General features: G+C 44.5%; 1 protein-coding gene across 1 annotated transcript; it reads right to left on the reverse strand.

Annotated features, from left to right (window-relative positions):
* Window positions 1-6712: 6712 nt before the first annotated feature.
* On the reverse strand, window positions 6713-106535 carry LOC127587424 (phosphatidylinositol 4-phosphate 5-kinase type-1 gamma-like). Its single transcript, XM_052045721.1, has 26 exons — window positions 106266-106535; window positions 80133-80164; window positions 78524-78607; window positions 75011-75141; window positions 70578-70695; window positions 69058-69210; window positions 65042-65341; window positions 60510-60733; window positions 59602-59685; window positions 58730-58778; window positions 53746-53830; window positions 48646-48798; window positions 47407-47554; window positions 46731-46808; window positions 45214-45334; window positions 41588-41683; window positions 27507-27532; window positions 21201-21341; window positions 16385-16499; window positions 14553-14639; window positions 13769-13837; window positions 10847-11062; window positions 9179-9287; window positions 8384-8515; window positions 7651-7724; window positions 6713-7079 (listed from the first exon to the last, which is right to left on the reverse strand). The coding sequence occupies exons 1-26, from the start codon at window positions 106294-106296 to the stop codon at window positions 6912-6914; spliced, it is 3024 nt and encodes a 1007-aa protein (XP_051901681.1). The 5' UTR covers window positions 106297-106535; the 3' UTR covers window positions 6713-6911.
* Window positions 106536-144179: the final 37644 nt, after the last annotated feature.

Here is a 144179-nt window from a genome sequence, read left to right on the forward strand (position 1 = left end):
AAAATTCTTCCTCAGATCTCCCCTAGGCGTCTTATTCCAAAATATGCCCTCTAATTGTAGATACCTCTGTTATGAGGGGAAGTTTCTTACCGTCTATCTCTTAGAATCTTGAATAACACAATCAGGTCATGCACAGTATTTTGATACTGCTCCAGGGGACTTGTGCTTGTCTCTGGGTGGTGTCATCTGGTTGGATTTTTGAATAGAGATTTTGTCTAATATTATATCTGAGAGATATGAGATATAATATCAAATTATTGAGATAATTATATCTCAATTATTGAGAAATGAGCAAATAAAGGTGGTTAAGATTATTGAGGGTTTAAAGGGATGTAGAGAAGGTACTTCAACTTGGTAGGGTGACCAGAGTCAATTGGTGCAAGGTAACCCCTGGTAAACTAGTTTGGCAGGGGGATGGGAACCAGAGTGATAGATAAGTGACAGGTTGGTTCATTTCATGTAGAAGTAGATGCAGAGTGAAGAAAGACTGTGAGGAGGGATAGGCAGTTGGAAGGGCAAAATTGCAGTCAGATGGGCTAAAGTGTGTCTAATGCGAGAATTATCAGGAACAAAGCTGATGAACTTACAGCATGGGTAAGTATGTGGAACTATGACGTGGTGGATAGTACAGAGACTTGGCTGTCGCAAGGGCAGGAATGGCTGCCGGATATTCTGGGGTTTAAATGTTTCAAAAGGGACAGGGACAGAGGCAAAAGAGGTGAAGGAGTGGCTTTGCTGATCAGGGACAGTGTCACAGCTGTAGAAAGGGAGGATGCCCTGGAAGGATCATCCACAGTGCCACAGTGTGGGTGGAAGTCAGAAACAGGAAAGGAGTGATCACTATTGGGAGTATTCTACAGACCACCCCCCACCCCCCACCCCCCACCCCCCCCCCCCCCAATAGCAGCAGAGATGCTGAGGAGCAGATTGGGAGGCAGATTTTGGAGAGGTGCAAAAATATGTTGTTGTCATGGATGATTTCAACTTCCATAATATTGATTGGCACCACCTTAGTGTAAAGGGGATAGATGGGACGGAGTTTGTTCGGTGTGTCCAGGAAGGATTCCTGACACGGTACGTGGACAGGCCGACTAGAGGAGAGGCCGTACTGAACCTGGTACTAGGCAATGAGCCTGATCAGGTTTCAGATCTCTCGGTGGGAGAGCATTTTGGAGATGGTGACCATAACTCCTTGACCTTTACCATAGCCTTGGAGAGGGATAGGAGCAGACGATATGGGAAAGTATTTAACTGGAGGAGGGGGAATTATGATGCTATTAGGCAGGAACTTGGGAGCGTAAATTGGGAACAGATGTTCTTGGGGAAGTGCACAGTGGAAATGTGGAGGTTATTTAGGGAATACTTGCATGGGGTTCTGAATAGGTTTGTCCCATTAAGGCAGGGTAAGGATGGTAGAGTGAAGGAACCAGGGTTGACAGGAGAGGTAGAATATCTTGTCAAGAGGAAAGAAGAAGCTTACTTGAGGTTTAGAAAGCATGGATCAGACAGGGCTCTGGAGAGTTATAAGGTAGCCAGGAGGGACCTTAAGAATGGACTTACGAGAGCTAGAGGGGGGGCTTGAGAAGTCCTTGGTGAGTAGGATCAAGGAAAACCCCAAGGCATTCTACATGTATGTGAAGAATAGGAGGATGACTAGAGTGAGAGTAGGACCTATCAGGGATAAAAGAGGAAACATGTGCCTGGAGTCAGAAGAGGTAAGGGAGGTCCTTAATCAACACTCTGCTTCAGTATTCACCAGAGAGAAAGACCTTGACGTTTGTGAGGATGGCGTACGACAGGCTGATATACTAGGGCATGTCGACGTGAGGAAAGAGGATTGGCTGGAACTTTTGAAAAACATTAGAATAGGTAAGTCACTGGGGCCGGACGGGATATATCCAAGGTTATTACGGGAAGCAAGGGAAGAGATTGCTGCACCTTTGGCAATGATCTTTGTGTCCTCACTGTCCACAGGAGTAGTGCCAGATGATTGGAGGGTGACAAATGTTGTTCCTTTGTTTAAATGGAGTAGGGATAACCCTGGGAATTACAGGCCGCTGAGTCTTACTTCAGTGGTGGGAAAAATACTGGAGAAGATTCTTGGAGACAGGATTTATGGGCATTTGGAAAAGCATAGGCTGATTAGGGACAGTCAACATGGCTTTGTAAGGGGCAGGTCGTGCCTCACGAGCCTGATTGAATTATTTGAGGATGTGACAAAGTACATTGATGAAGGTAGAGCAGTGGATGTGGTGTACATGGATTTTAGTAAGGCGTTTGATAAGGTTCCTCATGGAAGGCTTATTCAGAAAGTCAGGAGGCATGGGATCCAGGCAAACTTGGCTGTGTGGATTCAGAATTGGCTCGCCCATAGAAGTCAGAGGGTGGTGGTAAATGGAGCGTATTCTGCCTGGAGGTCGTTGACCAGTGGTGTTCTGCATGGATCTGTTCTGGGACCCCTGCTCTTTGTGATTTTTATAAATGACTTGGATGAGGATGTGGAAGGGTTTGCTGATGATACAAAGGTTGGTGGTGTTGTGGATAGTGTAGAAGGTTGCTGTAGATTATAACAGGACATTGATAGAATGAAGATCTGGGCTGAGAAGTGGCAGATGGAGTTTAACCTGGATAAGTGTGAAGTGATACACTTTGGGAGATTGAATTTGAAGGCAGAATACAAGGTTAATGGCAGTGTGGAGAAACAGAGGGATCTTGGGGTCCACGTTAATAGATCCCTCAAGGTTGCCACGCAGGTCGATGGGGTTGTTAAGAAGGCGTAGGTGTGTTGGCCTTCAGTAGTCGGGGTATTGAGTTCAAGAGCCTCGAGATAATGTTCCAGCTCAATAAAGCCACACACTGGTTAGACAATACTTGGAGTATTGTATTCAGTTCTGGTCACTTCATTATAGGAAGGATGTGGAAGCTTTAGAGAGGGTGCAGAGGAGATTTACCAGGACGTTGCCTGGCTTAGAGACCATGTCTTATGAGGATAGGTTGAGTGAGCTAGGGCTCTTTGGAGAGAAGGTGGATGAGAGGTGACTTGATAGAGGTGTACAAGATGATAAGAGGCATAGATCGAGTGGACACTCAGAGACTTTTTCCCAGGGCGACAATGGCTAACACGAGGGTACCTAATTTTCAGGTGATTGGAGGAAGGTATAAGGGGGATGTCAGGGGTAAGTTTTTTTTTTACGCAGAGTGGTGGCCGCATGGAACGCACTGCCTGCAGACGTTGTGGGGGCAGATACATAAGGGCCATTTAAGAAACTCTGAGGTAGACACATGAATGATAGAAAAATAGGGGACTATGTGGGAGGGAAGGGTTACATAGATCTTAGAGCAGGATATAATGTCGGCACAACATTGTGGGCCGAAGGGCCTGTACTGTACTATACAACAAATAGCTCCTGAATTACAGAAATTTAAGACACAGGAGGGCCCGAAATTTAGGATACATTCAGGCCATTATGACAACATGCTCATCCAGGTACTTTTAATGATATTCAGAGTTTCTGCCTTCATCACAAGCAGTAAGACCTGGATTCTAATCAACCTGAGTAAAACTAATTTCTTCACGTCCCTCTAATCCTTCTACCAGTTAGCTTAAACCTGTGTCCCATCTGAGCCATGAGAAATAAGGATTCAATCTTTCAATCTATTTATTTATATATTTCAATTTAATCCAGAATAAAACCAGAAGATACTGGAAAAACTCAGTATCTCAGGCAGCAGCTGTGGAAAGAGAAATAGAGTTAATGTTTCAGTTTTGAGACAATGGGAAAGAGAGAAAACACGTTGCAGAGAAAGAGGGGGGGATGGATAGGACAAAGGGAATTTTTCTGATAATAAACTTGATTCTGAGATTGTCACACAATTGCATGTGTCTAAAACCAGAGGACACAGGTTTAAGGTAAAAGGTTAAGAGATTTAAGAGGGGATCTGAGAACACATTTTTTCGCCACTCAGAGGGTATTTGGAATCCTGAGGGGGTGGTTGAGACAAGTACTAACAATACTAACTTCAGAAAATTGATGAAGTCAGGATGGTAGATGTTAGCTACATAGACTTTAGTAAGGCTTTTGACAATGCCCCACATGGTAAGCTGGTCCAGAAGGTTAAGCACACAGGATCCTTGGCATGTTGGCAAACTGGATCCAAAATTCGCTGGCTGCTAGGAGGCAGAGGGTAGCGGTATATGGGCATTTACCTGACTGAAAATCTGTAACAAGTTGAATACTGCAAGCATCAGTGCTGGGACCTTTTTTTGTAATAGATATAAATGACTGAGATAAGAATGTAGCTGGTCTGATAAGTAAGTTTGTTGATGACACAACTGATGGAGTGGTAGATAGTGAAGAACATTGTGTAAGGACACAGAAGGACATAGATGAGCTGGAAAGTTAGGTGGAACAGTGGCAAATGAAATTTAATCCAGACAAGTGTGATGTAATGCATTTTGGGATGTCAAATTCTGGTTGGACATATACCGTGGCATGCAAAAGTTTGGGCACCCCGGTCAAAATTTCTGTTACTGTGAATAGCTAAACGAATAAAAGATAACCTGATTTCCAAAAGGCATGAAGTTAAAGATGACACATCTCTTTACCATTTTAAGCAAGATTACTTTTTTATTTCCATCTTTTACAGTTTCAAAATAACAAAAAAAGGAAAAGAGCCCAAAGCAAAAGTTTGGGCACCCTGCATGGTCAGTACTTAGTAACACCCCCTTTGGCAAGTATCACAGCTTGTAAATGCTTTCTGTAGCCAGCTAAGGGTCTTTCAATTCTTGTTTGGGGAATTTTCGCCCATTCTTCCTTGCAAAAGGCCTCTTGTTCTGTGAGATTCTTTGGCCGTCTTGCAGGCACTGCTCTTTGAGGTCTATCCACAGATTTTCCATGATGTTTAGGTCAGGGGACTGCGAGGGCCATGGCAAAACCTTCAGCTTGTGCCTCTTGAGGTAGTCCATTGTGGATTGAGGTGTGTTTAGGATCGTTACTCTGTTGTAGAGGTCATCCTCTTTTCATCTTCAGTTTTTTGTTTACAGACAGTGTGATGTTTGCTTCCAGAATTTGCTGGTATTTAATTGAATTCATTCTTCCCTCTACCAGTGAAATGTTCCCCGTGCCACTGGCTGCAACACAAGCCCAAAGCATGATTGATCCAGCCCCGGGCTCTTTTCATGAAATTCTGCACCCTTTTTTCTCCAAACATACCTTTGCTCATTGCGGCCAAGAAGTTCTATTTTAACTTCATCAGTCCACAGGACTTGTTTCCAAAATGCATCAGGCTTGTTTAGATGTTCCTTTGCAAACTTCTGACGCTGAATTTTGTGGTGAGGACGCAGGAAAGTTTGAAGCAGTGCGTGCAAGACGGCCCAAGAATCTCATAGAACTAGAAGCCTTTTGCAAGGAAGAATGGGCGAAAATCCCCCAAACAAGAATTGAAAGACTACAGAAAGCATTTACAAGCTGTGATACTTGCCAAAGGGGGTGTTACTAAGTACTGACCATGCAGGGTGCCCAAACTTTTGCTTTGGGCTCTTTTCCTTTTTTGTTTTGAAACTGTAAAGGACGGAAAAAAAAAGTAATCTTGCTTAAGATATTAAATGTGTCATCTTTCACTTCATGCCTTTTGGAAATCAGGTCATCTTTTATTCGCTTAGCTATTCACAGTAAGTTTGACCAGGGGTGCCCAAACCTTTGCATGCCACTGTAAATGGGAGGGACCTTATGGGTGTTGATGTAGAGAGACCTTCAGGTGTAAGTTCACAGTTGCATGAAAATGGCAACCCAAGCAGATGGGGTGGGGAAGGCAGCATCTGGCCTGCTTGCCTACATAGTCCGAGGCATTGAGTACAAGAGTTTGGACGTCATTGGTTAGACTGTACTTGAAACATTGTGCAGAGTTCTGGTTGTCTCATTACAGGAAGGATGTGGTAGCATTGGAAAAGTGCAGAAGAGATTCACCAGGACATTGCCTGGAATGGAGCGCTCCGATTACAAGATAGATTGGATAGGCTGGGCTTGTTCTCGCTGAAGCTTTGGAGGCTGAGGGTGACCCTATGGAGCTTTATAAGGGGCATAGATTGGGTATATCAAAATTAGAGAGCATCAGTTTAAAGTGAGAGGGAAGAAATTTAAAGAAAATCTGAGGGGCAAATTTTTCCCACACAGAGAGTGGTGAATATCCTGAAAGAGCTACCAGGAGATGGTAGAAGCAGATGCAATTACAATGTTTAAAAGATATTCGGACAGGTACTTGGATAGGAAAAGAGCCAAGGGATATAGGCCTAATGTGAGGAAATGGGATTAGAATGGACAGGCATCATGGTCAGTGTGGATGAATTGGGTCAAAGGGCCCGTTTCTGTGCTGTACAGCTTTGACTCGTATTGGACAAGCACTTAATCGCCAAGGCATGGAATACTATAGACCCCTACTTCTGATAAATGGGACTAGTATAGATGAATACTTGATTGGCATGGACAAGGGCCCGTTTTCCCTGCTACGTGACTCTATGACTTTAAATGCTCCACACCTGCTTTAATGCTTTTCCTCCCACCCCACAGGTACTTGTGCATTCTTTTCTTCCCCAAAGATGAGTAAACACTTCCTCCAACGATGTACGCAGGTGCACATTATCAACATCATCCCTTCATAACCACACAGGTATGCATGCCCTCGATCTCAGAGGCAAGTTCAAGACATTCAGAAATGCAAGAAGAATATTTTATTAACATTCCACTGTAGGTCAGGAGCTTTTACACAGCATATAAAGGAAAAGGGAAATAAAAAGATATCTGAGCACAATTTCTACCATTTGCAGCTATTACTGCAAAAGACTGTTGTGGCACCAGGTTACAGTGGGCAGCAATGCAGTGAAGCTCTCTCTCAGCGACACCAGCTGAAGCACCTCATTTTTTCTCTTCTTCCTTGTCCTTCTTGCCATCCTTTGAAGTCTGTGATTGCAGGGAGCCCATGGCATTGCGAATAGCTTCGTTATTAGGGTCAACCCCAGGCAGGTTTTCCAACACACTCTGCAAGAACTCTGGGTCCTCCATGACATCGTAGTTATCTTCTTCCTGTTGGGAGATTTGGGGTAGGTGAGGGTGGGGATAGGAAAACTCCAACGTTTAGTCAAATCACAATCTGATACTGCAGAAGGTAAATGGTTTGTGGAGCTCATGGTCACAGGTCAAATCCTGCTTTGGAGGCCAGAGGCTAGAGCTGGGTGCTCCTTGTGTGCCAAAGACGGCCAACTATGGGTACATACACCTAATCATTACTAGGTGACCTGGGCTGGAAAATGTGACTATGTGTGGAGTAAAAGATAGGACAGAACAAGTACATCAGAAGTACAAATGACAAAAATAATGAAAACACTGGACAAGCAACTGAGACCACTACTGTAGCTGGCAGCCTTCTGACACAATCCCCCATCTTGGCTGCACTGAGGGTGACTATCAAGCACAAGCAGCAACTTTGTGGTAGGCAATTCAGAAACAAAAGCAGCTGTTTTTTTTGTCACTTGTCCACTCTCAGTCATCTTACACTTGGATTAAGGAGCTGCAGCAGAGCTGGGGATGAAAGTTGGCTGCAGAGGCGCAGCATGGGAATAAGAGGCGCAGGGTGGGGGCGAGGCGTCACATGTACCTTGGCAGTAGCTTCTGATGTGTCCATGGCAGTGCCAGCGTCCATGCCGGATAAATCTGCAGCACTCCCAAACTCTAAAGGAGAACAAAAGTTAAAATCATTTTCCTGATTGCCTTGTACCAGTCTACAAAATGCTCCCAGTTGTAATTCAGTAAACCCAGCTTACTGGCTGATAATGGCACTGACAATGATAATGGCAGTACCAGGAGAGTGCTCCATGTTTGGGTGAGATGTGTTGCCTCTCAGGGTGCACAGTTCCCTGTGGGGACTGTTTTGATGACAAGAGTTCTTCCTGGCATCTTTGGGCAATATTTATCCATAACCCAATATTAAAAGATACAGGTCAGTCCGTCGCCCCGTGCGGCTTTGTGACAATGTACCCACGGGAAAGTTGGCCATACCTCCTACACCAGGAGTTGACACTTTCAATGTGCTTCATTGTCAGTGAAGCACTCAGGGATATCCTGAGGTTGTGAAAGGTGAGAAATGAGGATGGGAATGGGTAGAGGAGTGAGTTAGAAAGGAGACTTTATGGTCAGCAAGAATAAGAGTCAGGACTACATTCAGTACTCGGTCTGACAGGTTTAGTATGATCGGGTTGTGCAGGTCACACGAGGTTAAGGGGCCACACTTCATCTTGCGTAAAAGATCCATTCGTGTGGTTAGAAAGGAATTTGGGGTTGAGGTGTTTCGGTGAGAGGGACGGGGTGAGGTTTTCCGCTCTGTACTGTACCGGCTGCCTGGAGAGACATCTGCATGGCGTAGGCAATCTGCTCGTCCTCAGTCATGCTGCTTATATCTGGCAGCCCAGTTTCTGGGGACTCCTGCTGGTTTATTGACATCTTCAGAAGGGCATCATCTGGCTCTAAGGACAACAAAGAGAAGTCTTTCTCTCTGAATCTCAGCCAGTCACTCACACAGACACCCCTGCCACCACATCAACAGAAGAGACAGATTACAAAAGGAGTTTAAACCAAAGGGAGGGGGATGAGCGCAAGAGAGAAGAAATACAAATGGCTGTGAATTAGCTCCCCAGGACACATCTGCTCTTGAACATCCATCAGTTACTCCTAGGACCCTGCTCTAAATTCCACATACAGAGGTGATGGAAGCCGATTTCAGGAACTATCCTAAATGCGGTTTGGACAAAAGTTTTGAACAAAGGAACTTAACGCAGTTACAGACAAAAAGCAGAGGGCAGGAGTGGGACTGATTGTCAGCACGTCCCTTCTGCAATTTAAAATACACCGACAAACAAGGAGAAGAGCTCCCCTCGATGGCCCTGGAGGAAATGCTGCAAACAGCCAAGGATGAAGCTGAATTTAATGTTTAATCTGGAAGAAGGAGCCAAGGACTCCCAATTCTTCATCACCACTGTGCAACCAACCACAGCCAGCTGGGTCAATAGGATCAAGAGCAGGTGCTCTGCCTTAAACCAACACACACACAGCAGCGAATCACTGGTGGACAACTGCCAACCAGCTTCACAACCTCTCCCTCAGCACAAAGCAGCAGCCAAAAGCCCCACCGTCACCAGTAGGAGTCACAATTCCCGCCTCCACGGCTGACACAGCTGCCGCTCGCCTGGCCTCCTCTTCCTGCCGCTGCCGCTGTTCCTCCATTGACACACGGAGAGCCTATGGATGAAGAGGAACAACATTTTCAATCACGTCTTCAAAATTACCACTGACCAATCTGGCGCTTCTGCAAACAAACTTGGCACCCTCCCTCCCACAGCAGTTTACAGCCAATTAGAATTAATTTGAGGTCACTTTTGTAAAATGGGAAGTACAGCAATTAATCAAGATCACACAGTTTACCAACTGACATTGAATAGAAAATTTCAAACAAGGGAGAAACACCCAGGTTGATGCTGGGGAGAATGTAGCTCAACTCTTCTTTTAGTGACTGCAAGATATTTTATGTGCAAATGACAGGGCATAAGGGACTCTCAATTTAATGTCATGCAAAAAAGTGATCTCACTTTGTATGACACTCAAAACAAGCCAGTGAAGCACTGCATGCCCCTGCATTCAATGTTCACTGCAAATCCAAATTCTGGGTTGCCTGGTCACCACATTCAAACAGAGCGGGAGAGTGAGAGACAGAGAAAAAAAAACATAGAAACATAGAAAACCTACAGCACAATTCAGGCCCTTTGGCCCACAAAGCTGTGCCGAACATGTCCCTACCTTAGAAATTACTAGGCTTACCCATAGCCCTCTATTTTTCTCAGCTCCATGTACCTGTCCAAAAGTCTCTTAAAAGACCCTATCGTATCCACCTCCACCGCCGTTGCCGGCAGCCCATTCCACGCACTCACCACTCTCTGAGTAAAAAACTTACCCCTGACACCTCCTCCATACCTACTCCCCAGCACCTTAAACCTATATCCTCTTGCGGCAACCATTTCAGCCCTGCGAAAAAGCCTCTGTCTACACGATCAATGCCTCTCATCATCTTATACACCTCTATCAGGTCCCCCCTCATCCTCCGTCGCTCCAAGGAGAAAAGGCTGAGTTTCCTCAAATTGCTTTCATAAGGCATGCTCCCCAATCCAGGCAGCATCCTTGTAAATCTCCCCTGCACCCTTTCTATGGCTTCCACATCCTTCCTGTAGCGAGGCGACTAGAACTGAGCACAGTACTCCAAGTGGGGTCTGACCAGGGTCCTATATAGCTGCAATATTACCTCTCGACTCGTAAATTCAATTCCACGATTGATGAAGGACAATACACCATGTGACTTCTTAACCACAGAGTCAACCTAAAGTACTACGTGCAGTTTTGATTTCCTTACCCAAGAAAGGATATACTGAAATGTATAAAATTCTGACAGGACTTCACAGCTGAATGCAGGGAAGGTGTTTCTCCTGGCTGGAGTGTCTAGAACAAGGGGATGACATAAGATATTCAGAGAGATGTGGAGAAATTTCTTTACTCTGAGAGTGGTGAACTTGTGGAATTCCCCTACCACAGAGATTGTGGAGGACATCACGGAATATATTTACATAGATAGATTTCTAAACACAAAAAGCATCAAAGGGGAATGGGGAAGAGAACAAGAATGCAGCATTGAGGTACAGGATAAGCCATGATTGTATTGACTGACGGAGCAGACACAAAGGGCTGAATGCCCCCTCCTGCTACAACTTTTCTGTGTTCAAAGAAAGAAATAGAGAACAACTTCTGCTTACCAGGGCCAATTCAGGGTCTGCACTGGGGTCCACTCCAAACTCAAAATCACTGGCTCCAAGTCCGAGCATGGTGCCCCCTTCCCCGGCTAGGATGGGGGAGCTGATAAGAGCATCTGCGAGACTTGGGCCTGGAGGCACTGTCACCAGATGGGAACCTGTTCCATCCTTTCCATTCAGTGCATTGATAAAAGCTGTTAACTTGTCTGTGTTTGCTTCCTGAAGAAGAGAGCATAGAGTTATACAACAGGGAAACAGGCCCTTCAGCCCAACTTGTCTATGCTGACCAAGATTCTCATCTAAGCTCATCCCATTTGCCAGTGTTTGGCCCATATCCCTTTAAACCTTTCCTATCCAAATGTCTATTAAAAGTGGTAACTGTACCCAGCTTTACCACTTCCTATGGCAGCTTGTTCCATATACCCACCACCCTCTGTGTGGAAAAGTTACCCCTCAGGTCCCCTTTAAATTTTTCCCCTCTCACCTCAAGTTTTAGATTCCCCTACCCTGAGAAAAAGGCTGTGACCATTCACCCTATCAATTTATAAAATAAATCTCTACAAGGTCACCCCTCAGCCCCCTATACTGCAGGGAAAAAAGCCCCAGCCTCTCCTAACTCTGGCCCTCCAGTCCCGGCAACATCCTTCTGAATCTATTCTGTATCCTTTTCAGCTTAATGGCAATCTCATTAGCTCCTAAAGCTAGGTGACCAGAAATGCACACAACATTCCAAGTTCAGTCTCACTAACATCTTGTACAGCTGTAACACGACGTCCCAACTCTCACACTCAGTGCCCTGACCGATGAAGGCAAGTGTGCCAAATGCCTTCTTCACCACCCTGCTACATAGGTCATCACTTTCATCTATGTACTTGTACCCCAAGGTCTCTCTGCTCTACAACACTCTCCAGGGCTCTGCCATTTACCGTGCCAAGTAACCAACCGAAATGCAACATTTCACACGTGTCCGAGTTAAATTTCTTCTGCCATTTCTTCATCCAGTTTCCCACTTGATCTAGATCCTGTTGTAATCTTAGATAACCTTCTTCAGAGTCCATTATACTTCCAATTTTGGTGTCATTCACAAACTTACTAGCCATACCAACTACATTCTCATCCAAATCGTTAATACCGATGACGAACAACAGTCGACCCTACGCCAAGTCCTGCAGAACACCACTGGTCACAAGCCTCCAATCTGAAAAACCCTGCAATACGACCTTCTGACTCCTTCCACCAAGGCAATTTTGTAATCAATTGCCTAGCTCGTCATGGATCCAGCACCTCACTCTGGCTAACAATGATGCAAGCAATTGTTAGCCAGGGTCCCAGCAATTTCTTTCCCACCTTCCCACAATGTCCCACACTCGGTCAGGTCCCTGGGATTTATCCAACTTTATGTGCTTTAGGACCACCAGCATCCCCTTTTTTGTAATGTGGACATGTTTCAAGACATCACTATTCACTTCCCTGAATTCCCTAGCTTCCATGGCTTTCTCCATGGTAAATACAGAGGAGAAATATTCATTTAACACCTCACCCACCTCCTGTGGCTCCACACATAGATGACCATGTTCATCTTTAAGGAACTCTATTTCTCCCAAGTTAAGCGTTTGCTTTTAATATACTTATGGAATCTCTTAGCATTCTCCTTTACCTTATCTGCCAAAGGTATCTCGTGATCTTTTTGCTCTCCTGGTTTCCCTCGATTATACTGCTCTATCGTTAGACTTATGGATTCACTTAAACCTGACATACGCCTGTCTTTTCCCTGACCAGAGTGTCAATATCCTTCGTCAACCAGGGTTCCCCAATCCTGCCAGCCTTGCCCTTCACTCTAAAAGAATATGCTGGGCCTGGGCCATCTCATACACAATTCCATATCTTCTTATGACCTAGGAGGCCATCTGGCCACTGAGCCTGTGCCTACTCTCAGCAATCCTATCAGGTCCATTCCCACACTCTTCTCCTGATAACTATTTCACGTGGCCCTCAACTCTCCCTGATTCTCCTACCACAAAAAACTAAGGATAATTCTCAATAGTCAACTTGCCTTGCGGATGAGGAAGAAAACTGGAGCACCTGGAGGAAACCATCCTGCTCCCATATTCTTTGTGTTGGATGATAAGAGTTTCCCCATCCTGCCAATTTAAACGTTCTGTGGAAGTCCATTCCAAGGTCCCTCTGTTTCCCCCATACCATTCACTATGTATTTGCCTTGCTGCACTGCCCCAGAAGATTTTTTAAATTTCTCTGGATTAAATTCCATTCATGGGAATGGTTCATTAGCTCCTATTCAATTCAGTTCAAGGTCAACCAGATGGACACACGTAAATGGCAGGACCCTTGGGAGAATTGATGTACAGAGGGATCTTGGGAATATACCTCCCTTCTCAGACTTCAACTGCCGTCACCTGCCTCCCCAGACACCAATTTTCCTTATTTTCTTTCAAGAGATAAGGAAAGCTACTCAGGAATTGGAGCTGCCTTCCGACACCAAGTGGTCCTACGTCATTGGATCTGCAGGAAAGTTGGGAAAGGAGCAGGGCAGCTTGGTTAATGAAGTTTCCCACTGCTCCTTTGCCCTCGCCGCCACTATTACCCCATGGATATAATTACTAGTTGTTGTCAGTTAGTACAGAAATGATTGGCATTCCACTCTCTTCTCCCCAAATAACCTGCTATTATCCTGAATTTTGGGTATCCAACAAGAGACCAGAATCCTGTCAAGTCTGAATAAGTCTTTAAAACATTCAAACGGACTTTACATTCCACCGCCCAGGAATATACAAACTCTCTGCTTCTCTGTTGGCTTCCCTTGGGTCACACAATTCCCTCAGTTTCTAAACTCCTCTCCCATTCCCCATGACCCAACCCCTCCTCACTCAACTTTTCCACCTCTTGTTGTCAGATCCCATGACTAACCTCCTCTCCAAAGTTCACGATATCCACATTCACTTTTTCCTTCTTCAGTCTCTTGGCCAATTTGATCAACTGCAAGGAGCAAACCACAACAGACAAATGCACAGCCTTGGCGGGTGAATGTTACACAGACTGCAGCCACAGCAGCAGGGGCAAAACTTGTCAACGAACATTGTGTTCATCTTCCCACACCCATCTCATTCCCGTCCCATGCAGTAGCCAGCCATCAGCACTTGGCTGCCTTTCACTGTCTAATTTAGTGTCAACTTGATCAGTGCTATACAGGTCATCAATGTGGGCTGTTCACATAAGGAAGAAATCACTAGGCTATGGGGCAGGAGGCAGTGCAGGGGTTACCTGCCTCAAAGAGAAGCTTGGTATCACTTTGCAAGTTCTCTCGTCACTTGGTTAGGGTGCGGAGTCTGAAACACAACTGAAAGTCTGGACAATCCAGCATCAATTGTGTCAGAAGGGGAATATTAGGGACAACCATCCTGCTCACCTTACTTCTGACTCAGAGATTGGAGTGCTCTCCGTTTAGCAAAGGCTGACAGCCCACAGCTTGCTAAAAAGCTCACAAGTATATAAAGAGCAACAGAATCAATAGGATTCAGTGTAAGTATCAGGATCAGTAACAAATCACACCTACCCCATTCTAGCACATTACCGAAATAGTTAATGAGGGGCAAGATTGGGAAGAGACAAACTCAAAGGAATGAAGACATAGGTTGGTGGGGAAGGGGATGTGCGCGGATAGAGTAGCAGAAACAAGCCTGTGGTCACTCACATCCTTTTCATTGTCTTCTACTGGGCTTCCGACAAATACAATTATCCGTGTTTTGTGGTTCTTCCCTTGACGATGTTTAAGAGCTAACTGGAAAAGAGTTTACACAGAATTACAGCACAGATATAAACCATTCAGCCCCTCTACTCCATGCTCCCTTGTGCACCACACAAGCCTCCTCTCACCACGACATCTGCCCATCCTATTCATTTCTCCCATTCAATAGATGATAATTACTAATAAATTCACTCAGGAAGGTGGGAAGGTTTGTTCTGGCTCCTTTTGTGAGAGAGCTGAGAGCACAGAACTCACTCCCAGTGAATGCAGAGTCATTCAGCAGAGATTCTTTACGCAGAAGCTGGATAACCTTCCCCTTAAAGACATCTCCCCTTTTGGCGTGAGAGCAAGTTCCATGCTCTCAACATTCTGGTGAAAGAATTTTGTGGTCATAGTCATATAGAATAGAAACTGGCCCTACTGACATTCCTGGCCATCTACACTAATCCCATCTGACTGCATTAGGTCCATATCCTTCTAGCCTTGCCTATTCAAGTGGCTGTTGAAATGTCTTAACCATAGTGACTGTACCCAATTCCACCAGCAGCATGGTCCAGACATCAACCACTTTCTGCATATAAAAACTTTCCCCTTGGATCCTCTAAACCTCCTTTTCCTCACCATAAATTTATGCCCTCTTGATTTTGATACCCATATGATGGGAAAAGATTCTGGTTATCTTTCCTATCTATGCCTCTCAATTTTATATACTTCCATCAGGTCACCCCTCAGCCTCTTTTGCTCCAGGGAAAACAATCCCTCCCTATACTGTGCATTTCCAACCTCTATTTGACTTTTTCTCCCACATTCCTAATTGAACTTATCAGTGATTATTGTCTCTTGATGATTGTTTGTTCTGGCTTAACCCACAAGTGGAAACATATCAGAACATACCTTCTCTATTCTCTGAGCCTGTCCCATACTGTAACCTACCAGTTTTGATACCAGCATAAACTTTGAGCACATTCTCCACTTCAGAGAATCCAGTGACAACATCTAATACAGAACAAATGGTCCAAGTCTTGGTGTTCTTATGAGCATGGGGTGCACACCCAACAGCAGACTGACGTTGGGGCAGTGGGGAGCGTGGTAGTTCCCCGACAGGTGTAGGGGTGTGTGTGTGTGTGTGTGTATTCAGACTGAGTGGGTCAAGCCAAATGTAGAGAGTACAGCCTCTTTAACCCTTGCCCTCCATGCTCCAATACAACTATTAAAATGAAGGTATGAGTAGGGCAACTTCAGATCAGATCCAAGCTGGACAGGGTAGAGTGAATCTATTTCCTCCGATGGGAGATGAGGACAAGGTGGGGAAGCCAAAACAAGGGAGTAAGACCTTTGAGTCATAGCTAGGCTGTGTAGGGGTGGGAGCAGCTCCTCATACAAAAGGTGTGGGAAATCTAGAATTTTCTCTACGTGTTGACACCTTGAGTCAACTGGGAATATCAAAACTGGGACAGAGTTTAGTCATTTTGGGGTAAAATGGATCTGGAACCAAGGCAACGATGGAAAGAAGATGCTGCTGCCATGATCAAGCTGAATGGTGTAACAGGCTTGGAGTGGTGGGAGAAAGCAAGGATTTAGATCCTTTGTTTCTCGTCTCCTGACATCACATGAAAACAATGACCTGCTCATTACCCCACAGCTGTCTGTAGGAGTTTGAAAGATGTGTTTCCTAAACAAGAGTGAGCACAGTTTGAATACACTCCATAGGCTGGGTGCTTTGAGAATTCCAGACTTGAAAAGGCTGTGAGTTTGTTCCCCACAGAGGGTTCACTTACGTGGGCAACTCGGATGCCAGTGCAGAAGCTGATTTTCCCAGTGGGCTGGACGGCATGAAGCTTGGAGAGAATCCGACCCGTGTCAGGGGTCAAAGTCGTGAGAACCTCACAGTTACTGCAAGTGGACCAAGAGAGACAGCTGTTAAACAGAACACCACAACACCGCCTGGTATACAACTGACTTTGAACCAAAGGGTAGGAGGACGAACAGGTGGCAAGTAGAAAACAGGACAAAGTCACACATGGAGCTATCGATGGGAGAACAAAGTCCATGGAGCAATGGACCAATGATGGGAGAGGTTAAATGCCAGGCACGACAAAGTGACAGTGAGATGTAGTGGAAGGTTGGGGGGAGGGTGTGAGATTGCAGGGAGCAAAGGGCCAGTGAAAAGAGCAGCAAGCAACAGGTGCGGGAAAAGAGAAATTAATGGGACCGAAAGCTGATAAATCCCCAGAACCTGATGAACCTGCATCCTATAGTTTTGAAGGTAGTTGCTGTTTTCCAAAATAGTTCCCACAGCTTGGAAAGAATAAATAAAGCCACTATTTAAATAAAGTGGGGGGAGGCATCAGAGTTATAGACCACTTAGGATGATGCCAGTAGCATTAAAAATTCTGGAAATGATGTGGTAATGGGGCACTTCAAAAATAATAACAGAGAAGGATTAAAGTATCAAAGTAATTTTTTTCACCTTTAAGGCAGCGTATCTTAGAAATTCTTTATTGATTTGGATGTTCAGTTGCTGCATTCATTTGAGACAGATCAACAGATTTGGAGATATTAAGGAATGAAGGGGTATATGGGTTACTCAGGAAACTGGTGCTAAGATGTGCCACGATCTTCTTAAATGGTGGAGCAGCCATGAGTCAAATACTCCTCCTACTTCATGTTCTTTTGTTCAACAGGGCTGTGATGGGGGTTGGGTCTGTGCCACTGAACAAATAATATCCAGCCCAGCTCAAACCAATTACATGACAAAATAATCACAGCTGGAACCTTTAACCCAGGACAATACCATCCGAGGGAATGGTCACAGCTGAAAAAGGCAATGTGCACTCTCAGCTGTGTATTGCCCAATGGAACAGCACCCAGTCTGCTGAATAGCAAAGGTGGATTGAAGGTATTGGTTCATTATTGTCACTTGTACCGAGGTACAGTGAAAAGCTTGTCTTACAAACCGATCATACAGAGTTAGTGCAGAGTGCATTGATGTGGTACAGGTAAAAACAATTAACAGTAGAGAGTAAAGTGTCACAGCCACAGAGAAAGTGCAGTGCAATAGGGTGCAAGGTCAGGAAGATCGTGAGGTCATAGTCCATCTCACTGTATAAGGGAACCGTTCGATAGTCTTATCACAGTGGGGTAGAAGCTGTCCTTAAGTCTGGTAGTATGTGCCCTCAGGCTCCTGTATCTTCTACCCATTGGAAGAGAAGAGAGAATGTCCCAGGTGGGTGGGGTCTTTGATTATGCTGGCTGCTACACCAAGACAACGAGAGGTAAAGACAGAGTCCAAGGAGGGGAGGCTGGTGTCCGTGATGCGCTGGGCTGTGTCCACAACTCTCTGCAGTTTCTTGCGGTCCTGGGCAGAGCAGTTACCGTACCAAGCCGTGATACATCCAGATAGGATGCTTTCTATGGTGCATCAGTAAAAGTTGGTGAGAGTGAACGGGGACAAACCAAATTTCTTTAGCCTCCTGAGGAAGTAGAGGCACTGGTGAGCTTTCTTGGCCGTGGCTTCTATGTGATTTGAGCAGGACAGGCTGTTGGTGACGTTCACTCCCAGGAACTTGAAGCTCTCAACCCGCTCGACCTCAGCATCATTGATGTAGACAGGTGCATGTACACTGCCCCCTTTTCTGATGTCAATGACCAGCTCATTTGTTTTGTTGACATTGAGGGAAAGGTTGTTGTCATGACACCATTCCACTAAGCTCTCCATCTCCTTCTTGTACTCCTACTCATCGCGGTTTGAGATATGGCCTACAACGGTGGTATCATCTGCAAGCTTGTAGATGGAGGTAAATTTGCCCGTGATGGGCTGAAGCACTGGGTGCACAAGGGCATATATGGAGTGATCACAGTTTTAGACTTCAGGGTTGATAGGCCTTGAGACCAAGTTTGGATTCAGCTGCTGTGGAAGAATAACTCAACACTCTTGACTTGGGCTCACAAGTAGCAGAGAGAAAATAAAACACACTGCCACTCAGTTGTAACGTCTACCGATTAGAGCCACAGCATTAAAGCAGCACGCTGGGTTTCTGAAACAGATTATGCCTGAGGCTCATTTTGGAAACTGCTGCCAGTTTTCTGTCTTGTTTTGTGATTTTCCATCTGATTTGTTGCTGGATTTAATGATGTCGAATTTGATTTTCCCAACAGGGAAAACGTGCTTGTCGCACGTGTAATCTGGGTGCCCACGTTCACCCCAGCAGCATTTCCCAGCAACCTTTAGAGTCAGAGAGTACTACAGCACAGAAACAGGCCCTTCAGCCCATCTAGTCCATGCCGACCTGATCTTCTGCCTAGCCCCACTTACCTGCACTCAGACCATATCCGTCCAAGCCCCTCCCATCCATGGACCTATCCAAACTTCTCTTAATTGTCACAATTGAACCCGCTGGCAGCTCATTCCACACTCTGAGTGAAGAAGGTTCCCCTCAGATTCCCCTTAAATATTTCACCTTTCAACCAAAACCTAATAGTTCTAGTCTCACCCAACCTTAGGGGTAAAAGCCTGCATGCATTCACCTTATCTATACCCCTCATAATTTTGTATACCTCTATAAGATCTCCCCTCATTCTCCTGAGCTCCAGGTAATAAAGTCCTAACCTTGTTATGGATTAGGTTGCTATTTGGTGAATGTCCCTTTAAGACATAGTACAGTAGTGTATGTGCGTGTGCGGCGTCATTACGACAACAGAAGGCGACAACGTGCTGACATTTGGTGCTCAGTCAGTCAGGGAAAGTCAGAAAAGAGAGAGAGGGGGGGGAGAGAGAGAGAGAGAGAGAGAGAGAGAGAGAGACACTGCCTGCTGGTCTCTGTACTGATGGATGAAAAACAATAACTGTGTCTGTCACCACCATCCACGTATGGATTTTTGGAGTAATCCAGTGGAGTCTACTTTGTTGTTAACCTGTAGAAGGAAACAGGTATTTCTGTGGACGGCCACGTCTCGAATGCCATTCGGGGTGGCAGACACTTCGAAACAAAGCAGTTGGAGATCATCAGTGACTGAGGTGTCATATGGAACATTTGGATTTCATAATTTCTCTCTATCCTCTCTCTACAATTTTCTCTTCAGTCAACGGTGGTTTTGCAAAAGCCTTTGCTCACGTTTCACCTGATGACTTGCTGAACTGAACTTTGAGAACTATTCCTGGACTTGGAGTTTGGGAATTTGCCACACACACACTTTGAGTTTAGTTTTGGGGTTAATGTTTAATAACTCACATTTTTACTTTTCTTATTATTATTTTACGTAGTTATTAATAAAATAGTTTCTAACACATACATGACTCGGTGTGTTTCTTTTGTTGCTGGTACGTAACAAACTATTAAACCTTTCCCTATAACTCAGGTCCTTAAGTCCCAGCAACATCCCTGTAAATTTTCTCTGCACTCTTTCTAGCTTATTGATATCTTTCCTGTAGGTAGGTGACCAGACTGCACACAATACTTCAAATTCGGCCTCACCAACGTCTCGTACAACTTCAACATAACACCTCAACTCCTGTACTCAATGCCCTGACTCATGAAGGCCTATGTGTCAAAAGCTCTCTTCACAACCCTATCTACCTGTATTCCCAGGTCCCTCTGTTCCACCCCACACCCCTACCATTCACTGTGCAAGTCCTACCCTGGTTTGTTCTTCCAAATTTCATCACCTCACACTTGTCCCAATTAAATTCCATCAGCCATTTTTCAGCCCATTTTCCAAGCTGGTCAAGATCACACTGCAAACTGATAGCCCTCCTCGCTGTCCACTACGCCCCCAATCTTGGTGTTATCTGCAAATCTGCTGATCCAGTTTACCACATTATCATCTAAATCATTAATAGAGATGATAAACAACAACAGACCCAACACCTATCCCTGTGGCACACCACTAGTTACAGGCCTCCAGTCAGGGAGACTACTACCACTCTCTGCTTTCTCCCACTAAACCAATGTTGAATCCAACTGACTACCTCATCCTGAATGCCAAACAACTTAACCTTCTGGACCAGTGTCCCATGAGGGACTTTGACAAAGGCCTTGCTGAGGTCCATGCAGACAACGTCCACTGCCCTTTCCCTCATCAACCTTCTTGGTAACCTCCTCAAAAAACTCTATAAGATTGGTTAGATATGACCTACCATGCACAAAGCCATGTTGACTATCTCTAATCAGGCCCTGTCTATCCAAATACCTATATATCCTGTCCCTCAGAATGCCTTCCAATGATTTACCCACGACTGGCCTATAATTTCCTGGCTTATTTTTAGAGCCTTTCTTGAACAACATTAGCTATCCTCCAGTCCTCCGGCACCTCATCTCATCGAGGTGTTTCTTGTGGACACTGTTCCTGTAGCCATATTCTTCTCATCCAGCCCCACCTATAAACATTGGCTACATCAGTCCCACAAAAGCTTCTTCCATTTGGAGCACCAATGAAGATGAAGCAGTGAGATATCTGATGGCATTTTAGTGAAATAACATCTGACACTGCCACATCAGGAGATTTTAGGACATGGCCAAAGCTCAGTCCAAGAAAGCTTTTAACGAGAGGTGGATAAGTTTAAGGATGAAGTGAGGGTGAGGAAGCATCACTTACTTGGCAAGCGTGATGAGCCCCACGTTGTTCTCAGGATTGCTTCGTGTTTTGGAATGGCACACGATGTTGACGGCATCCTGCTGTGCTTGCAGCCTGGTTGGCAGGAAGTCTCCATTCCTCATGTATTCACTGTTGTCAACACTGTAGAAGAAATAGATGTCAGAATCGAGCAGAGGCTTATACTGCCTGTCAAGCTAGGAGGGAAGGTCATCTACCCACAACAGTCAGTGCATCTCTCTAACCCACAGATATCCAAGCATTCTCAGTCCGATTAATATTGTGTTCCATTTCCACTCCCTTACAACTTCTTGTATATGGTAGATAGCCAAACCCTTGATGACAGAGGATCTTGGCGTACAAGTCCATGGTTCCCTGAAAGTGGCAACACAAGTAGATAGGGTGATAAAGAAGGCATACGGCATGCTTGCCTTCATTTACCCTAGGCATTTGAGTATACAAGTCAGGAAATCACATTGCAGCTGGCATAAAACTTTGGTCAGGCCATATCAGAATCAGGTTTATTATCACTGACATGTGTCATGAAATTTGTTGTTTTGTGGCAGCAGTACAGTGCAAGACATAAAAATTATTACAAGTTATGAAAATAAATAGTGCAAAAGAGGAATAAAGAGGTAGTGTTCATGGACCGTTCAGAAACCTGACGGCGGAAGGGAATAATCTATTCCTAAAACATAGTGTGTGGAGTATTTGGAGTATTATGTACAGTGGTGGTCAGCGCATTACAGGAAGGACGTGGAGGCTTTGGAGAGGGTGCAGAAGAGGTTCACCGGGATGTTACCTGAATTAGAGAGTATTAGCTATAGGAGAGGTTGGACAAAACTGGATTTTTTTTTCCTGGAGTATCGGAGGCTGAAGGGTGACCTGATCGAAGTGTATAAAATTATAAGAGGCATAGATAGTCAGTCTCTTTCCTGATGGAAATATCAAATACTAGATGTCAAAAGGTGATAAGGGGAATGCTTAAAGATTTACAACAAATTGCTTTTTTTAAAACAGGGTGTGGTCGGCACCTGGAACATGCTGCCAGGGGAGGTGGTGGAAGCAGAAGCCATAGCAACATTTGAGAGGCATTTACACAGACACATGAACAGGCAGGGAGTGGAGGGATATGGACCACGTGCAGGCAGAAGGGATGCGTTTGGATCGGCATCATGGTCGGCACAGAGATGGTGAACTGAAGGGCCTGTTCCTGTACTGTCCTGTTCTATGTTCCACTTCACCACTCTTTCAGATCATGGACTACCTTTAACTGAATTTCACCAGTCCACTTTTCCTCCCGATCCCTAATCCCGAGAACCATCTCAATTTGCATTGAAGCCCACTCTCCACTCCCAGTTAGCAAAGGCAGACGTCCATATTTCAAAACCCCATGTGAAATGTCACATCCTGATTTTGCACCAAGAGGCTAGACTAATTTAAGATTATACCCCTTGTTCATATTAGGGAAAAGTTTTATATACATCTGACCCCGCTTCTCAAGGTGAAAATGACCATCCAGCATTGCCTCCAGTTTCAAGCCCTCAGAGACAGAGTTAGCCAGCATGGGAAACAGGGCCTTTGGCTCAACTCATCCATAACTACCAAGGTATCTACCACACCCAGCTTGATTTGCCTGCATTTGGCCCGTATCCCTCTAAACCTCTCCTCTCCACGTACCTGTCCAAATGTCTTTTAAACATTGTAATTGTACCCGCCTCTATCACTTCCACCAGCAGCCCATTCCATATACACATTACCTTCTGGTCTCCTTTAAATCTTTCCTCTCTCACCTTAAACCTATGCCCTCTAGTTTTAGACTCCCTACCTTGGGGAAAAGACAGTGACCATTCACCCTATCTATGGCCATCATGATTTTATAAACCTCTACAAGGTCACCCTCTGCCTCCTATGCTCCAGGAAACAAAGTCTCAACCAATCCAGCCAAGTCCTCTGGTCCCAGTAACATCCTTGTAAACTTGGCATGTCCCCATCAATCCCTACCAACCTTTAATCGATGCACCATAGATGCATCATGGCTTGATCTGGCAACTGCTCTGTCTGTGACCACAAGAAACTGCAGAGAGCTGTGGACACAGCTCAGCACATCACAGAAACCAACCTGCCCTCCATGGACTCTGTCTATAATTCTTGCTGCCTCAGTAAAGCAGCCAGCATAATCAAAGACCCCACCCATCCTGGACAATCTCTCTTCTCCCCTCTCCCATTGGGCAGAAGATACAAAAGCACGTACCATCAGGCTCAAGGACAGCTTCTACCCCTCTGTTGTAAGAATGGTACCCTAGTACGATAAGACAGACTCTTGACCTCACAATCTACCTCATTATAACCTTACACCGTACTATCTATCTGCACTGCACTTTCTCCGTAGCTGTGACACTTTACTCTGCATTCTGTTATTGTTTTACCTTGTACTACCTCAATACACTGTGTAATGAATTGATCTGTATGAACAGTATGCAAGACAAGCTTTTCACTGTACCTAGGAACGTGACAGTAGTAAACCAATTCCAATCTTTTCTGCACCCTTTCCAGCTTAATGACATCCTTCCTATAGCTAGACAACCAGAACTAAGCACAATACTCCAAGTGTGGTCTCACCAACATCTTGTACTCAGTGCCCTGACGGATGAAGGGAAGCATGTCATATGCCTTTTTCATCATCCTGTGTTGCCACTTTCAGGGAACCTCTGTTCTGCAACACCATCCAGGACTCTACCGTTCACTGTGTACATCCCGCCCAGGTTTAACTTCCCAAAATGCAACACTTCGCACTTGTCCAACTTAAATTCCATCTGCCATTCCTTGGCCCATTTTCCCAGTAGGTGTGAATCCTGTTGTAATCTTACACAGCATTTGTCTACTTTATCACCAGTTTTGGTGCCATCTACATTCTCATCCAAATCATTAATACAGATGACAAGCAACAGTGGACCCAGCAGCGATCCCTATGACACACTGTTTGTCACAGGCCTCCAATCTGAAAAATAACCCTCCACCACCACCCTCTGACTGTTACCACCAAGCCAATTTTGTATTCAATTGGCTAGCTCACCCTGGATCCCATGTGATCTAACCTTCTGGGCTAGGCTATCACGTGGGACCTTGTCAAAGGCCTTGCTGAAGTCCACGTAGACCAATGTCTACCACCCTGCCCTCATCAACCCTCTTGATCAGCGCTTCAGAAAACTCAATCAAATTTGAGAGACAAGATTTCCCATGTACAAAACCATGCTGACAATCCCTAATCAGTCCCCGTCTTTCCAAATGCAGGTAAATCCAATCTCTCAAAATCCCCTGCAATAACTTTCCCACCACTGATTTTAGGCTCTCTGGCCTGTAGTTCCCTGGCTTGTCCTTACAGCCTTTCTTAAATAAATGCACAATATTAGCCACTGATCAGTCTTCTGGTACCTCACCCTGGCTAATGATGATGCCTCTGCCAGGGCCCCAGTGTTTTCTTCCCTGACTTCCCACAACGTCGCACATTTGGTCAGTTTCTGGGTATTTATTTATGCACTTTAAGACTGCCAACACCTCCTCTTTTGTAATGTGGATATGTTTCAAGACATCACTATTTTCTTCCCTGAATACCCTCAGTTCAATGATCTTATCTACAGTAAATATAGATGAGAAATATTCATTTAAGGCCTCTCCCATCTCCTGTGGCTCTTCATTCCATTGCTTCCACCAGCCAATCAGACCCTTGGGAGTCTGCAGCAGCTCAGACTGGTAAAAAGAAAGACAAGCCCAGATTTCAACGCCAGTGTAGCATCATGCATAAAATCAGTACAGCGTATCCAGGAACTTTGGAATGCAGCCTGTACTGAAAGTAACTGATACAGAAAAATCCAATTATTCCGGCACATTCAGGGCCTTGGTGGTGCCGGACTAGCAGATTTCCCAGACTAGCAAGTATTATTTTATTAATACTTCAACAATCTGTTAATTGACCTGTTTTTACACTTCAGTGAACCCAGTAAGTTTAAAGGAAGGGCAGACAATAGAACCAGGTGAGTTTAATGACAGCGCGGGATCCAGGGGCCCAGAAATGGAACAGAGAGTGCTGGAAGCAGGGCCCAGCGTGAAAATTACTAATATCACCTGGTGAGCCAGATGCTAATTCTACTGGTTTTATAATAGTAATGGAATAAGATAGGACTGGTCCACAAATTAAAATTCTAAATTGTGGCAAGGCAAATTTTGAAGACATTAAACAGAAACATGCAAACGTTGATTGAGAGAGTCTTAGCAAGTAAAGGGATGCCCGGCAAGTGGGAGGCTATGAGAAGTGAGAACAGGGAGTGTTCAGGGACATCATGTTCCCGTTAGAGTGAAGGGCAAGGCTGGCAGGATTAGGGAATTCTGGTTTACGACGGATATTGAGGCACTGGTCAGAAAAAGGTGTACATCAGATATGGTCAGCTAGGATCAACCCTAACCCTAACATCAGTGATGGGAAAGTTACTGGACGGGATTCTGAGGTACAGGATCTACCAATGTTTGGAAAGGGATAGTGGTACATGTTTTCAGGCATAAGATACAAAAGGTTGAAAACACGCACCAACAGGCTCAAGGACAGCTTTTATCCTGCTGTTATAACGCTCTTGAATGGACCTCTTGTACAATAAAGATGAACTCTCGATCTCTCAATCTATCTCGTCTTGGCCCTTGCCCCTCATTTGTCCACCTGCACTTCATTTTTTCCGTAACTGTAACACTATATACTGCATTTTGTTATTGCTTTTCCTTTTGTACTACCTCGATATACTTATGTGGAAATGACGTATCTGGACAGTGTGCAAAACAAAGCTTCTCAATGTATCTCGATACATGTGACAATAATAAACCAATTACCAATTAGTGAGGATGGCTCTGCACTTGTAAAATCGTATCTCACAAAGTTGATTGATTTTTTCTGAAGCATATTGCTGAGGGCAGGGCGGTAGTGTCTATGTGGACTTTAGCAAGACCTTTGACAAAGTCTCACATAGTAGGCTAGTTTGGAAGGTTGGATCACATGGGATCCAGGGTGACCTAGCCAATTGGATACAAAACTGGCTTGGTGAAAAGTGTTGGTGGAGGATTGTTATTCAGTGTGCCACAGGGATCAGTACTGGGTCCAATATTGTTTGTCATCTCTATCAATGATTCGGATGACAACGTCGTTATAGTGGTTAGTAAGTTTGCAGATGACAGCAAAATTTGTGGTGTAATGGACAATGAAGAAGGTTACCTAAGATTACAACAGGATCTAAATGAACTTGGAAAGTGGGCCAAGGGATGGCATTTTGTTAAGTTAATCCAGGGCAGGACTTGCACAGTAAATGGCAGGGCCCTGGAGAGAGTTGTTTGATGGAGTGACCTAGTGGTATATACTTCCCTGTAAGTGGCAACACAGGTAGACAGGGTAATGAAGGTGTTTGACACAATCCCCTTCATCAGTCAGGGCACTGAATACAGGAGCTGGGACAACACACAAAATACTGGAGGAACTCAGTAGGTCAGGCAGCATCTATGGAGGAAAGTGGACAGTCGATGTTTCAGACAGAGATCCTTCATCTGGATTGGAGTTGGGACGTCATGTTGTAAACGTATATGTCATTGCTGAGACCATATTTGGAGTATTGTGTGCAGTTCTGGTTGTCCAGCTATAGGAAAGATGTCATTAAACTGGAGAGGGAGCAGAAAAGATTCATGAGGATGTTAACAGTTTGGAGGGTTTGAGTTATGAAGAGAGGCTGGATAGGCTGCAGTCCAGGGAGTAGAGAAAGCTGAGAGGTGACGTTCTAGAAGTATATAAAAATCATGAGGGCCACAGATCAGGTCACAGTCTTCTGCCTAGGCTTAGGGGTTGGAGTGGGTGGACCAGGACCGTGATGGGGGCTGGGGGGTGTAGGGAGAGGGGGGAAGGAGAGAGGAGGGAGGGGGAGGAGGGAGGGGGAGGGGGAGGAGGGAGGGGGAGGGGGAGGAGGGAGGGGGAGGGAGGGTTTGGGGTGGAAGTGGGTGGACCGACCGGACTGTGCTGGGGAGGGGAGGAAGCTGGGGGCTGGGGCGGGGGAAGGGGGAGGGGGACCAGGCTACCGTTGCCAACGCCACCGTCCCCGCTCTGTTGCCGTCTCTCGGGCCCGGATCCTCGGTGCTGAGTCACGGGCCGAGCCCGGGAGCGGCAGTGGGGCCGCAGGGCGCGGAGCCCGAGTGCCGCTGGTTCCCCCCCCCGCTCTCCACCCCCCCGGCCCCCTCACCCCTCACCCCTCACCCCTCACCCCTCACCCCCGGCCCCCTCACCAGACCATCGTGCTCTCCAGAACCATCTCGACGAGTCTCCAACAACGGACTATCGGTCGTCACTGCGCAGCCTATTGGTTGGAGTTCTCGCCAATCAGTGTCCGCCTTACTACAGGGCCGGCAGGCCCCGCCCACTCGCACCCAGCATGACGGGAGTTGTCCGCCAATCGCGAGACTAGAGCGTCACCGCGGCGCTCCCTCCTCACCGCCCCTCCCGCAGCGCGGCGCTCCCTCAGCACGTCACGGAAATCGGCCTCCCCTCATCGGACTCCGTCCAGATTTCCCGCTGCCTCGGTAAAGCAGCAGCGACCCCCCGCCCCCCCATTGGGCAGGAGCCGGACAGCTTGACCTCACAATCTAACTCGTTACGACCTTCCACCTTATCGTCTGCCTGCAACATCTGTGGAGGGAAATAAACAGTTGACATTTTGGGCCAAGACCCTTTATCAGGACTGGCAAGGAAGGGACCAGATGAATGCATAGCTGGAGAGTTGGAGAAGAGAAGTTTGAGATTACTGAAGCTTTGGAAATATTTTTGGGGTGGGTGAGAACTGCACAATTCAAGTTGGCTGCACAGCAGCAGGGTGGGGTAGGATATCCCTGCAAGGGGGGGGGGGGTGGTTTCACTCGGCAGTATAATAGGCACCTCAATGGAACTTCAGGAAAGACAAGCAAAGCAGGAAGAGAAAGTAATAGATAACAGAACCACCTCAAAAGAGTGACAGGCTTAAGCAGAGCCTATATGGATTTGTGAAAGGATTAGATGCTGAATGAGCTGCTGAGTGTTCACAACATTTTCTGTTTTCATTAAAGGACTATATTGGACTAATCCATTGGGGCTCCTTCAGCATGTGGCTAGTAGATAAGGGTAGTCCAGTTGATACGATGTATTTAGATTAAGGCTTTTGATAAGGTCCTGTACAAGAGATTGGTTAACAAGGTTGGGAGAACATGGAATTGGGAATAATATTGAAAATTAGTTTGATCGAGAAAGCAAAAAATGGGAAGGATGCGACTTCTGAGTTACAACGGGGATAAATGTTTGTGCTCTAGCTGTTCACAATCTATATCAACATTGGTAAGGCCACATTTAGAGTACTGCATACAGTTCTGGTCATCCTGCTATATAAGAAGGATGTCATTAAACTGGATAGGGTGCAAAAAAGGATTTACAAGGACAATACCAGAACTGGAGGGCTTCAGTTAGGAGGGGCTGGAAAGGGTGAGACATTTTTCCCTAGAGTGCAGGAGACTGAGGGGTGACCATAAAGAGGTTTAAGATCATGTGGGGCATAGGTTTAAAGTGAAGTGGGAAAGATTTAAAAGGAACTTGAGAGGCAACTTTTTCCACACAGAGGATAGTGGGTATATGGAACAAGCTGCAATTATGACATTTAAGACACTTGGACAGGTACATGAATAGGAAAGGTTTAGAGGGATATGGGCCAAATGCAAGCAAATGGGAGTAATTCAGGAAGGCAACTTGGTCAGCATGGACGAGTTGGGCTGAAGGGCATATTTTCTGTGCTTTATAACTCTGTAATGCAAAATAATCACGTTTCCAAGTTTGCTGATGATACTGAACTGAGTTCGGATTGTGTGCAGAGGAGGATGTAATGAGACTACAAGGAGTTAATGGACAAACTGAAAGAGCAGGCAAGGTTGTGGCAGATGGAATGTAATGTATAACAAATGCGAGGTGGATGTAATAGATGTGGTAAATGGTGAGAAATTAGGTAGTGCTCACGTTCAAATGGATCGAGATGTGCTTCTGCATAAGTCACTGAAGGACAATACACAGGTGCAGTAGGTGACCAGGAGGGCAAATAGATTAAAAGAATGTTTGACTACAGGAGTATTGCAATTGCACAGAGCCTTAATGGGACTGCACCTGGAGTACAGTAAACAGTTTTGACCCCTCAGCTTGGAAAGGATATACTTACTATTAGAGTGTGGAAAAGATGCACTGGACTGTGTCCAAAGTTGGCAGGTTTGATGTATGAGGAAAGACTGAGTATACTGGGACTGTATTTTTTATGGTTTAGAAGGACAAGAGAAGATCTCATCAAATCTTACAAAGTTCTTTATTCAGACTAGATGCAGAGACAATGATTTCTCTGACTGAGGAGTCTGAGACTAGGCAACATATTTGCAAATAAGGAATAGACTGTTAAGGACTGAGATGAGGAAAAATTTCCACAGTGGATGTTTAGAATTCTCTACCCTGGAGGACTGTGGAAGCTCAGTTGTTCAAAACAAGATTGATTCACAATTCTCAGAAATCTATCTAAGGCAATATGGATAATGCTGGAAAATTATGCTCAGACAGAAGATCCACTGTAATCTTAATGAATTGTGCGATGGTCTTCAAGGTCCTTATGGTCTTTTTTGGGGTACTATTGCTGACGATCTTGGGGAGAAGAGAAGCAAAGCAAGACAGGGAGTTGAAAAAGTAGGCGGCAAAGCAAATAGATGACAAAAACAAAGTCAAGCAGCCAAGGACAAAGTAGAAAAGATATTAAAGTCATAAAATTAGAAGCATTGAATCTGAACGCTTGGAATATTCACGAAAAGTAGATTAATGATTGGAACAATAAAATTGTATAATCTAATTGCTAGGATGACCAAAGCTGGGAGCCAAATATTCAAGGGTAGTCAACATTTAGGAAGGACAGGCAAAATAGAATAGTGATGTCTAAGAATAAGCCAGAAAATTATAAACTGGTGTGCTTGATGTTAGTTGTGGGTAGATTATTGGAAGGTATTCTAAGGGACAGGATGTACAAGTATTTGGATAGACAGGGCCTGATTAGGGATAGTCAACATGGCTTTGTGCATGGTCGGTCATGTTTAACCAATCTTATAGAGTTCTTCAAGGAGGTTACCAAGAAGGTCGCTGAGGGAAAAGGCGGTGGATGTTATCTATATGGATTTTAGCAAGGGCTTTGACAAAGTCCCATTTCGGAGGCTGGTCCATAAGGTTAAGTCGCTTGGCATGCAGGAGGAGGTAGCCAGAGAATGGTGGTAGATGGTTGTCTCTCTGACCAGAGGCCTGTGACCAGTGGTGTGCCGTAGGGATTGGTGTTGTTATCTACGTTAATGATTTAGATGATGTGGTAAACTGGATCAGCAAATTTGCAGATGACAGCAAGGACGGCTATCGAAGCTTGCAGCATGATCTTGACGGGCTAGGAAAATAGGCTGAAAATGGCTGATGGAATTTAATGCAGACAAGTGTGAGGTGTTTCATTTTGGGAGAACAAACCAGAATGAGACAGGGAATGGTAGGGCTCTGATGTGTGCAGAACAAAGGAACCTGGGATTACAGATCTATAGTTCCTTTAAGGTGGCATCACAGGTAGATCGGGTTGTAAAGAGAGCTTTTGGCACTTTGGCCTTCATAAATCAGGGCATTGAGTACAGGAGTTGGGATGTTATGTTGAAGTTGTACAAGACATTGGAGAGGCCAAATTTGGAGTATTATGTGCAGTTCTTGTCACCTACCTGCGGGAAAGATATAAATAAGCCTGAAAGAGTGCAGAGAAAATTTACAAGGATATTGCAGGAAGTTGAAAACCTGAGTCACAGGGAACGGTTGAATAGATTAGGAATTTGTTCCCTGGAGCGCAGGAGAATGAGGGTAGATCTTACAGAGATATACAAAATTGAGGGGTATAGATAGAGTGAATGTATGCAGGCTTTTTCCCCCTAAGGTTCTGTGTGACTAGAACTAGAGGACATAGGGTTTAGGGTGAAAGGCGAAATACACAAGGGGAATCTGAGGGGGAACTTCTTCTCTCAGAGGGTGGCGCGAGTGTGGAATGAGCTGCGAGCAGAAGTGGTAGATGCGGGTTCAATTTGTAACATTTAAGAGAAGTTTGGATAGGTACAGGATGGGAGGGGTTTGGAGGGATATGGTCTGGGTCCAGATAGATGGGACTAGGCAGATCAGGTCAGCATGGACTAGATGGGCCTGTTTCTGTGTTGTAGTGCTCTATGACTCTATGTTGTAGCACTAGTTATAAGGGAGGAGATCAGTGCAGTGGTGAGATATGATCGTAACAGACCAATGTTGAACTAGAATAAACTTGCATCAAGCTAAGAAATTAGAAAGGGCAGAAAACATTGGGAGTAGTTAGTTACAGGTCAACAAATAGTAGTGGTAGCATTGGGCATGCCATAAATAAGGAAATTAGAGTTGCATCTGACAGGTATAACAGTAATCACGGTATGTTAACCTACACAGACTGGACAAATCAAAGTTGCTGTAATAAGGTGGAAGAAGTATTCATGCAATGTATAGAAGAATTTTTTCTAGATCAATGTGTCGAGAACCCAAGGGAAAGGTTATTTTGTAAGTATTTCAGCCCCAAATTCAACTGTTTATTCTCTCTCACAGATGCTTGACCTGCTGAGTTCCTCCAGCAGATTGTTTGTTGCTCCAGATTCCAGCAGCTGCAGTCCCTTGTCTCTCCAGGGTTGATTGATAATTTTGTCATCAGACTTTGGGGAAGAATGACCATTAAGTAATAGAATTTGAAATTGAGTTTGAAAGTAATATTGTTCAATGTCTTAATTCTTAATTTTATAAAAATGATAAATAAAAATAATTAACACTTAAAGAAGAGAAGTTGGCTGTGGTTGATTGGTAGCCTACATTAAAGGGGATGATGGTGACCAGGCAATGGTTAGTGTTTAAAGAAATAATGCATAGTCACAGAGCACAGAAACAGGCCCTTCAGCCCAACTCATCCACACCAACCAAGATAATCCCATTTGCCTGTGTTTGGCCCATATTCCTTAAACCATTCCGTCCATGTACCTGTCCGAGAGCCTCTTAAATGCTGTTTATGCACTTGCCTCAACCATTTCCTCTGGTAGTTTATGCCATATATAGACTACCATCGGGGTGAAAAGCTTACTCCTCAGGTTCCAATCAAGTCTCTTCCCCCTCACCTTAAACCTGTGCCCCTCCAGTTCTTGATTCTCAAACCCCAGAAAAAAAGACCACGTGCCTTCACCCTATCAATGCTCCTCATGATTTTATACACCTCAAGATCACCCCTCATTCTACTATGCTCTAATGGATTAAGCCCCAGCCTACTCAACCTCTCTATAAATCAGCCCCTCGAGTCCTGGCAATATCCTTGTGAATATCTTCTGCACTTTTTCCAGCTTAATGACATCTTTTCCATTGGCAGGGTGACCAAAACTGAACACAATATTCCAAATGCAGCCACTGCAACATAACATCCCAACTTCTACACTTAATGCCCTGACTGATGAAGGCCAGCATGCCAAAAGCCTTCACCACCACACTGTCAACCAATGACGCCACTTTCAGCGAACCATGTGTACTCCAAGGTCCCTCTATTCTACAACATTCCCTATGACCCTACCCTTCACTATGGAAGTCGAACCCTGATTTGTCTTCCCAAAATGTAACAGCTTGCACTTACCCAAATTAAACTCCATTTGTCATTCCTCAGTCCACTCACCTTGCTGATTAAGATCCTGTTGTAATTCTTGATAACTACCTTCACTGTCTACGACATCACCTATTTTAGTGTCATCTGGAAAAATTACTAACCACGCCTTGTACATTCTCATTCAAATCATTGATATAGATGACAAATAACAATGGGCCAAGCACCGACCTCTGAGGCACATCACTAGACACGGGTCTCAAGTCCGATAAACAATCTTCCACAATAACCCTCTGCTTCCTACCAGCAAGTCAATTGTGTATCCAATTAGCTAGCTCTCCCTGGATTCTATGCAATCTGTGTATCCAATTAGCTAGCTCTCCCTGGATTCTATGCAATCTAACTTTCCAAACCTAACTAGCCTACCATGCAGAACCTTACTGAAGTCCAGAAAGACGATGGAGACACAAGAGACTGCAAATGCTGGAATCCAGAGCAATACACAAAACACCTTGCCCCAATTTAGAACGTTAACTCGTGGACCAGATCTGTCTCTTTCCATAACTAATTTAAAACTAATAGAACTATGGTCACTAGTCCCAAAGTGTTCCCTGACTGACATCTCAGTCATTTATTCTGCCCCATTTCCCCAAAGTAGGTTGAGCTTTGCCCTCTCCTTATTGGGTCCTCTAATATATTGCCCAAGGAAACATTCCTGAACACACTTAAATTCTACCCCATCTAAAGCACTCAGCACTCTGGCAGTCCCATTCTACATTAGGGAAGTTAAAATCTCCTATGAGAATCCTATTACTCTTGCAACTTCCTGCAATATCCCTGCACATTGATTCCTCAAATTCCCATTGACTATTAGGGGGCCAAGAGTACAATCCCAACAAGGTGATCATCCCCTTCTTATTTCTCAGTTCTACCCATAAAGCCTCACTGGATGATCCCTCTGACTACTGCTATGTTCTCCTCAATCAGAAATGCAACATCACCTCCTCTATCCTGCCTATTGTATTCGTACCCTGGAACATTAAGCCATCAGTCCTGCCCCTCCTCTTGGCCACATTTCTGTAATGACTATAATATCCCAGTCCCACATAGCTGTCCACGCCCTGAGTTCATCCACTTTACCTGTCGGGTGTCTTGCATTGAAATAAATACAATTTAATATAACAGTCTTTTCTCGCTCCCTGCCACACTGCCCTCGTCTTGTCTACTTAATTTACTGTCGATGAATTCTGTATCAACTTCCAACCTCCTGTCTGCCTCACTGCTGCTTTATTCCCACTCCCAGAACTGCTGTAGTTTTCATCTGAGAAAGCTGCAACTTTAAAATATTCTTACATTTTAAAATGTCTCCATTGCCTTGCTCCTTTCTGTATCCTCTTTGAGCCCTCCTCTTCTGGCCTTTGGAGCATTTCCTGCATCCCACAGCCAAAAGCTGCATCTCAAATTCATTCCCAATATATTCCCACACATCTAACATTGTTTCTGAAAAATCACTTCTTTGACTGACCTTCTGAGCTTTGCCCCAATATGGCTCAACACACCTTTTGTTAAAGTATTTTGAGATATTTTGCTCCATGAAACACTTTACAAATTAAAGTTGACATTAACATTAAAGGTTTTTAAAGCAATAGATATTATGGTCATTGAAAAAAAATAATGACCAGATTGTAAGAGAGGTGGTTCGGGTCTTTCCAGACAGTTGGTTGATAGAGGGTTAGAAGTCCTCTCCTGATGCTCATCCATGTTCCCATGAGAAACTGGCAGCCAGTATTTAAGCCCATCTTCTGTGCAATAGCAAATTAATCCATGTCAGAGAGCATCGTGAACGGTCTGTTCTGGTTTTTGTCTGACATCAAAACAGATGCTTTGTCCGTCAGAAGCTTCCAGGTAGTCATTGATGGAAAAAAATAAGTCTCTTCCCCTCCAATCTCATCACCACCTAATGATATAACAGTTAAATGGACTGGTTGTCTTCACTGAAAGCATATTGGTGTTCAAAAATCCTGCAAGATTGTATATGGCTTTGGTGAGACTTCATCTGGAGTATGGAGGGAAATAGATTATTCATAGCCAAGTCCAAGGCAAGGGATTTATCCTCTGAAAAGAATAAGCCGATATGCGCCAGACCTTCGAAGAATGAGGTGATCTTGTCAAAATATGCAATTTTTTAAAGGGACTGACAGGGTAGAGGCTGACAGACATTTGCCATAGTTGAGTATCAGAGACCAGAAGGCTGTCTGAGGAATTCCATCAAATGAATGCTCTGCCTGACAGGCTGGGGCTGCTCATTCATTGAATAATTTTAGAGAGGTACAGACAGGCTGAGGGGTGGGCAGATAGACAGTGAAATTCAATGCTGAGAAAATGCAATTGAAACCAGAGGGTGTAATTCTTAAAAGGGTACATGAAGACTGAAATCCAAGGTTATGTACACAGTAGGGTATAGGACAAGTTGAGATTACAAGTGTGGAATTCATGGCAGCCTTTTAAAAAAAATTAACGTAGCTCCATCTGGAGTATTATATCCAGTTGTGGACACCACAGAAAGATGTAAAGACGTTGGAGAGGGTGCTAGTACTTTATAATGTATGAGATTAGGAGACCTTAGAGTGTATAAAATCATGAGGGGTATAGATAGAACACACATTCTTTTTCCTCAGGGAAGGAAAACTAAAAAGTAGAGGGCATAGGTTTAAGGTAAGAGGTGAAAGATTTAAAAGGGACCCGAAGGGCAACTTCTTCAACCAGAGGGTGGTGTGTATATGGACTGAGCTGTCAGAGGAAGTGGTTGAAGCAGGTCCAATAACAACATTTAAAAGACATTTGGATAGGAGGGGTTTATAAGAGGGATATGGGGAAAATGCAGGTAAATGGGACAAGCTTGGTGGGCACCATGGTCAGCATGGATGACTTGAGCCAAAGGGACTGCATCCATTACTCCATGACTAGGAGAGGGTGATGGGGAAGGAGACAGCATGTGGAACAGAAATACTAGCATGAAGCAAAGGGAAAAAAGGCCCATTTCTGCTTTGAATACCAATTTAAAATAAATTACTGGTCAGATGCCTTGATTTTTTGGAAACTTCACTCTAAAGCTACTCCAACTTTGATGTATCCCCATTAAAGTCACAAAGAGACAAATATTTGGTAAACTGTCCATTTATATACAGATAGATACAAAGTTGATGAAAAGTTAGATATTTCAATGTTCACAAAAACTAAACAGACAGTACAAATTAAATATGCTTTACTATCATCTCACTGTAGAGCAATTGGGTGGTGGAAAGAATGGAAGCCACACACAGGCCCAAGTCAAAAGACCAAATTTTCTGTCACTCAGAGGTACTGCTCCTCAAGCCACACTGGCACCACCCGTAGAACATTCACTGTTGAATGAAAGAGGGCCCACAGCTTGGACCCCTGAGCAATGTTGACCCCCTCCCTCTCCAGGTTCGGTTAGACATTGGACACTGAGCAAGACCCCTGAATGATCATTTTCCCACTAATACAGGGGCATACTTATCACTTCCTCTCTTCAGAGCAGCCCCAGCGAAAGCTGTGGTTGGCAACGACAACAAGCGAAAAGGAAGAATCCACCTTCCAGAGTTTATTCGCAGGGCTGAATTGGGAATTGCAGCCAATTCCACCCTATCCAGCAGGGTTGTCAGTTTCAGACCCTGGCTCTAAACAATACTCTGAAGACTGATTTTTGTGTTACTTATATTTTCCAATCAAAACTCACAAAGTGGGATCTCTCTTCACAAGTAGGCGAGCTGGAAACAGAATCCCTTCCTCGGTTCCTGGCAAGAAGGCGGCAGGTCCTCAGCTCGAGTGCTCCCATTCACCCCTGCGTTAGTAACAGGACCCGTACCCCTTCTGCAAAATCCCATAACTCCAGATTTATTTAGTTGCAATTAATCCCACACTGAAACATCACAATACCTTCACAGAGTGGAGATTTCACATCAATCTGGAATGATGAAACCCTTCCCCTCTGCTCAGCAGCTGTCAAATATCTAACACTTTTATCAGAGGCAGCCCTGGCAGAAGAAATCCACCAATGTTAAAGTAAAACATTCATACCAACACCAGAGTTTGTTACATTCATAAAGTGGATAGTCTTTTGAGTTATGAAGTTATTCTAATGAAGAACCATTCCTCCAGTCCACAGCCAGAGAGGCAACACACAGCTTTATCTATAACCTAAACTGGAATGGCACTCTGCATAACTTGTATAATATCAGTGGCTTAACTGAACAAATTCAAAGGCTACAAGACTAGGCAGAGGTCAGTTTATAGAATGCTGCATTACAGGGGGCCATTCAGCCCAACGTGCCTACACTAGCTCCTCCAAAATACTGGTGGAGCATCTGGAAAAGGCAATACTGGCAAACATGTCAGTCATCCCAAGGCAGCCGAGGGCAGCTGGATGCTGCTGCTGACCCAGTAAGATCAGACAAACTCTCTCAGCTCATTGCATCCTCGGGATGTCTCAAAGCACTTCAGTTATATCAGTGAAGTCACTGACATAATGTAAGAAAATGTAACAGATTATTTTTGCATGGCAAGATCCCAACAACAGCAATGTGATTGAGGGTAAATAATACCAAATCAACAATCCCTTAGGTTGAAATTTATCCTCCAGATGTTTAACAAAAGCATACTGGCCGAGTTGCCTGCTCCGAATACACACATTCACCCAGAAGTCTGAATATCAACTCTATCACAAAAGAGAGTCTGACTGAGGGATGACCAAGGAGAGATGCAAATGTGGGGAGCACAGGAAAACCCCAGCATTTGTGCACTCTTCTGAAAAATTTCAATGTGTGGACAATTGCCACCTGTGCAATGATCATTCAGAAAATGGCTGGACCTGTAGCTGATATTTCCTGGGTTATTCTTCCTCTCGCGCAGAATGCAGGAGGGAGTCAGAGACTCGTCAGTACTACGGCTGGGGTCTATCATCCAGAATGAGAGCGGAAGCTTGAGTGCAATGAAGGTTAATGGTGCCAGCCACATTCCCAGTCTGCACCCTCCAGTTGCAGTATAACTCTATACTTATCTATTACCAGATCGAGATTGACACGTCTAGGTCGAGTTTCTCTCTCCAGCCCAGATTCCAGTGGGGGAAAAAGGTGGGAGTGAAGAGCAAACAAGAATGTGTGCAGAACCACACACATCAAGTCTTGTAACAGTTACAACAGCTACTGCTGAGCTGACTAGCTGTGGCTGAAACTCATATTTTGAGTTAAAACACTATGCAAAACTCAGTTTACAATGCTCCTGCTTACAAAGGTGGCATCCCTGCCAAGTGGATGTGAAGGGCACCTTAAATAAGCATTGATGGCAAAAAAAATGATGTAGCTACATGCATATCACTGTATAAAGAGAGTAACAACATCAAGAATGTTATCTTATACACAACTTGTTCGAGGTCCAGCTCTGACCTTGTATAGTTAGCCCCTTTAAATTAAATGTAAACATTTCAGAAATTACAAAGAAGTTAACAATGTGTGAAAATCTGTGGGGTTGCAACAATCCATGATATGAGAGCAGCTTTAATTAAAGGAACGTTCAACCACTTCATTAGTGCACAGTGGGGGAGCCAGGCTGGGGATCAGAACTTGCAGGGGTACTCGAGAGGCACTCTGCATTGTGACACCACGAACAGCATCAAGGTTCTGTCCTGTTGATTGGCAGGCATGACAATGCACCAATATCCTCCAAATGGCAGAGGTGAGGTGCAGTACAAACACAACTCCTGCCAGGTTGATTCTCCCTGCCACCTCCTCCAAGCTGCTGTCGCTGGGGTATGGTGGCAAGGGGAAGTGGAGCCTCTGACCAATCCGACACAAAGTCATCATCACTAGACAGGTGTTCAAACTGGCAGCCAGGTAGAGCTCAAAAGGTGAGTGCTCCAGGACTAAACCCCATATTCCAGCCTTTCAGGTCATTGCCAAATCACCATCCTGGGAACGCATCATGGTCAGTTTGTGGAGATCCTATGGCCAGTGAGCAGGCATGGGCTGAAGCCCATGTCACTGCCAGCATGTGTTAGCAAATCCTGGGTAAAACATGGGATTCAAGACTTGATTGGAAATACCCACAAAGTTCAAAAGTCATGAGATTAAACTGGGAGTCTGTTGATAACAACAACAAACAAAATAAAATCACACACTGCTCCGAGTCACCACACCTGCACTCTTTTGGTGAATAATGCCACAGAAACAGGTAATGGGGGCCATGCAGGGACTAAGTCAATAATAGTTGGGAGGGTCCCAAGATTTGAGTAGGGAATAGTTACAACATGTAGTTTACCCAACAGGGTCTCCTTACCCCTAGCAGCACCTTCACATTCTGATGGCACCAACCCCCAGTGGGGTCCACAACATCCTTTCCACTCAGTGCAACAAGGATGATCAACCATCTGTTGAACCACAGTGGGCTCCACAGTCGAGACAACTACGTCTTTACCTGCAGCCAGGGAAGAGGAAGGTCTCGACTTAGGTCGATTCTCTGGTCCCCTACTATGTCCTTAACATGTGCTATAAAAATAACAGCATGCTGGTTTAAAACCTCAGCCCCAATAACAGCACCTCCTGAAGCTCAGTATTCCTTCAGGAGTGGTCATGATGCTAACCCATGAACAACTAAATCTCTATGCAACACACATTAGCACCCTGGAGGAGGTATTTACTGCTTCTCAGTGCTGGATTAGTTTGCGGTAAAAAGCTGGCAGGCCAGTGTGAAAATTATTTGATAGTGGCAATAGGATAATTCCTTCACGACAAATTGGCACCAACACAGTCCAAAAGGGTTTACAACTTTTGCATATATAATCGAGAATACTGCAGCAAGTCAGTACACATTGCAGTGGGAAATTAGACTAGATTCCACAATGTCCATTCTCTTGTTTTCAGGCACCCAACACTTCCTTTTCCATTTAAAAGGAACTATCAAAAGTCTGCTAAAGGCAAATTTCTTCCCGGCTCAACAAATGAAAAACATTTGTGTTTTTTTTAAATATGATGTTCATAAATATTAATTCAGGAAAATGCACAAACACACACATAACAGTCTGTAAAATAAGGCCGTGGGGGATTGTGGGGTTAAAAAAAGTGTCTAATATAGACATTTAAACAGTAAGAGAAGAGATTTTTGGCAGGAGTAACCCAGCAGATTAACAAAACTTGGCTCCTTCTTTTGTTCAATTTGTAAGGAGCAAAATGTCCCAAGCAATCTTTCACCAGCGTCTGGAAAAAGGAATTAAACTGCTTATACAAAAAATTCTTGCACACTGCCACCCCCATCCCTAAAGCTGAGCTGCCTGCTTTAGCAACGGGAACACATGGTGCCAAGGCTGCTCTGATTGGCATCAAGGCCAGGAAGGGAGGGGGTGCTGTGTTAAATCTCACCTCCCCCATTGTAAGTGTCCTTTAAAATAAGCTGCCCTTTAAAGCCTCCCTTACTTCTGTAGTTTCTGGGCAGTTGCTGGGATATACAAGAAGAACTGACCCATGCAGAGTGCGTAGGCAGATGGGAATTATTAGATGCAGTTCACACTCCATCCAGGTCACTGAAACAGAATAAAAACAGAGTTAGATTCTGAGAAAAGGGCACTTCCACCCCACTGGCCAAAATAAAAGATATAAACTTCCAGGTGGTTAGTTTCCCCGAAATGGGGGTCGAGCAATAACCCCAGACAGTATGCTTATCTGCAGTCTGCACACACTATCTGACAACACCAGGAAGACGTATGCCAAAGGCAGAGGTTAGGGTGCCACTGACCTGTCTTTTAAATTACGTGTCTCAACACTTCACTAATTGCAAGTGGAATAAATACGAAGCACACTGGCCTTCACCACCTACCCCCATGGCTTCCAGCCCTCCAACAAATACCCCCCAATGACCCACTGCCTTTTTTGTCTCCTTCACAACTGACAATTTATTTAAGGAAAGTTTAAGCTCTCCAATTCTCGTCCCTGGATCACCCGGTGACCCCCACAATCTCCACTGCCAGCTGTACCTGCTGCTCTGGGATTTCCTGCTTAAACTTCTCTCTGCTCTTTTACAATACTCCATGAAACTCCCTCTCGGTACAAGCTTTTGGTCACCTGTCGTATTTAAATGCACGGCTCGACCAATCAAATATTGTTCGATAATTCCTCAAGAAATACCTTGAGATGTTTTTAAAGGTGTGTGACTGGAGGCTGCAGGTATTGCAAGTGCTATAGGATCTTGCCATGCAGAAATGCAGACAGTCTAAATGAAGATGAAAAAGCAGTGGATTTGGCTCTGCTTTAATGGCTTTGATCAAGGAAGGAGTGACGGCTAGAACAGTGGAGAACTCCCTGTTAGTCTGTGGAATGGTGGCCGTGAAATCTTTTGATCTTCGCTCGCCCCAGTTAACTGGGGCTGAATGTAATGTCTCACCCAAGGGATGGCACCTCCACAGGGAGCAGAAGCCTTGCTCAAAACGTTTGGAATGATACACCCCAGAATTCAAGCAATTCTCCAACATGGTGACCAGATAAAAATGGATGTCGGGAGAGGTAGGGTGGGAAGTGGGAATGGAAGGAGAAAGTCCAAATGGCGCCAACTCTACATCAGGGTGGCGTTTTTCAGGAGAAAACTTACTTTGACATCCTTGCTATTGGCCTCTGGAGGCTTTGGAAGACATGGGGGCCGGGGAAATATGGGCGATGAGCAAATCCAATACCTTCCCTCCAAGAACTGGTGCAGATTTAGCACAGCGAGGCAAACCACCAAAAACAAAAAGAGCAGCATGGAAAGCAGCAGAGAGAAGGAGAAGAGTAAGATGTTACGGCAATTTATAAGCATCAAGAAGGTCACAATTAGGAAGTTATCTTTTAATTCAATATTGAGGAAGTCACCGAGTTTCTGCAGATGACACTACACACAACAAGCATTGCAACACTGCAGAATCATGAAAGGTTATCATTCTATCATTATCTTCCAATTAGCTGGAAGCAGCAGAAAAACTGTTGTTACACATCTGGATAATCATCGATCAAATGCATTGTAAGATGCCAGGAATGCAGTCAGGATGGAGGACAAGAGGGAGATAGTCAAGGTCAGGTTAGGGACAAAGTGGAAGAGAAATACAATGTTGGAAAGGAACAATAAATCTCAACAAAAATGCAATCTGCTCCTTCAATAGCATTGAGCAGTGGATAGCGATTGTGTTCTCACATATTGAGCTAATCTTCTTGACCCATCCAATCAAAACACAGAATGGAGCTGCCACTGGGTGACCCAACCAAAGCTCATTCCCATAACAGCAAATTAAATTCTCCACATCTTCCGAATACAAAACAATTCGGATGTTTGTGCTCTCCTAAAACCTGCTGACATATGGTCAAATCAATTCACAAGGATACTCAGACAGTGAGGTTTAACTAGTACAGAAGACAGTATTTACAACATAGGTCTATGGTGACTTTATGTTCCACATGTCCCTTTCAAACCCACCGAGTATGAGCTTCTATTCTGTTCTTGAGCTTATCCAACTTCTCTTAAACTTTCCACTGCTCTCTGCCTCAACCACCCTGTGGAGACAAGTTAAAGACTCATTCCTGAATGAGCAAAGATTTTCCCTGAATTCCCGCCGAGTTTATTGGTGGCCATCTCATATTTATAGCTGAGACTCTGGGATTCCCCAGCATCACTTCACCCACTGCAACATTCCAACTTTAAGGCTTCAGCTACAGTCCATCCAAACAAACACTCAACTGCTCAGGTGAAATAGCCCAGGAATTTTTGGGGTGGCAGTGTGGTGGTGGTGGGGGTGTGATGAGGGAAGAGATGGCAAATGCCATCTGTGGCCAAGGGGAGAGAAATCAGCTGCTCCAATGCACAGCCCTTTCATGAGTGAATGCCCGTGATTGTGGGGACATGAAGGCCAAGCTCCAGAGGCTCTGGTTCCAATAGAAGTTGTACCCATGCAGGAGTCAGCAAGATCCTTGTGGATACAAGGATCAATGTATTTAACTCATTCCTTCAACTACTGACCAGAATAAGATAAACTGACTGCAAGAAAGGTGGTGGAGAGGTTTCACTTTAGTTATATCGGGCATAGGTGAGAGACCATATCTAGAGCACTGTGCATAGTCCTAGTTTCATTTAAAGGAAGTAGTAATATATTGTAAGCAGTGAGTACAGATTTATTAGATAAATACCTGGCACGGTGGGTTGTCTGTTGAGGAAAGGTTGGAGAGGCTAAGTTTATATCCTCTGGTGTTTAGAAGATTTAGAAGGGACTTGATTGAAACACAAGATGTTGAGGGGTCTTGATTGGGTGAATATGGAGAAAACTTTGGTTAGGCCAAATTTGGAGTACTGTGTGCAGTTCTGGTCGCCCCATTACAGAAAGGATGGAGGTTTTGGAGAGGGTGCAGAGGTTCACTAGGGTTGCCTGGATTAGAGAGTATTAGCTATGAGGAGAGATTGGACAAACTTGACACAAGAGATTCTGCAGATGCTGGAATCTGGAGCAACACACACAAAATGCTGGAGGAACTCGGGTCAGGCAGCATCCATGGAGAGAAATAAACAGTCGATGTTTCAGATTGAGATCCTTCATCAGGACTCGAAGAGGGCAGAAGCTGGAATAAGAAGGTCGGGGAGGAGTACATGCAGGCAGGTGATAGGTGAGTTCAGGTGAGGGGGGAAGGTAGGAGGGTGGGGTTGGGGGAGGGGGAAGTAAGCTGAGAGGTGATAGGTAGAAGAGACAAAGGGCTGAAGGAGGCAGAATCCAGCAGGAGAGGGCAGTGGACCATGCAATAAAGGAAAGGAGGTGGGGAAAAGATAGGCAGGTCATGTGAGCTGGGGAAGGGATGGGCAGGTCATGAGGGTGGGGCAAGGGGAAAGAAAAAGGGGCCACAGGAATGAGGGAAGATAAAGGAGAGAAAAAAAGAAAGGGGGGGGGGGAGAAAGAAGAGAGGAGGGGTTACTGGAAGTTAGAGAAATCAATGTTGAGGCTGTCAGGTTGGAGACTACCAAGGCGGAATATGAGGTGTTGCTCCTCCAACCTACGTATGGCCTCAACGTGGCAGTAGAGGCGGCCATGGATAGACGTGTTGGTATGGGAGTGGGACGTGGAATTGAAGTGGATGGCCACCGGGAGTTCTTTGTATTGTTTTCACTGGAGCATTGGAGGTTGAGAGGAGACCTAACAGAGGGTTATACTAGAGGCATAGATAGGGCAGAGAGTTGGAAGCTTTTCCCCAGCATAGAAATATCAAATACCAGAGGACACAGCTTTAAGGTGAGAGGGGGAAGTTTAAAGGATGTGCAAGGTATGTTTTTTTTAAAAAACTATACAGTGGTGGGTGCCTGGAACACACTGCCAGGGGTGGTGGTAGAAGCAGACATGATAGAGGCATTTAAGAAGCATTTAGACAAGGACATGAACATGCAGGGAATGGAGGGTTATGGATCATGTGCAGGCAGATAGATTTAGTTTAATTTGGCATCATGGTCAGCACATACAGCATGGGCTGAAGGGCCTGTTCCTGTGCTGTTCTAACATTGCCTCTTGTGGAAGGAGCTAGAACTGAAGAGAGGGGATCATTATTTATAAATAAGACATGAAACAAGGTGGTGAGGGCTTTGGAACTTTTCCTTAAAGAATGGTGAAAGCACTGGGTTTCTACATTTTTAAGTACAGAAATTCATGATAAGAATTGCTGGGGAATGTAAAGTTGAGGTTACAATCAGATCAGCAATGAACATCAATTAATATTGCAGGTTTGAGGAACTGAGTGGACTATACCTGCTGCTTGTTCGTAGGTCATGCTGCACCTCCTGTGCTTCATGTTTTACCAAGGAAATGGCCGTCAACAAAAGTGGGATGTTTAGATAAACTGATTTTGCCAGACACAACATTCTAAAACACAACTTCCACAGCTGAGGAGCAGCAAGATGACCCATGAGGGTATCAGTAGGGCAGGGTTTGGGCAGTGATGAGGAGTGGGAAACTTTAGGAGATCCAAATCTTTGCAAATTTAACTGAACCCAGGAAAGGACCAATCTCCCCCTCCAATGGGACCTGGCCATTTGCAGTGCACAACCACTCAAGACCAAACACTTCTATTGTCCAGAACTGCACACAATACTCCAATTCTGAACAGTTGCTCCCTATCCACATGAAAAGATCTAAAAGCCTAAGCCGGGAGGCAGCCCCTCACCTTCTTTGCCACAACCAGCAACCCTCCCCATCCCAACTCCACCATGGTACTTACGAAGCAGATTTCAGTCTCTAACAGTGTGTCACGGCACCGGGTACCTTCCTCTGCCTTTGACGCAACAGACAGCTCTGAAAGAGGGGTCCCCGAGGCTGGCTCCGAAATAATTGGAGGTATACTGTGGAAAAGGGGGGGGGGGGGCAGGGGTGAAGGGGTGGTTGAAGAAAGTACAGGCATTAAATTCCTTCAAGAGTCCTGTCCTACATGAAGGTTGGAATAATACGACTAGTTCAAGGGCTGACCCTACCTGACGTTAGCAACCGCTAAACACTGCAGTCAGTCACCAAGCGTGAAATGGAACCTGGATCTCAAACTGCTACTGCAGAAACCTCTCAGTGTGGGTGAGAGTATGAGAAACTGCCCTAATCAACTTGAATGATTACTGGCAGGGCTACTGCACTGTGCTGACACTTGGTGGCAACAGCACATTACCTTCAGAGCCCTTTGCATAGACAGGACAAGGACAGGATTCTTCTTGGGAAAGGGCTGAAAAGACACCCGAGCCGGACCCCAGTCAAGGCGCCCAACTCCCATGTCAGGACACAAGGATACAATTTGGTAAAATTTACTCTGATCTCTCCTTCAATTCCATTCACCTTTCTAATCCCTGTCGATTCCTTTTGCAAGAATCGCTCAATAAGCCATCCACACACAGCTTCCTGAGACACAGTAGTGAATGCTTCCCAAAAAGAAATTTCTCATTTCTCCTAAATGTTCCACTCCTTATCCCGGGACTGTCCTAGTTCTAAGTTCACTAGCGACGGAAAATTCTCAGGGCATCTACCATGCCAAGCCCTCTCTAAATGTTACTTAGTATGATCAATGGCATCACCTCCCATCCTTTTAAACAGCCAGATTTTAACTGCTCTCAAATGTAGCAGCCTCCCACTCCAGGACCAATGCAGTTAACCCTGGAATCTTGAGGTGGTTTTGCACTGTAGTTCTGCCACAAAACATCAAATTTCACGACATATGTCAGTGAAAATAAACCTGATTCGGAGCTAATTAGCAACAACCTGCAATTCTATAAGCAACTAAACACAGCTCAAAGGACTGTCTTTCAGAAGAAGAAAGAGGTGGAGGGGTTTAGATAGTGACTCCCAGGTAGCTGAAGGCATTGATAGTAGAGCAACAGACGTTATATTGGCATCGAAAGAGCAACTTCCACACACATAGGAATACCCTGATCCCCAAAATCCTGAGACAAAAATGGAGACAAAATCTTCCACCACCTCGCCGAAGTCATGCAGCAACCAGTTAAACAATAGGCAGATACCACCATCAGACAGGTAGGTTAACAATTTCAGGCCGTCTGTAAACACTTGTGGTACCCCATCTCTCCAATCCTAATTGTACCGGGAAAAGAAAGTAGTTGCACATCAGCTATCCAGCCCAGCAAATGCAGAACTTGCCGCACGGTTGACTGAGCTTCCCCCCAGTTCAGATTGGAGACACTGCATGTTCTGCAGACCAATGTGGTATCAAACAGTCTTGTTCTACCCTTGTACTCTCACCTTTCGACGCTGCTGGCAACTAGTTCATTTGGATGCTGTTCAGTCTCATCAGTGGTGTGCACATCCAATCCCAGAGGCCTGCAACAAGATCAGGTTCCAACATGCAAGGTCTGTTTTCATTAAAATCCAGATACTTCAAGTTACACGAATCCTCTCACATTTAGACTGAATTGTTAGCATGGCAAAAATACCCAAGGTGCTTTACGGGAGGGGTCAGGTAAAATTTGACAGCAACTCACATCAGGAAATGAGGACAGGTCACCACAAGAGCTCAAGTGGGAGGCTTTAAGAAAGGGACAACAGGATTTGGAAGTGAAGTCTAGAGGCCAGGCAGATGTTGGCAGAGCTGCCAATGACAAAGCAATAGATATTTTTAAAAACCAGGATGTCACTGGACCAGAAGGTGAGGTAGGTCAATGAGCACATGACAATGGATTGATGCAAGGACACAGACAACTGAGTTTTGTACAAGGTGTCCAAGGTAGGAGGCTGCCCAGGAATGACCTTCAATCGTCAGACGCTGAAACATCAATACAGCTACCCTGCGACGACACTGTGATAAATAATCACCATGGAACCATTTATGGGATTATGGGGAAAGAACAGGCAGATGTCTAGCACAGGCCACTGGGCCAAATGGCCTCTTTCTACAGCATGCAATTCCAATAGAATTGACCTTGTAACTGGGGAATTAGTTCCTGTGCTGTCCAGCGCTCCGGGTTCTGCAAGGGAAGAACTGGACAAAGTCGTTGCTGCTGAATCACTGGCGGCCTCATCAAGTGGTGGGGTCCTGGGCAGGATGTCAGGCCGACCCTGATATGCTCCTGAAATAAAAGACAGCAACAATGTTGTGAATTAGTGCTACCCAGAGGACAGCGAGTCAAACAGCTATTACTTCTCCGTTCTTCCTCTTTTATTCAGATACAGAGGTCAGGTGTTCATCAGCCTAACTCAATGGCTGCTGCAGCACAGTTAGCCTGTTACTGAATTAGCACCAATGAGCAAGAGCTAAGAGTTCCAATGTCACCAAGGAAGTTGGGAAATTTAAAGTAACCAAATAAATTAAGAAAATAAGTTAAAATAAGCAAAAGAATTAAGAAAAAAAATCAAGCTCAGTAGTGGTGACCATGAAACTATCATTGAACCCACCTAGTTCACTAATGCCCTTCAGGGAAGGAAATCTGCTGAAAATCAAAAACTGCACGTGCCGGAAATCTAAATCAAAAACAGGTCAGACCGCATCAATGGGAAGAAAAAGACTTAAGGTTTCAGAATGAAGACCCTTTGTCAGAACTGGGAAGACAACAAAAGCATGTTAAGCTGCAGAGAGGATGAGAGGAGGGTGCCACTGCAAGGGTAAAATCGAGGTGACCTCAGGGATAAGCTGGAAAGGTGATCTGATCAATGAGTGAATGGGAGCAGTTAGAGAGTGAGAACATAAACAAAGGAGTTGTGAAATGCGGAGCATGAAGATGCGCCTGGCAGGTCAGGCTGGGCATGTCCTCCACTCCCAGAGATAAAAAAACAACGGGGAAAAACCCAAGAAACACACTGAGCCAGTATCACAGATGGATAACTGAGGGAACAGAAGCTGAAACTGCAGAATTCAATATTAAGTCCAGAAGGCTGCAATGTGGCAAGACAGAAGATGGGGTGCTGCACAAGCCTCTTATGTAGCACGGTCAAATGCCTTTTGGAAATCTAAGTACACTACATCTACAGGTTCCACTCTATCAACACTCATCTGAGTTTTAGAGCGGGGCGTTTTAAGAGATCAGAGATCGCGGGTGAGGTCTTGGGGGGGGGGGGGGGGGGGGGGGGAGGAGAAGGGGGAGGAGAAGGGGGAGAGGGAGGGAAAAAGGTCAAAGCCACAGAGGGAATTTGAAAGCTAGTGTGTCAATGGTACACCTGTTACCTGGTTCTATTATCGCCTGAATTATCTCCTTTGTCGGCACCTGTCCTTTGCCTTCCTCAGTCAAGGATGAGGGTGCTTGTCCAGACCCCCCTGTTGCAGGCCGCCTCATTGATGTCATACCGAGTCTGCTTTTCTTCGACGGGGAAGGTTTAACTAAGGAATAAAAAAAAGGAACAACATTAGAGGCACAAACTAGCATTCAATACTCATGTAATTCTTTTAGCACCCTCCACCCTTATGGCACACAGGCTGAGTCTGCAGGATAACTGGCAGTTCTGAGCTGCATAGACAAATTTTGCTCTCTTGGTTTTGTGTTATCATGGTGCAACACAAAATCAGCAACCCATATTTTTAATTCCACCAGAGAAAATAGTGCACTTGAACTCAAGTGACACCAGGACATCCTTTTCTTTCTTTATTCATTCACATGACATTGACGTCACTAGGCATTTATCGATCATTCCTAACTGTCCCTGAACGAAGGCATGTAAAGGCATCAATACGTAGAAGTCCCAACTAGAGTGCGTGATATTGGATCTCCTCTTAGGGAACAAGACAGGGTAGGTGACAGAAGTGTGTAGGGGAAGACTTTGGATCTAGTGATCACAATCATTCGTTTCAAGATAATCATGGAGGATAGGACTGGTCCTTGGGTTGAGATTCTAAATTGTAGTAAGGCCAATTTTGATGGCATCAGAAAGGATCTGGCAGGTGTGGATTGGGATAAGCTGTTTTCTGGCAAAGAGATGCTTGGTAAGTGGGAGGCCTTCAAAAGGGAAATAATGAGAGTATAGGATGTTCCTGTTACAATAAAAGGCAAGGCTGACAAGTTTATGGAACCTTGGTTATCGAGGGATATTGAGGCCTTGGTAAAGGAAAAGGCGACACACATCAGGTATAGGTAGCTAGGATCAAATGAGGCGCTTAAGTATAAGAAATGCAAGAGGACACGAGAGAAATCAGGAGGGCTAAAAAAAGGACGTGAGGTTGCTCTGGCAGACAAGGTGAAACAGAATCCCAAGGGTTTCGATACCTAGATTAAGAGCAAAAGGGTAGCAGGGGGCAAAGTCGGTCCTCTTGAAGATCAACATGGTCATCTATGTGTGGAGCCGAAAGAGATGGGGGAGATCTTAAATGAATCTTTTGCATCCATATTTATTCTGGAGACAGACAGAGACTATAGAACTGAGGCAAAAGAGTACTGAGGTCATGGACCATATCCAGATTACGGAAGAGGTGCTGGCTAGCTTGAGGCGAATGAAGGTGGATAAATCCCCAGGGCCTGACAAGGTGTCCCCTCGGACCTGTGGGAGACTGGTGCAGAAATTGCAGGACTCCAGGAAGAGATATTTAAAACATCCTTAGCCCCGGGTGAGGTGCCGGAGGACAGCTAACATTACTCTGTTGTTTAAGAAAAGCTCTTAAGAATAAGCTGGGAAATTATAGGCTGGTGAGCCTGATGTTAGTTGTGGGTAAACTATTGGAAGGTATTCTAAGGGAAAGTATATTTAAGATTTGGATAGACAGGGCCTAATTAGGGACAGTCACCATCACTTTGTGCGTGGTAGGTCATGTCTAACTAATCTTAGATTTTTTAAAAAGGAGGTTACCAAGAAGGTTAATGATGGAAAGGCAGTGAACAATGTCTACATGGACTTTAGTAAGGCCTTTGTCAAAGTTCCTCATGGGAGACTGGTCCAGAAGGTTAAGTCACTTGGCATTCAGGATGTAGTCAACTGGATTCAACATTGGCTAAGTGGGAGAATCCAGAGAGTGATAGTAGATGGTTCTCTCTCTGACTGGAGGCCTGTGACTAGTGGTACACCACAGGGATCATCTCTATTAATGATTTCGATGATAATGTGGTAAACTGGATCAGCAAATTTGCAGATGACACCAAGACTGGGGCGTGGTGAACAGCGAAGGAGGTTATCAAAGTTTGCAGCTTAATCTTGACCAGCTAGGAAAATGGACTGAAAAATGGCAGATGAATTTAATGCAGACAAGTGTGGTGTTGCACTTTGGAAGGACAAAGCAGGGTAAGACTTACACAGTGAATGGTAGGGCTCTGAGGTGTGCAGTAGAACAAAGGGAGTCGCGAATACAGATCCATAATTCCCGAAAGTGGCGTCACAGGTAGATGGGGTCACAGAGAGAGCTTTTGGCGCATTGACATTCATAAATCAGAGCATTGTGCACTGGAATTGGGATGTTATGTTGAAGTTGTACAAGACATTGGTGAGGCTGAATTTAGGGGATTATGTGCAAATCTGGTCACCTACCTACAGGAAAGATATCAATAAGCTTGAAAGAGTGCAGACAAAATTTACAAGGAGGTTGCCAGGACTTGAGGACCCGAGTTTTAGGGAAAGGTTGAATAGGTTAGGACATTATTCCCTGGAGCGCAGGAGAATGTGGGGAGATCTTATGGAGGTATACATTATAATGGGTATAGATAGGGTGATTGCATGCAGGCTTTTTCCCCCGCAGGTTGGGTGAGACTAGAACTAGAGGACATGGGTTTAGGGTGAAAGGTGAAATATTTAAGGGGAATCTGAAGGGAAACTTCTTCACTCAGAGGGTGGTGCGAGTGTGGAAGGAGCTGCCAGCAGAAGTGGTAGATGCGGGCTCAATTGTAACATTTAAGACAAGTTTGGATAGGTACATGGATGGGAGGGGTTTGGAGGGATATGGTCTGGGTGCAGGTAGATAAGTCAAGGCAGAAGATCTGATCGGCATGGACTAGGTGAGCCGAAGGGCCTGTTTCTGTTGTGACTCTGAGGAAGCAGTTCCGAGTCAACCACATTGGGGGAAGTCTGGGTGGGGGTAAAAAAAAAATCACATATTGGCCAACACATTTCCTTCCCTGAAGGGCATTAGTGAACAATATTGACTTTCAGAACAATCTGCTGGTTTCAAGGTTATTGTTACTGAGACTAATCTCAGAGTGTAACAAAAAAACTCACTGATTTGTGAGCCTAGCACCCTCGATTCCAGGACTAAGCTACAGAATGAACCAGTGATGGGTATAAATGTCTGTGCCACGTCAAGATCGGTGTTAAACTGTCAACTCATTTGCTGGACCCATTGTCATTGGACACCATTAACCTGCTTCAGAACTTGAAACTGGATATTTCTATAGCATCTTAAGGATACTGCAACCACTCAACTGTACCTCTGGAGAAGGCACTGTCATAAAGTAGGGACTGCAGCCAATACTTTAGGCACACATACCTCCTACAGCAATGTGTTAATGTACAGTGAATGTGTATCAGCAATGATGGTTGAAAGATAAATATTGGCACCAGGATACTGGAGGGACATCCACGAGAGAAACAGAGTGGAGAAGGAGGGAGTACAGGGAAAGTGACATAAATTGCAATAGCTCCCATGTTAAAAGAGCTAGCTAACATTCATGTTTAATACTGAATGGTAGTTTGAGGGCAAGCACTGGAGAATGGCTAAAGCACCTGGAAAGGAGATGCGCTCAGTGATTTAAGTGGAGGGAGTTCACAGACGGTGGGGGGAGGGGGATGAGGTTGTTAGAAGCAGTTGCTCATCTCAAGTGATTCGAGGATCATCTCATTCAGTGCCTGTGCTGGCTCAGATTCCTCCTTGTACTAAGGGACACTGGTAACCCAAACCATTTCCATGGTGCTATTACTAAATATAGACAAAATGGCAAAACTCGAGCTTGATATCACCTACTTGGTCTATCTTATCTTCTTTCCTACTGTTCTCAGAAATGTTGCTGTCCTGCACTAAGAGCCTGGGCCCATCACCTAGGTTACTCAATGAAAAACACATTTAGCAGAGAGAGAAAACAAAAAGACTTGCATCGCTTTACAACCCTTCACATCTCCTTCCCGGCATCCAAATCATAAGCTGTCAATACAGTGCTTCTAAAGTGCAGTCATTTTTGTAAAGTAGGAAACACGGCAGTTAATTTACGCGAGATCACATCAGATGGGCAGTTTCAGTAATGTTGGCTGGGGGATAAATACTAGCCCAAGTGTTTCTGTTTTGCATTACTCCCTCAATACTGCCCACCCTCCTCAGTGCTATCCCTCAGACAGCAGTGCTCTTTCAGCACTGCCTCTCACTCAGCAAGCCAGTCCCTTGGCACTGCAATGGGGTGTCAGCTGGACATTTTTTGTGGGCTGGGACTTGAACAAATGACCTTCTGACTCAGGAGTGAGTGCAGTATCAATTGCGCCAAGGCTAGCTCTGAAAAAAGCACCTAAATTTTTTTTACCTGCTTGCCTTTCATTCCAAAGAAAAGGAGCAGGGAACCTCTAATTCAGACAGCCCCAGCATTGGAACTCAGTTTGACCAAGTGTACGTGCTCTGAGGGAATTTCATCAAAAGACCTTGCGTACATGAAGATTAGGAGGGACGGGGAGGAGCAGTTAAGCTATAGAACACTGAAGTTTCAAAAAGTTTAAACTTGACATACAGGGATCCACAGTGCAGCCTTCAGTTAAGGCTGTGTCAAAGTGCACGAGAAAAATTGACTGGGGTGCATTGATGTAGTTTAGAGACCATTCAGCAGTCAAGTCATTCTTTCCTTCATTATCCATGGCAATACTTGCACTCGACCTCAATTGTCCTTGGGTGTTCACACTAATTACATGGAATGTACAGGCTAGAAACAGGCCACTGACCTGTGCAACTGTTTATTCTCTACACAGATATCCTCCCAACCATCTTCATCACCCACATTTTTTTATTCCTTCCTCTCCCAAATGTTTATCCAACTTCTTCAAATTCATCTTTCATTTGCCATAACTATCCCAGCGCTCTATAGGGAATGATATTTCTCTCAAAGTTCCCCATAAATCCTGCAAGTAGTGCCTCTTGTTTACGTCTGCTCGATCTGGTCTTCTCTGTGCCAAATTGTTCCTTCATTTTTAACAAAAGATTTTCCTCTTGTAGGATATTCAGACTGTCTGCAACATGAAGCTGTGTCCCACCCAACTTGCCCTCCAAATGCAGACAGTAGAATATGCCCCGGGAGTGATTCATTCTGAAGTATTCAAAAATTAGAAATTCCACAACAGGCTATCTCAACATTTAAAACAATAATAACTGGATACTTACGTGGTATTTTCTTGAAAACTGTGTTGCACATGAATCGCTGAAAACGCTCAGCATAGAAACCAGGTCTGTGCACAGACACTGTATCCTGAGAGGGACAAAAAGTGGACTCAGACACTGGGGAACAGCAAGAATTCAGGCAAAAACAACATGCAGCAGTATTCTTCCAAGGGTTATGCTCAGTAAATACTGCAATACAATAAATTCAATGTAATCATGGCTGATTTATGCTGGCATCAACTCCTCTTCTGTGCCAGTTTCCCAAAGCCCTCAATTCATCGATCTTTCAACAATCGAGCATCTCCAACCTGGCTATTTCTAATAACCTGGCCTCCACCACCTTTTGGGAATTCTCTGGAGAATTCAAAAGATTCACTACCCACTGAGGGTATAAATTTCTACACACCTCAGTTTTAAATGACCAGCCCGTTATCTTGTAACTATGTCCCCTCGCTTATGACTTTCACACTAATGAATACATAGAATGACACCTTGCACAGCTGATGGTAACCAAAAACGTAGGCTTCAGACCAAGTCAGAGGGGGAAGGCAGTCTCGGCACGAGTTCTTTCCAACATGGGATTCAACAAAATAAAACTCATTTCTACAAAATCTCATGGGTTCCAATTGTATAAAGACTCAAAAGCAAATGAAGTACTTCTCAATTTCAAGCTGCCACTAGCAGCGATGGGTCTTGAGGATAAATACCAAAGCCAATGTAACAGTGAAAACTCTCCTCCCCAGAAAAATGCGATGGGATCTTGTGTTAAGCTGAAGTGACAGACTCGGCACCCGTTTAACACCAACTATGGAATGGCACACACAAGTGTAGCACTGAAGTATAGGCCAAGATTTTTGTGTTAGGCACACTGCAGGAGGATTTGAACCCAAAACCTTCTCATGCACTGTACCTCATTTGCCTAGAGAAAATGTCCCTTCAACACATCCACTGGTTCCTTAAAGGAGTCTTAAAAGAGGAAATAACAAACAACTTGCACTGGTAACACAGTGGGTAGCCAGATCACAGTTTGTTAACAGGGAAAAGATGAGGATGAAATTTATATCAAAAATAGAGAGCTGTTTATGATATGCCTTTATTGAAGTAGAATGCTCACCTCCCTGAATTCTTTCACTATTTGCCTTAAATCTGTCTGAGGCAAATGATCATAGGGTTTTCAGATTAAAAAAAAACAATAGGATTGAGGCTGATTGGATCACTTCCAAAAAGCTAGGAAAGATGTGATAGTGCTGGAGGGGGCAAGAGGAGATTCACAGGATGTTGCCTGGATGGTGTGTTTCAGTTATGAGGAGACAACATCTGCTTTCCCTGGAGTGGTGTGGTTCAGAGGGGGGTATGATTGAGGTATATAAAGTTATGAGGGTACAGATAGGGTAGATTGTAGGAAACTTTTCTGCTTAGAGTAGTTAAGCTGGACATGGATTTAGCGTAAAGAGCAAGAGGTTTAGAGAGGGTTGAGGAAACCTTTTTCCACCCAGGGAGTGGTGAGTACCAGGAATACACTACCTGAGAGAGTGGTGGAAGCGGAGTCATTGACAGCATTTAAGAAATATCCAGATGTGCACTTAAATCTTCTTGGCATAGTGGGCTACAGGCCAAATACTGGAAGATGGGATATGGATGAGTGCCCACTGATCGGTGTGGACACGGTGAGTCGAACGGCTTGTCTCCATGTTATACGAGTCTATGACTCGAGGTTAGATATGGACAGGAAGATTCCTTGAATTGGACATTCTTGCTGAAACTTCCTAATACCTTTCCTAAATTTCCAAATTCACAATCACAAGATCATAAGGTAAAGGAGCAGAAGTAGGCCATTCGGCCCATCAAGTCTGCTCCATGAGCTAAACTAATACTATTCCTATCTAGCCCCAACTTCTGGCCTTATCCCATATCCCTTGATACCTTGACTAATTAGATATCTATCAATCTCCTCCTTAAATGCCCCCAATAATGGGGCTTCCACAGCTGCACGTGGAAAAGAATTCCATAATTTCACTACCCTCTGGCTAAAGAAATTTCTCCTGTTTTAAACCGGTACCCTCTAATTCTAAGATTCTGCCCAGGACTAGACTCACCCACCAGAGGAAACAGCTTAACCACATCTACTCTGTCCAGTCCTTTCAACATTCTGTTTCTATGAGGTCCCCTCTCATTCTTCTGTACTCCAATGAATACAATCCAAGAGCCAACAAACGCTCATCATAAGTAAGCCCTTTCATTCCTGGAATCATCCTCGTAAATCTTTTCTGAACCCTCTCCAACATCAGTACATCCTTCCTAAGATACAGGGCCCAAAACTGTGCACAGTACGCCAAATGAGGCCTCACCAGTGCCCCATAGAGCCTCATCAACACCTCCTTACTTTTACACTTTATATCTCTCGAAATAAATGCTAACATAGCATTCGCTTTCTTTACCGCCGATCCAACCTGGTGGTTAACGTATCCTGCACGAGTACCCCAAAGTCCCTTTGAATTTTCTCCCCATCTAGATAATAATCTGCCCATTTATTTCTTTTTCCAAAGTGTACAACGGTACATTTCTCAACATTGAATCCCATCTGCCATTTCTTTGCCCATTCTCCTAAACTATCTAAGTCTTCCAGCAACTTTCCTATTTCTTCAATACTCCTACTCCTGCACCAACCTTGGTGTCATCTGCAAACTTAGCCACAAAACCATTTACTCCATAATCCAAATCATTAATGTACAAAGTAAAAAGAAGCGGCCCCAACACCGACCCTTGCGGAACACCACTAGTAACCCGTGGCCAACCAGAACAGGATCCCTTTATTCCCACCCTTTGCTTTCTGCCTACCAGCCAATGCTCCCTCCACCCATTCCAATATCCTACCTGTAACTCCATGAGCTCTCATCTTATTAATCAGCCTCTTGTGCTGCACCCAACCTGAGATTTCCTCAAAAAACTCCAATAGGTTGGTCAGGCAGGATCTTCCCTTCACAAAACCATGCTGGCTTGGGCCTATCTTGCCTTGCACCTCGAGGTATTCCATAACATCCTTGAGGATCGATTCCAATAACTTTCCGACCACTGATGTCAGACTAATAGGTCTGTAATTTCCTTTATGCTGTCTCCCACCTTTCTTAAACAGCGGAACTACATTTGCGACCTTCCAGTCCTCCGGAACCACGCTGGAGTCTATTGATTCCTGGAAAATTATCACCAATGCCTCCGCAATCTCTGAGGCCACCTCCTTCAGAACCCAAGGTGCACCTCATCCGGTCCGGGAGACCTATCTGTCTTTAGTCCATTTAGCTTGCCGAGCACCTTCTCTCTAGTAACCTTAACTGAATTTAGTTCTATCCCGAGACCCCTGACTATCCAGTATATTGCTAATGTCCTCCACAGTGAAGACCGATGCAAAATACTCATTTAGTTCCTCTGCCATCTCTGTTATCCATTGTAATCTCTCCCGCACTGTTCTCAATTGGTCCTATATCAACCCGCGTCTCTCTTTTACACTTCATGTATTTAAAAAAAAACTAGGTATCTTTTTGAATTACTGTACGATTCTGTATTTCTTGACTCTTGGCAGTCTGAGTATTAGTCAATGCAAGTCTTTTCATACCCACCTTGTACTATCTGTGGCATTAGTGTAGATAGGTCATTGATGGTCAGCATGGACACGGTGGGCTGATGGGTCTGTTTCTGTGCTACATGAATCTACAGGGCAAACTCATGAAAGATAAACAAAGATAAACTTTCAGGACCAGTCAGATTTCTGCTGATCTTGAAAGCAGAAATCAGACTGGTGGACTTCGCTAACCTCATATGCAGCATCTCACCATCTATCCTTGCAGGATTGGACAGTGCAGGAGACAGGTGTCTGCCCCGAAGCATGCAAACAGCAAGAATCCTTTCACTTGTGCAACATCCTACTTCTTGTCTTTGCACCAATACAAGGAAGTTTCTTGATAAGAGGAAATAAAGAAACCATTTTCAGTGGCAAGACAGTCAGTAAGCAAAGGGCACAAATTTGAGGACCGGGGAGAGGGAACTTTGTTTTATTTTTAATGCAGCAAGTTGCAGGGATCCAGGACGAGCTGCCTGGAAGGGCAGTTGAAGCAGATTTAATGGGAGCTTTCCAATGTTCCGAGCAAAAAATTTTCATGAGCTTCAAATGGAACAAAGTGTCCCGAGACTTCCCTGCAACTCTTGCCTGCAGAGTCTCAATATCTTTCCATTTTCTGGTAATCAGAACTGAACACAGTACAAAGCCCTTTATTGCAGCAACTAACTAAACTTGATAATGAGCAACAAACAGGTGGTCTAAAGGCTGGTTAAAGAGATTAGTATTAAAGAGTTGGGTGGAGAACAAAATTACACAGCTCAGGACCCATGCAACTGAAGTTATGGTTTGTAAATGGCAGAACAAAGAACTTGCAGAAGTGCAATAGGAATTAGGTCAAGTGGCCAAATGCTTGGCCAAAGAGATCGGTTTTAGGCGATGACTGCTTTCAGAAGAGAATCCCACAGCTCAAAGACTGGGCTGCTGAAGGCACAACCACCAATGATTAAATTCAGAGACACGCAAGCTGCAATTTAAAGGACCTCAGAGATCCAAGGGCTGCAGGCAGAAAGATATGGATAGGGTGTGTGGAATGACGTGAAGACAGGGGAAATGATTTTATTCATTAAAATGGCCACTGACATCTCAAGACCCAGTATATATATGGAGTGGCAGGTGACGAGATGCAGTGAGAAGACAAGGGCTTGAAGGGGGGAAAACATTAACTGCTTGGGGGAAAAGAGTAGGGATACTGGCCGTGACAATAAGCCAAATAGCCTACGTAGAATCGTTCAGTCAATTGCTTTTTTAAAATTTGGTAAACAGATGGATGGATTGTCACACTTTCAAAAGCTACCAGAACTCAACTTCACATTTAGACATTCAGAATTATCAGATGTGACACAGTTGAAGACATGTGCTGTCCTTCCTACTCACTCCATCATGTACAAGGGCCTTCCAAGAATGTTCCAACTTCTTTATAAACCTAAAACAGCAATGAAGGAATGTTAATCAGGCATGAAAACAAGCCATGTAAACACATCAAGGCAAACAGCTCACAGTACAAAATGCTGCATGGAGTATCAAATTAAATTTGGCAACAAAACTTAAACGGAGCTCTTAGAGCAGATGACCAAATAATTGGCTTAAGGGAAGGAATCCCACAGCTCAGGGCCCAGGCTGTTGAAGGAACAGCTGCCAATGGCAGAATTCAATGATGTACAAGAGACTATTAACAAGGAGTTGAGATCTAAGGAAAGGGTAGAGGCAGGGAAGGGGCAAACAAAGATGTGGAGGGGTTAGGGCTAGGCTACAGACAAAAAAGATAGGTTACATAAGCACATAACCTGGCACAAAGTGGTCAATATTCTGTACTGGATTCACAAGGCAGATCATACTTATTAGTGCAGGAAAATTTCTGAAAAGACTTCACTGGAGAGTAAATTAGATAAAAATTTGCCAAGTCAAATAAGTAATATTGGGACAGGTGATCAGAAGCTGGGTCAAAAGACAGAATTTTTGAGGGACATCTTGGGGGAGAAAGGTGGTGAGGTTTACAGAGGGAATTCTAGAGTGCAGGATGAGAATGATGCAACCAAGAACAGAACTGGAGAGCCATCTGGGGGGGGGGGGGGGGGGGGGGGGTGGGAGTGGTGGGGTGCGGTCACAGAAACAATGGGCGAGGTGATATGGAAATTAGAACACAAGGGTAAGGATTTTAAGTTGAAGGCAGAGTCAGATCAGGATGCAGTGCATGTTCAGGTAAGCAGAAACATGATACAAGTTAGCATAGATTAGCAGCAATTTACCTGTAGGACTGCAAGATGTCTATAATGCCAATATACAGCATGAGGCGCTCCCCTTTGGAGTTCCGAGCTGGAATACCTCCCATCCTAAATGTGAGCACATTAAACAGCATTATTTATCTATCCCAACATTAATATAGTCCTCTCCCAAGATAATGCTGCTGCCTGGGCAACAGACACAGACAGAACACTGGACCAAATACACGGCTTTTCAAGCATTGCGTGAGAGTGACAGTAAGAGCGAGGAACAAATCTATATAGACAGAAGACTTTCATGCTCGACTTCCCTTTCACAACACCTCCATGTGCTTCATTAACAAAGCACTTTCACTGTTACACTGTGATAACTTGATTGTAACCTTAATACTGGTTAATGGATATATACTGTGCAGAACACAACAGACATCGAGTATAGTTCGAACAAAATTGTGGGATTCCAACCCACTGGAAAAGGGACTTCTTTTGCAGAAGACATTCTTCTTCTAAAAGCCAGCACACCAGCCTGGATTTCTGTACACTATTTGTTCAGAGGGGATGGGTGTTACTGACACAACCAGCATTTACTTCCCATCCACAACCACCCTCAACCTCCATTTCAGAGGTTTTGAGTCACACTTAGTGCAGACAAATAAGGGGTACATAGGGTTTCACTTCAATCTATTTCACTGTCACTATTACTGCTCACTACTTTCAAACTTGCTGTAAAATTATCTAAGTGAATTCAACTTCCTTGTTGGTGCGGTGGGATTCATATGTCTTAACAATCCAGGCCTTCGGAATCAGTCCTGTAATTTAACTACCACGCTACCGATACATTATCCCATGAGCTACTCAATTGCAGCACTGTCTCTTGAGAGAAAGGCAACAAAATGTTGTCCCATGCAAGTAACATAGTCAAGCCAAGGACTTACTGTTCATCTGTTTCACTGGTGGCTCCCAGGCGTGATTCACCTTGGATGGCCTCCACCGCCGTTGAGTAAAGGGAGCGTTGGCCCATTGGTCTTCGTGCATCTGATAGTCCAATGCCATCTGTGCCAGGTTGCTGCCCCTCAGTCTCCCGCTCCCGGCTGGCTATATCCATGTTATGAATTCCTACCAGCAAACTGTAGTCCATGATTTTAAAACTCTGTAATACCTATGCCGTGAATATAAGGAGAATCAATTTGCTGCTTAGACACCAGTTACATTTTAGGCACCACGAAGACTGAAAATGTAAAAAAAAAACAAATGCTGGAGCATATTTGGGTAGCAAGTGCGTGGAATCAAAAAGCTGGTCCTGTAACCCTGTCAGTTTTCTCTAGATGTTCCAGTTTCCTCCCACAGTCAAAAGACGAGCAGGTTGGTAGGTTAATTGGCCACTGGAAATTGTCTCCAGTGCAGATGGTTGGTAATATCTGGGGGAAGAGAGTGGATCTGGAAAAAGGTTACGGGAAAATTAGTGGGGGAATGGAACTGCCGTGCGAATTTGCAGAGACATGATGGGCTTCATGGCCTCTACTTGTGCTATCTAGGACTTTATTTCTATGAAATATTTCCAGAGTTGGGTGGGAAGTGTTGATGTAGAGGATCATCCTGGATTTTATTGAATACTTCGAGCACTAAAAAGCCAACTCCAACTTTCATGTCTAAAATTTTTCAAGACTTGAACACTAGATTCATTGAAGGCTCACTCAAGAGTGAATGTAAAATCACATTACAGTAAGAACTATAATCTAGGATAAGGACTTCACATCCAACAGACCTAACATAGATCACTTAACAACATTAGTGGGCAGCTGTACACATCACCTCAATGACTAAATGCATTTCCTGCAGCACTAGAAATGAGGTGCAGAAAACTGCTTTTGATCGTCAGGGCTAAACCTATTAATCTGACCCGCAGCCGAATGTTGGAACAGAAGTCAGCAATTCAGTCATCAAGCCTGCTAAATGGGAACTGAAGGTCATTCAGTCTCTCAAGCAGGAACAGAAGCAGATTAGCCTTCCAGCATATTACAAAGAGGAGGAAATGGCCATGTGGAACTGAGCCTGCCCATTCAGTAAGAATGTTGCTGATCCAGGTTTTGACCTCAACTTCACTTAGTTGACCAAATCCAGTAACTCTCAATTCCTCTGCAGCTCAAACATTCACAACCTTAATGGCGCAGTAACTCATTGTTCACAGGCACCTGGGAGAGAATTCAAAAGATTCACGACCCAGAGAACAAGTCCCACCTCTGCCTCAAGTCTTAAGAGGTCAACTCCTTATCCAGAGATTATGCCCCCTAGATCTGGATTCCCCGAGTCGAAACATATTCTCAGCATCTAGCCACCTACACTAGGGCAATTTGAAGTGGACAATTAACCCACCTACCCACATCTTTGGATTGTGGGGAGAAAACAGAGCATCTGAAGAAAACCTACACCGTTACAGAGAATATGCAAATTCCACAGAGCAGAGGTCACAACTGCACCCAGTAACGCCTCCCATGCTCCAGGGAAAACAGCTCCAGCCTATCAGGTGTCTCATAACTCAAGCTGTTCAGTGCTGGCAACATCCTTGTGAATCTTTTCAGCACCCTTTCCATCATAATAACATCCTTCCCATAGCTAAGTGACTAGAACTGCACACAGCACTCCAAGTGTGGTCTCACCAATGTCTTGTAGAGTTGTAACATGACATCCCAACTCTTGTACTCAATGTCCTGACCAATGAAGGCAAGCAATGCCTTCTTCACCAACCTGTCTACCTGTGTCACCACTTGCAGGCAACTATGCACTTGTACCCTGAGATATCTCTGTTCCACAATACTCTTCAGGGCACGGTCATTTACTGTGCATGTCCTGCCCTGATTTAACATAGAACAGTACAGCACAGGAACAGGACATTCAGCCCAGTGTCTGTGCCGAACATGATGCCAAATTAAATTAATTCTCTCCTGCCTGTATTTGATCCATATCCCTGCATTTTCGCATGTCTATCTAAAAGCCTCTTAAACACCACTATAATATCTGCTTTCACCACTACCTCCCAGCAGCCTGCTCCAGGCACCTATCACTCTGTAAAAACAAGACTTGCCACACTCGTTCTTTAAACTTTCTCCCTCTCACCTTAAATGTACGTCCTCTAGTATTTGACATTTCTACCCAAGGATAAAGATTCTGATTGTCCACTTTATCTATGCCTCTCAAAATTTTATGAGCTTCTATCAGGTCTCCCCTCAGCCTTCGATGCTCCAGAGAAAATAACCCAAGTTTGTTCAACCTCTCCCGACAGTGCATACCCTCTAATTCAGGCAGCATTCCAGTAAACAACTTCTGCACCCTTTCCAAAGCCTCCACATCCTTCCTGTAATGGGGCAACCAGAATTGCATACAATACTCCAAGTGTGGCCTAACCAAAGTTTTATGGCTGCAATGTGACTTCCTTACTCTCATACTCAATGCCCCGACCGATGAAGGAAAGCTTGCCATATGCCTTCTTTACCATCCCATCTACTCACATGGCCACTTTTCAGTGAGCTATGGACTTCAAGATCAAACTTACCAAAATGCAACACTTTGCACTTGTCAGAGTTAAATTCTATCTACCATTCCTTCTCCCAATTTCCCACTTGATCTAGATCCTGTTGTCATTTTAAGTAACTTCTTCGCTGTCCACTGTAAAACCTATTTGGGCATCATCTGCAAACTTACTAACCATGCCACCCACATTCTCGTCCAACATTAATATAGATGACAAAGAGTGGACTCAGACCACTGGTCACAGGCATCCAGTCTGAAAAACAACCCTCTTACTCCTATCACCAAGGCAATTTTGTATCCATTTGGTCGACTCACCCTGGATCTCATGTAGGCTGGTCCAGAACCACAGAGGACAGGTCCAAAGCAATGGGGCACAGCTTAGGGCATGAGGCACAGAGGATACGTGAGGAAGAACTTACCCCACCCTGATGATGGTTGTGTGCTGGAGGCAAGTATTTTCAACATAGTATCTAGTCCAACATGTGCACTGCCAACACGTAGAAGGCTTCACATCAAGTGTTGACATATGGCTTACAGATGGGTATGATAGTTGGCATGGATGCAATGGGCTGAAGGGCCTTATCATGCTGTACGACTATGACATTTGCTGTTTTTCCAATCTGCTAGGACCTTTCCAGAATTTAGTAAATGTTAGCAGATCACACCCAATACACCAACCATTTCTGTGGCTATACCCTGCTAGAACCCGAGAAGGCTTTAATTCTCCTGTGTCACTTTGTATGTGACCGCCAGTTACATGCTGTTCACTTTCTTATTCCACACAGAAACCTTGATAATCTGCTGATATATCCTTTTTTAGTTCATCACTGAACTTCATCAACTTCAGTTTCTATAATTATCCAGGTCCTCAACTTTTGTTTCACTATTCTTTACAACATTAGAAACCTATCCTATGTCATCCTCAACTCTTTCCAGTCGTCACAGATGGATTATTTTTCTAATGGAACTTTCTCAAAGGAATGCATGTTCATTGAAAATAATCAAAGATGAATTATGAAAATGGCTGCCACTGATAACTTGCCATCATATTTATTAATCTAATTTCCCAATCCACTTTAGTCAATTTTCTCTTCATACCCTTGCCCTGGTCGGACAGGGCATTGAGCATAAAGAGTTGGGACGTTGATGAGATTGTGCGCAGTTCTGGTTGCCATATTGTAGGAAGAATGTGATTAAGCTAGACAGGGTGCAGAAAAGATTCACAAGGATGTTGCCAGGACTGGAGCGCTTCAGTTATTAGGAGAGACTGGATAGGCTGGGACTGGGATAAGCTCAGGAAGACACCTTGGTGAGTACGGACAAGTTGAATCAAAGGACCCATTTCCATGCTCTATAACTCTATGACTACAACTGTACCCAAGTGACTAGATTTAAATTTAAAAATTGTTTCTCTAATCTAGCAGTAAGTAGCTCGCCTCCCATCTTCCCACAGCCTTGCTACCACATTCAAGGCAAAAGGAAAGTGTATTGTAGTACTCTCCATATGTGGATGAATGCAATTCCAGTGACACCATTCAAAACAACTGCCATGGATCCCCATCCACTAAGTTATACACACTTCCCCCTGCAAACACACCACGGTTGCAGTGATACTGTACATAATGTATTACAATATGCAACAAAATGACACCAGCAGCACATCCCAGACTGTCATCTACACCATCAGGGAAAAGGGCAGATAAAAGTACAACTACCACCCCCCTCTCCAGTTCACGTGGTGTCTTGACTTTGAAATAATGCTATTCCTTCATTGATAATGCGTCCAAATCCCAAAACCAACAAAGGTGTAGTTAAAAGACATTAAATGCTCATCACCCCTCACTTGTCTAAAATCTATCACGGGAGAGGAGGAGGAACCCAATTAAATGTTTGGCCCAAGTGGACTGCCATTCTATAAAAAGTCAAAAAAGATACTAACCAAACAGTCTCTCTGAATTGTTTTACATAAGGCACTGTGCATATCTGTATCCAGGAAAAGACCATCAGGAATATCATGCAGGAAGTCCAGGTCTTTAAACGTTGGCCGTGACTTATCACGTTCTTTCTGGGAGGCCCGGCGCTTGTAGGTCGATCCTTTCAAGTCATACTTCAGGTGCATTTTCATCACCCGAGGCAGAAGGTTGTTCATGACTACCAGTCGAATATTGTTGCCCCCAGATTGGATGCAGTAGAGCCCAAAGAACTTGGGCAGCAATGTGCGAGGGTTCTGGTTCAAGTTCTGAGGGCAAGACAGAGAGCAAATACAATTACCAAAGGAGCAATCTGATATTTAGGATTCACCAACATGCTTTCAAACAACTTTCAATGCACCCATCAGGGACATCTGAAAGGATCAGGTTAATATGTGAATTAAAGGAGTTTAAGAAGAGAACTCCCAGGATAACAGCAAAGGGGGTATGGGGGGGGGGGGGGGGGGGGGGGGGGGGGGAGAAGGAGTGAAAGGGACGAAATGTGCAAAGATCTATTGTTGCAACAATGGGACAAATCGCTTCCTTCTGTGCCTTGTTTCTCAAAAGCTATAAAGTACACACTGCAAAACGCCCAGGTAACAGGATCCCAAGCAACATTGGCCAATAAGAGGAAACATGACCAAAAGGAAGAATACCAGAAGAAAATGAAGAAATCTGCGGGGAGGAGAGGCATGCAGGGATGTGGGGAAAGAATCGGGATACACAACATGTCAGATTTGGATAAGTGCAAGGATCTCAGACGGAGGCTGGATTTCTCTGTTGGATTTCTAAATGAAATAGAGGGGAGATGGATGAAATAATGGATGGGAGTGAAAAGGACAAAACAATTGGTGGACAAAACTTTGAAATAGGTATAATACAGTACAGTGCAGGAACAGGCCCTTCGACCCACCATGTCTGTGCCAACTATGATGTCAGCCTAAACTGACCCTACCTGCCTGCATTTGGGCTGATTCCCTCTACTCCCTGTCCATCCAAATGCCTCAAACATCATTATTGCATCTGCTTCAACCACCTCCCACTGCACCTCCCACTCTGTGGGGGGGAGGGGGGGAGAACTTGCCTCATACATGTCCTATGAACTTCCCCCCTCTCAACTTACACCGATGTTCACTAGAATCTGATATTTCCATCCTGGGAAAAATACTATCTTCCCTATCTATGCCTCCCATAATTTTTATAAACCTCTATCAGATCACTCTTCAGCTCCCGATGCTCCAGAGAAAACAAAATTAAGTTTGTCCCAAGTCTTCTTACTCTCCACATCCTGGTGAACATCTTCTGCACCCTCTCCAAAGCTTCTAACATCATTCCTATAGTGTGGTGACCAGAACTACACACAAGACTCCAATGTGCCTTACATTAGTTCAAGAACAGCTACTTCCCTTCAACCATTCGGTTCTTGAACCAACTGGCAAAACCCTAATCACTACAGTTTAACAACACTGTGACCACTTTGCAGTAAAATAGACTTTTTTTTTGTTCTAGTTGTGTTTTTTGTAAAACTTGTGTACAATTTATATTTACTTTTTTCTTGTGAATGCTGCTTATATGATGCTGTGTGCCTGTGATGCGGCTGCAAGCAAGTTTTTCATTGTACCCGTGCACACATGTACTTGGTGCACATGACAATAAACTCGACTTGGACTTAAAGTCTCATACAACTGCAACATGACTTTTATACTCAATATCCTAGGAGAGGAAGGCAAGTATGCCATACACCTTCTTTACCTGTGTTGCCACTTTCAGGGAGTGATGGACGTACCCCAAGATCCCTCTATACAGCAATGCTCCTCAGGGTCCTGCCACCTTCCATCCTCTTACATTTGACCTCCCAAACTGCAATACATCACGCTTCTCCGAATTAAACTCCATCTGCCATTTCCCCAACTTACCCATATCCTGCTGTATCCTTTGACAACCTTCTTCACTGTTTTACACAGAGAGTGATAGGTGCCTAGAATGAGTTGCTGGGGAGTGGTAGAAACAGATACTATAGTAGCATTTAAGAGGCTGTTAGATGCACATGAATATACAGGGAATGGAAGAATATGGATCATGTCTAGGCAGATGAAAATTAGTTTAATTCAGTATCGTGGTCAGCACAGACATTGTGGGCTGAAGGGCCTGTTCCTGAGCTGTACTCTATGTTCTATCCATAACTCCATCAATTTTTGTGTTGTCTGCAAACTTGCTAATTAGACCACTTACATTTTCATTCAAATCATTATACTCAGAGGTTCTAGGACTGATGCATCACTATTCACAGACCTCCATTCAGAAAAACATCCCTCCACTACCATACTCCATCTTCTATGACCAAGCCAATTTTGTAATCAACTTACCAACTCACTGTGGATCTCATGCATCTTTATCTTCTGGACCACTTTACCATGAGGGACCTTGTCCATGGAGACAACATCCACTGCCCTACCCTCAATCATTCTTCAAAAATCTCAATCAAGTTTGAGAGACAGGACCTACCTCTGCAAAAGACAATGCTGACTATGCCGAACAAGTCTATTCTTTTTCAAACGTGAGCAAGTTCTGTCCAACAATCTTCTCCAATAATTTCCTACCACTTACGCAAGACTCACTGGCCTACAATTTCCTGGTTTGTCCCTACTGCCCTTCCTAAACAAAGAAACAACATTCACTAATCTCCAGCCTTCTGGCACCTTGCCCATGGCTAAAGAGGATACAAAGATCTGTCAAAGTACCAGTAATCTTCTCCTTTGCTTCCTTCAATATCCTGGGGTAGATCCCATCAGGCCCTGAGGATTTATCGACCCAAATGTTTCTCACTACACACATCTCCTCCTCCTTAACATCAACACAACCCTCCCTAATCTCAAAGTTATTCATGTCTTCCTTGGTGAATACTGGTGTGATGTACTCATTAAGGACCTCACCCACTTCCTCTGGCACTACACATTAATTCCCTTCATTGTCCTTGAGTGGACCCACCCTTTTTCCCTGGATTCTCCTTAATCCTGCCTGCCAAGATCATTTGATGGCCCATTTTATTCCTTGTAATTCCTTTTTTAACACTTTCTTATTTCCTTAATGTTCTCCAAGGGCCTTGTCTGATTTTGGCTTCCTTAACTTTATATACGCTTCCTTCTTCTGAGTAGACTAAGGCAGGAACTTGGTACTGGTATTGATTATTGTCACTTGTACCGAGGTACAATGAAAAACTTGTCTTGCTTACCGATTGTACAGGTCAATTCATTACACAGTGCAATTACATTGGGTTAGTACAGAGTGCATTGATGTAGTACAGGTAAAGACTTGTGGCAAAATCAATAATTGTTTGAAGAGTCATCACGTTGTAATGTCGGAAATGTGGTAATTTGTTCAAAGCAAAATCTTACAAACAGCATCAAGTAAAGCTTTAGAGATACTGACATCATTTTTGATTGCAACTTCCCCAAAGTTTACAAATATAAAAAGATGCTGGCCCACTAGGTTGAAGGGTCAAGGTCAGTCAAAGGCCTCTACTGAACTAGTAGATTAGAAACAATCCTTAGCTAGTGAGAGAAGAAAAAAAAACAATCTCCTTTTACTACTAGTTTCTATGTGCAATACCAGCTAAAAAGAGCGGGATTCAATGCTTATGCTGCCCACTGTCAAACAACTTACTACTAACAGTCAGCAGAAAGGGCACATCCCAAATGTGGAAAACAGGCACAAGGTAATACTATCACGAGAAAAGGGAGGAAACCCCTCAGACCTAGACGAAATATTAACAAAATAGTCAGGAACCTAGTGCTGATTGGACTTGTGGGTCCCCTTGCTAAACAATTTGATACCGTGAAGATACTGATGATCAGATGCAAAGAGATTCTAATGAAACTCAAAATCACCAATAAGAAAACTATCAAAAATACAAAAGAAAGAACTTGTTTGGAAGAGTACTGCAGTCTGAGATAAAGAAAAAAATCTCAATTAAATAAAGACTCACCATGTAATATCCAGGGAGTAGCTTCTGCAAGAACTCCGCCTCCTTGTGCTGAACCGTTTTAATGATAAACTCATCATCAGCAGACACATAGAAAACAGAACCACTAGCACCCGGGTTACTTAGCTCAAACAGTTGTTCATTACACAGGGAATACTGCAGAGGGGAAGGGAGAGAAAGAGGGAAGAAAGGGTGGGCAGAGGGACGGAAATTGAATTTAACACATTTTGTAATGCAATTTTCTGGAAACATAACTGTTACTAGGTAATCATTACACCTACGTAACCGATGACACTGACCTTTTGTCACTTGGCCTAATTCCTGGAATTCCCTACCCAACAGAACCATGGTTAGACCTTCATCTGAAGGCTGCCATTTACCATTTCTTTTCAAAGGCAGTAAGTGACCTTGCCAGTAACACCATTTGTTCAAAGTGGTGAAAACAAGATCTGGTCAACTTACCATTGAGACTGATTGCATAGCACATTAAACAGGTCATTATTCATTTGTATAAGAGCCAAGGAAAGAGCAAAAGGCTGATCAGCTCCTTGGAGTCTGCTTCACCATTCAATGAGATCGCAGCTGATCCATTCTTGACCTCAGCACCACTTTCCTGCTCTCAGCATATCTCACAAATCTCTTAATTTAAATGGCTGCATTGACCACACCTCCACAGCTCTCTGGGAGATAAAAAATTCACAACTCTCATAAATAAAAAAAAAATCACATTGTTTGTAACAGGTAACCCCTCAATCCAAACAATGCCCCTTAGTTTTACATAGCCCCACTAAACGTAAGCGTTCTCTCCGCATCCACCCATTTCAACCTCCCTCAATCATGTTTCAGTAAAATCATTCCATTCTTCAATACTCCACTAAGTAGGAGGCACAATTTGCTCAACTTTTCTTAATTTCTCATTCAATCCCTTCATCAGCATCATGAACTTTCACAGAACTTTTCTCTCCAATGCAAGCACATCCTTCATTAAATAGGAAGTCCAAAGCGATATGTAGCTCTTCAGATGCGGTTTCACCATTACCCTATGAAATTGACATTATTTACATCCATACCCCTTGCATCGAAGACCAATATTCCATTTGCCATCTTGACTCTGATTGCTTTACAATTTTCTAATTGTCTTGCTACTGCCTGCTTAATAACGTATTCCAGCAATTTCAAGGATAGATGGTCACGTCATTGGCCCATACTTCCCTATTTCCTGTCTCCATCCCGTTTTCAAATCCTCCTTCAGAATCCAGGAAATTTTGGTGGATTACAACCAGTGAACTCACCCTCTCTACTGCCACTTTCTTCTAAATCTTGAGACAAAAGATCTAAACCCGCCGCCTTTCAACTGATTTAAAATTATTTATCCACATCACATTATATTCCTCTTTGCAAGTGCCTCATTAAACTATTAGTCTTGCAGTTTCTTCTCTGTATCACCACAATGATACTTCAGTCAGCAAGACACTCATCCTGTTATACATCAAAGTTTAAAAAAGGCAACCACTGGCACTTACCAAATAGTCATCCGGTCGAATACCGAAGAGCTCCCGAAAATACCGGAATGCCACAGGAGCATAGGTCTTGAACCGGAAATCTGAGTAGTGATGGGCTGGTGTCAAGTTACTCCCTTCACTGGGAATCAAACAACAAACAAGGTTCTGATTTTATATGAACAGCTCAACACAAAGTAGGCCCGGGGAAGGTGAGGATATGCAGAAAGTGGTCAGCATTCTGTAGGAAAATAAATCAATTTCTTGACAAGTTAGCATAGGCTGTCATTCCTTAACCTCAAACCTTACTTGCCATCTTTGGCCAACACCTACAAACATAAACCATATCTGAACATAAGAATATTGCAAATTGGAAGGGGCCAGTCAGTCAGTTCCTTGTATCTGAATGTAAATAAGAAAGGTGCAATTACACTGATGGGATAACACTATAGGCCCCCCAATAGCTACTGAGAGATGGAGGAACAGACATGTAATCAGATTATGGAAAGGTGCAGAAACAACAGGGTTGTCATAGTGGGAAACTTTAACTTCCCCAGTCTTGATTGGAACTTCCTTAATATAAGAAGCTTAGATGCAGCGGGATTTCTTCAGTGTATCCAAGGGGGATTGCTGAAACAGTATGGAGTCCAACTACAGGAAAGAACACACTGGACCTGGTTTTGGGAAACGAGTCAGGCGAGGTGACAGACCTGATAGTGGGAGAACATTTTCAGAACAGTGACCACAACTCATGTTTTAAGAGTTTTGAGTAAGGATAAAATTGGATCTGGTGGGAAGGTACTAAATTGGTGGAGGGCAAATTACAACAGGATAAGACAGGAGCTAAAGGGGTGTTGCCTGGGAGCAGCTGCTGTCGGACGTGTCCACGTCTGACATGTGGGAGTCATTTAAAGACAAGCTGATCATAGTTCAGTATCAGCATGTTCTGGTAAGCAGCAAGGACAAGGATGATAAGGGAACTTTGGATGACCCGAGAGGTCCTAAATTTAGTCAGAAAGAAAAAGGAAGCATACGCAAGGTTTAAGAAGCTAAAGTCAGACTGGGCCTTTGTGGAATATAAAGATAACAGGACAGTGCCCAAACGAGTGATTAGCAAGGCCAAAAGGGACCATGAAATGTCCTCCTTGATCCTGCTCACCAAGAATTCCAATGCATTTTATATTTACATTATGAAAAAGAGGATAACTAAGGAGAGGGCAAGTCTACTCAAGGATAAAGGAAGAAATTTGTGCTTGGAGTCAGAGCAAGTGGCTGAGGTGCAAAAGGAGTACTTTGCACCTCAATGATCTGGAGGAGAGTGAAAGCAGAGTGGGGCATGTGAATGGGCTAGGACATTGATATTAAGGAGGAGGTAGTGCTGCGTCTTCTGAAAGTTATTAAGGTGGACAAGTCCTAAGGGCCTGATGGTTTATATTCCGGAATATTGAAAGCAGCAAGTGAGGAGATTACGGGAGCTTTGACAAAGATCTTTGTGTCCTCACTAGCAACAAGCAAGGTCCCAGAGGACTGGAGAGTGGCAAATGCTGTGCCTTTGTTTGAGAAGGGAAATATGGATAATCCATGTAATTACAGGCCAGAGAGCCTCAGAGAGTAGTAGGGAAGCTATGAGCGAGAGGAATAGGAATTAGGCACATTTGGAAAGGCATGGCCTGCTTAGGTACAGTCAGCATGGCTGTGCTCAGGGCTTACAAATTTGAGTTTTTTTTGAGAAGGTGACCAAGGTTCTTGATGACGGTAAGGCAATGGACGTTATCTGCGTGAACTTTAGTAAGGCATTTGATAAGGTCCCTCATGGTAGGTTGATTCATAAGATTCATATTGCATGGGATCCAGAGTGAATTGCTAGTTTGGATTCTGAACTGGCTTGTCCATAGAAGACAGTAGGGGTGGAAGGCTGTTATTCTGGCTGGAGGTCCGTGACCAGTGGTATTCCACAAGGATTGGTGCTGGGACCTCTGTTGTTTGTGATGTATAGCAATGGTCTGGATGAAAATGTCAATGAGTAGATTAGCAGGTTTGCAGGTGACACCAAGATTGGTGGCGTGGTAGACAGTATAAAGGATTCTCAAAGTGGGATAGAGATCAGTTACAGATACGGGCAGAGAAGTGGCAGATGGAGCTTAATCTGGGCAAGTGCGAGGTGTTGTACCATGAGAGGTCAAATGTAAGGGGAAAGTATACAGTTAATGGTAGCCCCCTTAACAGCATTGAGGTACAGAGGGATCTTGGGGCCCAAGTCCATAATTCACTGAAAGTGGCTACGCAAGTGGATAAGGTGGTAAAGAAGGTGTATGGCATGCTTGCCTTCATTGGTAGGAGTGTCGAGTACAAGAGTAAGGAAGTCACGCTGCAATTACATAAAACTTTAGTCAGACCGCACTTGGAGTATTGTGTGCAGTTCTGGTCACCCCACCACAGGAAGGATGTAGAGAATGTGGAATGGGTGCAGAAGAGGTTTACCAAGATGCTGCTTGGTTTAGAGGGTACAAGCTATGTTGGACAAACTTGGGTTGTTCTCCCTAGAGCGGAGGCAGAGGGGAGACCTGATTTCTAATAACTTTAAAAACAGATAGGGTAGAGAGTCAGGATCTCTTCCCCAGGGTAGAAATGTCAAATACCAGAGGACATGCTCTTAAGGTTTGGGGGGGGGGGGGGGCGGTGGGGGGGTGGAGGCAACATGAGGGCTTTTTTGTTTTAAAAGCTCAGAGTGGTAGGTGCCTGGAATGGTTACTGGGGTAGTAGTGGAAGCAGGTAGTTTGGTGGAGTGTAAGAGGCTTTTGGATAGACACACATGAATATGAAGGGAATGGAGGGATATGGATGATACACAGGAAGAGGACATTTAGTATAAATTGGCATCAAGATTGGCACATCGTGGGCTGAATGGCTTGTCTAGTGCTGTACTGTTCTATCTGCTTCACCACATCAAAATTCATTGCCAATCTTTTACCTCATATCCCTTGATTCCCTTAATCTACAAGTGTGTTAACCTCAGATCTGAATGGTGCAACTGAGCTTCCGTCATCTTCGTGGGTAGAGAATTCCAAAGATTCACTACCTTCTGCAGGCAAAAAAAACTTCTCACCAACAGAGGCTTGATGAAACATGCAAGATCCTGAGGATTCTTGACAGAGGACATTTTCTTTAGTGGGGGAAATCTAGAACTACAGGGTCATTGTTTAAAGATAAGGAGACACCCACTTAACTCAGAACATCCAGAATCTTTTCTGACATTGTTGAGTCTCTTTGGAGCTTCCTTCCTTAAAAGGCAGTGGTTGAAATCCTTGAAATATATTTTTTAATAGGATGGAAAAATACCAGAGTGGAGGAACAGCTGGGAAAAATGGACTAAGGTTAGGGTCAGAGAAGCTATCTTAGGAAATGACATAGAAAGCTTGAGGGGGTTGAGTTGGCTACTCACATTCCTAATTTGTATACTATATACCTCAATCCTGAATGGCCAACCCCAATACACCTTTTCCCTCCCTTACTGCCTGCTGCACCTAAAGCACCAAATCTGTAGATGCTACCTGAGCTATGAAGTATTTCCAGCATCAGCTACTTTTATTCTCTATGACATTGTAACTGTAACCTAACCGACCAGTAAGAGGCCACGATTGAAGTTATGCCTATTGAAAAAGCATGGAAAATGGAAGGTACTGAGAAGTGAACAGAAAGAGATTTCAACATTACAAAGGACAGTGATATAGAAATCGCTCATAGAGGATGGGAAATGCAAAGTCTAGATGCCATCAATAAGAGAAGTCGAGAGAGAAATTGAGGAGTGGAAACCCAAAACAATCGTGAACAGCAAAGAGCAGATGCACCTGTACTGGAATATCAGGATCACAGAATTTGGGTTCTCCCCAAAATTGGTGAGGACTCACCTCTGTCCCAGCTCCACACCCAAACAAGATGATGCAGCTCAGAAGTAGTTAAGGAAAATGGTCAGTAGCAAGGAGTGGATTGGAAGAGGCAAAAGAGTGTTTCTAGTAAAAACCTGGTGAAAGATCCAAGAGCAGACAATGGTAGGCAAACCTCGTGCTGCAAGAGTTGGCACTTGGAGACTCAAGGTGAAGGAAAGAGCATTCCAGCAGCAGGATCCTGAGGTTTTCCAGAGCAACAAAGTCCTTAAACCATTCAAGAGATTGTCGGACTGCAAAAGATGAGGAAAGTGCCTGCAACCACAAATAGGAAAGGCCCAAGTCCACTCCCTCACCTAGAAGTTGTGTTTTGACTAAAAAATGTTTGCGATTCATCCTTTAAAGCAGAGGGCCAGCAACAATGACTAAGGGGAGGGCGCTAGGATGTTTAATGATAGTCAACTGCATGGTCCCAACAAACATTTAGTGGGCTTAATGCTAAAAGCAGTTCGGTGACAAACGTGGGTAAGCTGGAAGGACAACTGAATCTGCAGAGGCATGGTAGAATCTTACCTTGGAAAGAAGATGCTTTCCACCACGTAGAAGTCCTGCATAAGGACATCTCGCTCAGGCTTGGTGCTGAGGCTCCCCACTGTGTGCGTGATCCCCAGCTGGATTGCACCTCTGAGGGCAGAGGAGGTCGTCTGAACAAGACACAAACACAGACAAGATCACACCATTAGGCAGAAATTCAGCATGTGTCCAAGAACATAGCCTTCCATCAACAGCCTGAAACTTGTATGTACCAACATAACATGGCCATAATAGCGAAAAGCTACTCAGAAAACCACCATGCACACAGACAAGCATGAAAATGCACAATTGCCACAAGCAGCTGTCTGCTTTGATTCAAAGATTCAGCAACAGAGACCATTATTTTGTTATGCCCAAGCTGGTTCAATCAATTCTATCCTTTTTTCTCTGTTCTCTTCCAGATCCCAGCAGATTCACTCTCATCAAATAATTATCACTATTATTTTGAAAGTCATGACCTAGCCTGCCTCCAAGACTGTTAACTGAGAGCTTGGGCTGCTCACAAGTGCACTGCAGAGAACCTCAATGCTCCAGGCTGAGAGAGGAAAGAGGGGTTAAATAAAGGGAGAAAGCAGAGCATGCAGTTTTCCAAACATAGCACTGAGTTAAGGCTAAAATCAGGATACATGTGACGTCCTGTGTCATTGAATAACTGGATCACCATCACCCAGTCATCCAACTCCTCTGTCCCTTCCCCAAACCCATATTCTCTCCCTTCATCCAATTCACAAACTACTATTTCACCACATCTGAAATTTTACTTGCACAAAAGGGTCAAAAGTGGGAATGTTTGAGGTGACTACAAAAATGTTAAAATTCCATTCACAAATTCTCAGCCTATACATGCATACAGCAAGACCTGGACCATCTTAAACAAGATTCTATTATCAGACACACCTTCCTCTCCCCTCCACTTTCCAACCTTTCAAAGGGACTGCTCAGTCTGCTCTTCTGTCCCTTTCTCATGGCAGGAGATGCAACAGCTGTTTTTTCACCTCTTTCAACCATCTGAAGACCCAACAGCTTTTCCAGCTGAAACAGTGATTCCCTTGCACTCCTTCCAAACCATTTGGTATTCATAATGTGGTCTCCTCAACAATGGAGAAACCAAACACAGGTAGGGTGACCTCTTTGTGGGGCACCTGCAATCAATCTGCAGCAGCAACCCCGAGCTTCCTGATGCCGATCACTTTAATTCTCTGCCTCACTAACCTGTCCATGGCCTGCAAACTTGCAAACTTGAGGAACAGCACTTCATCTTCTATTTAGGCACATTGCAGCCTTCCAGACCCTGCAGCAAATCTGCAGGTGTTACTCTCTCTACACTCACGACTCTGTGGCTAAGCACAGCTCAAACACCATCTATAAATTCGCCGACGACACCACTGTTGTTGGTAGAATCCCAGATAGCGATGAGGTGGCGGACTGGAGCGAGATAGATCGGCTGGTTGAGTGGCGTCGCAGCAACAACTTCGCACTCAATGTCAGCAGGGCCAAGGAACTGATTGTGGACTTCAGGAAGGGGAAGTCAGGAGAACACATATCAGTCCTCAGAGGGGTCAGCAGTGGAAAAGATGAGAAGATTCAAGCTCGTGGGCATCAACATCTGAGGATTTATCCTGGGCCTGACACATTGATGTAATCATGAAGAAGGCATACCGGTGGCTCTACTTCATTAGGAGTTTGAGGAGATCTGGTATGTCACCAAAGACTCTGACAAACTTCTCGAGACATATGGTGGAGAACATCCTGACATGGAGCCTCCAATGCACAGGATGGCAAGAAGGTTATAGACTCAACCAGCTCCATCACAGACACAACCCTCTCCACCAGAGGACATCTTCAAGAGACGGTGCCTCAAGAAGGCGGCATCCATCATTAAGGATCCTCACCAAGAGGGATATGCCCTCATCTCATTACTGCCATCAGGGATGTGGTACAGGAGCCTGAAGACCCAAACTCAACGATTCAGGTACAGGTTCTTCCCCTCTGCGATCAGATTTCTGAATGATCCATAAATCCTTAAACACTACCTCATTATTCCTTTTGCATTGCACTATTTATTTACTTCTGTAATTTAAAGATCTTTATGTCTTTGCACTCTACTGCTGCCGCAAAACAACAATTTTCACGGCAGACAAGTCAGTGATAATAAATCCGATTGAGGTAAGTCCCTTTCTCTGTCTCTATCAAAATAAGCCGATCGGTGAGATTGACGCAATTTTCTCTCTCTGCACAACCTGACCTCCAGGGCACGTGCTGGATTTTACAGCTTTTACATTTCCTTTCTCTGTGTCTCTCTACCTGCCCTCATTTTATAGCCTTCACAAACAATTTTCTCTCTTGCATTTAGCAAGGCCATTAACCAATCGGCCAGACGGTCTCTCATACAGCTCATCCCAGGCAACTCAACCCATCAGATATCTCCCACCCTCCCCACAACCCAATACTAATGTATTTTCTCACCTTCCCAGTTCTTAGGAAAGGCCTGAAATGTCAACTGTTGTTCTTTCCACAGATGCTGCCTGAACTTGAATACTTTAAGCATATTCTGTTTTAAGACCTAGATAACATTCAGGCATAGGTCGGTTAGTGGCAAATAACGTTAGCGCCACAGAAGTGTTGGGCAATAACCATCTCTCACAGGAGAAAGTAACCACGTGCACTTGATGTTCAATATTACCATTACTCAGTCCCCCACCCTCAATATCCACGGCTCACTAACCAGAAACAACTGTACCCTTCAAGTAAATAACGTGTACAAGAGCAGGGAGGGTTGTGCCACCTACAAGGCACAAGTCAGGAATTCCATGGAATACTCTTCACTTCTTTGAATGAGTGCAGAGTCAACAATTCTCAAGAAGCTAAATGTCAACAATTCATTTGCTTCACTACCTTTGCACAATAGCTACGTCTGTAACCATCCACAGAAGGTGTTACAATTACTTACCCAGGCTACCCCAACTGCATTTCCCAAACCTGCAAACTCCATCACCAAGGGCAGGGGCATCAGCTGCATTGGAACCTCACCCCTACAGGTTCCCCTCCAAGTTGCACATCATCTCAAATTGGAAATATGTTGCTGGCCCTTCACTGTCACGAGGTCTAAATCTTGGAACTCCCTCCCCAACATCAATGTGGGTGCACCTTCACCAGAAGAACTGCAGATATTCAATGTGGTGGCTTACTTCCAAGGCAATAAAAATTGGCTTTGTTAGTAATGCCCAACTTCAGAAAATGGATCAAAAGCTAGCACTTTACTCCATAACCCAAGTTACTGATGATAAGGTGCCAGGGACAAGGAAAGAAGAGAATTTTCTTAAAAATGTAAAATGGGTGACACAAATAGAGGGAATAATGTCAGATGTGTTCCCTGAAAGAGACACAGATGCTGGATATCACTACAATGCAGGAAGACTCAGATTTTCTGGTGGCCTCTTCTGCTCCTGCCTTCCTTGACTCTCAGAGGTCAAAAGAACCATTTCCACTCACCTTCTTATACGTAGTTTCACCAGTCGAATCCACTCCTCGGTGACCTATCTTTTTCAACTGCATGCTGTGGGAAGAGCCAGCCATCTGCAAACAGGAAACAAGCAACTGAAGGTCATCTACAGGGCTTGGTGCGGATTTATTTCACACAACACAGAAGCTACCAATTCAGGTTCCAGGAATTCACTTTTCATGGGTACATCATTCAGCATGTCACTACCACAACCTGGAAGTCACTCTGTAAACCCATCTAGATTTTGTTAAAACAGGAATCTCATCTGTAAAGTGTTCCAACATTTCAAAAGGCACAACATTAAAGGGTAGCTCTTTTAGTATAACGCTTCCAGCTGCTGAGGCCTTCTCCCTGCAACCTTACTGCCCTTAAGACTACTGGCATAACCCTGTCTATCCCAAGACCTCCTGCTGTGGTATAGTGTTAACTTCTGTTTGTTAACGCTCCATAATGTGCCACAGGATATCTCTGTAGCACTACATAAATACAAACTGTCACTACCTTAAAATTGAATACCTCACCCCCTCACATCTTTTTACCCCCTATCCTGCTTAAAGTTTCTTCCCTCCCCTCCACCCCCCCCCCCCCGCCCCGCACTGACAGATTTCCCTTCAAAGGGCACTATAGAAACTACAAATGGCAGTTAAACTTAATTCTACTAGTCAGAACTAAAAAGCACTTTATATTCTTCGTTCAACCACCAGTGTTGCACTGAAGTGCTTCAAGAGCCGAAATAGAAGCAACAATAGGCCATCCGGCCCTTCAAGTTTATTCTGTAATTCAAATTTGTGGCTGATCTTCCATTTCAGCCTCCTCTGTCCCATCCCCATAACCCCCAATGCTCGTAATCTCCAGAAATCTATTGAATGAATGAAATGATCAAGTCTCCACAGCTCTCTGGAACAGTCAGGAAAAGGAGAATTTAATTCTCCAAAGATTCTCCGTCCTTTGAGTGAAGAAATTTCTCCTCTTCACAGTCCAGAATGGCTAACCCCTCATTTTGAGAGTGCAATCCAATGCTAGACTGCTCTGTCCGGTTGGGGGGGAGGGGGGGGGTGGTGTTAGAGAGGAGAGGGGAATGGGACCATTTCCCTGCATGCAGCCTATCGAGCCCCTTGAGAATTCTGTGTTTCAATGATTTCACCATCGAACCAGCCAAACCACTGGTTCCCTGCAATCTGTGGCGACAAAGTTACATTAGACCAATATCACCCCTGGGCTAGGGAGAGGAGGAGGGAGGGTGAGGGGAGTTTGGTGACAAGGAAAAAGGAATTCTGACGACTATCCCATGACACCAGCTGGAATAAACCATGTTCGCCAAATTGCAAGAAACAGTAAAGTGGCCAACAACCACTCTGTGTTTTGCTAGCATGGACAATAAACACTGGACGGCCACATTTCCAGGAACAAATAAAAACTGCAAAGTTCCAAAAGAGGAAGCGAATCACACCTGCAGTCTGATAACTCCCCTGCTTCCTCATGATGCTTCAGCTGAAGACTACATCAATGTATCGGCTGCTCAACACAACAGCGATTTACCGGTGGATTACATTAAATGATAGTTGTCCACATTATTCCACACTATAAGATTTCATTTACCTCAGAAGATGGTGCCCTCCTGGAAGTTAAACCTGCAAAGGAGAAACAAGAAAGAAATCATTTACAGATCACTGTAATGTCATTTAAAAGTCCTTGTACATCCCAGCCAACAACTGCACTGTGCAAGGCATCCAAAACAAAGACATACACCTCAGAAACAAGCTCTTCAGCCCATCACACCTGCATCCACCGTCAACCACGTGTCCGCACTATTTCTATTTTTCCTCTCCCATCCTCATTAACTCAACACCCCCACCCCTCAACTTATTCTTGTGCAATTGGTGCTACGGGAGTAATATGCAATGGCCAATTAAACCTATCAACAACAATTATTTCCTAAGTCCCCAACCCCTCACACCTTTATCCCAAATAATGTTTTGACCTACATTGCCATGAACAATTTGCTTGATTGATTATTCTAAACAGTGAGGCTAGCAGGCTGTCCCCGTATTTAATCACTATCAACCACTTAAGAAAAGAATGCTGGACAACATTGATGGCACAAAAACCTGCCTTATTATTACACCTTACACTGGAACCTCAAGTCAACTCAGCTCAGCTCACACAGAGGGCAGGCAGGGGTAGGGAGAACGTGCTGTGCTTACCAACTTACAGTGCAATTTACATTAAGCCTTAAAAGAAAATAATTGGAGACCTCTATTATTCTTTTTGAAGCTGCAAATCTCATGTTTGACCTTAATCTAGGGAAGTAGTAGGAGTTATATTACAAGACTGTTATTGCAGTGACCTGGTTCCACTGACCTGATGAGTTCAAATTCCAGTATGGCAGCTTGAGAACTTTCAATAAAATTAGCTTTTCGTTATGATTTTATTTAGTTAATCCTACTAACGATGAAATCCCTAAAAGAACATAAAAGACCATTTGGTTCACAAATATCTTACAAATAAAAAAATCAGTTTTAACCCAGTCTGATGATTTATGCAATTTTCAGCTGTCATCTGAAATGCCCTGGCATGTTACCCAGCTCAATAAGTTAGTGATGGGCAATAATTGCTATGAACTTAGCAAGGCCCGGATCCTGAGAAAGAATATAGGATCCAAATAAGTAATCTCAATCCCGACACCAGTTGTGAAAAACTCTTCCTGGCAAGTAAATTTCTTTTCAAGAATGTACACTTAAACTGCATCGCTGAACTTGGGCACTGAATTCAGTGATTAAAATACTCCATGTGTTAATTACAGCTGATCGTATGATGACAATCACCCCAAGCCTCAACTATGCAAAATTGTTACTGAAATGGAACGATGCAAGCAGAAAATAAGCTAGGAATTTAAAGGACCAACTTGCCATCACATCTCTGTTCAAATTTTCTTAGCCAGGGGACAGTCCCCACACCAAACTGTTGCCTTACCACTTTCCAGACAGTCTAGATATACAAGGGCAAAACTTCAGTATTGTTTAGTTGTATGGTATCAAGATCACATTCGTCCTTTCTGCTGGGATCCTCAGACATCATGATGATGAGAAGAATTAATATTTTGGTGGTGGATGGGTTGCCAATCAATTGAGATGTCAGGTTGTAGGCTACTCAGGTGGAATACAAGATGAGTTTCTCTAAACTACCCAAGTGGAAGAGTCTACAACCCTACAGCTGGAACACTGATTTCTTCAACTTGCAGTAAACTGCTCCCCTGCCCCTCTCTCCTCCTGATCCGCCCAGTTATTCCTGTACTCACCCCAGCCCCAATCACCCAGTTCTTTCCCTTACACCACCCTACGCGATCTGCCCATTACCCACACACTCCTCCCATTGCTTCCCCTCCCTCATTGTTTCCATCTGCCCTCCCCACATCCCACACTTGATTCCAACTTCTATCAGGTTCTTTCATCTTCAGCCCTTTGTCAATTCCACTTAACTTCTTGGTGATTTCTGCTCACCCCTCCTCACCTGGATCCACCTGTTGCTTGCTTGCTCTACCCCTGTCCTCCACCTTTTTATACTGGCCATCTCCCCCTCTTTCAGTCCAGAAGGAGGGTCTCAATCCAAAACATCCACTGTCTATTTCCCTCCATAGATGCTGCCTGGCCCAGAGTTTCTCCAACATCTCGTGTTGCTCCAGATTCCAGCATCCACAGTCTCGTGTCTCCATATAGATGGCCCTACTAGAGAGTAGGCAACACTCAACCTCCTTTCGGGAAACGAGGCAGGGCAAGTAACTGATAGTTCTAAAATAGTTAAGGAAAAAGATAGGACTAGTCCACAAGTTTAAGTCTTAAAATAAGGGTAATCTTGAAGGCATTAGACAGAAACTTGCAAAGGTTGATTGGTAGAGGGTGTTTGCAGGCTGAGATATTTGGCAAGTGAGGGACTTGTAAAATTGAAAGTAGGGGAATTCAGGGCCAGAACATTCCCACTGGAGTGAAGGCTAAAGCTGGCAGGATCATCTGTCTGATGAAGGATATTTAGGCTTTGGGCAGTTAAAAAAAAATGTAGGCATATTTCAGGTATACGCAGCTGGGATCAAACAAATCCCTTGAGTACAATGTATGTGGGAGTATATTTAAAATGGAAACCAGGAGGGCAAAAAAGACAAGAAAGGTTTGGCAGATAAGGTAAGAGAGAGTGGCCAGAGATTTTTTAACTATATTATGAGCAAAAGGGAGAAAATAGGTCTCTTCAGGATCAATATGGCTATCTATATGTGGAGCCACAGGAAAAGGGCAATACATTTCTTGTCCGTATTTACCACAGAGAAGGTCATGGAACCTAAGGAATTAAGGGAAATGAATACTGATGTACTGGAACATATCCACATTGTAGAAGAGGTGTTGCTGGCAATCTTAAAGCATACTAAGGTAGATAAATCTCCAGGGTCTGATGCATTTTGTGGTTAAATTGGACAGGACTTACACAGTAAATGGCAGGGAATTGCAGAATGTGTACAATAAAGAAACCTAGCAGCACAAGTACATTCTTCCTGGAAAGTGGTGACACAGGTAGACTGGGTAGTAAAGCCTGCACTTGGCAAGCTTGCTTTCCATCGGTCAGGGCACCAAGTACAAGAGTTGATGAGGGAAAGGCAGTGGATGTTGTGGACAAAGTCCAGCATGAGAGACTGGTCCAGGAGGTTAAGTCGCTTGGCATTCAGGATGAAGTAGCCAACTGGATTCAACATTCGCTTCATGGGAGATGCCAGATAGTGGTAGTAGATGGTTGTCTCTGTGACTGGAGGTGTGCTGCAGGGATTGGTGTGGGGTCTGTCATCATCTATATCAATGACTTGGATGATAATGTGGTAAACTGGATTAGCAAATTTGCAGATGACACCAAGATTGGGGGCGGAGTGGAGAGCAAGGAAGGCTATCAAAGCTTGCAGTGTGATCTTGACCAGCTAGGAAAATGGGCTGAAAAATGGCTGATGGAACTTAACGCAGACAAGCGTGAGGTGTTGCACTTTGGGAGGACGAACCAGGGTAAGACTTGCACAGTGAATGGTAGGGCTTTGAGGTGTGCAGTGGAACAGAGGGACCTGGGAATACAGGTCCACAGTTCCTTGAAAGTGGCATCACAGGCAGATAGGGTTGTAAAGACAGCTTTTGGCACTTTGGCCTTCATAAATCAGGCCAATGAATACAGCAGTTAGAATGTTATACTGAAGTTGTCCAAGATGTTGGTGAGACTCAATTTAGAATATTGTATCAGTTCTGGTCACCTACCTACAGGAACGAAATCAATCAGCTTGAAAGAGTGCAGAGAAAATTTACAAGGACATTGCTGGGACGAGGGCCTGAGTTAGAGGTTGTATCAGCTCAGACTTTATTCCCTACAGCACAGGAGAATGAGGGTACACAAAATTATGAGGGGTATCGATAGGGTGACTGCATGCAGGCTTTTCCCCCTAAGGTTGGGTGAGACTAGAACTAGAGGACATAGGTTTAGGGCGCAAGGATAAATATGCAAGAGGAATCTGAGGGGAAACTTCTTCCCTAAGAGGGTAGTACGAGTGTGGAACGAGCTGCCAGCAGAAGTCATAGCTGCGGGTTCAATTGTAACATTTAAGACAAGTTTGGATAGGTAGATGGATGGGAGGGGATTGGACAGAAATGGTCCAGGTGCAGGTAGATAGGACTAGGCAGAAGATCAGGTCGGCAAGGACTAGATGGGCTGAAGGGCCTGCTTCTGCACCGTATGACTCTAAGAGTTGGGAAGCCACGTTATAGGTATACAAAACACTGGAGAGACCACATTTGAAGTACTGATCGCAGTTCTCGTCACCTGGCTTCAGGAAGCATGGCATTAACCTGGAGGGGGTGCAGAAGAGATTCACAAGGATATTGCCAAGACTGGAGGGCTTAAGTTATAAGAAGACTGGGGTTTTTTCCCCTGCAGTGTAGGAGGCTGGGGGTGACCTGAAAGAGGCAATAGATAAGGTCAATGTTCAGATTTTTTTCCCCCCAAGGTAGGGGAGTCTAAAACCTGAGGGCACAGGTTTAAGGAAAAAGATTTAGAGGGGGCTTGATGGGCAACTTTTTCCAACACAGAATTGTGGGATCAGGAATGAGTTGCCAGAGGCCAGTACAATTACAATCTTCAAAAGACATTTCATCAGGTACAAGAATAGGAAAGGTTTAGAGGGATATGGGCCAAACACAAGTGGGACTAGCTTAGGTAGACAACCTGGTTGGCATGGATAAGTTGGGCTGAGGGCCTGTTTTGTGACAACTCAGGATGACGTTCACTCATGCAATGGAGAATTTTGGCAGGCACTTGCATCTCCCTCTCCTGCTTCATCATGCTCAGTTAAGCTTCTCTGAGCAAAAAGAACCATTTCAAGTCAGTGCAAACTCAAAATATCCAGTATCAAACACAACCCACTTAACAGGGGCGTGTCCTGATTGCTGCACCCAGAGGCTTCAGTTGTTTTTAAGTTTAGAATGAGTGCTTCTTTTTCTTCTGCCATACTCTTGTCTGCCAACATCACACTTTCTCTCTTCTCCTCCTATACCCATCCCATTTTTATTAGATCAAATCACCTTTATTCAATGCGCAAAATCTTCCCCTCAAATTCAGTTTCTGCAGACCAATCAGCAAACCAGAGGCAAAGTTTAAAACTCTGCTGCACAGTCCCAGTACCTTGCGCTGGTGCCCAGTCTAATTAAGCCTTAATTTACAAATTCATCTCTTAAATCCCTTCTACGAATCCATCCTTCTGTGCACCCTGGAGAGACAGGAGACTGTAGATGCTGTAACCTGGAGAAACACACAGAATGCTGGAGAAACTCAGTGGGCCAGGCAACATCTATGGAGGGAAATGGACAGTCGACGTTCCTGATCTGCCGAGCTCCTTCAGTGTTTTGTGTTGCTTCTGTGCATCCTGTTCAGCTCTTTAATTCCATTGTTCCCCTACTGGTGGCTACTTTTAGCTGCAAGATCCTGAGCTCTGCAATTCCTTTCCTAAACCTCTCTGCCTTCTTATTTTCTTGCTGCTTTTTGAGACGGATTGAAACTCCTTCAGTGTCCCCTAAAGATGCATGCACTGAGTTCAGACGACCATAATTAAATATTTGAAATCACTAGAATAGACCCTTCCCAATTTGCGCAGAGAGCAAATAAATGGGATGAGCAATCTAAAAATCTGATTGGATTTTTAAGACATCAAAAAACCCCAATGTAGTTTCCAGCCATAAATATACATTTTGAGTAGTCAGTGTTGTTGTACTGAACACAGCTCCCACAAGGATCAGCACAATTATAGCCAAATCATCTTTCTTGGTGACATTAGTTGAAGTGTACAGGACCAGGACACAGAGCTCTCGATTCCACCATTGGCAGTCAAGGGATTTATTTTTGCATCCACCCTGTGATATTTCAGGTTTAATCTGCAGTTTGATTGCTCGTCAAGAACTAGGCGGAGCTTTAAGGTCAGCAGCCAATTTAAAACCTGATGAACTTGTCTACCTTCAATTCAGGGTTGTTATGTTAACAACTCAGTTCAGAATAGGTAATAAAACAGTTGAGGCAGCAAACATTCTTGAAAGTTTTACCCCTTGACTCAAACTTTAATTGTTGAATAACACCCTTTGTCATCACAGACTCTGACAAATATCTGGAGCAACAAGAGAGGATGCAGAAATGTTACAGATCAAATCAAAAGCATTGCATACATATTACTTTATTTTCGACAACAAAAATATTTTTCTGCATAATCAGATCTGAAAAGATTATGTTAAACTTGCAAAGATCACACTTATTATGCAGATCTAGTTTCCAAAAATAGTTATTCAAGCAAAGATGCAAAAATAATTGCCAAGGTAACAGCATAATAGAGATTATATTAGACAATGACAAGCTGTTCACCCCCAGATGGAGGGTCTCAGACTATGGATTATAGATTTACCAGAGATGAGGGGAAACATCACCGAGATGGTTGTGAATCTTTGAATTTCTCTATGTCAGAGAGCAACACGTGGTCAGGTGTCGAATATCTTGAAAGTCAACATCAATATTGAGGGAGCAATGGATATTGGAATCATTCAAAGTGGAGATGAGGGATAGAATCACCATGATCATATGGAAGAGCAGCACAGGCCCAAGGGTTTCCCATAATTATATTTTATATTCTTATAATCAAGACCAAAGAATCTTGAGCTCTTTTCTCTACAGGGGGAATGGCCAGAAAGGTGGAATAATGTAAAAGAAGTCTTTGCAACTGCTGGACCAGGAATACATTTCCATTTGTGGGGGAGGAAAAAGGAATTAATGTTGGACAATAACTAATAAATCTGATAGACAATTCAGAAAAAAAATTTCTTCAGTGAGTGGTGAAAATGTGGAACTCACTCCCATGGGGAACAGTTGCAAGAGAAACAAGAGATACAAGATAAGGAGAAGTGGATAATTACACAAGAGGAAGGATGATGATGACTGGAGATGACAGAATAAGGTTTTTTTTAGAGAATAAGCACAGATCAGTTGGGATGAATGATCTGTTTCTATAACAGAAATTTTATACGAGTACTTAGAATGTCACTAAGAAACAGTAAACATTCAATATTTCACATTTTGCAAATAAACTGGTCTATTTGGCAAGCAACTACTCTACAGATCAAAAACACATAACACAGCTGATCACCCACATCACGGTCATGAACAAAGCAGTTCTCACCAAGCAACCAGAAAAAGGGTCCTGCATCATCAGTACTGGCTGCAACATGCTCTATACACTACCACACAGCAGCAGCACCTCATACATTACCTCGTACTCGCTCCAGAAGCTGCCAATACCAAAGGCGCAACTCTACGCCAGAAAAGAAAGACCCAATGAAAGGCAGCACATTAAACCGGAGATGACTGTAATAAGAAAGGTTAAGAGACCACACAAGAAAGCCAAAAGCTTTTACCTCTTTGCACCTTTTTTATGCTCCCTTCCACCATTTCCAGCTTAAGAGTTGCAAACAACACTTCTGGAATGCTCTGACCAATTAATATCGTGTGCTACTGCAGCAGCTTCTGAAAAATGACTTTGTTTTTAAAAACTTACAAAATGGTGTACTGTCTTTTTGAACTAAGGTTAAACCAAAGTCCTGTCTGACAAAGGAAATTTAAGACACAGGTGGTGGTAATACACCTCAATGCCATCAGAAAGAGAGCCACCTAGCCTAATCCCACTTTCCAGCACTTGACCTACTGCCTGACAGTTATGGTCCTTCTACACTCAAGCACGATTTTAATTTGATGCTTTCTGCATCTACCACCTGTTCAGTCAGTGAGTTCCATCCTGAAGAAGGGTCCTGACCTGAAACGTTGACCGCCTGCTTTTCTCGACAGATGCTGCCTGGCCTGCTAAGTTCCTCCAGCATCAGTGTTTTTCATCCAGGCTTCTACCATCTGATTGGTGAAAACTTTTCCTTATCACCCTCTAATCCTTCCATAAATTACTTTAAATACACAGCGTGGCTTTTGACCACTCTGCCAAGGGAAACACACCCTGTCGAAATATGCCATTTAGGCCCCGCTCCGAAGAAAACCACAGGTTATTTAATCTTCTCTCATTTTTCAATCTGGCAACATCCATTTAAACCTCCTCTGTACCCTCCTGAGAACAACGTTTTCCCCGAAATGTAGTGAGCAAAACTAAATGCAGCACTTAGCGTTTATACTGTTCTAGTTTAACTGCTCTTTCCAAAAAGCAAAATACTGCACATTCTGAAAATCTGAAATAAAGAGAGAAAATGCTGGAAACATTAGGTCAGACAGCAAGTGTGAGCACGATCTCAAAGCCAGCACATATCATAATCTAATGGACAGCAGTGAACCCTACTCTCTTACCCACTTCAGACACATGGGCTTACTACATGTCAAAGCACTGTAGAATCATCACCAATACCACCTTTATCAAATCTTCCAAATCCATGGACAGGATAAGTAAACCAATGTCTGTGTATTCCACTTGGACCAATTTATCTGCACTGAAGCTCCAAAGGCACACTGTTCACACACCTAGGCTCCCAAAAATCACTCTCACTAATCTGACTATCACCACAAAACACCAGGAGGACAGAGCTTGTTCAAGCCTCCTGATAAAAGATAATGTACCACCCTCACTGACTAGAGGCAATTTTACATATGACCAATTGAAAATGAGGCAGCAGCTTCTAAGATTGGACAGAATATCATATTGCTTTCTGGAAACATGGACACTCAGCAGAACCATTTCATCTGAACTGTGGAAAAAAAAAATTACAAATGAGACAAGTTAAGCTGCAAATAAACTGGAAGAAGAGAATGAACAAAAGGAAGAGTCTGTGATAGGTGCCATGGACTGAAAGAGGGTGGTTAAGGTATGTCCAGAGAAGGTGTGACTTGGAGACGCACGAAACCTGAAATAACAGGAGAAAAAAAACACTGGAAATGCGAGATACAAGAAATGCAACTGAGTCCTGAAGGCTGTAACGTGCCAAGATTGAAGACGGGATGTTGATTCTTGGGTTTATGGACTTGTACAGCATGAAAACAGGCCCTTCTACCCAACCAATCCATGCCGACAGGTCATCCCATTACAGGAAGGACGTGGAAGCTTTGGAAAGGGTACAGAAGAGGTTTACCAGGATACTGCCTGGATGAGAGGGTTTGAGCTATACGGAAATGTTGGACAAACTTGGGTTGTTTTCTCTAGAATGCTGGAAGCTGCGGGGACACCTGATAGAATTTTATAAGATTATGAGAGGCATACATAGGATGGACAGTCAGACTCTTTGTCCCAGGGCAAGAATGCCAAATCCGAGAGGAAATACATTTCAGGTGAGAGGGGGAAATTGAAGTGAGGTATGCAGGGCAAGGTTTTTCTTACACAGTGGTTGGTGCATGCAACAGGCTACCTGGAGTAGTGGTGGAACCAGATATGTTAGTCGTGTTTGAGAGGCTTGTAGATAGACATGAATATTTAGGGAATGGAGAGACATTGATCATGTGCAGGCAGGAGAGATTTGGTCCAATTTGGCATTGTGTTCTACACAGACATAATGGGCTGTGGGCCTGTTCCTGTGCTTTACTGTTCCATGCTGTGAGTCTCCACTGACCATCAGCCACCCATTTGCACTGGTCTTGCATTAATCCCAGGATTGAACCCGGGTCTCTGGTGCCGTGAGGCAATGACTCTACTCACTCTGCCATTGTGTGCAGAACTTTGCTCAGTACTCTCAAGTATCATCTACCTGAAATTTTGTATAGCACGGGCTGCGGTTAACTTTGGACACGGGAAGTCTGAATTTTATTCTGCATGCAGCATTGCATATGGATGTGCTGATCCCTTCTACTAAGGCACTGATTCCATTCCAAGATGTTCATTGTCAGATGACCAGTTTCTTTTTTTTTTAAAAAGATTATTTAGGTCAGCATCATGTTGCTGTTGTGGGAATTTGAAATGCAGGAATGGTTGCAGTGTTGGGGTAGAGGCTTAGATGAACAATCCAAACAGGCAAAATCAATCCTACCATGGCAGCTGTGCAATTTAAGTCAATTAATCTTGCATTTAAAAGGAATTCATTTTTGGTACTCGTGACTATAAAGCTACCTTGAAGCCATCTGGTACACACTCAGCCCTGAAGACATTGCAAAGATCTCCTTACAAACTTCATTAGGAAAGCCGTCTCGTGGACTAGTCAAGCAACAGACCAACATAATAATACTCATGGAATCATATTCTAAAAATGGTGCCAGACTCCTTCATTAGTTTTTACTTATATTCTGTCCCACTGTGTCAGCATTATGGTCTACAGGCAGATGTCTTCAATGATGACCCTAGATCCCATCAAGTCTCATGACATCACCAGGTCAAACATGTGCAAGAAAACCACCTCCTGATTGTGAACATGGAATTTGGAATAGACTGCTCAGCCCCTCGCTGGCTCTGCAATGCAAGGAAATTGTGGCTGCGTAGCCTACTTCTGCTTCAAATTCGTATGAGCTCGTCAAATCCTGAAGGACATAGCTGCCAGTTTGAGTGTATGGGGGAGGGGGAGGGGGAGGGGGAGGGGGAAGCCAACTGGATTTTGTTTTTGCCCATCTATTTCAAGAACATCTGCCATGACATGTGGGTAGAAGTGACCAGTGCACAGTCCTTGTGGAAACAGTCCCACTCTTGCATAAAGGGTGCCTTAGGGTTAGACTCAGAACAGATGTGGCAAGTCAAAAGTGGGGAGTAATGAGCTGTCGTGAATCTCCAGTGGCAGAAGGAATGTATCCCACTGCTACCTAACGCAATGGCTCAGCATATCTTTCACCATTGCAATCAAACCAGGCATCATCTCTGGTTCAAAGAGAACCGCAAAGATTATGCCAGAAACAGCACTAGGTGTACCAAAGGTGCCAAATTATAAGATGCAACACAGGTCAATATAGGTCATTGGTGGGAATCACATCAAAGTACTTTGTATGTTATTGGTCTCCTCATTTAAGCAAGCATGTTAATGCATTGGACAGACTAGGCTTGTATCTGCTGCAGTTGAGAAGATGGAGAGGGGACAAATAAAACGTGCAAGATCTTGGGAACCTTGAGGGATGTGAAGAAGATATTTCCTTTTGCAGGAAAATTCAGAGATTGGAGGTCTCTGTTGAAGAGTATGTCACCAAATTAAGAACAGATGTGATTTTTCTTTTCTTTTGGCTATTTGTGAGCCTTAGGAACTCTCTCCCTCACAGAGCTGTAGAAGCAGAGTCTTTGAATATTTATGTCAGAAATTCTTGATATGCAAAGGTCTGAAAAGTTATCATTGATTGGAGAGATTATGAGCAGTTGCAGAGCAGCCATGATCTTAATGAATGTCAAAACAGGGACGGAGCAGCCAACTGCTAGCTTGTTTAATTAGTGACCAAATGGAAGAGGGAACCTCCAAGATCGTATCTTCAACAGGGTGGAACATATTGCTAAAAGCTGAAGTATTTGCAGTCATGTTTGAATTCCTGAGATCCTTGTCAGCACACAATCCAGCTTTCAGCCAGTTCAATCCATGTGATATCGAGAAATTGCTGAGAGCACAAATGCTGTGAAGGCAGGCAACACCCTGGTTGTAAAAAAAAATCTGCTGGAAGAACTCAGCAGATCGAGCAGCATCTGTGCAGGCAAAGGGATGGTTGATATTTTGCATTGAAGATATGATCTTGGAGATTCACTCCCCCATTCAGTCACTAATTAAACTAGCAGTTGGCTGCTACTGGGGAGGCTGGGACTGTTTTCCCTGGAGTGAAGGAGGCTGAAGTTTATAAAATCATGAGGAGCACAAATAAGGGGGCCAGTCTTTTTCTTATTGGTAGGGGAGTCTAAAACTAGAGGCCATAGGTTTAAGATGAGAGGGGAAATATTTAAAGGGGACCTGAGGGGCAAGTTTTTTTCCACACACAGAGGATGGTGGTTATATGGAACGAGCTACTGGGGAAGTGGTAAAGGCAGGAACAATTACAAGTTACAAGACACCTTCATGGATAAGAAAGGCTTAGAACAATATGGGCCAATTGCAGGCAAATGGGAGGGGCTCAGGTCGACACCACGTTTGGCGTGGACAAGTCGGGCTGAAGGATTTGTTTCCATGCTGAATAACTCCATGACTTTATCAAATGTGTGAATATATTTTGGACAGTACAATAAAAGCAAAATAATCTTCTGCAAATGGAAGGATATAGGGAGTGTTGGAATATTTTTGATGTGACATAGGTCCTCAATTTAATGTAGTTCCGAAGGACAGAACAGCATTTCCTAAGTAGTGGAAAATGAAAAGATTAGATGGGTTGTGGTTGATTTCTTCAGAACAGAGACATCCACAGAAGTAACAGGCCAAATCTGTAAGATGCTTAGAAATCCATGTTTACCTTTATTAGTGGAGGCATGGAGCATAAGAGCAGTTTATTTTTTTTAGAACACTTCAATTCAATTTACAGCGATCATCCTGAGATTCTATTTTCTTGTTATTCGATCCTTAATCCTACTCTTGTTTTCATTGTTCCAAAAAGCTCGAAACAGATTATTTCCTTCAGTCTCTTAATCCCTGCTCCTTGTCTGCAATTTAATATGTGTACAGTTTCTAATTTTTCTCATCTGTATTAAATTCTGCTCTACAGAAACTGTCAGATTATTTCCAGCATTTTCTGTTTGAGGGTTCATCCCCCCAGCAGATATAACCACAAAAAAAACTGCTCAGTTTGTCAGATGCCATTTCCCTTATATAACACTCTGACTCCGTCAAATCGTAAGATTTTCTGAGTTCCCTGTCAGTACATCCTTAATAGCAAAAATTCTAGAAATCTTGTGCACATATGTCAGGGTAACAAGTCTTCTGTTAAGGGCTATGTTTGTTGTTTCCAATTCACAAAGACCATTCTACACTCTTGGAAATTTTGGAAGATCAAAATATTTTTCAATCATCGTGGACTGGCCCACAGGGTGAGATCACATGGAATCCAGTGTGAGCGAGCCAACTGGATACAAAATTGGCTTGGTCGTAGGAGTCAGAAGGTGGTAGTGTATGGTTGTTTTTCAGATTGGAGGTGTGCTGCAGAGATCGGTGCTCAGTCTGCTGCTGCTTTTCATATATTTATCATTTGGATGGGAATACGGGTGGCGTGATTGGTGAGTTTGCGGATGACAGCAAAATTGATGGTGTGGACACTGAATGAGGTTGTCTAAGGTTACAACAGGATCAATGGGACAAGTGGGCCAAAGAATGGAAAATGGGATTTAACGACAAGTGAGAAGAGATGCATTTTGGAAAGTTAAACCAGGGCAGGACTTGCACAGTAAACGATAAGGCACTGGGCAGTGTTGTAGACCAGAGAGACTAGCAGTGAAAGTACAGAGTTCCCTGAAAGTGGCAACACAGATGGACAGTGTGGTGAAGGTGGCGAATGGCATGCTTACTCTCATCAGGGAGGGCACTGAGTAAAAGAGATGAGACATCATATTACAGCTGTACAGTGTTCATGAGACCACGTCTCTAATACTGCATACAGTTCTGATTGCCATACTATAAGAAGGATGTGACTAAACTACAGAGAATGCAGAAAAGATTCACTCGGATTTTGCTGGGAACGGAGGGCTTGAGTTATGAGGAGACATTGGATAGGCTGGGACTGTTTTCCCTGGAAGCTGGTGGGTGACCTTGTAGAGGTTTATAAAACCATGTGGGGCACAGGTAAGATGGATGGTCAGTCTTTTCCCAGGGTAGTAAGGGAGTTTAAAACTATAGGTCATGGGTTTAAGAGGGTGTTGGGTGTTTGGAACGAGCTGCCAGGGGACTTGGTAGAATAGGATATAATTGCAACATTTAAAAGACATTTGGACAGGATCACGAATAGAAAAGGGTTAGAGGCGCATGGGCCAAATGCAGGCAAATAGAACTGACTCAGGAATGCACACAATACTCCAAGTGCACCAATATGACTTCATGACTCTTGTACTCAGTGCCCTGACCAATCAAAGCAAGCATGCCATACACCGTCTTTACCACCTTATCTGCTTGCTTGGCCACTTTCAGGGAGCCATGGACTCAAACCCCAAGATCCCTTTGTACATCACATCAGTGTTGTTGAGGGTCCTGCCTTTAACTGCAGACTTTCCCTTTACATTTATCTCCCAAAGTGCAACACCACACACTTGTTTGGATTAAGCTCCAGTTGCCACATATCCACCCATATCTGTAACTGAACTATATTCTGCTATATCCTTTGGCAACCTTCTTCACCTGTCGACAACCACACCAATCTCGGCGTCTGCAAACTTACTAACTCACCCATTTACATTTTCATCCGTCATTTATATACATCACAAACAACAGATCTCAGCACTTATCTAAATGCACGCAAATCCCATCCGTAAGTATCATCTCCAATAGCTTCCCTACCACTGATGCAAGGCTCACTGACCTATAATTTCCTGGATTATCCTCATTTCCCTTCTTGAACAAATGAAGAACATTGGCTATTCCCCAGTCCTCTGGGACCTCACCTATTGCTAGGAATGATACTAACATCTTTGGCAAGGCACCAGCAATCTCTTCTCTTGCCTCTTTCAGTAAACTGGGATATATCCCATCAGGCCCTGCAGACATCGACCTTCATGTTCTTCAAGAGACCCAGCTCCATGTCCTTCTTGATCTCCGCATGCCCCAGCACATTAGCATGCCCCACATTGCTCTCACTAACCTCAATGTCCTTCTTCTTGGTGAATACTGATGCAAAGTACTCATTTAGTATCTCACCCACATCCTCTTTGACTCCAAGCGTAAACTCCCTCCTTTTCCTTTGAGTGGTCCTACCCTCTCCCGAGTTACACTATTGTTTTAAATGCAAGTATAAAATGCTTCTGGATTCTCTTTAATCTTACTTGCCAAATACATTTCATGGCCTTTTCGCCCTTCTAATCCCCTGATTCTTTCCTGACTCAATGGGACAAAGGGCTCATTTCGATGCTGTATCCCTGTCTCTACACATGTGAAAGTATACCAAGTTTACAGGAAAGATAGGGTGAATTTGGCAGTACACTACCCGGTCTCCAATATTTCCCAGAATCCAGGTTAAAAGGTGAATGAAATGTTCAAAATAGAAATTGAAAACTGTGGATAAAGAGACACTGCTTCTGCTGGTTGGAGAGTTTAGCTCTTGGGGGCTTAGTGTAAAGATTGAGAGCTGGACCTATCAGGACCAAAGTTCGGCAACCGTTCTAATGTTTTCCAATATTTCGACAGAACATAGAACATTACCGGCCCTTCGGCTCACGATGTTGTGCTGAGCTAATTAAACCAATGAGTTCTAATTAATCTAATCCTTCTTCCCTGCACAGTGACCATATTCCACCCTTCTCTGCCTATTCATATGCCTATCTAAGAGTCTCTTAAATGGTCCTATGATCTCTATCACCACCCCTGGCAGTGCACTCAAGGCTTTCACCACTCTCTAAAAAGAACTGGCCTTGCTCATCTCCTTTATACTTTCCACTTCTCATTTCAAATATATGCCCTGTAATACCAGATATTTCAATTATGGGAAAAAGATGCTGGCCGTCGACTCCACACTCAAACTTCCCCTCAGCCTCTGCTGCTCCAGAGAAAACAGCTCCAGCTTGTCCAACCTCTCCTCATAGCCCATGTTCTCCATGCCATGCAGCATCCTGGTAAAAGTCCTCTGCACCCTCTCCAAAGCCTCCACATCCTTCCTATAATGAGGTGGGCAGAACTGAATGCAATTCATGGCCTAACCAGAGTTCTATAAAGCTATAACAGAACTTTGTGGCTCTTGAACTCAATGTTTCGACTAATAAAGGCACACATGCCATTAGCCTTCTTTACCACCCTATCAATTTGTGCAGCCACTTAGGAAGCCATGTACCTGGACCCCAAGATCCCTCTGTTCCTCAACACTTAAGGAACCTGCCAATAACCGTATACTCTTCTTTTATGTTGGATCACCCAAAGTACAGCACCTCACACTTGCCCAGATTAAACTCCATCTGCCATTTCTCCGCCCATATCTGCAACAAATCTACACTATATCCCACTGTATCCTCAGGCAATCTTCTATGCAATCCACAATGCCAATCTTTGTGTCATCTGCAAACTTACCCAAACTACCACACTTTCATCCAAATCATATATATAGATATACATACATATATACGTACACACAAGGTACCAGTACAGAGCGCTGCGGAACACCATTAGTCACAGACCTACATCCAGAATAAGACTTATCCACCACAACTACCCTCTGTCTTCTACGGACAAGCCAATTTTGGATCCAATCAGCCAAGTACCATACATCCCATGAATTCTAATTTTCTGGATGAGCCTATCATGTGGGACCTTGTCAAATGCCTTATAAAATCTAAGTATACAACATCCACTGCTCTACCTCCATCAGTTACCTTCGATCTTCTAAAATTTCCTAGTGTAGAATTGTCTTTGTGAATTGGAATGAACACACAACAGAAAACTTGTTAGCCTGAGATCCACAATACTAGATTTCTAGAATTTTCACTCCTGCTAAAAAATACACAGCAGATCAAGAAGCAAGCAGAGAAAGAAAACCTGAGTTAATATTACAGGTTAATACCTTTTATAAGAACTGGCTGGCTGTTTTGAAAGAGACGAGAAAAGCTGGTTATCTGAAATTGAAAGGGTGTGACATAAGATTGAAGGAAAAAGATGTAGTTGAGGTAAAGATATGGTAAGAACCTATTAAATGGTATGCATACTTAAAGGGTTAAATGGTCCATTACCATCTTCTGTTCTTACAGCCGATACACATTGGTGGTAGAAGTTTGAAGCTTTGATTCTAGGTTAATTTAGAGCAAGGGAGGTATTCCCAGTATTCTTATTTATCTCTTAATCTACATACTGTAACTAAAACCAGTCTGTTCATTATCACAAGGGAGACTGCAGATGCTGGAAATCTGGAGCAATGCACACAAAATGCTGGACAAACTCAGCAGGTCAGGCAGCATCTATGTGTACTGTTCATTATCACGTTGCTGTATAATGAGGCTTGTTGTGCACAGATTAGTTTCTGCATTTCCAACATTATAACAGCGACTAAACTTGAAAAGTTACTATCTTGGCTGCAAAGATACATCCTAAACACACTAAAGGAAAGTATGCTTTGGAAATGCAAGTCTATTTAATTACAGATTATGCACCACATGAGCCATTTAACAAACTAAATTGTACTGACTCTCCATTCTGCTTAGGAACACAAAACCTGTTTCAGATATCCCCCACAGAACAATTGCTCTCCACACCCAACCCCAGGTCTGTATTGCTATTGTTGATAAGCAAAGCTAATCTACATCTTCATCTTAAAGAGCAATTTTAGCATTTCAGTTCACAGCTGAAGTTTAAAAAAAGAATCCTGAAGTATTTAGGTTGCCTTTTTTCCTTTCACATACAGTATCCTAACTACATTTCTATAATACTTTACCTGTGTTCAACCTTACACTTGCTAACCCCCTCCCCCACTCCTTGTGAGCTGTCCTAGTTTGTTCCAGATAAAATTAACCTGCATCTATTTCTATATCAGAGCCAAAAATACAGATGAGAACTTGGCGAGTCTGAAGTCAAAAAACAAGGAAAGCCACAGCGTCTGCAATCCAATATCCAAGACCCTGTCTATCCTCTCAAGTTAATGCAGGTAGAGTGCCCTGGCCAACATTTATCTGACAATCCACACCTAAAACAAATTATACATTTGTGAGACCTGACTGGACATGTTACTTGCTGCATTTCTTATAATAGGAATTCTACATCAATGTACTCATTAGCAGATGGTACTTTGGGATGTCCTGATTATTCTGCTTCTCTCAACCCTCAGGTGTCCCAAAGCCAAGGAAAAAACTTTGTGAAGCACAGTCACTGAAAGTCAAGTCATATACAGCAGCCTGCATACTCATGGCAAGACCTGGCAAAAAGAAAAGCTATAATGACCATGTCATGTGGTACCATGGTTGAAGGATAAATGTTGATCCTGGTCCCTGGGAAGGAAACCCATGCTCTTCTCTCTCTCTATTGGATTTTAAGAGCAGAGTGACATGGTAGATGAGGTCACCAGGATGGTATCAAGAATGAGGTTTTCATATCAACTCTTGGTATATTCCACCACTCCAGCACGAAGACCAATGGTTGCTGCTGCATTTACAGTCCCTCTTCAGGAGGACTTCAACATCCTTGTTATCTGATCGAAGAGAATTAAACACCCTACCACAGTTCTATCAACAATGCAGAATGGGACAGAAGTTAGCTGCATGATGCACATAACTCATAAGTTTGCAGCGTGAGCCTTGCATAACACAGAAACAGGCCATTCATACTAAATGGTTAGTGCTCACATGCAACCCTTCCATTACTTCTTCATGCAATTCCCTTTACGTATCCTTCCTCTTAAATAAAGCACTGCTATTGGCCACAGCAACGCCACAGGGAGAAAGTTCCACATTTTCACCAATGTCTGGATAACCAGATTTTCCTCTGATGTTAATCATACTAAATCAATAGAACACCCAGATTTAATTTGTTTAATCTACCTCATCACAATTCTTAACATTAGTCTAAACCACTAGTTAACAACAAAACAATCTCTGCAATCATACTTCAATTCAGAAGCCAAAAACAGGACTCGGCGAACACAGGATGGGATTAAAATGAAAGGTAAATGAATGCTCAGGGTTACCTTTGGTATTGGTTTATTACTGTCACTTGTACCAAGGTACAGTGAAAAGCTTGTCTTACAAACCGATTGAACAGGTCAATTCATTACACAGTGCAGATACATTGAGTTAGTACAGAGTGCATTGATGTCGTACAGGTAATGGAGGTGTTCCTCATCATCGAGAGGAACAAACTGGAAGTCAGATGTATGCATCAAAGCTTCACAAGTAAGGAATGCTTACATCCTTGGAAGTGGCCTGTGCATTTCCTGTCATTGTACTGACGAGACAGAGAGCCCAATCAATCACGGAAGAGGAAGAACTGGTGTGGAATGCAAGAAAGGATTCTAAGACACAAGATGGCACAACCCATTTGGATTAGGGGATCAAATGCAACATATCCAAGTATGAAGTAGCAGCTTAGTTGGGTGGGCACTGAGTTGTGAGGAGGATGCAGAGAGGGTTTAAGGGAACTACAGACAGGCTGCGTGAATGGGCAAAGACATGGCAGACGGAGCATATGAAAAAATGCAAGGTCATCCACTTTGCTAGAAAAATAAAAACGCAGGAGTTGAAAGGTGTTGGTGTTCAGAGGGACCAAGTTCATAAATTACTGAAAGTTAACAGACAGCTGCAGCAAGCAATTGGACGGCAAATGGCATGCTGGACTAAAGTGCAATAGTAAAATGCCTTGTTCTAATAATAAAGAACCCTATGAGAACACACGTGGAAAAGTGTGTATAGGGCTGGTCTCTCCACTCAAGCAGATAAAAGTAAAATGAAGGCATTGTAACCAAATTCACCAGATCGTTCCTGGAAGAGAATTGCGTAAGACTTAACCTATACCTTTGAGTTTCTCTCATTAAACTATATTGAGGTGATCTCATTAAAATATATATCTTGTTAACCAGAAATGATAGGGGCATGGACCTCCTGCAGGTAACAAAAACACGAAGCACTGAGGCCCTCTCCGACGTCAAAGCATTAACACATGTGCTACCCTCATGTTCCTAAATCATAGTCCTGGAAACTGTAAACATACTTGGTGTTGGGATTGTGGTGCCTTGTGAGAATTTCCCTCTTCTAGACAGCAAACTGCACCCTAATGATATCTGTAAATCAGAGGCCTCTCAAATCCCACAGGACCAACTCATTCCAGTGGCAAATTGTCACTGCTCTTTTACTTCTGAAGTTGCGCCATTGTTTTGTTTAAAGCCAGCGAGACTGGGAGAATTTCCAGGCACCGCAACTGTCACTCAGAACTGAGTCCTACTCACACTCCACATAACTAGGTCTAGTCCTAATAAGGGTGGGACAAGAAAGATGATCCTGTTTCCCGGGAAGCCTTCGGCAGAAGTCGCCCTAATATATGCACACCACAGTAGAGCGCTCAGGCTGTCCATATGTTCAACGATATTCCCAGTAATAATGGTGGATGATGAGGTCTGAATGTATGCACAAGTGATATGGGGTGTGCCAAACTGGATGGAAGGATACTTCAGCTGGCTGGCTGTTTAGAACCAGAGGGATGGAATCAAGAATTCTCTACCCAAAGAGCTGTGGAGGCCCAGTCACTGAACATGTTCAAGAGAGGTTCAACCAAGGGATGCAGGGTTAGTGCAGGAAAATGGCACTAAGGTAGAAGATCAGTCACAATCTTATTGACTGGCACAGCAGTGCACGGAACTCAATGCAGTTCACCTTTTCATTTTTTTTAATGTTCTCACAGAAGGTAGCATCATCAGAACAGTTACCAGAGCTGGACAAACTTGGGGGAAGGGAGCAAGAGTTCTTACAGAAAACAGGATGGCAAGAGATATAGTCAAAGCAGCAAGTGGATTGTGTAGGCTTATAATGAACATTGATCATTAACATTTCCTGAGATGGAAATAAGAAAAGGGAAATAGTCTCAACCTAAAACATTGTCCATCCATTTCCCTCTACCGAACAAAAAGGAAGTGGATTGTCACCATCCACTCTGACAGCCACCAACGCAGCTGAACCTGTGATCACAGTGGAGGACGCGACATCAGTCTTCCGAAGAATGAACACGAGGAAAGCACCTGGCCCAGATGGTGTCCCGGACCGCGTGCTCAGATCTTGTGCTGATCGCTGGCAGAAGTATTTGCGAACATATTCAACCTCTCCCTGCTTCAATCTCAGTTTCCCTCCTGTTTTAAGAAGACCACTATCATCCCGGTACCAAAGAAAAGCAAGGTAACATGCCTCAATGACTGCCGACCAGTGGCTCTGACATCCACCATCATGAAGTGCTTAGAGAGGTTGGTCATGGCACGCATCAACTCCAGCCTACCAGACAACCTGGACCCATTGCAATTCGCCTACAGCAGATGCCATCTCCCTGGCCCTTCACTCAGCTCTGGAGCATCTGGACAGTAAAGACACTTACGTTAGACTATTGTTTACTGACTACAGCTCTGCCTTCAATACTATAATCCCAAGCAAGCTTGTCACCAAACTCTGAGACCCAGGACTCAACACCTCCCTCTGTAACTGGATCCTTGACTTTCTAACAAACAGACCGCAATCAGTGAGGATAGGCAGCGATTCCTCCGGCACAATTATTCTCAACACTGGTGCACCTCAAGGCTGCGTCCTCAGCCCTCTACTCTACTCCCTATACACTCATGACTGTGCGGCCAGATTCTGCTCTAACTCCATCTACAAGTTTGCAGATGATACTACCGTTGTAGACCATATCTCAAAGAGTGATGAGTCGGAGTACAGGAAGGAGATAGAGAGCTTAGTGGGATGGTGTCATGACAACAACCTTTCCCTCGATGTCAACAAAACTAAAGAGCTGGTCACTGACTTCAGGAAAGGGGGCAGTGTACATCCACCTGTCTACATTAATGGTGCTGAGGTCGAGAGGGTTGACAGCTTCAAGTTCCTGGGAGTGAACATCACCAACAACCTGTCCTGGACAAACCACGTGGATGCCACGGCCAAGAAAGCTCACCAGCGCCTCTACTTCTTCAGGAGGCTAAAGAAATTTGGTTTGTCCCCTTTCACTCTCATCAACTTTTACCGACGCACCACAGAAAGCATCCTATCAGGATGTATCACGGCTTGGTATGGCGACTGCTCTGCCCAAGACCGCAAGAAGCTGCAGCCCAGCGCATTACGGACGTCAGTCTCCCCTCCTTGGACTCTGTCTTAACCTCTCATTGTCTTGGTGTAGCAGCCAGCATAATCAAAGACCCCACCCACCCCGGACATTCTCTCTTCTCTTCCATCGGGTAGAAGATACAGGAGTCTGAGGGCACGTACCACCAGACTTAAGGACAGCTTCTACCCCACAGTGATAAGACTATTGAACAGTTCCCTTATACAATGAGATGGACTATGGCCTATGACCTCACGATATACCTTGTTGTGACCTTGCACCTTATTGCACTGCACTTTCTCTGTAGCTGTAACATTTTACTCTGTACTGTTATTGTTGTTTTTATTTTAAACCTGTACTACATCAACGCACTCGGTACTAACTTGATGTAACTGCACTGTGTAAATGAATTGACCCGTAAGATCGGTTTGTAAGACAAGTTTTTCACTGTACCTCGGTACAAGTGACAATAATAAACCAATACCAGATGTTGCCTGACCTGCTGACTTCCTCCAGCAATTTGTTTTTTTTACTCCAGATTCTACCATCTGCAGTCTTGTGTCTCGAGAAAAGAAAGGGAAAGTCAGAGATAGATTATATGAAAATCAGAACAGGGTGGAAGTCGACGGGAAAGGTGATGGAACATCAGCTCTGAACGAGAGCAGAGTAGCAATAGAGTCAATGCTATACTGGAAAGGGACAAGTGTAGAGGCCTGAGTAAGACAAATACTGACTGCTCGACACATCCCGTGAAGAGAAAAATGTAGCTTGGACCCACATGGGCTCCCACAGCTACACTCTGGATTTGAAGTTGGTCAATGGAGTTAAGAAAAATGTACGGGACTGTTCAGGCAAACAAAGGAAGATGGTGCTTGGGTCCTCAGTTTATCATCGGAATGAATGTAGAGGAATGGATGTTCATGGTGAAAATAAGCCAGTTGGGACCAGCAAACAGTCAAAATGATGCAGATAAATGGAAATAGAATGTTTCTTTCCCCATAAATGCTGCCTGCAAATAACATTAAGCAAAATTAACAAAGTCACCAAATTAATTTGCTCCTGACACAAGACAAACTTGTTCACACTACCTTGGACACCAGGATTGTGACAAGAAAGATCTTCAACCAGAGGGAATCTTTGGAATTTTATACCCAGGAGGGCAGTAACCTCTAAGCAAGCTCCCTCCTACCACTACCTCATTTTTATTCATCAGAGATGAAGGAGACCAATCAGCCTCATGAGCCTTTTCTGTACATCTGCCACTGCTTTGCCCAACTTTCCAGCTAATCTATGCCCTGCTGTAGCTTTAGACAACCTTTTTCATTACCTGCAACTTCTTGGTTCATATAATTTAACTGTTCATTGTCCTGGTGAATAACTCAACTTTTCCTTATATAATTATACAGCACAGAAATGGGCCCATTCTTCTCCATGCCAACCCTGATGACGATGTACACTAATCCCATTTGCCTGCATTAGGCCCATATCCCTCTTTCCTACCCAAGTACTGCCCAAATACCTCTCAAACGCATCTGCCTCTATCACTTCCTCTAGCAGCTTGTTCCAGATAATCACTACCCTTAATGTGAAAAACTTTCCACTCATATTTCCCTCACATTTCTCCCTTGGCACATTAAACTTGTGTCCTCAAGTTCTAGATTTCCCTGTGCTGGGAAAAAGACTGACCATCGACCCAATCTATACCCCTCAACTTTGTACATCTCTATAAAGGTCACCCCCAGCCTCCGACATTCCAGTGAGAACAAACCAAATCAATCCAATCTCTGCCAATAACTCCAGCCCTCTATTCCAGGAAACATCATAGTGAATCTCTTCTGCACCCTCTCTATTGCTACCACCTCCTTCCTGTAGTGTGGTGACCAGAACAGCATCTCAACTCTCACAGTAAATGCCTCATCCGATAAAGGCAAGCATAACAAATGTTTTCTTCACAACCCTATTCACCTGTATTACCAGTTTCAGCACACCAAGGTCTCTGTACATCAATACTCCTGAGGTCCCTACCATTTATTCAGTATGTCCAATCGAAATCTAACTTGCCAAAGTGCATTACCTCACACATTTGGGTTAAATTGCACCTGCCAATGCACCACCCAACTTTCCAGCTGATCTATGTCCTGCTGTACCTTTACTTCACTACCTGCAACTTCTTGGTTCATATAATTTAGTACCCTCACCAGTTTACATATCCAAATGGACTCTCCGGAAGCTCTTAATATACCAACATCTAAACAAAAGTTTACTGCTGGATCTTGGCCCTCAGATACCAGAAGAATTGTTTCTTTTCCCTTGAGGCATGGTGCAGATTCCAATCTAGGAACACCTTACATTTACAGTTAATTATCTCCTGGTCCTTATCAAACTTGTTATTTTTGCTACAGAAACTTGAGTGGTTATCCACCAATAGACAGAGCATTTTGTAGAAACGGTATTGGTGGAATCTCTCCAAGGCTTTGCGATTGCTGGTAATAGGTAGCAGCAGAAGCATATCAGATGGCAGAAATCATTGCTGGTAGACCTTGAGTTTTGTGCCAGGTTTCCAGTCTGGATTATCAAATACTATTCCCCAAAGAGTCAAATGCAACCCTAACCCTAACACACCCACATAACCTTTGTCTCTCTGAGCAAGTGTTTGATAATCAAGACCAGAAACCTGGCATTGCCCAGGTATGGCTCCTGAAATATGAGAAGTACCCACATTTTGCATAACACTGTTATGCAATGGGGGCAGTTTCAGAAAGGGTCTTTCTTTTGTCAAATGCTACGTGAGGTAGATCCCATCATAGACAACCACCACCTCTCTCACCTCTCAAACCACCCCCACCACTACCGCACTCTCCGCCAACCACCCCACCGCCACTCTCCCCTCCAACCACCCCACCGCTACTTTCCCCACACCCCGACACCGCCACTCAACCCCCAGCACCCTCCCCCAACAACTGGCACTCTACCACCCTACCCCCGTCACCGCCGCTCTCCCCAACCCCCCCCGCCACTCTCCCCAACTCCCTGCCGCTCGCCCCCACTCTCCCCAACACCCCCCAGCCACGCTGGCCCTCCCCAACCGGCTCCCCCACCACCCGCAGCCACCCCAGCCCTCCCCAACAGGCAACCCCCCCACCCCCAGCTACCCCAGCCCTCCCCAACCGGTCCCCCCCCTCCACCCCCAACCCTACCCAACCGGTCCCCCCCTTCCACCCCCAGCCCTCCCCAACCGGTCCCCCCCTTCCACCCCAAGCCCTCCCCAACCGGTCCCCCCCCTTCCACCCCCAGCACTCCCCAACTGGTCGCCCAGCCACCCCAGCCCCCAACCCCCACGGCCCTCCCCAACCAGTTTCCCCCCCCAACCCTCCCCAACCAGTTCCCCCCCCCCGCAACCACCCCAGCACTCCCCAACCAGTTTCTCCGCCCCCCTCAGCCCTCCCCAACCAGTTTCTCCACCCCCCCAACTACCCCTCCCAACCAGTTTCTCCGCCCCCCCAACCACCCCAGCCCTCCCCAACCAGCTCCCCCCCCACAGACCAGTTCCCCCCCAACCCTCCCCAACCAGATCCCCCCCCCAACCACCCCGGCCCTCCCCAACCAGTTTCTCCGCCCCCCCAGCCCTCCCCAACCAGTTTCTCCGCCGCCCCCAACCACCCCGGCCCTCCCCAGCCAGTTTCTCCGCCACCCCCCCCCCCCAACCACCCCGGCCCTCCCCAGCCAGTTTCTCCGCCACCCCCCCCAACCACCCCGGCCCTCCCCAACCAGTTTCTCCGCCACCCCCCCCAACCACCCCGGCCCTCCCCAACCAGTTTCTCCGCCACCCCCCCCCCAACCAGTTTCTCCGCCCCGCCCCAACCACCCCGGCCCTCCCCAACCAGTTCCCCCCCCTCAACCACCCCGGCCCTCCCCAACCAGCTCCCCCCCCCCAACCACCCCGGCCCTCCCCAACCAGTTCCCCACAGAAACCACCCCGGCCCTCCCCAACCAGTTCCCCCCCCCCCAACCACCCTGGCCCTCCCCAACCAGTTCCCCCCCCCCCCAACCACCTTGGCCCTCCCCAACCCCCACCCCCCAGCTCTCCCCAACGCCCTCGCCACTGCCGCTCTCCCGAACCCCCGCGCTCTTCCCCAACCATTCCCCAACCCCTAGCTCTCCCCCCACCGCTCCCCCAACTATCCCCCAAAACCCCGCAATCCACTTCCCAACCCTCCCACCTCTCCCACACCCCCAACTCTCCGCCCTAACCCTTATTCCCCTTACCCTCACTCTCCCCTTGCCCCCACTCTGCCCAACTTTCATCCCCTTGACCCACCCTGACCCTCTTGCCCTCAATTTCCCCACTTCCCTCACTGACCTGCCGCTGCGCCGCTCCCCTCCGCCGCCATCTTGCGCCGAGGCCCAGCCGCAGACTCGGAGACCGCACTCTACATGAGTGGCGCCACAGGCGCCCACCCACTGGTAGTAGGGTGGATCGGCCGTGGATAAGAGATCGTTTTCAGTTAGCTACGCTAATGGATTGTAGCAAGGTGGCGCCGGACTCGGACCCCAGGCGGCCACCTTCTCAGCTGCTTCTCCCGGACACCGCCATGGCGCCAGCACGCATGCTCCGACTCCACAGAAGCCGGTATCTGGCGACTGCGCCTGTCGGCAAATCTGCCCTCTGCCGGCAGGACACCACTACGCATGCCCATAATGGTCACATGGCCAGAATAACGGCCGACCTGCAAAATCGCCACTGCGCACGCTCCACCTTCCAAATCAGCGGTGAGCACCGCCTTTCCCTCAGACGCATGCGCCGTCCTGCAAAGTGGGCAGAGTGGAACGACACGTGATGTAATTGGGGAGGGAAGATGCCAGATGATGATCATCTCCAACACTAGTCCAGACATCTGCCCTGGACATTCAATGACGTTGTTGTGGTTGAGGCCCGCGCTTGGCACATCCTTCGAGTAGAAACTCCCCATTAAAAAGCACGACTGAACCAGCCACGAAATATGGAAGGATACCTGGCAGTTATCCCTGTAACCGTGATAAGTGTTACACCTCACCTACACTTCCTACCTCACCACCATTCAGGGCCAGAGACAGTCCTTCCAGGTGAGGCAGCACTTCACCTGTGAATCTGAGCGTGTCATTTATTGCATCCAGTGTTGCCTGTGCCGTCTACATCAGTGAGGCCTGACACAGATTGGGTAACAACTTTGTCACGCACCTTCACTCCATCCACCGCAACAGCCAGGATCTCCCAACCCTGACATCGTCATCATGCTCTGCTCTCCACTCCCTCCGCACCAACCCTGACATCGTCATCCTTATTCCTATCCTACGTCAAACTCTTCACCCCTGTACCACTCCCAACTCCACTCACCAGCCCAGCCCCCTACCCGACCATTCCCCCATCCTTCCTATTCTAGCCCCAACTGTAACCCTTGCAGTTTTTACCATTCCCCCTGACCTTCCCTTCTCTGAGTGTGAGCAGTCTGTTCTCAGCAAAGGCCTCAGCTTTGTACCTCTATGTCCCCACCTAAACGAATTCCGAGCCTGGAACGATGCTGAGTTTTTCTGCCGGCTCTTGCCTTCGTGGCTCCTTTTTTGGCAAGAAGTCCTCTACCCCTTCTAACGACCCATTCTCCCACCTTCGGCCCTCTTCTTCCACCTGGACTCCCCCATCAGGCCTGTTATCTTCCCTGGACCTACTCATAGCCAACTGTTGGCGCGACACCAGCCATCTTCACTTTTCTGCCCCCCTCACCTACTCCAACCTTACCCTTTCTGAATGCTCTGCTCTCCACTCCCTCTGCACCAACTCTGACATTGTCATCACTATCTCTTACCTGCATCTACCTATCACTATCTTGTGCCCACCCTGCCTTCACTCTTCTGTCCACCTATCAGTGCTCTGCTTTTCCCTCCGATATATTGTGCTTTCCTTTCTCCTATCTTCAGTCCTGAAGAAGAGTCCTGACCCGAAACGTTGACCGCCTGCTTTTCCCCACGGATGCTGCCTTGCTTGCTGAGTTCCTCCAGCATCATAGTGTTTTTCATCCAGATTCCAGCATCTGCAGTCTCATCAGGATCTCCCGGTGGCCAGCCACTTCAATTCCACTTCCCATTCCCATACTGGCATGTCTATCCACGGTCTCCTCTACTGCCACTTTGAGGCTAGACGCAGGCTGGAGGAGCATATTATGTCTTGGTAGTCTCCAACCTGACAAAATCAATATTGATTTCTCTAACTTCTGGTAACCCTTCCCCTATGTCTTTCACCTTTTTTTTAATCCCCCACTCTTTTTCCCTCGTTCCCATGGCCCTCTTCACCCATTCTCTTTCCCCTCCCACACCCTCATGACCTGCCCATCACCTCCCTTCTGGTTCCCCACTTCCTTCACTTTATTCCATGGTCTACTCTCCTCTCCTATTGGATTCCTTCTTCTCTAGCCCTTTGCTTCTTCCACCTATCACCTCTTAGCTTCTCACATCATTCCCTTTCATCCTTCGTCTCCCCACCCACCTACCTTCCCCTTCTCACCTGGTCTCATTCACTTATCACCTGCCAGCTTGTGCTCTTCCCCCTCCCCCCACCTTTTATTCTCACTTCTGCCCTCTTACTTACCAGTCCTGCTGAAGGGTCTTCACCGAAACATCAACTGTTTATTTCCCTCCATAGATGCTGCCTGATCTACTGATTTCCTCCAGCATTTTGTGTGTATTAATCAAAGGCAAGAAGTTGGATGAGGTCTTGCAACAAGAATTTAGGGCGCTAAATAGCAGATTAAGGAGCAGGACCTCTTAGCTTGTAAATGAAGGTTTAAAAAAACTGCACAAAGTCTGACACAAAAACAGAATATTCTGGAAAAACTCAGCAGATCAGGGATGGTGCAGGAGGGACAGCTTTAGATTTCTGTATCATTGCAACCATTTCAGGGAAGGTTGGGATCTGTACAAGCTGGACGAGTTGCACCTGAACCTGGATGGTTCCCACATCCTTGTGGGCAGGTTTGCCAGTACCGTTAATTTAATTTGTCAGGGGAATAGGACACAGTAGATGTATGGTTGGAGGAGATGCAATTGAATATGGAAGGAAGACTAAGGCAGTTTAGTAAGCAAAGCCTATATTGGCATGATAAGGCAAATGGGAAGCATGCAATGCTAAAGTTCATCTATTTTAATGCAAAGAGTCTCACTAGTAAGGCAGGTGAAGTTAGAGCATTGATCAGCACATGGCAGTATGATATTATCCTGATGCAGGGTCACAACTTGAAATGTCCACTACCGCTTTGCCTTCACAGATGTTGCTGGACCCACTGAGTTCCTCCATCAGTTTGTTTTTTGCTCCAGATTCAAGCATCTGCAGTCTGTTGTGTCTACAACTGATATTGTATTGGTATTGGTATTGGTATTGGTTTATTATTGTCACTTGTACCGAGGTGCAGTGAAAAGCTTGTCCTACAAACCAATCGTACAGGTCAATATAGCCTAGCACATCACGAACACCAGCCTCCCCTCCTTGGACTCTGTCTTTACCTCTCGTTGTCTTGGTGTAGCTCAATGTAACTGCACTGTGTAATGAATTGACCTGTACGATCGGTTTGTAAGACAAGCTTTTCACTGTACCTCGGTACGAGTGACAATAATAAACCAATACCAATATCAATTCATTACACAGTGCAGTTACATTGAGTTAGTACAAAGTGCATTGATGTAGTACAGGTAAAAACAGTAACAGTACAGAGTAAAGTGTCACAGCTACAGAGAAAGTGCAGTGCAATAAGGTGCAAGGTCACAACAAGGTAGATCGTGAGGTCATGGTCCATCTCATTGTATAAGGGAACCGTTCAATAGTCTTATCACAGTGGGGTAGAAGCTGTCCTTAAGTCTGGTGGTACGTGCCCTCAGGCACCTGTATCTTCTACCCATTGGAAGAGGAGAGAAGAGAGAATGACCTGGGTGGCTGGGGTCTTTGATTATGCTGGTAAAGACAAGAGTCCAAGGCGGGGAGGCTGGTGTCCGTGACGCGCTGGGTTGTGTGCACAATTCTCTGCAGTTTCTTGCAGTCCTGGGCAGAGCAGTTGCAGTACCAAGCCGTGATACATCCCCATAGGATGCTTTCTATGGTGCATCGGTAAAAGTTGGTGAGGGTCAGAGGGGACAAACCAAATTTCTTTATCCGCCTGAGGAAGTAGAGGAACCGGTGAGCTTTCTTGGCCGTGGCATCTACGTGATTTGACCAGGACAGGCTGTTGGTGATGTTCACTCGAGGAACTTGAAGCTCTCTACCCTCTCAACCTCAGCACCATTGATATAGACAGGTGCATGTACACTGCCCCCTTTCCTGAACTAAATGATCAGCTCTTTTATTTTGTTGACATTAAAGGCTGTTGCTATCACAGTGACATTATAGAAAAAAGAAGCAGGACTGTCAAGTCAGCAATCCAGGGAATAGAATCTATAGGTGTGACAGAGAGGATACTAATTGATCACTGAAGGAATGAGCAATGATATCCCAGAAGACTCTTCAAATGATCAGATTGCTGTGGGTCTACTACAGGTTTCCTAACAGTCAGCATGAGATAGAGGAGTAGGAATGTAGACAGATTGCAGACCTATGTCCCTCTTGTCCAATGCAGACATACCTGCAACTAGCTGCTCCCAGTCTACTTGCGATGTTGAAATCAGCCCTCCTCCAATTCAGAATGTTAATTCCTGAACCATTATTATCTCTTTCCAAAGATCTGAAATTTATACTTATGGTCACTATATTACTTTTGGTCACTTCTTGACCAACAGACCGCAATCAGTAAGAATAGGCAGTGAAACCTCTGCCACGACTACTAACAACACTGGTGCCCCATAAGGCTGCGTCCTCAGCCCCCTATTCCAAACCTTATACACTCATGACTGTGTGGTCGGATTCTGCTTTAACTCCATCTACAAGTTTGCAGTGCATATGCTTCTGTTCACAGCAATGGTGCTGAGGTTGAGAAGGTTGGAAGCTTGAAGTTCCTGGAACATCACCAATAACCTGTCTTGGTCCAATCATATAGACGCCATGGTCAAGAAAGCTCACCAGCCCCTCTACTTCCTCAGAAGGCTAAAGAAATTTGGCATGTCCCCTTTGACACTCACAACTTTTATTAATGCACCACAGAAAGCACGCTATCTGAATGCATCACGGACTGGTATGACAACTGTTCTGCCGAGGACTGCAATAAACTGCAGAGAGTTCTGGACACAGCTCAGCACATCACAGAAACCAGCCTCCCCTCCAGCCTCTACACTTACCGCTGCCTCGGTAAAGAAGCTAGTATAATCCAAGACCCCACCCACCCGGGACATTTCTTCTTCTTTCCTCTCCCATGAGGCAGAAGATACAAAAGCCTGAAAGCATGTACCACCCGGCTCAAGGACAGCTTCTATACACTGTTATAAGACTATTGAACAGTTCCCTCATATGAAAAGGTGGTCTCGTGACCTCACAATCCATCTCGTTACGGCCTTGCACCTTATTGTCTACCTGCACTGCGCTTTCTCTGTAACTGTAACACTTTATCCTGCATTCTGTTATTGTTTTACCTTGTACTACTTCAATGCACTGTTGTAATGAAATGATCTGTATGGATTGCTGCAAGGGACGAGACACATGCACAAGATTGCTTAATATGTAACTAATGTGATATCCTTCTGCTGAATGTGTTTTCTCCATCATTGCACAGGCAAATTTATGGGCATATTTATGTCACAGCTTTAATGCAGCAAATATCTCACAAGTCATTAACAAAAAAACTCAGAGTCCATTTAAGACTCCTCCCTCTCGCCTCAAATCTATGTTTTTCATACCCCCACCACGGAAAAAAGATTTTGACCATCTACCCTGATGTGTAGATAAGGTGGCCAGAATAATGGCAGATGGAAGTTAATCCTGAAATATGTGAAGTAATGCCTTCGGGGTGGCTTCGATGTGCACAACCAAAGTTTGACTTTGGGAAGTGATGAGGAATGGGGGAGGTTGAGGTGCATGACCAAGGATCCCTGAAAGTAGTTAATACTAAAATAGTTAATAAAACACACAGCCAGAACACGGAAGATAAGAGCAGGGAGGTTATGGTGCAACTATATAAAACATTGGTTAGACCACAGCTGGAGTACTCTGTACAGTTCTGGTCATCACACTATAAGAAGGATGTCATTGCACTGGAGAGGATGCAGTGGAGTTTCACCAGGGTATTGTCTGAGATGGAATGTTTTGGTTATGAGGGGGGAATGGATATGTTGGATTTGTTTTCTCTGGAGCAGAGGAAGTTGAATGGTGGCTTGATCAAGTTGTACAAAATTATGAGAGGATGAATTGGGTTGGTAGCAAGAAACCTTTCCTTATGACAGAGGTGTCTATGACCAGAGGGCATAAGTTTAAGGTGAGGGGAAGAAGTTAAGAGGGGAGCCGAGGAAGGATTTTTTCACCCAGAGGGCGGTTGCAATCCAGAATACATTGCCCGAGAGGGTGGTAGAGGCAGAAACTCTCAGAACATTTAAGAACCTTCTGGACGAGTACTTGAATCGCCAAAGCATAGAAAACTACAGACCAAATATTGACAAATGGGATTACAAAGGCAATTGATGGTTGTCATGGACATGGTGTGTCAGGAAGCCTGTTTCTCACAGTCATAGAGTTATACAGCACAGAAACAAGCACTTTAGCCCAGTTCATCCATGCTGACCATAGTGTTTCCTGAGCTGGTACCATTTGCCTGCATTAGGCTCATATCACTCTGAACCTTTACTGTTCATGTATCTGTCCAGATGTTTTTTAAACATTGTAATTGTACCTACCTCTACTACTTCCTCTGGCAGCTTGTTTCAAGTTGGGGTCATTGTCATGTGCACAACTACAGTGAGGTACAGGTGCAAAGAAAAACTTGCTTGCAGCAGCATCACAGACTCATACTGTAGGTACAGACAACAAACAGAACATAAATTATGCAAGACAACAAAGAAAAAAAGAATGTGCAAAACCAGAAAAAAAAACAATCAGAGACAAGCCCAGGGTAGTACAGGAGGTGGCCCACAGTGTTCTGTTATTGAGGTAGGATTAAGGTTGTGCAGGTTGGTTCAAGAAACTGATGGTTGTAGGGAAGTAGCTATTTCTGAACCTGGCAGTGTGGGACTTTGGTCTTCTGTACCTCCTGCCCGACTTTAGCTGTGGGAAAAGTGCATGAGAAGTTTCAAATCTCTTATGACACTTGCCTTCTAACACTCTGCTGCCCATCTCCTATTTCATACGAACATTTATTCAGCCTTCATCCATGCATTCAATGGTCATTATTCATTTCCAGTTAAGCATTGACTCAATAAAACCCACTATCCCCTGTGTGAAAACCTTACCCCTCAGATCCCCTTTATGTCATCTTAAACCTAGGGCCTCCCCTTCCCTGACAATATGTATTTTTGTATTTTCCTAAATCTCTATAAGGTCACCCCTCAGCCTTCTACCCTTCAGGGAAAATGGCCCAACCTATGCAGTCTCTCCTTATAACTCAAGCCCTCCAGTTCCCTGTGAATCTTTTCTTCACCCTCTCCAGCTTGATCACATCCTTCCTGTAATGGCGACCAGAACGGTACATGATACTCTAAGTGCAGTCTCACCAATGTCTTGTACAGCTGTAACTTGACACCCGAACATATACTCAATGCCCCACCTGTGCCATACACCTCCTTCACCAGCTTGTCTACCTGTGATGCTACTTTCAGGGAGATCTGTACTTGTGCACCTCAGTCTCTCTGGTCTATGGCACTTCTCAAGGCGCTATCATTCATTCTGTATGTACTGCTCTTGTTAAACTTCCCAAATTCATCACTTTACACTTGTCTGAGTTAAATTCCACCTGCCAATCCTTTGCTCATTTTTCCATTTGATCTGGATTCTCTTGTAGTCTCAGGCAAACTTCTTTCCTGTCCAACACAGCACCAATGTTGGTGTCATCCACAAATCACTCATCATGCCGCCATGCAAATCGTTAATACTGTACATATATCACAAACGAGAGTACAATAAATATATATAATTACAAACATTGATCCCTGCGGCACACCGCTGGTCATAGACTTCCAATTGAGAAACAGTCCTCCAACACCGCCCTCTATCTCCTTCCTTCAAGTCAATTTTGTATCCAATTGGCGAGCTCACCCTTGAGCTCATGTGATCTAACCTTCCAGACCAGCCTACCATACGGGACATATAGACAACATCTACTGCCCTGTCCTCGTCAATCGTCTTGTTCACTTCTTCCAAATCACTCAATTAAATTCAAGAGAGATGATTTCCCACGTGCAGAGCTGTGCTGACTGTCCCTAATCAGTCCTTGCCTTTCCAAATACAGGTAGATCCTGTCTCTCAGAATCCCCTTCAGTAACTCTTCCACCACTGATGTTAGGCTGAACGGCCTGTAATTTCCCTGGCTTGTCTTTGCAAACCATCATAAGTAAAGGCATGACATTAGCCACCCTCCAGTCTACTGGTACCTCACCCTTGACTAATAATGATAGAAATATCTTTGTCAGGGCCCCAACAATTTCTTCCCGAGCTTCCCACAATGTTTCAGGATACATTTGGTCAGGACCTGGGGGTTTATCCAAGTTTATGCACTTTAAGACCACCAGCACCTCCTCTTTTGTAACATGGATATTTTTCAAGACATCACGATTCTCTTCCCTGAGTTCCCTGGCTTCCATGACTTCCCTACAGTAAATACAGATGAGAAATATCCATTTAGACCTTGACCATCTCCAGTGGCTACACACATAGTACTGTATGACTCTATGATTCTGATACAGTGACCTTCACATCTGACATAAATGCTGATAGCTTTAGTCACCGACCAGTAACATCTTGCTTGGTAAACATCCTAATTGTTTTGATGCAATGATATGCTGTGATGTTAACTTTTATAACTGAAACCTTTTGAATGCACAGAGGAAGGTATCAGTAATTACTTAATGAGTAGTTTTCTCATCTCAGGACAGAATGGTGCAAGTTTATTTCCAGAAACGGATCTTCTAGTGTAATGCTCAATTGGTGCTGGACTGTTGGAGATGCCATCTTTTGGATGAAATGTTAAAGTGAGTACTCCCAGCTCTTACAATCCCATCATAATATTTTGCAGAGAACACAAAGGAGTTAGTCCTTATTGCCTGACTAATCTCTAATACCTGACTAACATTAATAGAACTGATTGACCAGTCACCATATTCATCTAACTGACAGAATTCTGTGAATTTTTAACCCACACAATTGATGATTCATGTTATGTGTACTCTGAACATTAAAGTGATGAAATCGTAAAGGTGCATTAAAGAGATGGGAGAAAATCAGCAAATTGAAACAAGAATTGCATTTTTATAATGTCCAGATGTTCAACAGAAACTTTTTTGTGCCCCTCATGATTTTACACCCAGCCCCAGAAAGAAATATTTGAACAGATGACCAAAAGCTGAGCTTTTGGAAATGTCAAACACTAGGAGAGGAGAGGTTTAAGGTAAGAGGGAGAAAGTTTAAAGGAGATGTGAGAGGCAATTTAAAAAAAAAAATCCACACAGAGATTAGTATGTGCCTGGAATGCACTTCCGGGGAGGTGGTAGAAGCAGATATGATAGCAATGTTTTTAGACAGACACAAGCTGGCAGGGAATAGAGGGACATGGACAATAAAGTCATAGTCAGAGTTAAACACTATGGAAACAGGGTCTTCAGCCCAACTCGTCCATGCTGGCCAAGTTGCCTAAATGAGCTAGTCCCATTTGCCTCCATTTGGACCTTATCCCTCTAAACCTTTCCAATCCATGTACCTGTCCAAATGTCTTTTAAAGGTTGTAGTTGTACCCATCTCTACAGCTTCCTCTGGAAACTCGTACCAGATACCAACCACCCTCTTTGTGGAAAAGCCTGCTCCTCAGCTCTCTTTGAAATCTTCGCCCTCTCACTTTGAACCATTGCCCTCTAGTTTTAGACTCCGACACCCTGGGAAACAGACTTTGGCTATTCACCTTATCTATGCCCCTCATAAGTTTATATACTTTTATAAAGGCACTCCTTAACCTCCTAAGCTCCAAGGAAAAAAGCCCCAGCTCATCAAGTCTCTCCTTATAACCCAAGCCCTCCTGTCTCACAACATCGTTGGAATCTTTACTGCACTCTTTCCAACTTAATGGCATCCTTCCTATAGCTAGAACAGAATTGCACACGGCACTCCAAGTGCAGACTCATCAGTGTCTTATAAACTGGAACATGATGTCCCAACTCTTGCCCTGACCGATGAAGGCAAACCTGCCAAATGCATTCTTCACCACCCTGTCTACCTGTGTTGCCACTTTCAGAGAACCATGCACTTATGGCCCCAGGTCTCTACATTCTATAATTACCTGCCATTCTGCCATTTATTGTGCAAGTCCTGCCCTGGTTTAACTTCCTGAAATGCAAGACCACACTTGTCCAGGTTAAATTCCATCTGCCATTCCTTGGCCCAGTTTTCCACTTGATCAAGCTCCTGTTGTATTCTTAGATAACCTTCTTCATGCTCCACTATACCATCAATTTTGGTGTCATCCGCAAATTTACTGACCATGCCACCCACATTTTCAAAATTATTGATATAGATGGACCCAGCACCGATCCCTGCGGCACACCACTGGTCACAAGCCTGCAATCTGAATGAAAGCCCTCCACTACCACATTCTGAGTACCTCCACCAAGCCAATTTTGTACCCGATTGGTGAGCTCTTCCTGGATCCCACGTGATCGAACCTTCAAGACCAGCTGACCATAGGGAACCTTGCTAAAGGCCTCGCTAAAGTCCATGTGGACAACATCTACCGACCTGCCCTCATCAATCCTCTTGGTCACCCGTGCGAGTCCCCACAGCACCCGACCGCCCTGTGATCTCAGTCTCGGAGGTTGATGTCAGAACATCCTTCAAGAGGGTGAGCTCGCGCAAGGCGTCAGGCCCTGACAGCATACCTTTTTGAGTGTTAAAAACCTGTACTGACCAACTGACCATTCAGGGACATCTTCAACTTCTCACTTCTGCGGCCTGAGTTTCCCACCTGCTTCCAGATGGCATCAATTGTACCGGTGACCAATAAGAGCAGGGTGACCTGCTTCAAAAATTGCTGTCCGGAGTAGTGCTTTGAGAGGTTGGTATGACTTGAATCAACTCTTGTCTCAACAAGGACCTGGACTCACATCAATTCACCTATTGCCACAATAGGTCTACAGACACTATCTCGCTGGCTCTCCTCTCTGCTCTGGACCACCTGGACAAATGGAACACATACGTCAGGCTGTTGCTCATTGACTGCAGCTCGGCGTTCAACAGCATCGTCCCCTCAAAACATATTGTCAATCCCCAAGACTTGGGCCTCTGTACCTCCCTCTGCAATTGGATCCTCGACTACCTCACTGGGAGACCACAATCAGTGCAGATCGGAAACCTCATATCCTCCTCACTGGCCATCAACAGAGACACACCTCAGAGCTATGTGCTTAGCCGTATGCTAGACCCTCTATATACCTATAACTGTGTGGCTAAGCATGGCTTCAACACCATCTACAAGTTTGCCGAGGACACCACTGTTGTCGACAGAATCACGGATGTGAAGAGGAGGCATGCAACAGTGAGATAGGTCAGATGGTTGAGTGGTGTCGTAACAATAATCTTGTGAGTAATGTCAGCAAAACCAAGGACCTTAGGAAGGGGAAGTCAGGCGAACCTGCACCAATCCTCATTGAAGGGTGGGCAGAGGAAAGGGTAAGCAACTTCTAGATCCTGGGTGACAATATCTCAAAGTACCTATCCTGGACCCAGCACATAGATGAAACCATGAAGAAGACATGCCAGCGTTTCTACTTTCTTAGAAGTTTAAGGAGATTCAGCATGCCATCAAAGACTCCAACAAACTTCTGCAAATCTACAGTTGAAAGGATTCTGACTGGTTGCATCATGGCCTGATATGGAAAGTACAATGCACAGGAACACAAGAGGGGGCAGAGAGTGGTGGACTCAGCCAGTTTCATCATGGGAACAGCTTTCCCCACCATCGAGGACATCTACAAGAAGCAATGTCTCAAGAAGGCAACAACCATCGGGGCCGTGCCCTATTCTCGATGCTGCCATCAGGCAGGAGATACAGGAGCCTGAAGAGAAGACCCACACCTAAAGGTTCATCAAAAGTTTCTTCCCCACTTGCATCAGGTTCTTGATCCGACCTGGAAAAGCCTAACACTACCTCAGGGTACTTTTGTTCTCTCAACTTGCACTAATGTTGGTATGTTTGGAAAGTAGCTTTATTCTTTCACCAGGATATTCAATCATGAAAGAAAAAATAAGATAACATTAAAAAATAAGGAGATAATGTAGAAAATGATCCCTTGATAAGATAAGAGTCAGGAAAGTTGATTCCACTGGTAGGTGAGAATAGAACTAGGAGATATAGCCTTAAGATTCGGGGCAGTAGATTTAGGAAGGAGATGAGGAGGAACTGCTTTTCCCAGAGAGTAGAGAATCTGTGGAATTCTCTGCCCAGGGAAGCAGTAGAGGCTAGCTCATTAAAGATATTTAAGACACAGTTAGATAGATATTTGTATAGTAGGGGAATTAAGGGTTGTGGGGAAAAGGCAGGTAGCTTGGGCTGAGTCCACAGCCAGATCAGCCATGATATGATTGAATGGCGGAGCAGGATCAATGGGCCAGTTGGCCTACTCCTGCTCCTATTTCTTATGTTCTGATGTTTTGAAAGACCAATTGTAAGAGTTCAATAATTGTTCCATTATCCATTCCTTTAACAATAAAATATTTTCATCAGGAATGGCTGATGATCCAGCTAATTTCGACCTTACTAACTATATAGTATCTTCATTATTACGATGTCCACATAGTATCTGCCTCTGTACATTATAGTAACGTAACTTATTCCAAAGTGAAGAAGAACACTCTCCTGGATTATGCAAGAGATTATGAGCTTCTGATAAAATTACTTTTACTTTTGTAAAATAATGTTCACTTGCTCATTTGAAAGATGATTTCAATAACAGTTTGTAATATTGAAACTGAAGAATGCCATAATTCTATTTTAAGTTTGTATAATGATGTATTTAGAGGCAAACTTAAATTTTAAAAATGTTAAGGCTTCATAGAGTTGGCTATTCTATTGGAAGTGTAGATCTGTCAGCAAGTATGATGGACCTTCATCAGATTGAATGTGTGTTCCTGTTAGAAGAGGAGGATTATAACAACAAGGATCTGCCATGATAATTTATAATCATGTTGCTCATGTTCTGCTCATGAAAATGTTGCTGCCAGCATTTTATAGAATTTTCAGACTTGTCAGTTATAGAAAGGGATAAATGTTATATCTGGCCAGAAGCAGAGAAAACATTTATTTCAAACTGTCTGCAAACTAAACCATCATTCTGTTCCCTATGTAACAAAGTCAATTAATCACAGACTCACCAAGTCTTCCCTCTCCAATGCTCCATCTGCTAGCAGCATTGGAAGTGACTTCAACAGGAGTGGAATGCAGCGTGTTCACTGACACTCAAGTGTAAGTTACTTTAGACATTTTGTTGAGAAGAGTGAGTTTTACTCTTTTCTGAAAATCAAAACCAAAACTGCAGATGCTGGAAATCTCAAATAAAAACAAAAAACATTGAAAAATCTCAACAGGTCAGGCAGCATCTGTGGGAGGTGAAACTGTTAATGTATCAGGTCTGAGACCTTGGGGCCATTTGTTCAATTCTGGTATAGGGTCTCAGACCTGAAACATTAAATGTTTCTCTATCCCTACTTTAACCCAACTTACCATCTCACTGTGGTTTGCATTTGACTTAAATCTTCTAGATCAGCCTACCATGAGGGACCTTGTCAAATGCTTTATTAAAGTCCACGTAGATAATATCCACTGCCTTATCCTCATCAATCATCTTTGTCATCTCCTCAAAAAACCCAATCCACAGCTCTTAGCCATTTCACTATTTTGATCAGTGAACCAAATTGGCTGAATTGCCTTTTGTCCCTGGTGGGGTTGCCAGAAGGAAGCTGCTCTGGATCATCCTCTTAACACTTCTAACAGAAAATCATTGCAAATGCTTCATTTAAGATGTAGAATTTCTGTTCTGAATCTTTTATGAACCTTTGAAATTCACTCTCCCGGAGAACTGTGGATGTGAAACCATTAAGTATATTTAAGGCAAATTACAAAGAATCAGGGTTGCAGAGATTACACAACACAGTGTTCAGGTAGAGGCCAGTGATTAGATCAGCAACAGCCTTATTGAATAGTGAGGCAGACTTGAGGGACTCTCTGGCTTTCTCCTGATTTTTATTATTATGCTGTTCAACAGTGTTTGGTCTGCTTTCTCTGTTTTAGATTTTTCTTGTCTCTAATGGTGAGAAGCTCATGAGAAAGGCACTGATTGGTGAGGCATATATCTGGCTTAGCAAAGTGGATCTTAGGAAGAGCAGACTGACTGTTAACAGCGAAATGCTTCTTTTATTATCTTGCTAGCAAGGGAGAAGTTAAGGGAAAGCACCGTGCTCAACCAAAACTGGCTCAATCTCCTTTCTTACAATTCTTTCTTGTACAGTTTTTTTTCTCTTGTTCATTAACTTTCCACGACTTGTGCTAGGTCTCATAGAGGTCAGATGCGGACAGGCAAAGACAATGACATAAAGCAGACTCAACTCTAACCGCACAAGGTTCAATTCATGCAAGTGGTTACAGGTGTTTGCTAGATTTGGTGGTGCTGTAGCAAGGACATGCAGTTAATCGTGAATCCTTTTGCAACCATGTTGTTCATATTCTTTTGTCCGACAAGGCCAGCCAAGATAGCTCTTAATCATCATCATACTGTATGTTCACCAAGGCAGAAAGGGCGTCTTACTTAGTTTCTATTGAAAGTTTAGTTACGAGGAACATGGAGATCGCTATCGGTTCAGGGGACCTTCGCTGTCTTATAGTCCCACGCAAGGCACGGCCTAGGCACAGTGCTATCTGGATAGACACAAAGGTCACCATTATTGTAGCCAATGCAATGAGGACATACTTTATCGGACACTTAACAATACCTCCCAACTACATCCACCCCCTCCCCAACAACTGGTTTCCATCCCCCTTCTCCCCCCCCCCCTCCAGTCAAAGGGCTTTTCCTGTCACTTTGTGCAGAACCTTAAGCTTGCTTTATACTGCGTCCACACCTGTTGTTATACAGCCACTCTGATCAACAAAGTAACAGCAGGACTCATTGATACCGGCGGACATCCTTCCGCTGTCAGAAGGAAATCTCGGGCCATAGCGTTCTGAAGCACCATTTCAGATAAGGATTTTATTTCAGTTTTCAGAGTCTGTATGGCGTCCATGGTGTTGTTTTCTATCTTTTACATGGTGGCTGAAATATTGATCACAGTCTTCTCCAACTCTGCCACCCCCCAAACCAGGTAACAGGGCTCGGATCAACTGGTGAAACCCAGTCTTCCGTGTGGATTCTCGACCTCCCGCTTATGGTGACCCTTCCCTGGGTAATGGTTGTGACGAGCATGTGCATAAACTGCTTTACCCCGTAAGCATCAGGGACAATTATTCTTACAGTGCACATCCCTGCCCAGTGCAGGGGTAGGGTTTTATAAGCGTTGTAACCTTAAATCCAAAATAATCCAGAGCTAATAAGCGTGGGGTACCAGTCAGTGTAGTTCTGGCAGAACCTCATCCAGTTAGGGGCACATGTAAAGGAGTCATGTAGTCGGTAGCACCGGATCCTACAGGTGTGTGCCAGTCTCAGGGCTCTAGGTACCAGCACGACTCAGTGTGATTTTGATCCCCCCCCCCCTCCCCAGATACAGGAGGTGCAATTGTTCTCACTAAAATATCCATTCGATGACCATAACTGCCAACCTCCCTCATAATTGAGATTGTAGACCCACTGACAGTTACACCCCCTACCTTTATCTTCATAATGGAGAACAGACTCACACTTAGGAGCTATCCTCTGACAGGCATGGTTCCCTCTTTTGCATTTAAGAAACTTAAAGCGAGCCTCGCCGGTATTATAGTCAGCGAGGTACTGACACTGGTTCATTCTTAAATCCCACACCCGAGTGCTTCCTTGAGTAAAATTCCTTCGGACTAACAGGTGCACTTTCCCTTTCATTTCCACTTTGGAGGCGTGAGCCCTCCAAAGTGGAACATTCCTTATCAAAGCTGCCCGCTGCCCTTTACACCAGGTCTCATTTAAGGGAAATGTAAGGGAGCATATCCCTGAGGTAGCAATGGTGGCAAAATGGGGACGTATCCAACATTCCGTGTTATTGGTTTGGGAGGCTACATCTTGCATTTGTGAGACTGCTGAGTTATCCTTCCATGCATTAACAATTACACATCGAGTTACAATAAGGCTGAGTGAGCATAGTTTAAACATTACTCTGGAGCCGCGCGCTTGCAATGTTGGTTGTCCTTCGAGCTTCCCTGCAGCATGGGCGGTCAGTAGCACTTGGTACTGTCCATCCCACCGTGGGTCTAAGCAATTCTTTCTCCAGTATGTTGTCATCTCCCGGCTCGTAGACGTAGCAGGTTTCGCTGGTTGCCTCTTTCTGTGCTTCCGAAACCTGCGAATGAAAACTTCTCAAGGACCTAGTCAATACTATGCAGCAGGTCAACATGTCCTCGCTCATGTTATGTATATTCGTTTCTTTAACAGTCAAAGGAGCACAGGCAGCTTCATAGGGTGGCCCATTACTATTGCATGGGGGACAGTCCAGTCAGTTTATTGGGGCAGGATCTTATTAGCACAAGCACGACGGGCTGGGCCTCTAGCATTTTAAACCTGTTTCCCTACACAGATTGGCAAGTTTTGTCTTCAGAATCCCATTCTGCCTAGCTACTGCCCCTGTCGCCTATCGATGGTATGGGCATGACAAGTGTTGCTTACATCGTAAACCTTTAATCATTTATTTTACCACTTGCCTGGTGAAGTGTGCACTGTTATCATTGAAACATAAAAAAACCCACAGCACAATTCAGGCCCTTTGGCCCACAAAGCTGTGCCAAACATGTCCCTACCTTAGAACTTACTAGGCTTACCAGTAGCCCTCTATTTTTCTAAGCTCCATGTACCTATTCAGAAGTCTCTTGAAAGACCCTATCGTATCCGCCTTCACCACCGTTGCCGGCAGCCCATTCCACGCGCTCACCGCTCGCTGAGTAAAAAACCTATCCCTGACATCTCCTCTGTACCTTCTCCCCAGCACCTTAAACCTGTGTCCTCTTGTGGCAACTATTTCAGCCCTGGGAAAAAGCCTCTGACTATCCACACGATCAATGCCTCTCATCGTCTCTGGGATTCCGAATCTAGAAACAATCTCTTTTAGTAGCACCTTAGCCACAGTCATCGAATCATTTCTCCTTGTGGGGTATGCTTCGGTCCATCTAGAAATATCCATTATCACCAGTACATACTGCATCTCCACGCACTTATGCATTTGTATCAACTCAATTTTCATATGCACAAAGGGACCCATGGTTGGGGCTGCGAATCACGCTAAACACCAGGTGTTTTTCCCGCATGATTTTTTGACAAATCATACATTTCATACTAACTTCATCAGCCTGGTGCGCACCAGGTTTGTTGAATAATATGATTCAGCCGCTCCCCCTTTTGCCATTTCCGTAAAAGAATGAGACGCATGGGCAAGCTAAGGGAGAAGGTTCCTTGGAGCAACCAAGCTGCCATCGTGGGTGACCCAAAGACCCTTGGTTGTTTGATTACAGCCAGCCTTCTGCCAATTCGATTTCCCCCATCATCAGCAGCATTTTGCAGACTTGCTACTTCATCAATAGAAAAGGAACAGAAAGGCCGCGAGGCTGCTCCACACTGGGTTACCATTATACTTTCAATTTTGGTGGCTGCAGCCGTGGCCGCCATATCAGCTATGGCATTTCCCAGAGAGACATCATCCCTACCATTAGTATGACAACATTTGATGACAACTATGGACAAGGGGAGCCTTTAACAAATCTGGACAAGTAGGCTATGCTTAACCTGAGTACCGGAAGAGGTCATGAAGCCCCATAATTTCGAGTTTCCCAAAATCATAGACAACGCCGAAGGCATATTGGGAACCCGTGTAAGTATTGATTGACATTCCCTGAGCCAGGGTACAAGGTCGAGTAAGAACAAAAAGTTCTGCAGCTTGTGCAGAACAAATAGTTGTTAATTTGGCAGATTCCATGGTTTTATGGTGTTCACAGAAGCATAACCAGTCTGAAGTTTACCATCAGTCACCCTTATGGAAGAACCGTCAACGAATAGGATAAGTTCCGGGTTTTGCAAGGGGTAGTCTGCAAATCTCATCGAGACGTAGTAGTAATTTGCATCATGACTTCACGGTCGTGTGGCTCTCCGTCTTCCTCCGTCGGTAATAACGTAGGTGGATTTAGTGTAGCGGTTAGCGTAACGCTATTACAGCGCCAGCGACCTGAGTTCCATTCCGGCCACTGTCTGTAAGGAGTTCATACATTCTCCCAGTGTCTGCCTGGGTTTCCTCCGGGTGCTCCGGTTTCCTCCCACATTCCAAAGATGTACGGGTTAGGAAGTTGTTGCTACAGTGGTATGCAAAAGTTTGGGCACCCCTGGTCAAAATTTCTGTTACTGTGAATAGCTGAGCAACTAAAAGATGACCTGATTTCCAAAAGACATTCCACAAACTCTGTCTCCTGAGATCCAGTACCTTCCCGGCTTTCCCAAACCACCTTCATGTTAAAGTCCCCCATAATTATCTTGACATTGTCTCTCTGACACGTTTTTTCTATTTCCAACTGTAACTTGTAGTCCACATCCCGGCTGCTGTTCGGGGGCCGATATATAACTGCTTTTAGGGTCCTTTTACCCTTGCCATTTCTTAACTCTACCCGTAAGGATTCTACCTCTTCTGACCCTGTGCCCCTTCTTTCTATTGATTTAATATCGTTGGTCACCATCAGGGCCACACCACTCCCTCTACTTACCCGCCTATCTTTCCTAAACACTGTGTACCCTTGGACATTCAGCTCCCAATTACATCCATCATTAAGCCATGATTCGGTTATTGCCACAATGTCATATTTTTAAATCTATAGCTGTACTACAAGGTCATCCACTTTATTTCTATTGCTACGTGCATTTAAATACAGTACATTTAGACCAGTATCTGCTACCGATTACACTGTATTTCTATTGCTCAGCAAATTATCCTGTCTTTTCACCTGCCTGTCTCTCTTACCATCTTTGCTGCACACTATCTTGGACTTGTTTCTATTGTCCTCTTCCTCTATCCTAACATCCTGGTTTCCTTCGCCCTGCCAAATTAGTTTAAACCCTCCCTAACAGTTATATTAAACATTCCCGCCAGGATATTGGTCCCCTTTGAGTTCAGGCGTAACCCATCCTTTTTGAATAGGTCATACCTCCCCCAAAATAGGTCCCAATGATCCAAGAATTTAAAGCCCTGCCCCCTGCACCAGTTACTCAACCACGCATTCATCTGCCTGATCCTGCTGTTCTTACCTTCATTAGCATGTGGCACAGGCAGTAATCCTGAGATTACTGCCCTGGAGGTCTTGCTTCTTAACCTTCTTCCTAACTACTTGTAATCTTCCTTCACGACATCCTCTCTTTCTCTATCTATGTCATTGGTAGCAACATGTACCAAGACTTCTGGCTGCTCACCCTCTCCCCTCAAAATACTCTGGACCCGATCTGAGACATCCCGTACCCTGGCACCAGGGAGGCAACACACCATCCGGGTATCCTTATCGGGCTCGCAGAATCTCCTGTCTGTTCCCCTCAGTATAGAATCCCCTATAACTACTGCATTTCTCCTTGCTCACTGGACCACGGCACCTGGCATGGTGCCAAAGTCCCGTCTGCCATGGTCTTCCTCTGTCAGGTCATCCTCTCCAACAGTATCTAAAATGATATACTGATTTTTGAGGGGGACTGCCACAGAGGTACTCTCTACAAATTCTTTATAGCTTGTGTCTATCTCCTCCTCACTTTCCCTAATTGAGCGAAGGTCATTGAGCTGCAGCTCCAGATTCCTATCACGTTCCCTAAGGAGCTACATCTCAATGCACTTTGCGCAGATGTAGTCCTCGGGGAGTCTGGTAGACTGTGTTGGATAGCAGCCCTGATTAACAAAGAGGCAACAGAGTGCGGGACATGTAAGGTAACCGGGTGTGCTAATTTTAGGTCCTGAGCGGCCTTGACAACGTGGTAGATGGCGGCAATCACTTTCAGATATGATGACCCATAGCCATTAGATCCAGTTGTGTACTGTAATAGGCGACTGGGCAGAGCTTATCTCTATGCGTCTGGGTAAGGATAAACTGCGAGAATCGTCGAGTTTCTGAGACGAAAAGGTGGGATGTCTTCACTTAAGTCTGGAAGCCCAGTACAAGTGCATGAATTAGGCTTGTCTTCAGGGCTTTGGGTTCCATTGTATCAGGTCTGTTGCAGTTGGAAGGGCAAGAACTCGCAGGGGACTGCTAACCTCTGCGTAATTGGGAATCCACTGTTTACAATATCTGGCCACGCCCAGAAAGTGTACCACGTTCTTCTTCGTGAGAGGCTTTGGAAGTTTGACAATAGCTGCAATCCGGTCCTATCATATATTATCCTTGAGCACATGGTCGAGGTAATTATATATTATCCTTGAGCACATGGTCGAGGTAATTAACAGTGGATTGGCACAACTGCAGTTTTTCCTTAGAAGTCTTGTGCCCCTTCTTGGCCAATTCAGTGAGCAACGTGATGCAACCAGTTTCTGAAGGGTGTTGAGACGGGGAGGAAATCAGTAGATCATCCACATATTGTATGAAGGTGGCCACATCCCTCAGGTGCTTTTGCAGGACACGAGAAAAGCTGGTTGGAATCGCAATGCATCCCTGGGGCAGTCGGGTCCAGGTGGACTGTCTGCCCTTGCATGTGAAGGCGAAGAGATGTTGGAATCCTTGTGGATTGTCACTGAGAAGAATGCCCCACAGAGGTCTTCCACCGTGTTATGCGTGGAGTTCGAGGAAATGCAACTCAATATGGTGGCTGGATTGGGTACCACTGGGAAGGGTGGGATCACGCAGGCATTTACAGCACGTAAGTCTTATACGAAGCGCCACGCTTCTCTACTGGGTTTCTGAACAGGCATAATAGGTGTGTTGCAGGGGCTCAGAGGTGGTATGAGCACACAGCGCTGGAGAAGCTCCTCGAAAACTGGCGCGATGCCCTTTTCTGCCTCCGGACTCAACGGGCAATGTGATCTTCGAGGCAAAGGTTTAGTGGGGTCTACTTTAACGCGGAAGGGCTCAGCTGATAATACTCGCCCGACTTTGTTGGGACGAGTGGCCCACAGCGTCTCTGGCACCTGCTGGAGGGTCTCTGGTCGGGATACTAATTGAAAGGGGCGGGGCTGGTGACGTTCAAAGATGGAAGGGAGTTCGATGGGATCAATTTCCAGTCGTATTTCAAAGTTCTGCAAAATATAGACTCTCCCGTACCTTGTTAAGTAAGATTGTAGGGTCATCTGTGAGGAGAGTCGCTTGATCATTGGCCCCAGGTCTTTTGCCTCATGTCCAGGCGGAACATAAACCGTGCAGTGTGATACCAAAACATCTTTCCCATTGAACGTTTTCGCATCTTCCTAACGTTTAAACGACAACTCCACACCTTGTTGACCAAGATACAGAGCAGATGCTTGTAAAATAAAGTGTTTTTTTTCCAGTGGTAAGGTGGCTTTAGATGCATCACTGGTGTCATGGCCATCAAGGTCACAATAGGACGTGCAGTTCAGATAATAATGCCAACGTTTAGGGACTTCCATGTAACCTGGAAGACGTTCTCTGATCCGAGGCTGTTGCAGGAGTTGCCGAATCAAAGTAAACATTTGGTAGGTGATATCCATGTCGACAATCCTCCACCACCGGACCATCGGGGCATCGTATAGCCATTATTCTACCAGGAGGCATGCCAGTGCATAATTGTTCTCTGGGGCTTGAAGTAGGACACCTTCTGGAGTGCGCAGCAGTGTGCAATCCAGTTTGCATGAAAGATCCCTTCCCAGTTAGGTAACCGGTACATTGGCAGCAATTAGGAACTGGTGTTCTCCGGTCCACCCTTGAACAGTAAAAGGTACTGCATCGGACAATGAATGGCAACAAGACTGGCTGGCCGGTGAGGCCCACCACCTTGACTGAGCTCATGGATTTCCCTATCGTCAGATAGTCAGATTCATTAACATTAGAAGAACTCGCCCCAATTCTTTAATTTGGCTATTTATGGTAGCGGAAACTAGGGGTCCGACCATAGGGTGAGTTGTCGCTACTAACTGTGAGAATGTCTGGGAGTGGCACCCCTATAGCTGGTTTTGTGGGGACGGCTCGAACGAACTGTTCATTGCAAAAAGGGATGGTGTTCCTTGCTGCTGAGAGTAGGCTGTCTGCTGTGGACACTCCTTCCACAGTGATCTAACCAGCCACAAATAAAGCTGGCAGTTTTTCCTTGGGGGTTTCCTCTCCCCCTCCCTCTTCTGGCCTGACCCCTGAATTGGGGAGCATTTCACAGTCCCGTTGGGCTTGCACGTAAACCTTTATCGAAGTGGCCCCTCTGCTTCGGCTGCTGTCGGTGGATTTGGCGCAGGCAATGTTGTAAAACACTCACAACGTCGGCCAACGGTTTGTGATATTCCAATGCAAGTAGTACAGAACATTTGCTAAATACGCTGTTGCAACCCATTTACAACAGCGTGAATCAACACCGTCATATACTTTTAGCACGCGTTCAACATAATCACCAATGTCCTGGTCCGATTTTTGCAATGTGCTATTGAATTTGCGCCGATCAGTAATGGACAGGAAACATTCCTTCACCACATCACCCTACGGTCACGACATTACCCCATAAGGTATTTAGTTCGACCTCCGACACAGGGGCCTGTGGCCAGTTGCACTTTATAGTCCGCAAGCAGACGTCCATCACCACCTCAATATCGTCCTTGGTGGGATTGTGGCACTTCCGTTCCATTTTATGCTGGAACTTTGTCATGTCTTCCTTGGGATTAGGCCTGGAGTCTACTGTGGCTTTCCATTCAGAAGGAGTTCGGGGTCTAGAAACATGGACGGGGTTTCCATCAGGGCCTGGAAAGGCTCTCGTTGGCATGTGCAGGGTCTGGAGGGTTTGTGCAGGCTTACGGCCTGATTTCGAAAAACTCCGAAGGAACCTCGACGGGAAGCGTTCAGAGTCTTCGTTGTGGGGAGGGCGGGAGCCTGTGGTCCTGGGTGGGCTGGAGGGATATATTAGGGAGGGGACGTTGCCGAGGTTGAAGGAGGAAATACCTGGGGGCCTGAAGCACCCTCAGGGTTGTTATTTCCGCCGGGGAAAGGCGGATAGATAGGGTACCATCCATCCCAATCGTCTCCCTGTTCCTCGTCATCGTCATCGTCTGCTGGACGTCTGGCATTACCCACCTGCCTCTTTCCCGACCGGAATTCTAGCTCTTTACTTTCCTTATCCTTTGTTTCTCTTTCTGCTTCTACATTCCTCGTTCTCCTTCCTCCTTCTCCGTGATTTCCTCTTCCATTTCTCTGCTTCCTGGCGCCAGCTCCAATAAGCCGACCACCCTGCAGTTTTACTCTGTTTCAGGATTTCAGCTGATGCCTCTATCCTATCCCAAATCCCTCCGAAAGGCTTTCCGTTATGTTTTGTCCACTTAACCAGTTCTCTGACATACTGCATACTTTCCGAACCATAATGTAAGTACATAGAGCCCACAGGTGTTTCCTTAGTGGGTCCACTATCCTTAGACTCCCATCCTCCCATTATTCCTTTGCCCTCGGGACCTCTAACCCCAGTACGTTAGGGACTCAACCCAACATATTAATTCGTATGTTTACTTAACAGGGACTCGAACCCTGTACTTTACAAATGTCTTAGGCCGATCCGCAGGTATCTAAGGTTAGTTGACCCACTCGGTCTTAACAGTCGGGCAAATCAGTGAGCTGAATGGTCTAATATTATGCTGTGTGATTCTGTGACCTTAGGATGGCCCTGGGAAGAGAACAGAAGACATTGACTAGCATGGTTCCGGGCATGAGCATTTTCAGCAAAAGTGCGGTTGTTGTACTTGGAACAAAGGTTGAGAGAAGATATGGTAGAGGTGTGCAAAGTTATGTTGGATATAGATGAAGAGAAGCTGTTCCAATTCGTGGATGGTTCATGGACCAGGGACCACAAATCCCAAGCGATGAGCAGAAGTCAAAAGGACATGTGAGGAAATACATATTGTGCAAAGTGTTTATGATCTGGGACTCATTGTTGTAAGGGTGTGGGAAACAGTCAGTTACAGCTCTCTAAAGAGTATTGGAAAGGCACGTAAGGGAAAACAATTTGCAAGGTGACAGAAAAAGCAGAGAATGGGATTGAATAGGTCACTCTGCAATGCAACGGCGTGAAAAATTTCTGTGCTGTAATGATTTTGTGATTGTGTCTTTACATATTAAATAGATTATGATGCCAAGCATATTGGAAATGAATATAAATGGTTCTACAGTCAGTATACACTGGACACGATGCTTCCTAATAATTATGTTGACAAACATCAAATGGTTTCTAATTTGCAGTGGTAATGAAACTGCAAGACCTGGGATTTCTGGAGGACATCACAATATAATATTCCCCATATCATTGAAATGGATCCCGAAATGAGATCGGCATGTGGGAAATCGATTGTCGACCGACCCATTCACGATCCGACTCTGCACGGAGGCTTCTGGCGACGTAGCAGTGGCTTCAATTGGTGTCAGACACGTTGGACATTGCTGCTGCCGGATTGGAAAATGCCACGTGGGTATCGATTGGAAAACGAGAGCAGCGGTTGGATGAAGTCGCTTGAAAAAGAGCCCCGTTGCCCTTAGCTGCTGTTGTTGGCGGCGGCATCACCACAGAGGAAGATGATTGAGTTTCCGTTAATGACTGGAAAACGCCATATGTTTCAGGTAAAGCTTTCTTTTTGCGAACGCAGGGCTCAGGCAGCACCCCACCCCCACCCCCAACCCCACCCCCACCCACGCCCTTGGGTGACCAACTCCCATACTGTTCTATTGCCAATCTGGGACTTGTCCTGTTTGGTCCTTCTGTAGCTTCTCAACTTGAACCAATGATGCCCAATAGTCAGAACCTTGACTTGAGGTGCGTCTGCTGAGGAAGGAGATCACACCTACAACTTGGGCACCTCTTAAATTTATACAAATTCTACCCCTAAAGTTATTGACGGCTACAGTAACAAGGCCAGGATTTGCCATGGATTGCACTTTATCTGTCCTCTGTGTGTATGGTTTCAGCACATGTTTAGATTTTTCTGGGGTTAATCTTCCCTGGCATTTTTTTGAAAGAAAACTTGAAAACTGCTCTTAAGAAATGTGCTGGCATTATGGGTAGGAGAAAGGAAATAAGTCGAAGGGAACAAACCTCTAAAATTTGTCACATTGGATGCCAGCAGAACTTTCCTGAAAGTCGTTTGCTGTGGAAATGGCATAAAAACTGGGATATTGTCACTCCCATGTAATTAGATGCATGCTGTACTCCACTTCCCAAACTTCATTCCATTGTGTGAGGAGGGGATTCGTCTTAGTATTCCTTGTGCCAGAACATTGTGCCTGGTCCTTCCTATAGTTCTTTGATAAAATTGTTTGAGTTAATATTAATGTGTGCAGTAACTTGCCAGCCCGGTCAATAGATTATAACATGGGGAAAATGTAAATTGTTCCTCTAACTGGGAGAATAAAAAGGAGCATATGATTTTGAATATAAAAAAGCACAGTACAGGAACAGGTCATTTAGCTCATGATGTCTATGCTGACCATGATGTTAATCCAAATTAATCCCATCTGCCAGCACATGGTCTATATCTCTCCATTTCCCTGCCTGTTCATTCCTCTGAAATATTCCTACCTAATTGGAAAATGTCAAATGTTGGAAGGCGAAGCTTTGAGGTGAGACGGATAAACTTAAAGGAGATTTGAGGCAAGTTGTTTTCGAAATGGGTGTCTGGAATGTGGTGCCAAGGGCGGTGGTGGAAGCAGCTAAGTGTCATCTGAGGCATTTAAAAAGAGACACGAACAGGCAGAGTACGGTGGTGGAAAAATCTTTCCCCTCTCAATTTAAACCTATGACACCTAGTTTTTAATTCCCTTTTCCTTGGAAAAAGGCTAGGCACATTCACCCTATCCCCTCATGATTTTTTTACACTTCTATAAGATCACCCCTCAGTCTCCTATATTCCAAGGAATAAAGTCTGAGCCTGCCCAACATCTCCCGATAACTTGCGGCTCTTGAATCCTCTCCTCTGCACTCTTTCCAGCTTAATGATATCTTTCCTATAGCAGGGTGACCCAAACTGTACAGAGGCAGGTATCATTGTCCTGCTCGGAAGTGGGTCAGCACTCTTCAGCATGGTAGTCACAGTATGGTGAAATCCCTTAATGCAAGAGATGTAGGAGTAGGCTAAAGAAGGAAATGGAGTGGGGGGGGGGGCGCAGTGAACTGAGCATGACATGGCTTTGGCACATCATTTAAAAAATCCTGAAGAGATTCTGTAAATATATTAAGAACAAAAGGCGTAACGAGGAATACAATGGATTCCCTCGAGGATCAACATCGTCATCTGTGTGGAACCACAAGAGGTGGATGAGATCCTAAATGAATATTTCTCATTTGTGTTTACTGTGGCGATCAGAGAAGCTGGGAATTCAGGATCAGGAACCATGTCCTGAAACATATTGACATTACGAAAGAGGAAGTGTTGGTGAGATTGAGGTGCATAAAGGTGGCTAACATGGGGGGGGGGGCTAAAAAGGGAGGAAATCGCAGGGGCCCTGGCAGGAATTTTGGTAACTTTAACCAAGGATGAGGTACCAGAAGACCTGGAGGATGGATAATGTTGTGCCTTTATTTAAGATGTTTACTGGGATGCTGCATGGATTAAAGGGTGAGTTCTTTAAGGAGTTGGACAAAGTAGGGTTGTTTTCTGTGGTGTGGTGGAAGATGAGGGGAGACCTTGCAGAAGTTTATAAAACTGAGAAGCATTCATGGAGTAGACAGCTGGAATATACTTCCTGGAGTTGAAATGCCCAATACTCGAGGGGGAATGTTTAGAGGAGATGTGAGGGGTAGGTTGTTTGAATGGTGTGTGCCTGGAATATTCTGCCAGGGGTCATGAAGGAGGCAGATGTGATAGAAATGTTTAAGAGATTCTTAGATGGGCAAATGAATATGGAGAGAAATGGACCATGTGAAGGCAGAAGGGACTAGTGTCATGCGGCAGCTTCAGCTTAATTAGTTCAGGACAACATGGGGTGAAAGGTGTTCTGTTTGCCAGGGAACCTGACATCAGTGGTGGGATGCTTCTGTAGGGGATTCTGAGGGACATGATCTACCAGCATTTGGAAAGACGAGGACTGATTAGGGTTAGTCAGCAATGGCTTTGTGTGTGGTGAAATTGTGGCTCCGGAATTTGACTTTTTTTGAAGAGATGACAGATGATAGACAAAGGCAGGGCAGCAGATGTTGTCTATTTGGACTTCAGCAAAGCTTTTGACAAGGTCCTGCATGCTAAGCATCCAGAAGATTAGATTGATTGGGATCAAGGGTGAGCTAGCCAATTGGATACAAAATTAGCTTCATTGAAGGAGTATGAGGGTGATAGTGAAGGGTTGTTTTTCAGATTTGGAGGCCTGTAACCAGTGATGTGCCACAGGGATCATTGCTGGGTCCACTTTTGGTCATGTATTAATGATTTGGGTGAGAATGTAGGTGGCACGGTTAGTATGTTTGTGAGTGGTACAAATTGGTGCGCTGGGCATTGGAAAAAGGTATGATTAATTGAGCTCAACTGGGGAAAGTGGGCCAAGGAGTGGCTGATGGCATTTAACTCAATGAATGTGAAATGGTGCATTTTGTGAAGTTAAGCAAGGGAAGGACTTGTACAGTGAATGGCAGGGCCCTGGAGTGTTGTAGAACAGACCTCCGGCTAAAGGACATCTTTCTCAGAAGGTGGTGACGCAGGTACACAAGGTGGTGATAGATGTATTTGACAAGCTTGCCTTCATCAGATTAGGCACTGATTACAAGAGTTGGGACCTTGTGTTACAGCTGTACAAGACATTAGTGATAATACAGCTAGAATATTGTGCATTCTGGTCACTTAAGGTGTGAAGGATGTGATTAAGCTAGACAGGATGCAAAAAAGATTTTTAAGGATGTTGGGGATGGCTGGGACTAGAGGGATTGAGTTGCAAGGAGAGATAAGGTAAACTGGGGACAGGAGACTACATATGCTGGAATCTAGGTCACAAACTATCTGTTGGAGGCATTTTTGTCTCAAGCTGCTCCTTTGTTAACCTCAGATTATTTTCTCCTGGACATGTATCTTGGGGCAGCAGATGTATTGGCGCATGAGCCTGGGTAATATTAGAGGCTGCAAGTTCAATCACTGGAGTGGTCTGCACCTGTCAAATGGGGGAGAACAGGGAGGAGTATAGTTCCCTGAGGACTGTTTGCTGGAAATGAGTCCAGCTACAGCTCCTCTTGGACTGCATCGATCAGTTGGACACTGTAAGGAGCATACGTGAGGCTGAATGTGTAATAGATGAGTTTCAGGGAGCTAGTAACACCAAAGCTTCAAATAGATTGATGGGTGACTGCCAGGAGGGGAGATGGGTAGTGCAAAAGTCCCCTGTGGCTGTTCCCCTCTCAAACAGTTTTGGATACTGGGGGGATAGCCTGTTGGGGTGGCAGAATGATGGCAGAAGCTAGATCATTGGCCCCACAACAAGCTCTGTTGCACAGGAGGGTAGTGCAAAGTCAAGGTGAGCAGTAGTGAGGGGCACAGACATGAGATTCTATGGCCACAAATGAGACTCCAGGGAGGTGTTGATTCTCTGGTGCCAGGGTTGAGGACGTCCTTGTCTTAGTGGGCACAGGATATTCTGAAAGGGGAGGGTGAGCAGCCAGAGGCTGTGGTCCATGTTGGTACTAATGACATGGGCAAGATGAGATAAGGTCCCGCAAAGAGAATTTGGGGAGTTGCATGGAAAGTTTAAACAAAATCACAACCTCTAGCAGCTTGATGTTCCAGGGTTTCAATGTTTTGGAAGTGACAGAGGGATGTAAAAGAGGTGGAGGATTTACACTAATCAGGGAGAATGTCACACTGCTCTTGGATGTACTGGAGGGTGTATCCACCAAGAAAATATGAGTGGACTCAAAGGTCCAATCACTCTGGGATTATAGTATAGGCCTCCCAATAGCCACCAGGAGACCTCTGGCTGCTCACCCTCTTCTCAGAATGTCTTGTGTCTGCTCCAAGACATCCTTGATCCTGGCACGAGGGAAACAATCATCCTGGAGTTTCGTGGCCATAGATATGTAGACAGATTACGGAAAGATGTAAAAACAAACTGGTTGTTGTTGTGGTGGTGACTTTAACTTTCCCCCCATATTAACTGGGACTTCCTTAGTGCAAGAAGCTCAGACAGGGCAGAATTTATTGAAACAAAATGTAGATCGTCGAACTGGAGGAGAGACCATATTGGACCTGGTGTTGGGAAATGAGCCTGACCAGGTGACTGGCTCTCCAGTGGTAGAGCATTTTGTGAACAATGATCAGTTGTAAGATGGTTAAGGAAATGCATGTGTCTCATGTGTAACCCTGGAAACTGATTTATCAAGATCAAATTTGTGTAAAATTTAAGTGCAGCAAAGAGGGTTGCTGCTGCTTTGTTGAAGGCCTCCAGTGTTTGTCAGACATAACTTCACAGTCCTTCTGGACAGTGCATTTTAGCTGTGGCTGTTAGTATGCAGAAAGATACGGGTGCGAGTAGTTGAAAAATTTCGAAGCCAATTTGTGTTAAGACTGTGACTGAGGTTAAATTTCATGGAAGAATAATAGTAAGTTACCACTGAATTCCTTGTTCTGCCTGTGAATGTGTCAATACTTAATGTCACCTGCCTACATGTTATAATGCAGGGAACCTGCAACACCCTGAAAGGTGGTGCTCTCCCACTTGCTTTGGTATGTATTGGCATAAGCTGGAACAGATCTTGTGATCGTACCCTTGGCCATGTCTTTAATTTGTAGGTAGAATTCATTCTTAATACTAGGGGTCGTACTGAACTATGGCGTTAGCTGGTGTGTCAGGCCAGGGGTATTTCTCCAGAGTATTTTAAACATCTGTGTACACATTTTCAATGTCTATAGTGACATTGTAAGGCAGAAGGGGGATGGAGTCAAAAATTTGATCTGTGAATTGTTTCCTTGATATCCATTATGTCTGTGTGAGGAAATAGTCTAAGTACTCCACTAACCTGGAGAATTTGCTGTCTGCCATGGTCACCCTGGTGGATTTTATCCAGTGATTGACAGCATGAGTCAGTGTGACAGCATGAGGTGAGTCTCTGTGCTTGGTGTTAATTTTCAGTGAGTGGGAGCTGGGACTTGGAATGAAAGGTGGGTGTTTTCAAGAGGTGAGTGTCTATGCCTTATGTTGTTTTTCAGTGAGCAGGACCCTTAAGGAGGCACACTTGCATATTGTTAATAATAATTAGTTAAGTAGCTGCTCAGCAGCAGCCAATAAAAAGGTCTTGTTAAGCAGAATGGCCATTGTGTGAGTGGTTCAGTGTTAGTGGGGAATGGGGGCTTTGGCTCAAGAGGCCTCAGTGAGAAGAGGCTAAGTAAGTGACCTGGGTGTGGGCAGTTCGAGCAGCTCTTTAAAAAGAGAGGTTTCAGAAAGAAGGCACAGGTAAGATCTTTATTTTGTTGTCTATAACTCCTCAGTGCTTGATTTGAATATGGGCTGGATGGCAGATAGGGCAGTGGCATGCTCCTCCTGTAAGGTATGGGATATCAGGGAACCTCCATCTTCCTGATGGCTCCATCTGCAGGAAGTGCACCCAGCTGCAGCTCCCCACTGACCAGGTCAAGGAATTGGAGCTGGAGTTGGATGGACTCGGGATGATCAGGGAAGCTGAAAACCTCATAGATGAGACTATTACTGGGTACAAGCTTCAGACAGGTGACCAGCAGGAGAAGTAAAGGGAGTAAGCAGTCAGTGCAAGGTCCCCCTGTGGCCATACACCTCGTAACATATATCCTTTCAGATACTGCTGGGGGGATGACCTATCAGGGCACATCAGCAGCACCAGCCAGGTCAGTGGCACTGGCTCAGCAGGGAAGGGTAAAGTCAGGCAGAACAATAGTGATAGGAGACTCTATAGTTATGGGAACAGATGAGAGTCTGTGGCTGCGAAAGAGACACCAAGATGGTGTGTTGGGAAAGAGGCTGAGTTGGGAGTTGGGAAAGAGGCTGAAGAGCAGGACCTCCAAGGTAGTAATATCTGGATTACTCTCTGTGCCATGTGCTAGTTGGGGCAGCAAAAGGATAATAGAACAGATGAATGAGTGGCTGAGGTACTGGTGCTGAGGACAGGGTTTCATGTTCTTTGATCATTGGAAACCCCTCTGGGGCAGGGCTGACCTGTACAAGGAGGACAGGTTGCACCTCAGCTGGAGGGAAATCAAAATCCTGGCCGGGAGGCTTGCTTGTACTACTCTGGAGGGTTTAAACAAGTTTGGCAGGGAGGTGGGAACCAGAGCACCAGGTCAGAAAGTGGAGGGATTGAGAAGAAGGTAGATGTCAGGGCCAGTGAAAACAGGCAGGAGCAAAGTAATAGACATGATGGGACAGACCATTTGATGCGTGTGTGTATTTGAATGCTAGGAGTATTATGGGTAAGGGGTTTGAATGTTTAGCATGGATTAGTACATGGAACTGTGTGGCTAAGACTTGGTTGAGAGAGGGACAGGAATGGTTGTTTAATATTCCAGGGTTTCAAAAAAAGAGGGGGAAGGGGAGTTGCACGACGAATCAGGGACAATATCACAGCTGCAATCAGAGGGGACATAACAGAGGGCTTGTCCACCAAGTCCATATGGGTAGTATCTAAGAAAGGTGCGATCACTCTGATAGCCACTGGGACATTGAGGAAGAGACATGCTGGCAGATTAGGGAAAGGTGTATACCTAATAGGTTTGTTATCAGGTTGGGGGGGGGGGGGCTCTTCAATTTTACTAATATAAACTGGGCCTCCTTAGTGTTTAGATAGGGCAGAGTTTGTTAGGTGCATCCAGGAGTGTTTCTTAAATCAATTTGTTGATAGTCTAAGGGGGGGGGGCATGATGGACCTGGTGTTGGGTAATGAGCCTGACCAGGTGACTGACCTTTCAGTGAGGGTCAGAACACGGAACAGTGAGGGAACAGTGACCATAACTCAAGTTTTAAGATAGCTATAGATAAGTATGGACCTTGTGGGAGACTATTAAATAGGAGCAGGGCAAATTATGGGAGTATTAGGCAGGAACTAGGGAGAATTAATTGAGAACAGCTGTTTTTGGACAGTGCACATCTGACACGTGGAGGTTTAAAGACCCACTGCATAAAGTACAGGACAGGTATGTTCCAGTAAGAAGGGAAGACAACGGCAGAGTAAGAGAACCTTGGATGTCAAGAGGTGCTGAATTGAGTCAAGAAGAAAAAGGAACGGTATGTAAAGCTAGGATCAAACAGCACTTGAGGATAATAAAGAAGCCAGAAAGGAATGCTAAGGGAACTAGGAAAGCCAGGAGGGGCCATGAAAAGTCCTTGTGAAGTAGGATTAGAGAGAATCCCAAGGCATTCTATAAATGTGTCAAGAGCAAGAGGATAACTAGGGAGATGGTAGGACCACTCAAGGATAAAGGAAGGAACATGTGCTTGGAAGTGGAGGAGGTGGGTGAGGTCCTTAATGAGTACTTGGCATTACCAAGGAGAAGGATGTGGAGGATAGGGAGATCAATGCAGCGCATGCTAATTTGCTTGGGCATTTCAAGATTTAGTCAGGCCTCTTAAAAAGCATTAAAGACCAGGGCCTAATGGGATATACCCCAGGTTATTGGGAGAGGCAGAGATGAGATTGCTGGGGCCTTGACCAATATCTTCATGTCATCTCTAGCCACAGGTGAGGTGCTGGAGGGCTGGCAAGTAGCTAATGTTCCCTTATTTATGAGGGGAAATGGGGATAATGCTAGAAACTGGAGACCTGTGAGATTCATGTCAGTGGTAGGGAAGTTACTGGAGATGATACTTGGGGATAGGATTTATGAGCATTTGGAAACCTGAATTCTAATGAGGGAGAGTTAGCATGGCTTTGTGCAGGGCAAGTCATGCCAAACTAACGAGTTTTTGAATGAGGTGATGAGGGTGATTGATGAAGGTAGAGCTGTGGATGTTGTCCATGTGGATTTTACTGTCATTTGACAAGATTCCTCGTGGGTGGCTCATCCAGAAGATTGAGGTGCATGGGATCCAATGTGAATTGACCATTTGGATTCAGAACTGTAGACAAATGTAGAAGACAGAGGGTAGTGGTTGATGGGACTTATTCTAGTTGGAGGTTTGTGACTAGTGGCATTCCTCAGGGAGCTGTACTGGGACCTCTGCTGTTTGTTATGTATATAAATGACCTGGATGAAAATGTACATAGGTGGGTTAGTAAATTCACAGGTTATATCAAGATTGATGTTGTGGATAGTGTAGAAGACTGGCAAAGGATACACCGGGCTAGAGATCAGTTGCAAATATGGTTCAACACGGCGAAATGTGAAGTGTCGCACCTTGGGAGAGCAAATGTAAAGAATGTAATGGCAAGACACTTAACAGTGATCAGAGGGATCTTGGGGTCCAAATTCATAGCACCCTGAAAGTGGCTACACAGGTTGATAGGGTGGTGAAGATGCTTGCCTTTATTAGTTGAGGCATTGAATTCAAGAGTTAGGAAGTTATGCTAGAGCTTTATAACACTTTAGTTATACTGCATCGAGAGTAGTGCATTCTGTTCTGGTCACCCCATTATAGGAAGGATGTCGAGGCTTTGGAGAAGGTGCAGAAGAGGTTTACCAAGATGCTACCTAGATTAGAGGGCATGTGCTATGAGGATAGGCTGGACAAACTTGTGTGGTTTTCTCTGGAGTGGCAGAGGCTGAGGAGCGATATGATAAAGTTTTATAAGATTGAGGCATAGATAGACAGCCAGTATCTTTTTTCCCAGGGTTGAAATGTCTAATACCAGAGGGCATACATTTAAGGTGAGAGGGAGAAAGTTCAAAGGAGATGTGTAGGGCAAGTTATTTTTAGAGCGGGTGCCTAGAATGCACTGCCTGGGGTGGTGGTGGGGACACATGATAGGGGCATTCAAGAGGCTCTTAGATAGGCACATGAATGTGAGGGAAATGGTAGGATATGGACATTGTGTAGGCTGAAGGGATTAGTTGAGTTGGGCATTTTATTACTAATGTAATTGGTTCAGTAGAACATTGTGGGTTGAAGGGCCTGTTGCTGTGCTGTACTGTTCTATGTTAGAAGTTCTTTGCTTGTGAATTTGGGAGTGTGCAGCTTGCTTTGGGGTTGTTATCCTCCAAGGTACTGCAATTGTGTCTAACTCGTTCACCAAGACTTTGAGTTATTCAAATGTCTTTAACTGGTGATTTCTTCAGAGATGAGTTTTCACTTCAGTGTAATGTTCTGTTGATTGATTTGTCCATTTGCAAGTACTGTTGCCTATCCATGACAGTAGTACTGTCTTTAACTGCTGATTTAATGACAAGGTTGCCTTTTAAATATCTTTGGTTAGTTTGCCAATCTGATCTGCGAAGCAGTCACAAGTCAGTCACCATCAACCACCTGCTGTGTTTTCATTATCAGGATTCAGTCTCATCGATAACAGCCAGTTTGTCTTCACTCCCTTGGTCCAATTCCACTTGCATTTCTCCATCCCAGACTGGGGTTAGACTGGAGTAAATGGATTCATTATCCAGTTTCTTCTCCTTGAACTTCTGTCCCTTAACGTGACAACTCTGGCTTGAAATTTAACCGTTTGGTTCTCTTCATTGTATTTGTGGAGCAAAGATGATTAGGAGCATGCCACTTTAAATGCCAGGGTGTCAGTTTCAGCAGCAGAGAGGCTGGGATTCTGGTAATTAGGCAGCAGGACCACTGTTCATATTGCACTCCTGATTTGTGTCACAAGCTTGTATTCTTGCCGTGAACGACCGCTACTTTGTTTGGAGATCAATTGCCATACTCTGTTTCTTGTTCTTGTCAGAGGATCTTCTCTGGGTCTCGTGCAACATCCAGTCCACCCGAGGGGATTTCTATGTTGGTATATAAGTTGCAACCTTGTGTTCCAGATTCCAGCATCTGCAGTCTCTTCACCATGGGATAAAAGGTGATAGGCGTGTTCTTCAAATTTGGGCTTTCAGGGGTTATGTTGGTCCAGCAAGACTTTGGACAAACAAGTTGAAAGATCTGGTCGCATGGGAAGTTGCAGATCCCCAGTCATGGGGTGAGACAGTTCTAGTTCCTGAACGTGACTGTTGTGTAAAACAGCCTTGTCACATTAATGAGTCAATCCAGTCTCAGCAAAGACTTCATTCACTTTTTTAGTTTTGTATAAAAGGTGCTTAATTTCTTTTGCCCAGATCTTGGAATCAAAATCCTAATTTAGTTCTTAAATGTATTGCGAGTTGCATTTTATGAAGTGAGTTTACTTGTCTGACTTCTCAATAATGTCATTAATATTAGGAAGTGGAGAGGAGATGCTTGATGCCACTGCTCTTCTCGGAATCTGGGCAGCATTTAAAAAAAAATCAGCTGATCAGAAAAATCAGCCTGGCTCCTGATATTTGTGTACAAGAATTAGGATGTGTTCCACTGTGACCATAGGAATCTTCTGCATGTTGCTGATTTCCTGGGTATAGAAAGTGCAAGAGATCCTATGCTTTGAGCACCAGCAGGTTTCCACTAATAGCAATACTTGACATTGCAAAGATTTTGTTCAGTTTGTCTTCAGGTTCTCTGGCCAGTGAAGAATGTAGTTTTGCTGCAGCTCCAGCTTGAAAGACATGCCTGAAATTCCTCAGCAGGCACACTGAAGGGCCTGTTGTGCACCTGTTCTGTGTCATTTGCATTAGTTCTCCCCTGAGGTTATTGCCTCTGCTCTGCAACACCCACCTGACTTGGCTGCTTGTCTTTTGAGAAGATCTGTCAGCAGATTGACTCCTTCTGTGGAATTCCCTGATAGGATTAATGGTTCATCAGGTTTCTCTTCTGTTTACCTTTTGCTTTGCATTCTGTAAATCCTTCACAATATTCCCACTTCCTATTGGGTCTCAAATCCTGATTATTTTCCTCAGCTGTGTTGCTGCTAACTTATTTCTGAAGTTTTCCATGTGTTGTAGTAACTCTAGATATTGAAGTTGAATTGTTTCAGAACATTAACTCAATACCCTGAAAAAGTTAATGGATTTGTGGGCATAAACAAGACTGCTTCACTAGAATAACATTTAATAAATTTTGTAATAAAACTTGAGGTGTAGATAGGATATCTTTCCCATGGTAGGAGTATCAAAACCAAGAGGGCAGAAGTTTAAGATGGGGGGGGGGGGGTGGGGGGGGGGGGGTTTGAAAGGGATCTGGAATGTGCTGGCAGAGGTGGTGATGGAAGGTGTCTCTGAAACAGGCCCAAATGTTGGCAAGACATGGAAGCATATGGGCCTAATGCAGGCAAATGGGATGGTGCAGTTGGTCAGCCAGTGAATCTGTGCATAGTTGATGAAGCCTAAACTGATCTTGATGTGGCTTTATGGAGCTAAATTGTTTCTCAATGGAGATCTGTTGGCTTTGGCTGGGCCCAGGCTTGACACTTCATTTAAATATTGGGTGTATGGGTGTTAATTGGATAAAGGTAATGAAGAGCATGCCACTTCAAATATTAGGGTTGGGTGTGTTAAGCTGTCAGTGGCCCACTTGTTCACATCAATTTTCATTGACTATTCTGCTAATTACCATTTCTTTGGGGTAGAACACAGAACACAGAACAGTACAGCACAGAACAGGCCCTTCAGCCCACAAGGTTGTGCTTTCCTTTGCACCCATTTCCTTGCACAGCTGTGGTTCTGTCCCTAAGTTGACAGAGCATTCTCATCAATGATGCAAAATGATGTGGTGGTATTGTTCTTAAGGACATGTTTCCTTCCTTGGGGTATGATGCTTCATGTGGGATGATTTAATAGGGGTTGCTCATGAATCAAAATGAGTTTGTTGCTTTTGGGGTGGCACATGTTGGAAAGCAGGATGTACTAACTTGATGTAACTGCACTGTGTCTGTACTAACTTGATGTAACTGCACTGTGTAATGTATTGACCTGTAAGATCTGTTTGTAAGACAAGTTTTTCACTGTACCTTGGTACAAGTGACAATAAACCAATACCAATTGTGCGGTGTATGTTGGAGAATGTTTCCAAAAGCCCACTCCTGTTACCCCCAGAGACTTGGTTTAGCTGGAAACTATCACTTGCTCTTAGCTCACACTTGTTGTGCTCAATTCTATCTTGCCTGGCCTTTCCAAGCCAATAATTGTGAGGTGAGTATTCAGTCTCCTTAACATTGTTTATTCAGAGTCGCAATTGTGCATGAGGTTGAATATTTTCATGTGGATGCAAATTTGTGCGAATTTGGTTGGGAATGTCTTTTTAAAAACTTGGGGAATGTTAATAACATCACATAGTGCATGGCAAATGTTTGTGGAAGGTGAACCTGTTATTGCCATGTGTATATAAATAGAACTAGAGTTTGGAGAATGTCTAATTGAAAACAATTTCTTTAGGAATGTGTTATAAAACATAGTATCGGGGAATGTCCAGAAAAAGTGAATGAATAAACTGTTGGGTAGCGACTGTTTGGAATGTGTGATTTGTTAAACAAGCTTGAATATGTGAAACTGTTAGAATGTTTGGGCAATGTGTAATAAAGCTGTTTAGGGAATGTGATTTAAAAGAAAAAGTGCTGTTACATGGGAACGTGTGAATAAAAACAAGCTGTTGGGGAATATGTAGAAAATGTTGGCAAGGCAATAGATCGAGTGGACAGTCAATCTTTTTCTCAGTGCGAGAATGGCTAATACGAGGGGATGTAATTTTAAGGTGATTGGAGGAATGTATAATGGGGGTGTCAGGGGTAAGATTTTTTATGCAGTGGTGGGTGTGTGGAATTCACTGCCTGCAGAGGTTGTGGGGACAGATACATTAGGGACATTTAAGAGACTCTCACGTAGGCT

The sequence above is a fragment of the Pristis pectinata genome, chromosome 40 (genome assembly GCF_009764475.1).
Source record: "Pristis pectinata isolate sPriPec2 chromosome 40, sPriPec2.1.pri, whole genome shotgun sequence".
Lineage (NCBI taxonomy): Eukaryota > Metazoa > Chordata > Chondrichthyes > Rhinopristiformes > Pristidae > Pristis > Pristis pectinata.

Bases quoted from the DNA above. Each gene is read 5' to 3' on its own strand.
- LOC127587424 (XM_052045721.1), bottom strand. From the start codon at position 106,296: ATGGCGGCGGAGGGGAGCGGCGCAGCGGCAG. The intron at 65,342-69,057 runs GTGAGTCTTTAT...TCTTGCCCTCAG, and splicing joins TACTCCCTGGATATTACATG to AACTTGAACCAGAACCCTCG. The intron at 41,684-45,213 runs GTAAGTACCATG...AATCTGCACCAG, and splicing joins TAGAGACTGAAATCTGCTTC to TTCTTGGAGGGAAGGTATTG.